The sequence below is a fragment of the Patagioenas fasciata genome, chromosome 3 (assembly GCF_037038585.1).
Source record: "Patagioenas fasciata isolate bPatFas1 chromosome 3, bPatFas1.hap1, whole genome shotgun sequence".
Classification (NCBI taxonomy): domain Eukaryota; kingdom Metazoa; phylum Chordata; class Aves; order Columbiformes; family Columbidae; genus Patagioenas; species Patagioenas fasciata.
The window spans coordinates 120714658-120858836 of record NC_092522.1 but is presented as its reverse complement, the minus strand read 5'-3'; positions in this window follow the sequence as shown (position 1 = coordinate 120858836).

Below are 144179 nucleotides of genomic sequence, written 5' to 3'. Positions count from 1 at the left end.
CATAGATATGAGCACTTGATTTACCAGCGAATTACGAAATCCTGCTGTTCTAGGTCTTTGTGCAAAGTATGAGAAAAGCAGAAATGATAAACAATGCATAAATAGGAAAGACTCTTTTTTTCAAAGATATTGTTCTCCCGTTAACAACAGACCTCAGGACCTGCAGATGAATCCCTTATGATCATATGCTAATGGTCATTGTTTTATAGATAAATTGTAACAATTTATGTCAAATTTCTACCTGTACAAGGCGAAGACCAATAATGGTAAAAATGCTGCTGTTGAGAGGAATAACCTAAATGGTTGATACCTGGAACCAGAGGCATCTGGATTTCAGGCATTTATTCAGGCATGTATTCAGAAATTATTTACATGTTCATGTATCATGCTTATGTTATAATTTCTTAACAAACAATAATATATGAAACTTGAGGATGTAAGAGAGAAAATCCCTGTCCCTATCCTTTGCAGAACCAAAGGGCAAAGGTACAAAATTGCAATATCTGAAGAGTTTTGCATAACTAGATTATTGCTGGAGTGACTAACAAAATTAACATGTAACATTTTTTCCTAAATTCACATTCCCACTGTCCTGAGAGCAAATCTTCCTTTTCAATTAATCATTTTAGACAGCCAGCAGGAGATGGTGATGTGTACTGTGGCTGATACTTCAATCTGTCTACACCCAGATGTGTTCTGGGACCTGCCAGTTGTGATTTTCTCGCAATTAGTTTAGAGGTCTCTTTGTATTATGAGATCTTCTCTGATGAGTGAAAAGTCCAACCAAGAGAGTATCATGGTGTCATCTGACACAGGATGGTTCTGAGGACAATCAGTTATGTGAGAAGTTCTGAGACTTCAAGAATCAGAGCATACTTGAGGTTGGAAGGGAACTCTGGAGATCATTCAGTCCAACCCACCTGCTAACACAGGATCACCCAGAGCAGATCACACAGGAAGGTGTCCAGGTGGGTTTGAATGTCTCCAGAGAAGGAGACTCCACAACCTCTCTGGGCAGCCTGTTCTAGGGCTCTGGCACCTCAAAGGAAAGAAGTTCCTCCTCAGAAGAAAACAGGAACCCCATGATAAACTGCAACACACAAGCAAACTGAAACAGTGGACTTGCATAGAATCTTATGTCCATTCAGAAGGAGAAAAACATATTGGTTTCCTGAATAAACATTATTTTCAAACTGTTCATCATGTAGTACTCATCATATGCATTTGGTTTGCATGTATGTGTGTGTTTTTCGATCCTAACCCTGTTGATGGCACAGTATTGTAAAGGTAGATGAAAGGAAGAGCAAGCAAACAGAGTTTTTTCCATTGCTTTGATGTCACTAATGTTCTGTCAACTGGCTTATTAAACCATACACTCTTAGTACTCTAAGCAAAAGCTTGAGTGCTTTACAAGGTGTCTAAAAATATACTGTGATCCTTAAAAGTATGATCATACTTATCGGACAAGACACTAAATAAAAGATGATGCTCAAGACCTCTTTTATATTTTATTCACCTCTACATATAAGTTTAATCAGAGCGGCAGAATTTTCCATTCAGTCATAGTCAGTTAGGGAAGTCTTGCGGAGTCTGGAGATGAGGTTTTTACACTATGTATTTTAAAAACAGTTTAAACAACACCACCAGCTAATTTCCAGTGTGGAGCAAACTGGAATGAAAATGACACCGAGAGAGGAAATAGCTTGCAGCATTATTTTGTTGCAATGGAATACAACAATCCCTCAAAGGAATAAGGAGATTGGTGATAAGCGCTGAACTTGGAAGTCTTATGCATTGTGCAAAGAAGATAAAAATCTGCATTGAATTACAAGTCCAAATGAACCTGTTGTTGTTCTGACACAGACTCCATCCTTGCTTTACAAAGATAGTTCTTCACTGTTCTATTTAAACTTGCTCAATCCTGGCAGAATTCCTGAACTTGTTCCATCAGCTGAATGGAGAGAGATTGGGTGAAAAATGTGACCAAATGGCCAGATTTGTAACTGGTGTAACCTGCCATGCCTTAAATAATGGAACACACAAAGATCTCTCTCCAGATTCTCTTTTGAAAGAAACAAACTACTTTGTCTTTTCTGAGAACCAAACAGTGAGAATGTGGTATTATTCTCCAAATTTTTACTTTAAGTCTCTCTTAAAATAATAAGTCCAAATTTTAAAAAGGTTTTGTATTGTGGTGAAACTTTGACTCTGTTGGCATTAGAAGTGACTCTCATTTTGACTTCAGAGGGATCAGAGTGTTACACTCGGTTTCTTTTCCAACTAAACAGAAAGTTTTTCCTTAGTATTTGTTCTATTACCTTTTCTCAGATATATTTTTTTCTTTTTGCTGCTGAGGAGCATTCCCAATAAAACTAGGTCACAGGAGTAATAAGAGGTAACTTCAGAAGGTGAGTAGCTCTTGCTCTTTCCCTGCTTTCTGTTTGGTACTTTAAGCCTCTGTAGAGCTTTTAATCCCAGATCTCTGGATGTGATTCAACAGGCTTAGCAACAAAACATAAAAGACTACCAAGAACACCCTAGAAAGGACTGCATTCTGTCTGCCTTTCTCCTAGCTGATTGCTTATTCATCCTACTTTCATATCTATCATTTTTAATTACTTTTCCTCAGTTTTGGAAGCCACATACTGTTACTTTGCATTTGAAAAAATCATCTGGCTTGATAAACCCATGCAGTCACACTGAATGGGGAATCTGCAATTCTTCTAAAGGCAGTCTTTGGGTCAGCACATGAAAACTCTGAGGTCAAAATGTTGTCAGTAATGAGATCTCAGGCATTTCAAAATTTCATACAGCTCTTTGTACAAAGCAGGAGAATCCCTCTGTTTCCTCTGGTGCTGTTTCATGCTAATTTGGAAGCTGCAAACCGGCATGAAACATTTCAAATGAAACATCAGTTCATCTTGGATCCTAATTTATGGCTTTGCAGAGTGCTGGGTTTGAAGCTGTTGAATTCTTAAGAATGAGAAAAAGAATGAGGATGCAGTTAGCACAGGAGTGAAAAGAAGAATGACTTAATTGCAAATGTTCGAAACATCTTTGACATGAAGTAAGGGGTCTGTTATTTCCTGCTTTATATTTTTGGTAAACCCTCCCATTATAAAAGGTGCAATAAATAATAATTTGTTTGCCCATTGACTTTCTACTCTCACTTCCTTTTTTAAAAGGTGCCCTACATTGTTAGACACAAATTAAAAGCCACGAAACTTGGTCATCTGCTTCTGATAGTCTTAGGAACAACTCAGATGTTCACAACAAGGTCATTCCAATTTTGCAATACAAGTTGTTGCAGGAGAATGGGAACTGAATGTGCTTATCATTGTAAACAGAGAAAGCTTCATACCTTATCACCCAGAAGTTCTTCACTCAATCTTCAAGCAAAATTTTATGCCAGCAGTTCAACAGACCTGTAGATCAAGACTTAATGAAGTCTTCAGTCTTGATCATCTGGAACCTTTGATATTTTTATGACAAAACAGTTTATTTGAGATTCTAAAACATGTATTTTCAACTTTCCTTCCCCACTTATACTCCAAGGCTCTGGTCAGAACAAGCTGCAGAAAGAAAACAGATTATGAGAAATTTTCTTAAGTTTCTTAAGCTAAATAAAATGGGGACATCAACTAAGTAATGCAAATTTAAGAAGCAGCATTTTACTACAGAAATTGAGGTCTACAATTTGCAAGGGACCCAGTGTTAGTTAAAAGTTAAATAAAGCTAGTAAAAGTGTGGGAACTGAGTAGCATCTTTTCTTTTAGGCACTAAAGAAGTTTTCTGTAAGCCAAACAATTAGAGATCGGCCTGTGTTCTACAGTATGAGAATCGTATTTATTTCAAAACTTTTTATTTTTTTTTTTTTAGAATTCATATTATAACACTAGATAGTAACCTTTTTTTTTTTTTTTTAATATGATCACAAAACCTGTTTATGCAGCTTCGGTAGTCCAAGGCCCAAGAGATTATGAGAAGCTTGGATCCTTTCTGATCTGAACCCAAGCTCTGAACCTTTTGAGTTTTGCCTGTCATTGATGTTTGTAACCAGCTAGAAATGCAGAGAAACTGGACTTCCAGTCCTTCAGAAACAACCTCAAGATACAAGAAATATTATTTTTTTTCCTGCTTTGCACTTCTTCAAACAAACCCAGCAGGGTATATCAGATGTAGATCGAGGATTAAGCTATAATTGCAATCAATATCTTTGCCGTGCCCACTTCACCAAATAATATATATTTCAGTCAGTGCACTTTGGGGATTTATCTCTGCAAGGCCTGTTTCTGCCCAAATCAGTGTGTCTTTCCCTTTGATATTCCCACAGTGTTCAAATATACCCTCAAACATACACAGCCCTGGGTAATGTGTCTCCAATGCGATGAAATCAATGGGAACACAGCCTTTTTTGCCTGACAGTATTGTCAGGGTGTATTATCTGGTTTAGGCTGTGGCTTCAGTTCATAGCAGTCGTCAGTTAAATTTCCCTTTCTGAAGCTGAGCAAAGTGTGGTAATGTCACAGCCACAGGCGACTGCCGCTCACAGGACGGTTTACCGGTGGAGCTTAGCCTCCTGGCTTGTCACACTGTATATATCTCAGGGTCTTCTTTTCCTTCCTACTCAGAGATTTCCAAGAATGTTGCCTGGAGCAGTCATGGGATGCAAAAAAAGAGAGATTTTTGTTCTGCACTTAGCAACATTACCACACTTCACACTCAGTTTCTGATAAGGGGAAATTTAACTGACTGCTCTGAACTAGATATACCAGATAATACACTCTGACAGTGCTGTGGATAAAGGCTGGCAAACCTACTAATTTATATTTCATTATCTCTGCACTAGGCTTAATCTGTTATCTCTTACTAAATGTTAGAAAGCTTGCAAAGAGAGCCACGCTGAACTGCAGAAAGTGGAACCACAAACATCTCTTGAACAGAGGGTGGCTTCTGTGCCAGAGGGTAGATGGGGCATATTGGCTACCCAACATTCCCAAAAAATTAATGTGCAACATTGATGTTTTAAACCAAGACTGTTGCTTTAAACCAAGGTTTTTGTTCCCATCCAACCACCTCTGTCAATGCAGAGTCCTTTTTTTTCCTTCCCTGGGTCTCTGAAGGGGTGTTCATCCCATCTGTAGGTGTTCGAGATAGAGGTTCATCAGGATAGCTGTGATTGTCAACACAGCCCACAACTCCAGCTATTTCAGAAGTGGGTGATATACACAGTTCAAAACATGCCTTTATTTTCCAGTCTCCAAGGAATGGCAATATGAAGCATTGTATAATAGGTGATGATCAAGTTTTAATCTCCTCAAGGCTGGAATACAAAATTCAACATCTTGCCTAGTCTAACCTGTTCTTTGACTCAATAGTCCTTTTCTTTTTTCCACCAAGACCTTAGTCTTGTTAGTAAAGTGAGCAAGAGTAACCCCAGAGCCATCTCCAAATTAATACCCACAGAAGAATATTCAGCCTTTATTATTGCTGACTATCTACAGGTAATAACTTTTTCCATCTGTGAGTGAAAGTAGGACAATAAACTATATCAAAGAAAATATTATTACAAGGCAAAGCCTACTTTTTTTTACTAGAAAGAGAAATGCACCTTTAAAAAGAGGTTTGACAACTGCTGTATATGTCTTATTCTCCATGATCTGTGGTGAAACTATGATCCTGATACCGAGCTAAAAATCAGGAAAGCTAAATTCTCTCTATAAATTCCATAAAGCAAGTCTTTCAGCCTGGCACAGAGATCATAAAACCAAGATGCTTCTTTATCCCTTGGGAGTGGTGTTTGATTGCTTACAGTCTAAAATTCCCACTTACCTCTTACCCACTGATAAATGCATTATTGAGATCAAGTCCTACTCTTGATCTAAGCCTGTACTTTTAGGCAGATAAAGGATTTGGACAAGTTTCCAGGGCACTGGTGTGTGACTTCACCAATGAGATACCGGCTGAAAGGAAACTTTATCCTCCTGACTGGCAGTAACTCACAATTTTAGGTCATTTTTTCTCTCAGTCCTATTAATGTTACCCTGGTTACCATTTAGGAAAAGTCACTGGGCATTCAGAGGGAGCCAGACTGTAGTCTCAAAGTCCGTCTCAACAAGCCAGGAGAAAAACTGGGATACTGAGGGTCATTTCAGGACCCTAAATATCATGCTTAGCTTAAATCTTATAGGGTATTTGGGAGGTGTGTAAAGACAATTTCTTCCGCTTAAAGTTTTTAAATACGCGGAGAACATCAAATTACTACCAATTCATAATAAAGGGTTGATTTTTATTAAATTCCTGTTTCTAAGTTTTAAAAGACATTTCTGTCAAAAAAGTCTCAAAATGGTCCATTTTAATATGCATAAAATGAAGACCTTTTTTTTTTTTCGGTTTGAAATAGCTCTTTGCTATGAAATGTAGAAAAATAAATAAAAAGGTAAAATCGGAAGGGAAGCTCAAAAATATTAAAATGAAGTAGTTGATCAGATGTCTCAGTTTATTTGGTTAAAAAATAGGTCTTCTCTTGATCTGACTCAATGACTCAAACAGCTCAATGACTCAAAAGCTTTGTGAAACTGGACATGTGCTTTTATTTATAATAATAGAAGCTATGAAATAATACAGGTAGATAGTTAAATAGAGGGATATTCATATAGACCAATCTAATCTGTCTTTCTGCTATATATTAAGATCAGGGTGTATTTCAACCTCTTACCTGTCTGTATGAGAATCTTTTCATCTATGTTTAATTCTTCAGTCCACCTTTATTCTATTCATACTTTCTTTTTTATAATACTTATAAGAATAGAAAGTATGGCCTTATTTGTATAGCATATTTGCTTTACAATAGGCTCAATATTTGTTTTATTTCTTTATTTGCAGGGTTAGTCTTTGTGCCACTGCATGATACTTTCACATCAAAAAGGACTTCTATAATATTTTCTGTATTTTCCATCAGAGACTCTTTGTACCTATTTCATCAAATGCAATATCACTGTGATCTCCGTTATAGACTGCCAAATACTTTTACCTGTATTTAAAGTAGTTTTGCATTTTTAACCTAGAGGAAACCCAAAATGAACTTTCAGTTCTTAATTATTCTTTTTCTTTGTGTGCTTTGATTTCTAACATTCAGCTTTTAAAATCCATCCAAATACTTAAAGTGATTCAGCTTTACATAACTGTAAACTATAGAAGAGGCTTTGTTTTGATTTTTCATGGCTTATTGACTGGCAAACTTGAAAGACTGTTTTTAGGTAAGGATTTTAATTTCTTTCACTTTTAATATACACAAACACAGCTTTTATCTTGCTAAGCTGTTGGTTTTGGCTGGTTCAGCATTCAATCAACACATTGTGAGCTACTGACGGAAAAGAATAGATGAGATTTGGCCTTGTCTTTTAGATAAAAACCTCTCTGAGGCACATCAGTGTGTGTCTAAAAACAAAACATGAGAACCACAACGGAATAATGATTTTTTTTTTTTAAATTTTGTCTTTGGCAGTGGTTTATATCCTGCTTAGAGGGAGAACGTGTGGTATATATCCTATACATTGGCTAGCTGTGATTCTTTTGCAAAGGGTAAGAGATTTTTTCCCCTTCCTGACTAATATTTTTAACTTAATCACCTTTGTTGATCACTCCATCTGAAATCTGGGACATCTCTAGAAAGAAGACAACTTAGCCTGAATATGAAATCAGTAATTTCTGTTGAAGAAGCAGAACCTACTAATGTTAAGCAAGAAAGAGAGAAAGGAAGGTAGATTTTGCATGTCTGTGTTTAGAGTACAAGCTGAATTCTTTTTATGTTCAGAGATGATCATCAAAGCACTTATTTAGGTATGCTCAATGTAAATCTGAAGACTCCAGGACTGCTTTTTGATTTTTAATCATTTGGTTAATCTCTTGCTAACCCATGTAATATTAGTTTGCCTGATATTTCTAAAACATGTCTAACATATGGAAAGTATGGTCGCGGGTGTAAATATGTGAGTCTAAAGAACAGGTGATCGGGATTCATTTGCTGGCTTGGATATAGATGTCCTGTACGTCATAAGTCAAATGATTTGTTATTTCTATACCTGTTTTTAAAATGGGGCTGCCAGTCCCTTCCTCACAGGGGCATATCAAGAGAGATAAATTCTATAATGATGGCGAACATCACTGGACAGGGAGTAAAGGTGGCTTTGAGCTCAACGCTGTCAATTAGGATAGCCCCGGGGCTTGTCTAAATAACGTATTGCTTCTCATAGTCACTGTGAGATTAATGAGCTCTGACAGTGCCCCATTTCTGGCCTTGGTCTGACTCTCTCCCTCCCTTCCACATTCCTGGCCCAGCTCCTCTCCTGTCAGCTGAGGATGGACATAGTGGTGGAGCCGAGCTTCTTGTCATCTGTCATGGGGTTTGCTCCATGTCTGGCATGATCCCTTGCTGAGGGTTTTAGGAGGGTGATCTTTAAACTCAGCCAGCTGCAAACTGTATCTCTTATGCAACTGTAAGAACATAGACTCAGAAAAGACCCTCATATCCACCTCTTAAAACTCCACAGAACCTCCTCTCCTTAGAAAAAAAAAACACATCAGAAATCACAAAATATGCTCTGATACTTCATAGCAAACTTAAGAGGTGCAGTAAAATACCCAGAGAAATAACAGGCTCCTGGAAAACAATAGTCCAAGGCTTTGTCCTGGACCTCTCTGGCAATGAGGAGATATTTTAGGCAACAGTCCTCAAAATGAGGACAACTTCCCAGAGAACAGAGGAAGGTTAAAAAAAAAATAATAATTCCTCTTTCACCCTTAATGTAGAGGTGACTTTTATTCTGAGTGTATAGAAAAAGAAAAAAAGCAAGCACAGCAATAGTAGATCTTTCAATCTTATAATACATAAAGAATCTAAGTATTAATAAGAGAATGGTGATATCCGAGGTCAGAAATATACAAAGAATATTATTATTTTGGCTTAATACTTTAATACTTAAAACTTAGTACCTAAATACTGAAACACTTTTAAAAAGTGGAAGAATTTTACCTATTCCAAAATTATCAGAAATGGTTGTGGCTGAAAAGATTGACAGATTCAAAATGGCAGCAGGACTTTGCAATGTCTTTTATGTAACAAAGCAACAGTTAGAACCCTTTGTATCTGTTGGCAGTATCTGTGTGGATATGAACCTGCACTCATCACAGTATTCCATAATGTTCTGGGGTAACCGCTCCTAATACTGTCTTATTAGAGTGACTGCACTTTGTTTAAAATATTTAAATATTCAGGATTGTGTCCTGGTGTTTGGACGATCACTTGGGAGGTGGGACAGCTGTGTTTCAGTCTATGCTCTGTTGCGTGTTTCATTATTTATACAAAGAGAAATAGCACCAATAGGAAAGACTGAAAGCATTCCACCCCAGGGTATGTTCCACACTGATGATGAAGGCACTCTCTTACCAAGTGAAAGGTGAGGGTTCAAACCCCTGTGTGTGAAAGAGAGGAACTGAAATTATTTTTTCACATCTCAAGTGAATGTTCTATCTTCCCACTTGTTCAGTAGAAAAGGATGGCCTACTGCTATGGCAACGTTGTGAATCAAACTTGTTTATCATCTTTTTTTTTTTACTAGTACCTAAAATAACATTTTATATCAGATGGAATAATTCATGTAATTATATACATTTTTATTTAAAATAAAATGAGATCTTCTATGAAACTGAACCTCTTCCCCTTTTTCCTGTCTCTGTTACTAAACCTCAAATCAATTATAATTACAGTCAAACTTTAAGCAGTAATTGCGCTCCTCTTTCCAAATGAAATACAAATAGGCAAAAAAACCTCAACAACAACCAACCAATCAAACAAAACCACAATGTGTAAAAGAAAAGTGAGAATCAGTACAAGAATATTAAAGCTGACCTGATGTAATGGAAAACCAGGAAAATTATCTTTGCAGTCTGTTTATGGTTAAATTTTGGCAGTGTGAGATTATATTTGTGAGAAGGGGAGAAAAATCCTGCAACACCTGAGAAATGTAATGATGGGTTTCCAGTGGAGACTTTCAGATGTGTAGATGGATGGGACAGGCCCTGTCTTTCACATACCCTATCAAAAGATGTCTAGCCTAAGGACAGGTCCTTGTCAAGGATGACATCTGAGTCCTGAGCTCAGTGTCAACAGGACAGTAATACTCCACATGCTGCAGAAGATAAGAAAGTCCAGCAGGCAAAGGTGAAAAGTCCTCTTTTAGACATTGTATTTAAAAGACTCCGCATAAAAGTCCAAGACAAGGTCCACCCAATATTGAGTTCCTAAGACCTACATTGTCCAACTCTGCCTTGAGACAAATTTCTCCCATTCTACTGTCATACTGACTAGGATTCATTCACCTAACTTTAAAGTCAATGACAAAACAGGCGCTGGGTGATGGTGGTGGGTGATCATCTGACCTATTTTAGGCGTTAACATGAGATTGATTGTACTATGGAAATGCTTTTTGTTTTTTTTTTTTTCCCCTATTGACTGCAAAGACAACCTAGGAATATGAACTCACATCTAAGCATTTACAACTGACCAAAAAATTCCATTCAAAAATGCTTTTCTGTGTACGTTGCTGTCCTGTAACACTAAAACCCACACTACTAAAGCTACTCAGAGTTTACTGTTGCTTTCAATAGGCACAAAAAATCGTGGTAATCTTTAAGTCATATATAAGATCTCCACTGCAGAGCAACAAAATTTGGAGTTCAACTCTTGGATTTCTTTTAATCTGTGTCTATACTCCTCTCTAACTTCTGATAGATGGTCAGCCAGTTTCAGCTTGCAGTACCCAAGGCTCCTCGGGGCATTATTCAGGGCCCATTACCTTTTCAGCTCTAATGATACCCTGCCAACAGCAATCCTCTATGCATGCCATTTATTCCATTACACTAAACAGGGGTAATTTGGTAAATTGAGTGTTTAAGTAGCCTTAAGGTAAATATTTTTTTTTTCTTTTGCAAAATGATGATGTTCCCTTTGGCCTCGGTAGATTCCTCTATTTTTGGAAGGCCTTATTTTCATATGCCTTTAATTGTTCATAAAAGTCAAAGGTTAAATAATGCCAGATAGGGAAAGGTTAAATCAAGCCCTCAAACAAATGTTAAATAAAATAAAAATCAAACAATAATTAAGAGTTTTTTTCAGATGTAACTGGGTAACTTCATAATCCCTGTTCTTTTTACCCAGCAACTAATCTGTTAGTGCTAAAGCATCAGGGTAATTATGAGATGTGATCTTCATTACTAATTAAGGCCAACAGTTTATGACTTATAGAATAAAATCTAGAAGAGATTTTTTTTTTCATTAGTGTCTCTAAGTAAAAATAAGTTAACTCGATTGTTCCAGTCAATTACTTTCTTAATTTAGGGTACTGCAAATTAGTTAAAGAAGCAAATGAACTTTTGTGGCACTCACCACACTAATGAACTGCAAATATTTTGAGTGTGTTGGAGACAATGCTGAGCTTCATGTGTTCTCTACAGTTTATAATGCAAGAGAATTAAGAGGAAAACTTTAAAGTCATAAGTAACATCATGGTGTGTCCAAAACAGGTTACCAAAGCTGTCCCATCTTCAGCTGACTTGAGCAATGAAAGTAATGCTGGAATCTGAATAAAATTTTAAACTTTTTTGGGGGTGATAAAAACTAATTTCCTTTTAAAAAGTAAATTAATTACATCTGCTGAATTTGTCATGGTATTCAACTGTTCCTATTCTTAAAAAACTGTATCCAGCTTGGGGGCTGAATTTGTTCCAAAATCCAAACACTCTCAATTTTCAAGTGAGTTTCTGTAATCTGCAGAATTAGAAGGAAGCTTGGAGTGGGATGGTTAACCCTTTGGAATTTTTCCTGTACAAACAAAAACTAGTTGCCAAGCTTAGGTCAGACACCTAACTTTTCTGAAGACTAAAATTCAGTAAGATGAATGTCACACCAATGCCAATGAATGTCACAATGCCAATGCAAACAAGAGCTAAGAGCTGAGGCTGCATCATGACATTACTCTCTTTCGTTTCATCTGGGCAAAGATAAAAAAGGCCTTAAAATACCCAAAGGAAAAATATATTTTTCCTCACATCCTTTCCCTGGAGTATTAGTTTTATCGAATGATTAAATGCCACAGAAAGCCTATCTCATCTTCATACAGCCTCTGCATTCCCACCAATAAGTTATTTGTTTAGGAAAGCCTTAGAGCCACAGAGAGTAATTAGTTGTTGGATCAAGGGCCTTAGGAAAGCTGTGACCCACAAACAAACTACATCAAGAAACATTTTAAATTTCTCCAAGTCTCCGAGGAGGCAGAGGTTTTAATTTTCATATACTCTACTATGACATGTTTGTTAATTCCCAAAAATACTTAAAAGAAAAAAAATTGTATCATGAGAACAGATAACCAGGAACTCAGGGGTGAGTAGAGCTTCAGGCAAACAAGAATTTACTCCAACACTGGTCTGTTAGCTGCTAGGGCTTGTTGCCCTTAGTAAGGATCACTGAGCCTTGGGGTGAAGGAAAACACAAAGGTCAGATTCATCCCACTTAAATGTAACCATACAGAAATTAAGATTCAACCAGTTATCTGGTTGAGGTCTTAGTCAATTGAGAGGTGACAGGACCTCCAGAAGATCACTCCCTCCGTCTTAGAGCAGAATCTAGTACCCTTTGGAGATCCTTATCCCACGCCAATTTCGAGTCTACAATCATTATCTAGACTAGATGACATTTTTATATTAGCTAAGCTCAAGCAAAACTTGCCCCAAGATTTATCTAAATAGTCCAGAGTGGTCACAGCTTGCTATTCAACCATTTAAGAATATGGTGATGTCCTTAAACACAGGACAAACCGGCCCAAAAGGACTTGGGTACGAGCATACAAGGCATGTGTACGCTGGCAGAGCTCTATAGATGCTCTCTGCTGTCCCAGGTTGTGGATAACACATTCCTGACTTGTGTTGCAATAGCTAGTGCCTTATTTTCTTGTATGCTAAATTCACTTCTTTTTAAATGCAGACACTCAGATTTAAAGAGCTTGCTATGATTAATATTTTAATTCATGGTAGAGAGGAAAGCAAGATACTGGAAAAGCATCTGTTAAGCATGTCTTCTCTGAGCCATTTTGAACTTTTTGTCCTCTCAGCAGTTGGGATGTGTGACGTGAGTACATTTATGTACAAAGAGGGTGAGGCAGGGGAAAGATGTAATCAGTCATACAACATGTAGTGTACTCTCTGCATTAAAAGTGTGTTTTCCTCTTTGCACAAAAAAAGAACAAATCATTCACATGGAAATGGAATAGATCCCTGTGGTGATTAAAAACTGCAGTAGAAAGATACATATTTAATGAATAGATAACACAGATAAAGGAAGAATGCATTTACAGTAGAAAGCAACTAGAACCGCTTGAATGTATAGCCTTTGTTGCAGTGAGGAATCAACTGAAAACATGGGCTTATTAAGTTGTTTAAGCACAAGAACAAGGCATTTCAGAAGGAGAATGGAAAAGCTGGGGGCATGTGAGTACAAGAAGCGCGTGGCATTATGGATGTAACTACCGTTTGACTGGAAAATTACATTGGGTGAATTCACACTCAACTATCGCTCTGAGAGAGAAACTCAGGATATAAAAGGAGGTGGATTATGGCTTCTGATGCTTGAAATATAATTTGTCTCTCCTATATTATTAAACAATTGGGTTGTTTGTTCCACACTAACCAAAATAAAACAAGTACTTTGTTTCCTGCTTATTTTTGAATATATTAGAGGTCAGAAAAAATGATCACAGTTTTCAAGGCACAGTCATATGGACGCACTCGTAAATACAGTCCTATAATCTGAAATTTGTTACAAAGGGTATGTGATCATCTTTTCTACAGCAAGTTTTAACTAGTGTTGAGTACAAATGACAAAGCATCCTGGCCCAAAACATAACTCCTCAAAGAACTACTGAGAAAATTTACCTCTGGAAAAGGTAATTCTGTAATTTGTGCTCTGGAACAGCATGACACAGTCTTCTGGACCACTCAGTCCTGCAGCAGCATGTGATGCAGCAGTTCTGGCAGATCGTAAAGTGTACTGGGCCAGTCTGACCACCTCAAAGGAATGTTTTGTCTCCACCATGAAACAACAGTATGTCTTATAGATGACCTTGACAGATGCTGCACTGATGAATGTGCAACCTTTATTTCTAGTTTCCCAGTATTCTAAAAGAAACATATGAATATGTGGTCCCACACCCTCTCACGTCATCCTTTAACATAGAGGGAAGGTGGGAACAAGCCAACATCTATTATTTAGCCATCTAAATGGACCTGTAGCTAGCTAGTCTCACCTCTCCTGACTGTAAGTAGAGAAGCCAGTTTTATTTGCACAACATGTCTGATCTGTTTTAGACTTCAGGATTGCTAAACACTCTTTAGAAATGTTTGTCTTCCTCCTTTATCTCTAAAGGGATAACAGGCACCAGATGACTCTTGGTGAAATGAGTACCACTCCACATCTCTCATCAGCCTACATCCTGTTGGATGCCTCCAGTGTCAGGTAGACAGAAACACACCCTGGGAGGTATGGCTGAGAAATAAAAACTAGTAGAGATTTAGGAAATGTGGAGTGAAAAATTAGGTGATTACGAAAGGAGAAGCACAAGGTAGCACAAGTGCAGATAGGTCTTTTTCTTGTTTTCTACAGAAAAAAATAATAGTCTTCCATAAAAAAAAAAATATAGCTTCCTTTTCTTCTTAAACCATTGCTCTGAAAAAAACTTCACCTCAACAAGCTGAATTAACAAGTCCAGGAGTTTAGGATATTTTATTAAAAATAATATACCTTTGAAACCAAGAAAAATAGGTAACAGTTTTTCTTAAAATTTTAAAATAAGAACTAGTAGTATCGTTTTTCAGTCTGCCCTAGAGCCAGAGGGACTTTTCTTCTGGGATGTTTCTCCCATGTTCTTACACCCCCATTCCTTACTTTTGCAGACATTTTTACAGTGAGTATGAGAACTAAAATTATAATCTGAGGAAGAGTTCCTAAATAATAAATGTGTTCACATTTGGGGATTGTTTCAGGTATGCTATAAACCTTTGTGAAACAGCGTGGGTAAACAGAAAGTTGGTATTAGTTGGTTATAATTAATCCCGATAGCTTTAAGGCAGAATCTTCCTGCTCCAGGGGTTCAGAGAAGGAGATAGCTAGAAAAGCAGGGAGGGATTCTCTGGGTAGGAAACTGAACGGATGTAACAAATAGGTTTATTCAAACCTTAGGAACATCTGATGATTTGCAGAGCTCTTGCTTCTTTCTGATTGAGACCCCAGAGCTGCACTCTGCTGAGGAAATTAGCATTTGTCAGTCTTTACTTTCACCCTGAAAGTGTACAAAATACAAGTCCTAAACACCCTAAAGGAAAAACTGCTCAATAAAAATAAATTAAAAATATGCATTCTTCCGTATTCGTTTTCCTACATTTATTGAAATTATTTGCCAAAGTAGAATAATCAGAAACCATGCTTCCTAGACCAAAAGAGACTATTGAATCCACTAACCTGATCTAATTTTTGCAGGCCATGGAAACGAATCAGCTGATTCCTGCCTAAAGTCCTATGATGTACTGTTTATGTATAAGTGATCTGAGGACCTGGTCGGTCAGTCTGTCCATCTATTTATTGGTCTACATCTATCTGGTTTCCAATGAGACACATAGACCAATTAAGGAAATGTTTGAAAGACAAATTTAAAATGCACTGAATTATCCAGGTTTATCTGAGTTAACTTAAATTTGCAGTCATGTTTTCAAAGATTTATTAGTGGTTTGGGAAGTTACTTTGAACCATTTTGGCAATACCCAACCTGCTGCAGATAGATAGGTATTCTGGAGTTTCTGAAAAGTTGCCTATGTTATGCTTTACAAGGAGCATGTTTACTACTCTACTTTCTTGACACTGGCATGACTGCCAAGCATGGTCATGATGTAATAGAGGATTAGCTTGATCACAATGAAGTAATTTAGAATAATTATTTAAAAATGCTTAATCAGTAAACAAAATCTCCTTCTTTACATCAGACAGTTGAAAGGCATCCAACGGATTGAGAATAAATAGCAAGTGACACATAAAACAAACTAACTCAATATATGGAAAGAAAGCCAAGGACCGTTGTAGTTGAAGTCCATTTCAGAAATGCTTCGACCTATTGTCTGCAAGGCAGATAAAAGAAGTAGATGCAGATGAGATTAATCTCACCTAAACCAGCTGAAACCTGCATGTGTTAGAGAATTCTCTAGGTCCTGTTTACAGTCCATGGAAAAATAAACTTCCAGAGGTAATTCATCTTCTCAAAGTAAATGTGTAAGATGGTGTTTCTGCTATGGAGGTGCCTCTGTAAGGGGTTAGCTTTCCTTCCAGGTGGCATGGAAGTAGGTAAAATGCACCATTGATACTGGACTAGGACAAGAAGAATGGGGAAAAAAAATCTCTTAATGGCATGATCTTCAGTATAATTAGATTTTCCCAAAATAATTCCAATAGCCTAGGAAAAAAAAAAAGAAAAACAAACCCTAGAGAAAATTAATGTATGCGACGTAGCCTAAGAACTAGTCTTCTCTAGGAAAGAGGGAGAGGAGGCATTCAGAATAACATCAAAAATGAACAGACAATGTGTGAATTTGAAATGTAACAGTAAACATTTTTTAAGATAGTGGATCAATTAAAAAAATAGAAGGGAGATATAGAGAATGTTGCAGAATCATGATCAGCTGCAGTCATATATGTGTGAAAGAATGGATTTCTTTCTCTGTGAACAGGAGGGAGAAACACTAGGTCAAAGCAATAAAACAAGTTTATGTAATGAAAAGAATTAAACTGTAAAAGTTTTGAAAAAGCAGAATAATATTAACCCAGTCTTAAAACCAAAATATAACAAATAAAAATCATTGGAAAACAATCAAAAGACCTTGCAAAAAACCCAGATACATATGAAATGGCATCCTAATATTATTTCTTCTGGATCTGTTTTATCTATATGAAGGACCTTTATATGCTATGTTGTGTTACCTTCTAAAAATATGCGGCTTCTCTCTTTGTTTCACTTCAGTGGTGAACTTGGAATGGATGTTGAAATTTCAGTACTTTAAAGTTAGTATAGCAGCTTCACAATGTTACAATATCATAGAATCATAGAATCATTTCAGTTGGAAGAGACCCTCAGGATCATCGAGTCCAACCATAGTGTGTCTCCACTGTAGTTCAGAAGACTGAGTAGAGATATTTTAAGTCTGAATATGACATTTAAAGCGCCAGGTGCAAGTATCAGTACAGGTCTGGACACACTGGCACAGACCTGTGTCCTGTAAGCCATAGCTGGTGCCTACTGCATGTTATCTACAGAATCACAGTGAGAAAGACTTTTCCTTTTCTCCCCATAAATTGCCTCTCACATTCCTCTGGAGACATATTCTGGATCTCCCCATGCCTTGCCTCACAGTTTGAAAAATTCGCTATTTAGGTGGAAAATCCTACAAGAAAGCTACCATTTTTCCAATAGATTTCCTCAAGGCACCACCACAATAGACTACACTGCAGGACAGATGAAGGAAGGCATTTTTAATTAGGTCATGGTAAAGGCTTTAATAATTTTTTTTTAAGAATTAGTATGGGTGATTTAACAATAACTTGTTTGTATAGCTTGTACATTAAAGCATGAGATGGAAAGCTGGGAAATATTTACGACAATTTAAAAGTTGTTCCTTCCAAAACAGCTACAAGCTAAACGAAATATGTCAGCTCCAAATGTGCACAGGTCTACATGTGTCAATGCCCATCTGCTGTACGTGAAAAAACTGCTTCACTACACACCAAGTCTTGTTAAACATGAGACTTGTTCAGAAGAACTATGACATTAAAGCAAGAATATCACGAAACCTACTGTCAAATAAGCCTGACTTCCTTTCCTAGGTCATTTTGCCAGCGGCTTATTGGTGGCTCTCAACCTAGGACCTATCTTTCCAATTTATTAAAGAATATATTGAATCTGTCAGTGCATATGCAGTTATTTTAGGGTAACTAATTGCAGACAGTTCGTCCAGCTGGACAGCCAAAGCAATAATATTAAAGATTAATGCCCCAGTTCAGCAAATAAGCTGGGCATGTGCATAATCCCTGTGGCTTCACTGAGACACACAGGCAGGCTGGTTGAACTGAATATATTGCTGAAACAGAGCCTTAAAATTGATGAATTTGCATCGCAGATGCCATGTAAAGAATTCTAGGAAATTGGAAAAGATTATTTGCTTTGACAACTCAAATCTTAAAGCTCTAAATATTGGTAGAGAATGTCGTAATGTTAAAATGTAAACAGAAAAATCCATAGTTCCTATTGCTGGTTATCTTTTTCTCTAAAACTATTGATATCGGTGATAAATTCATATGACTGATGATAAACTATGTTCATTTGGACCTGATCAGTATGGGATTCCTTCCATTTTTCCACTGGGATTCTTCTCACATGATTTCAGCTGTATGAAAGTGGGCTAACTGATCTCAGCTAGAGATCAAAGACCTCTCCATAGCCAGAGGACATCAGCAGATACCTCAAGGGGTCAGCCCATTCCATCTCTTTTAGGATGTACTGAATTGCCCTCTGGATGTATCTGGTTCTTCACATCATCCAGAAGGGGCAAGACTAATTGCCCACTTTTGGACTTCAAATGTTAGGTGAATGGAATATTATTTTACACATTCACTCCCTTCTATTGGAATTTTTTTTCTAACACATTAATATTCCTGGTGTATATGTGCAGCAGAAAAAAGATAGAAATAAGTCTGCTAAATAAGTCTCTCTATCAACACCATTCCATCCCACTCACACCAAGATGGTTGGAAATATAAATGACAGCAATGTTTGGCCTGCCACTGACACCTATCCACACATAAACACACACAGTTAGCTGAGAGGCTTCACAGTTTCTCTGAATATTTAATTAGTGCAAACTTGGTTCCTTTGAATTCCATCAAACAAAATTAAAAAGCCCAGCTTCGTTTACCTCGTGTTGACTATAATGCACATTAGAACCTTCCCCATCACCACAGGTTTAGCTCTCTGGCTAGCGCTGAGATGTTGGCAATCAGAAAAGACTTGGGGCAAGTCACACTTCTTTATCACCACAGGCATAAGTTTAAGTGACAGACATGCATGGGCTAATTACTTTTAATAGTTTCCCATTGCTCTGGCTGATGACACAGTGGTAAAAAGCCATGCCCCGCCTCAAAGCCAGAATTTCACTTACATGACGTTACGTCTTTATTACGGCTTTGTTACTTCAGGGGAGCTGCGTTCTCTAAAATGCCTTTCCCTGTGGCTTAAAGTAAAGATTTTTTAAATAAATAAATACAGTTTATGTTGGGCATCTACCACTTGAAGGGCTAATGATTATTGACTACCCTCCAGCAGACATCAGGGAGTCTAGCCTCAGGCCCTTCCCGCTCGCCCCAAACATGCCGAATGTTAACACATGTTTCTAGACCCTGGCTGGGATTGGACACAAACAAGGCAGTCAGAATGGACCATTTAGTGTACAAGTCAAGATGACAGATCTCTGCTTAATACAAGGAAGACAAAAATTCGTGTCTTATTGAAAAAGGCAGAAGAGCCCCGGGTGCTTTCGCTTTGTGATTCTGCAGCAAAAAGTGGGTTGTGTCAATATAAGTCTATGTCACCAGCTCGCAGCTGCCACACTGAATTGACCCTGCTAGCTACAGACAGAAAGGCCTTCCATTTCCAAATTCTCTCTAATGCTCATCTGCGAGAGTGAGCACGAGGTGGAAAAAAGCCAACAAGTTACTCCTAAGTATGGGAGAGGAAAACAAAACAAAACAAAACAAAAATGCCTTAATGCCATGAGACTCTCTCTGCTGCCTCTTTCTAATGAAACGCTAGAAAAACTTTCTCATCTGAAAGCATTTCAGAGGATGCTTTGACAATGTGAGCTTTGTGTTTTGTAAATCATGTTCTTGTAATTCCTTGTAAGTCTCCAGATCCTCCTCAGATAGAGCAGCAGAGCATTAAATATTCTTGCAACGCTCACCAGAGCTTAATTACTAAAAGTTGAAACATCTTTTAAACTCTGCGATCTTTTTTTCCCTGGGTATTCCCCAATGTAAATTTATAAAAGAAAGCTGACGAGTATGCACAATAACTATTAGTTAAGATCATGTTTCCAGAGGGGGGAAAAGAAGATAAACAATTTTGAAACTAAAAATAGAATATTTCTTGATACCATTATAGTTTCACATGATAGCATTCACTGATGAGTGTTTCTCATGTGTAGTTTTACTAAGCTCAGATGTTCTCACTAGTGAAAAGTTTTAAATGAAAACAAAAAAAAATATTAAAATTAAAAAGATAAAAATTCCCAAGTTCCCTCAAATGGAAAAAAAATAAAGAGATATGTCTTCAATTATTTGAAATACAGAATCCTATTGATTTCTGGACAAGTATGACAGAGGGGTTTGTGTGTGTATGTGTGTGTGTGTTTCAGTGGGGGATTAGTGAAACTTTCATTAGCTCTTTGTCTAAATTTGTTATAAATTGCTGGATATTCAAACTCAATAATCTGTCTTGTAAATACGCTTCACCTGACTGAAATCTTCAGAGATGGCTGGGTGTTAGGTGGATATCACAGAGAGGAAAATGTTATCTCACCTAAATTTAACCATCTCAAGGTAGCAGTCTAATTTAACCAGTTGTCTCTGCTTTTTCTGTACACAGCAAAGAGAGAAGAATTGCAAGGAGGTCATTCATCACAATGGTCTTGCAATGGCTTTCCACAATCTTGTGGAAACACTTCTATTCCGTTGCCCAGAGAAGTGGTAGATGCGCCAGCCCTGGAGACATTCAAGACCAGGCTGGACTGGGCTTTGAGCAACCTGATCTGGGTGAAGATGTCCCTACTTATTGCAGGGATGTTGGACTAGATTGGCTCTAAAGGTCCCTTCCAGCCAAACTATTGAAAATTGACACATACATGGTTAGCTCAGACTAAATGCCTGTCTTCCATACAGCTGATATTGAGTAAGACAAATGCTTGCATACTGAAGAAGAATCAGTTTTCTATTGCATCTAACAATAGTTGGAAAGAATTAAGGCTTGTCTCTAAATTAAGTTCTAAGAAAAGCATAAGTTAATGCCTAGGAAAGACTGAGGAAATCCTGTTGAATTCAGGGACATTTCAGGATAGAACAAATCTCACCTGACTTTAACAGTTTGCAATGTGGAAGTCTATCTCTGAACTAGTTAACAAAGGCTTTCTTTAGGAAATATGTAAATAAGAATGTTAAAGACATCTTCAGCTGTTCATTTTTAGCATGTTAGTTTTTCTCCACTGTCTATAAAATGCAGTGTAGATTATTAGCTCAGATAGAGATGTCTTTGATGTAGTTAGCCATATTTTACCACTTCGATCCACCCCTGAATGTATTCTTCATTAACACCAGTACCAAGTCCATTCTCTTGCCCTGCATTCTGATTGTAAGGTTTGATCACATCTGTACTGTGAAACCTAGCTAGAACCCTCCCCATCCCAAGCCTAAATTAGAGTTTCTACATAAAAATTATCTTTGGAATTGTTTCTGCTTTACAGCTAATTGTTTGGAAGAATGCGAAATAGAAGTTTTCAGTTATTTGGTAATTTGGACATATCAAATGAACAAAAAGTCACCTTACTTCTCTTCAACTCCAAGCAGATCCTTTGGGAAAAAAAAGAAAAAAAAAAAATTTATTCAATTTCAGTTATACATAGATTCAGCCACCATTAGTTTCAAAAAAGCATGCCAATTATAATTAATGTAATTTCTCAACAACAAAATAGAAAACTTTGAAACTATTGTGATATGATGTTTTTCATAAAACATTAACTTTCCCTCTATTATAGAAGAATCTGAATAATTAGATGATTGCATGAAAAATGTTTAGTAGCTGCAGACTTATATAAGAGCATAACTGAGTCAAAAGCGATAAAATTATGTTATTTCTGGATGTGGACTGGAACCTCACTCTTACAGTGTCTATCTACTTCAATGCTACTGGAAAAGGAGACTGATTTAGAAGAAAATACAGTCTGGGCTGATGCAGTTGGGTTTAGTTTCTTGTAACAGTGAGAGAATAGGAATACAAAAAATACGTGTATTACTTTCTTTTGATTTCATAACATTACAATGTTCTTTAAGAGTGGATGATTTAACTGGAAGTTACCAAGAGCTATACTGTGTAACTATATATTGTGTGTCATTGCAGTGATTACCAGAGACCTACCCCAAATGTCTCCTAGCATCAATGGAAACTGTTGTTTAAGGTTGATTCTTTGCTCATAAGTATATGTATATGAGCCCTAAAACACATGAAAACATCATGATAGTGTTTGCGAGGCCTTACCTCATAGTTGCGGTCTTTGGTGTGCAGAAGAATTGGGTAATAAATCAGGATTTGTAAATTCAAAGTCAAAGGCATATTCTGGAGTCACAGAAAATTCACAGAGGCAAGTGTGTTTTCTGGAATCCCTGATAAGCTGAGTAGCAGGTTCTTTTCCTCTTCACTTTTTCTCTTTTGCAAAGGCAGTTATATTTGACTGAAGTTCGCAAGATTTTACTTGAGCATCAGTTGAAGGTGTTTAACGTAGCCCATTTTCTTTGAGGAATACTGACAGCAGCCCTCCACTGAGATCAGATCAAGTCAACAATAGGAAATGACTGTGTATAAAAGTTAATGTTGCTCAGTCGTGTCTCAATAGAATGGGCTGACAATGCAGAGAATTAACAGCCTGCAGCCAGCAAATGTTGCTTTACAACATTGTGCAGTCTTGAAAGTGTGGTCAGCTGAAAGGCTACCACTCACGAGATCTTGGCTTTTACCTTTCATGTTACTAATTTGCCAAGCAACTTAAGGGTAAACAGTTCTTTGTGCCTCGACCCAAAGATGTCTAAAAGTAGGAAACTCTCTAAAAGTGACATAATCATGATCCTGGAGTTTGTTATTTAAGATACATGGCAGGGAAGTGACTAAGTCATGTAATTAATTTCATTCTGTCTACAGCTCTTATTCATCTCTTGGGGATTTTCGCTGTGGTTGCTCGAACTGTTGTCAGCCTAGAGATATTCATTTCACCACTGAATGCTTTTGCTCCCATAGCAGGCAAGGCAAAATGTGGCTACTCTTCAGTCTCAGCAGATCACAGAGACTGGTATCAGCTTCATCCACTGATGAGTAGTGAGGCTATGAGATATCACAGCTGAAAGGCTGGGCTTTTGCTGCTGCAGTTCTTGGTGAAGAGCATGGTGGTGGGCCAGCAGTTTGCTGTACTCACCAGAGATGATGAATTTGAGTCCTGACACATGTGATTATCCACAGCCAGTGACACATGAGGAGGTGGGTGGTTGAGGATGGAATGTCAGAAATTACTATATTCTGATTTTAGTACACCTTTAAGAATTTGTAGGTAAATTCCCACAGCATGCAAATTCTTTATCCAAGCGTATCTCCATTAGAAGTGCCTGGCATTAAAGCAACTGAATCTATTGTAAGAACACAATGAATTAGTTTGGAGATGTTCAGGACACAGACTTAATCTGTTACATCTAAGAGGAAACAGTCTGATGCTATATTATGTTCTTATAAGTCTCTCTCAAGATTTTTTGACTGTACATCAATGAAAAAAAAATCACAATTAAGCATTCAGGATTAAGCATTTAATTAAGCAATTAAGCGTTAAGCAGGGCTAATATGCATGGGTTTTTGTTAGTCTTCCAGCTTCTTGACAAGTTTCCTCTCCCTTTGTGGTCTTTCTCAGCATGCTATAAGAGCACTGGCCTTTCTTCCACCAACCTACTCCAGCTTCACAACAGACCTTGGAGGCATGTCCACACCATGCAGTGCTGAGAGTTCGCTGTAGATGTGCTGACTACAGAATAAGAAGCCAGGCAACTCTCTCGCTAAGCTTCTTGCTTCAGAGCCAGATGCTTTTCTGCTAGACTGCAACCTACATACACAACAGTTCATTTGGAGCTCAGTCGGGTACCCAAAGAAAGATGTCAGACTGCATAGTTTCAGTTTTGTAGGAAAAATTTAGTTTCCTGAGTGCAATGATCTGGTGACATTGGAGATGCTCTTGGGTATCGAAAGATTTACAGGAGCCCTGAATTGGCAGGATTGTCCAGAGTGCCTAAAATGACACTAGACATCTCTGAGTATCCTTCGTGTACAGTGAAATTTAAGGTGGGATTGAGTTCCCGAAATACAGATGTCTAGTGTCATTTTAAGCACTGAACAGGTGCCTCAGACACCCTAGGGTGCCTCAGGTGACACCGTCCTACTGTATTTAGGAAGTAAGTCCCACTCTAACAATGCAGATCCATCTGATGAGATAATTATACGCTTATATAATAACTTTACCCATCTCTCTGGAAACATTCTAAGTAAAGTCTGTCAGTTTAGTTGCGAAGTCATACATGTCCTTGTACTAAGACTCTCTCCCAGGTCTCAACATGATGCAACATGTACTTATGGGAGAAAGAAAGACTGCAAGTGCTCGCAATGGTTAAATGCCAACGAGATCTGGTCCAACAAAGCTTCACACTGATTCAGTTATGAATTAAGCTTGTGTTAAGCACGTAGCAAGCACATTTATATTATAAGACTTGAAAGGATAATCTCTGCTCTTAAGTTGGCAAGTGACTCTGAATTAGACAAATATGATACAAGCAGATGGAAAAAAACCTAGATATTTTCCTCCACATTGTGGAATATATTGATAAACGTATGTTAGCATTTAACTATTCATTCTTTTGGAGAAAACTGGTTAACCCCTTAAGTGTTTTGCCCTGAAGGTAGACATTAAAAGTTAATTATAACCACATGGGACAAGCCTCTGGAGGACCGTGACAGCATTAAGCAGCTACCAGCCAAGCATGCAGGATGCGCAGCACTCTCAGAGAACACCATGTACAAAAATGATGCTGTCTCCTTGAATGAGTATTCAGAAGCTAAAAACATGCTACTTTTTGCATGCACAGTAAAAAGGCAGATTGCAAATGTTGTACTCAGAGTAAAAAAAGCATCCAACTGAAGAAGAATTAGAGCAAATGAAAGCACTGAGTAATGTGATTAAGCGATGTGGCACAGTGAGACCGAACTACCACAAGTACTGTTTCACTTCTACAGAACTTGAATTGCTACCTCATGATAAACCTTTCCAGGACCATATATGGCTTATGAGGCATTTTGATTTTACCGCTATAAAAGGGGAGAAGAGATGAGACTTGTCCTTGGAGAGGATCATTTAGACCATACGAAAAAAAAAAGAAAAAAGAATAAAAAAAATAAAAAGGTTAGTTCTAAGAGAGAGGCATGACTGTGTCTGTGCAAGTAAATTAAGTATGGCTGGAAGGCATTGAGGTTAAGTAAAGTAGAATGACCTACACCCACGCTATGAAGCTTCTCCTTAAATTAAAATACCTGTATCTAAGTTAACTATTGGGAATGTCCCCTGTTCTTTTTCTCAAAGTATACTGGGGACTGTGTGGAAGAAGTTCTATTGTTATGGAGTCAAAACCGTGTGCAGGGCTCTTCTAATAACATAGTGTTAGAGAATGATGAGTTCCAACAATGGGGAATATCTCTGACTGTTCCTTTTTAATACAGTAATAGTCACCATGTCCTGAAAGTAAGTTCAGGAGGCCTGGTTCTGTTTCTCTCTGGCATTGAGCAACTTGATTTTTGTTGTGAGCACCAGAATGAGCATGCCTCAGAATGGCCGTGTCCATCTTCTGCTACTATTTAAAAACAGCGTACTTTTCACCTAATTTAGACATCAAAAAGTTGAGCTGCATCTATATGCCTAATTTGAAAGTTAACTTGCTTTAAGCAGAGGGTTGAAGCAGATGACTCCCAACATTTGCTTACAACCTGAATTACTCTGCATTTCTAATTACTAGATAAAACAGGGATAGACACAACTCTATGGTCTTTAAGTCAAGAGTTATACATAGGCTATGTTCACTCTGGATTTGAATTTCTTCCTAATCTGCTGTAGTGCCCTTGTGATTGTAATACATTATGTGTATATTTAATATAAAATGTTCCTAAATTATCTGAGAATTCTGTTGCAACTCCCAAGGGGTGCATTCAGAACATGAAACCAAAGATGTGCCATTTGCTCTGCGTTTTAATATAAGTGTGTGTCAAGGTGTGTGAAACTGTAAAACCTGCTGGGATAGTGTTGGGGTGTTACATAAATTGAAAGAAAACAACCTGATCCATTTTTGTACAGACTAGAAACAGCCCACAGTGTTTGCAACTCTCCAACGGTCTGGGGAATTCCAGTGGGGACAGGCCAAAAACATAGCAGGGAACATGCTAATAACTAAGCAGTAGGTTGAATTAGGACTTGAGCTTGCTTGTTGACCCTAAGCCAAGTCCTGAAAGGTCTAGTTTAGCCTACACTAATCATCTAAACTCTAATCTAATACCTAAAGAAATCGGACAGCCCCAGAGGGTGTTTAATCCCTCTATCATAGAAAACTATGGTGAGTGGATCTCTTACTGTCTGGGAGCATCCCTCCCTGTCTTTCTCCCAGAGGAAGTACAAACAGTTACATGAAATGTCTGACTTCTAAATGGCTATATCTGGGTAAAATGGCATGCACTTTTGAGGAGCAACGTTTGGATTATTTGAGAGAGCGCATCTCTCCTATAATCCCATTAGTCCTTTCTCAGATTACAGCTCCAGGTACAACTGTACAGGTAACAACAAAAAAGCAGTGTTATAAAAATGAGGTTGTTTATTATTATTATTATTATTAATTGGGAGGAAAACCCTGCTTTCTGCTTTCCTTCACCCAAAGACTTCCACATAGGGGACAACATACCATGTAAAAGAAGGCAAGGATTCTCAAAGTGGGACAGAACAGTCTGGGGTGTCTACACTGCACTGGGCCAAGACAACAGCTTTTAGAATCTACATACTCGTCTTGGCAAACTGTGACACCTAATTAAAGGGGGTTCGGCTATTATATCCTTCCAGTTTGGTGCTAGAAGGATACCCAGGCTCCAGTAACGTAATGCAACTGTGAACAAAGAACAGATGTGATACCCAGGTACATCCAGGAGAAAAGTTTCTAGAGAGACTGAGAAATATCAGTGATTTTGTAAATGTGTGTGAGACACAATCATAAATATTTCTAAAATTTTGTTGCTCTGCTTCCAAAAAAGGTTATTTAAATGTTAATTAATCAAGGGAGGATAAATCCCGAAAACTGAAGAATAAGGAGTGTTTAACATAAAACAGATTGGAAAAGACTCGTTTACCCTCCTGGAACAAAGGGGTTGTTTCTACCAATAGTTTGGGAGACCAAGGTAAAACACTACGTAGTGGAGGGGTAAAAACATTCCAGTGTTTTCAGGGTGGACCTCAAAAAGTTCCAGAAAATTGCTGATGAAACTAAACAGCGACAACTGACTGCACTCAATGATGCAATGGAATAATGATGGGATGATACCTGGAATAAAATTGAGTGGACTCAATGACCCAGTCCTATATTCCCACATTCTTGCATGCAAAGGAGATATCCCAGAATTTCTTATATGGTTGATACTTTATTAGGTCATGTAACAAGAAGAGGAAAGCATTCAATGTGTCTTGTCACATTGTGGATAAGGTGCAAAGTGAAGGTCTGAGGATGTGTCCATCACCAGATTATACAACAGAGGACAACCCCACTCCCAGCATTCACCACTGGGTCACATGGTTCAAAGTACAGGTTCCTGTGTCCTGTCTATCATCCAGGGTATTGGGAACTGGGAATTTTAAGAAAGTGAAATAAAGTTCTGTGTCCCAGACCAAAGTTGAAGATAAATATAATGCCCTAAATGTTTTTGGTGAGACCTGGGGTAATGCCTGTATTTTATAATCACCTCAGGCAAATTGGGGCATACAGTAATTGTGTTAAATGTGCCTCCTCTGTGCCTCCTTTAGGTATGGACAGCCTCTGTCCCAGCTGCTTATTCACATGATGTGCTCTCTCCTACTGCATGACACTGAGTCAGGCATGGCTCATCACTGGACCACAGATAAGGCCACCCATCTGTGCCTCATGCACTGGCCTACAGAGCAAACAAAGATGGAAAATTTCTGAGGTAGGGAGGGGCAAGACTTGTTTAATGTAAAAGCCACTTGTGAAAATCCATGCTTGAAACCAGGCAGGTCCAAGAAGATGTCTGTAGCTTCTAATTCACTGAGAATTGAGGTTCTGAGAAAGGAAGAATTTGTTTCCAGAAAAGAGACTTTGTGGCTCCTAAGGCATGTTGTCTTTAACCACTAATGAAACCCTGGCCTCATTGGGTTTGGAGTCTGTACAAACCAGAGCACAGAGTGTGAGAACAGGCACGGTTCATACAGCAGAAGTAACCCCCTGTGAGAATGGATCAGTTTGGAGCACTGAGGAGAAAGAGCACGTAAGGAAAGTCTGCAAAGGCTTGACAATTTTTTGAACTTCTTGATGGCAGCTTTTAAATATACTTATTTAGTCTTGGTGCTCATGCTCATGGAGGGGTAAACTTTTGAAATTAATGTAGTTAACCCCTCCCTAGCCCTTCAAGGTAAAGGAAACTACTATTTCCATTTTGATGTTGTGGAAGTGAAGTAGGAAGTGGTTCCTTCTAAGATCCATGCAGGGAGCAAGTCAGGTATCCTAAAAAAAGTAAAACAGGTAAAACTGCTTCTGCACCAGTCCTGTTCAAGGGCCAGGTTGTACCAGATCAGCTCTGCTATTCGCAGACCCCGTTTTGATTCTCACCTGCTATCGATGCTGTAGTGTCAACTGAACCCAACATTAAAGACTGTGCTGTTACCCACGCTGACACACCAAGGGTCATGAGGACTTTGCTGTCACATAAACATCATCTATTATACATCTAAAAAACTGCTGAAACCCAGTGTCAGAAGTCCCAGCAACATGTGAACCTGTGAAGTGGCAAACCCATCAGCTATATGACAGATTCATGCCCAAGGCTAGCAAGAGTAGACGTGGCAGGAAGGGAAGACCCCTGCGATGCCTGGGGAATCAGCTAAATGGACCTAATAGGTCATTTCCATCACTAGTGTCTGTGGGATACATTGCGCCCTTAGGCTGAGTCCTGAGTATGGGGTGGCACATACTGACGCTTCTCTAGGAGTAGCCCAAGGAAGGAACTGTGATGGAGTAATGATCCATTCCGTGAATCCCTGTAGCTGCAGAGTGGGAGGCAGTAAGTCATAGTGACCTGGAAGCAGGAGATTTTACTGCTCTGGAAGCTCTCCCCTAGCATTACTTCATTTTTGTACTCTCTCTTTCTTCCTACCCACTTCTCTACTCTCTCTTTCTTCCTGTCACACCTTCTGAGACCCATCACACCACTGAATGGTGTTCATACTCAGCACTGGACCTAAATATCATCTGCCTAAAGTATTTGAAACCAGCTGACAAGTCCAGCACATGACATTGTGTAGTAGAGCACAGTGGTTCTTCTGCCACTTGGGAGGTGGAGAGTGCCCAGGAGAGACAGGGAAGGTGCCTTCTCCTCACAGTATGGGGGGTTATACATGAGGCTAGACATGAGGATGGAAGACTGGAACAGGTGATGGATGCCCCATCCCTGGAGACATCCCAGGCCAGGCTGGACAGGGCTCTGAGCAACCTGATCTGGGTGAAGATGTCCCTGATCATGGCAGGGAGATTGGACTAGATGACCTTTGAAGGTCCCTTCCAAACCAAACTATTCAACGATTCTATGACTGTGAAAGGGAGGTCTACCCTTACCCACAGAGGAGTGCATACAAGATTCAAAGTGATTACACTCTCAGTCTCAGAAACTAAACACATCTGCCAACTTATGGTCTTCATACATCCAGCAGTCACTTGGAAAAGCCTTTATTTCCTGTTAAAAAGGGAATCACAACCTCGTGCCGTGATTCGGGGGCCAATTCCATCCTCCCCCCACAAACAGTCATACCTTTCAAGAGGTAAAGTGTCATCTGGGGTGGCGTGGCTGAATTCAGCCTGCATGAGTAGTGAAGCACATGCAGTCCATAGAGACACATCACTGGAATAAAATCAATTGTATAGGGTCAGTGATTTTAAGAGCTGGAGGAAATAAGCAATAATACTACTGAATCACAGCCTATTGCCTCTTTCTATCCATCACTGTTTATCATTCCTTGAGACAAAAGAGATTAAGAAAGTTACTATCCATTTATATTTTCTCTTAGGAACTAAGTTACCTAGAGACTCTGGGACCTGTGCCCCAGGTTGGACAGGGCATTGAGCAATCTAGTCTAGTGGCCGGTGACCCTGCCCATGTCAGGGGAGGTTGGAACTAGATGATTCTTAAGGTTTCTTCCAACACAAACTGTTCTATAATTCCATTATTCTACCCATGTATATTTAATACATGTATGTGTTTTAAAGTCATAATATTGTCTATTTGAGCAGAATATTTAAAACAGTTATCACCAAGCATTTTACAAATGCACAGAAGTAGCTGAAGCACAAGAGATGCAAGTTGGTATTGTTCAAGCAGACTGACAAAATTGATAAAAAGAAGGAAGGTAGACATATGTACAGGTAAATATAAAAAAGAATTAAAACTCACGTAAATACTTTTGGCCTAATGGGATTGATTGACTTGGGAAAGTACATCAGGTGATGCTTCTTGGGGCTTAGATTTCCATTCAGTGGTGATTCTTTCCCTCCCCTGTCTTTGCTGCCAAAGGCAGCCTGAGGTAGTGAACAAGTTGTTAAGACAGTACAAAGTGTTTCAAAATCAAACACTCCTTCCAACAACTCCCTTCCATGACAATAATAATTGGTGGTTTTACAAGTGGAGACACTAAAGCAAAATGTGCTAACAAGTTATTGGAAAAATCACCCAGAAGGTAGAATTCTGGAAATATTCTAACATGCTGTTTAGAAAACACATGTTCTTAACCCAACTGATTAAAATTTGCAGCGTCTTATAGTGTGACGCAGAGAGCTGATAGGTGCTCTTGTTCTTTTTGGAAATGGCAAAGTGTGCGCTCTATGAAACTGCAGTACATAGTTGCAGAAGAGGCACAAGTTCATCTTGATGTTAATGCCTAATCTTTGGCCTTTATTTCCAAAAAAGGAGAAAAATTCCCCCACCAGTGTGCTGGGGTGGAGAATTTCTTACCCTGAGTTTAAGTCTGGCAATGTAAGTCAAAATTACCACAATTAAATGTTTAATCTTGCTAGTGCCATCTTACATGCAGGCTTTATGCATTTTAGCCCTGCATAGATTAAAAAAGTATAGCAACCAATCATTTTTCATTCTGCCTTGAATAGAACTTCTCTATTATACTAATATTGTATTTTCACTCTTTCTTGCTATTTAAAAACTTTAAAATGAACCTATAATAGAAATCAATTGCCTAATTAATATCTATTATTCAATTTGTATCAGTGCACCACATAAAAACATTAGGGTGGAATGAGGAAAAAGAAGTAAAAGACAGAAGAAAACATACCAAATTACCTGATGAATGAGAGTTTGTTAGAAAAAATAATCCAGACAAAGTATTATTGTAAGACAGCTTTTTTTTTTTTTTCTATATATATGCGCCATGCTAAAAGTGAGATTCATATTACTTCAACTGAACTGCCTAAATTAAGTTAGCTGTGATCATTCTCCTTCGTATTACTGGAAACAAAGAGACATGTCCAGGAGGTTTCTTTGTCTCACAGACCTACCTTAGGAAGGAATAAATCATTTCAGAACCTTCCTTTTTTTTTCAGTAAGCATAGAGGGATCTTTGACAATCGATTTACATCACGTATCTGAAGTCCACATCTGAGCAGTGCTATGGATGTGGTCAGATTGTCCTTTGCTAATGAAGTTCACCCTTAAATTATAACCTTAGGATCGCAGAGGATGACTCAAATGTAAAAGGTGATGTTAAAATACTAACCAGGTAGATGTTATTAGTGTCACGGCGCCTTTCATTGTGGTCTTGACATTTTTAGATGTGGGTAAAATCACAGAATCACAGAATTGACTGGGTTGGAAAAGACCTCAGAGATCATCAAGCCCAACCCTTGGTCCAACTCCAGTCCATTGACCAGATCATGGCACTAAGTGCCATGTTTAATCTCAGTTTAAAAACCTCCATGGCTGGTGAGTCCAGCACCTCCCTGGGCAGCCATTCCAAAGCCTGACCCCTCTCTCTGTAAATAATTTCTTTCTAATATCCAGCCTAAATTTCCCCTGGCAGAGTTTAAGCCCATCCCCCCTTGTCCTATTGCTAACTACCTGGGAGAAGAGACCAGTGAGCTTCTTCACAATAATATTTTACTTAGTGAAAAATACATCTTTGCAGCCTCAATCTGTATTTCAGCTTAGACTGAATTTAATGTATGTTGTCAATGTGTGAAAGATATTTCAGAAAGTCAAAATATATTTTAAAATACATTTAAAAAGCTAAATACTGAGTTATTTTCTCATTTAAAGATAATTTATTACAGCATAACACAGAAAGGTTATATACAGTTGAAAATTCTGTCAGAAAACCTGAAATTTTGACTACTGAGGTTTTTCCTGTAGCAATCTTTTTATTTGTTCTTTTAATATGAACACTAAACTCAGAAATCAATTATTCATGAAGTTTATTTATTGTTTTTCTGCATCATAAATCAACTTTTCTCAAGAATGAAACTTTTCTTGAAAAACTGGCAGCGTTAAAAACATTTTCTGTAATCCAGTGAAACCTTTTCAAATTCTTCAATATTATTTTTCATGGATTGTGTTTACACTAAACTACAGTACTGGCAGTAGGATTTTATAAGGTGTTGGTTTGGGGTTTTTTTTGTTTTGTTTTTGGGATTTTGTTTAATGATACAAAATAGGAAACATGACAGAAATTTTCAAGTAAATCAGAACATAAATCTATTTGCTCTTACAAACAATAAAAACCCTCAGCACTTCTAAAATGATATATGGAGTAAATTCATGGATTTCTAATGTGTCTGAGTCCTTAGACAGATTATTTATTTTTTATATTAAGTTTTTCTTTATTTTTTTTCTCAAATTCTAGTTAGCACAAGGAGGTCATTTTGCTCAATGCTGCATATCTAGAAGTTAATCTGTACAAGCCCTCTAAGCAACCTCCATAGTCAGTGAAGAGAGACAAATATTTCCAGAGAGTAAATCATCCCACCACTCATGAACATATAATTTACAATGGAAGAAATCACCATTTCCATGAGGCAACCTTCTGGTGTATAGAGTAGACAGTTTAGTGTTTAATCAAACTTTTAGCTTTTATGGGCTTAATGGAGGTGAAATGGATACCACCTCAGCTAAGAAATAGCATTGTTAGTGCCCATAAATCAGGTGTGAGACGCAGCACTTGGCTCATCTATTGTAGTCTGGAAGAGTTGAGTCTTGCTACAGTTTGGTCTAATCCTAGAGGTAAAAGGAATTGCTACCATAATAACACTAAACAATTAATCAAAAGAAATCCATGGGCTAATACAGAGCTTTTTGACCTATTTTTGCCTTTTATTTCTTCCCATATCCTGAAACTCAGAATGGCCAACAACATTCTGGCTTGTATCAGGAATAGTGTGGCCAGCAGGACTAGAGAAGTGATTATGCCACTGTACTCAGCAATGGTGAGGCTGCACCTTGAATCCTGTGTTCAGTTTTGGGCCCCTCATCATAAGAAGGATATTGAAATACTAGAGAGAGTGCAGAGGAGGTAATGAAGCCGGTGAGGGGTCTGGAGCACAGGTGTGATGGGGATCGTCTGAGAGAACTGCGGGGTTCAGCCTGGAGAACAGGAGGCTGAGGGGAGACCCTCTCGTTGTCTACAACTACCTGAAAGGAGGTTGTAGCATGGAGGGTGTTGGTCTCTTCTCCCAGGTAGCAAGTGATAAGACAAGAGGAAACGGCCTCAAGTTGTGCCAGGGGAGGTTTAGATTGGATATTAAGAAAGAATTCTTTGTGGAAAGGGTTGTCAGGTGTTGGAACAAGCTGCCCAGGGCAGTGGTGGAATCACCATCCATGGAGGGGTTTAAAAGGCATTTAGATGAGGTTCTTAGGAACACGGTTTAGTGCTAGAGTTAGGTTATGGTTGGACTCGATGATCCTGAGGGTTTCTTCCATTTGAAATGATTCTGTGACTCTATGATAAGTAAGTCTAGCCATAACCTGGCTTAGCTGGGGTTTGTAACATGAAATCACTGGATTCACTGGATTTCAGATATCCATCTTTTTTTTTTTTATTTATTTTCTTTTTTATTTCCCTTCATTTGTCCTTAGGACAGGCAGTGAAAATATGTTAAACTTTGAGATAATCAAAACAGTAAGTAAGTAAGTAAGTCTTCTCTGGAAGCACTTATTCCTCTTTCTTTCATGTAAACCATATGCTGGGATTCATTCAGCAGCCTCTATTATTAGCTCATCTAAATCAGCATACTACCAATATTAACTTATTGCGGCTGAATCCAGGACTTCTGTCATTTTCTGATGGCTGCTTTTAAAACCTGCTGAATTGCAGCTCCAAGACTTACATTCATTTGTCAAGATTGTGAATGAGTATATTCAACAAAAATTATGGCTTGGTTCATGGAGATAAAATCAGGTTTTCAAAACCAGCTTCACTTGTGTATGTATTTTTGGAAAAGAACACACACATGGATAAATAAAGAACCCCAGCAGCCCCCCAAATTGAGATAAATGCTAAATATCAGAAAAACCTTCACTGGAATTTTTAATGTGTGATTCATTTTGGAAAAACAGAATGATGTTTTATCATTTTCAAGTAGAATTGAGGCAATAATTAATTGAAAACATCTACCTACAAAAGAAAACTAAGTCTTTAAAATAAAATAAAGTAAAAGGATAAAACCAAAACCAGATAACCAAAACAGACTTAGTTAAATCTTCATTTTAAATCCAAAAAGAAATCTCTTTTTCAGTTCAGCACAGCCTAATACTTTTCCTCAGGCTTGTTATTTCAGCAGCAAACTGAAAAACATTGCTTTATCCAGCTCTTGTTGCTACTAGAAAGATTGAGTTATGGCCAAAGAAGCATCAAAAGGGAATGTTTTCAGTGCTGAGCATTGGAGCTGGAGCTTGGCAGAGACAACAGACAACTCTTGCTGTTTTAATCGGTAAGAAATGTGCTCCAACCATGTGCCAAGAATACACAAGCAGCTGAATATTCCATTGTTTTTTTGTTTTCTTATTTTCCAGGTAGTTCAGGTATCTCTAACTAACCTTAAAAATGAGGAGGAAAAAGACATCACATTATTTGTATTGCCACTAGCTAGAAAATGATGGATTCCCACAGCATGGCTGGAGGGGTTTTATGGGATTTGCTTTTATTTTTTTAATCTTTCTCTCCTTCATTAATATTTAAGTCTAAACTTAGGGAAGTAAAAATGAGTACATAAAAAACAACAACCCAAGTTACTCTCTTCAGGTCTAGTTTGAAATTCAAAGCACTAGTAGCTTGTGAAAACATCAAATAGTAAATATCTATTCTGTGGGACATGTTTTCACTGCACCTTACCAGGAGCCATGTAACATTTCTCAATGCAATGCCGCTCTGTCTCATTCACTAATTACTACAAATTGGCACAGCTTCATACTGCTAATAGAATACTGCCAAATTATGCAAATAGATAACCTGGATCACTGTTCAGTAATCTATTTTGCAGAACCTCAGCACTAAACACTGTTTCCCTCTTGGAGAGAAAAACAGGTCTCTGTTGATGTAAACTGAGGTTGGCTTTACTTGCTTTGTGCCTGATTTCTGGAGAGTTTGCTGTAAAATTATTCTACCAGCTTGATGTATACTACCATCAGGAAAGATAAAAAAAAAAAAAGAAAAAAGGGGAAAAAAAAAAAAAGAGAAAAACTTTTTCATGTAATTAAAAAACCACCCAAAACCTCCAACCCTGAAATGTTTAATTAAACAGTTCTAGAGAGAAGTGACTAGAGGCTGAATTTGGCATAGAAAATACTTCGGAAAAAACCTTTCTAAAGGACGAAATGAAAATGTGTTTTGATTTGATTAAGTTATAAGTTTTCTGGGGAAAAAGTAAATACAGCCTTCAAAGCAGTCAACTTGCTAAGTTCCTGCAAGACTATTAAGACCAGGGGAAAAAAAACCAAAACCAAAACCAAAACCAAAATCAAAACAAACAAAAACAAATACCCACAAAAACCTAAAAGGAACATAATTTGACCTAAAAAATAGAAGGGATAGTTTTGAATTTTACAAGCACCAGTTTCCTGGGAAAGAGTCTTCTCACTGTTCTTCTTCTTTGTCCTAATCAACTTATCTTCTCAGTGCTTAGATTTTCTTCAGTTTATAGGGCTACTGCAAGGGTCAGGTGTTGTTCCAAAAGTGTGAAAAATAAGTGGAGTCTTCAATCTATATTTTTCTCTATTCCCCTGTCTTTAGCTTTTGACTTGGATTGGCATTTGGAGCCAATGCAATCAATTTTTAGAGTACCATCATTAATTTATAATGCTAATATCTTGCTTCAAGACTCAGCTCTTGAAATCAAATGATTGTTTAAGAATCGTGGTGTCCTACAGACAAATAAACAAACAAAAATTGGTTCTTCCAAGAAACAAAGAATTAGAAACTGCCATTTTAAAATAATCTGTATTTAAGGCAATAAATGCAATGGGGACTGATTCAACTTGCTAATGATTTGGAGTTGGAAGAACTGAATAACCAAAAAAAAAAGCAGGATGAAGCAAGTGGGACTTTTTATGCAAATAACTAGAGGAAAACAAGCAAGTTCACAGTCTCACCCTCTCTGCTTATTTTAAAACTGATAACTTGATCAAATCTAAAACCAGATTTCATTCTAACACCAAAGGTCTTTACCATTTCAGCCCCCAGAAACCTCCACTGCGGAGCTGTTCAATTAAACATTGTAACTTTGACTGTTAATACTGAGCTAAGAATTTATTTTTTTCACAGTCCCTTGGTTTAAAACTGTATGAAATGCTTTGGAACAAACTTTCACAGCTTTAGTAATTAACGAAGTAATTTAAGGTAGAAATTTCTGATCCTTGTCAATAGGAAAGCTTTATGAGTAAAAATATCTTTCTTTCTAGAAGAAAGCCCTGTATAATATAAACAAATATTAGTCAAATGTCTATAAAGCCACTATGCTGATAAACCAAACCAGGGTATTTCGCTTGTACCTATTTCACAGTATAGAAAAAGCACCTTCTGCATCCCTGCATGCAAATATGGACCTACAACTTCTGCAGTGTCCTGATGGGTTTTCCTGTGTGTTCCAGCACTGATCTAAAAGCCATGAATGTCTGCAGCAGATTTGTTGTCTTCACTGGGCTCTGCAGTAGGTCTTTTAACACACTGAAGGTGAGACAGGGGAACAGAGTCAAGCAAAGGGGGTAGTTCTGGTCCATGCTCAGGCTTCGTGGAGGATATAGAGACAAAGATTTTTTCCAAATTTAAAGTGTTTTTTCTAAAGCTAGCTTCCAAATGAAAATACTCATAATAGCAGATCTGAGAGAAGTTGCCCACAATTTGGTCCAGCTTTGAAAAATATCAGATTGATCCACTGTATAAGCAGTGCATGCAGAGCTTCTAGTTTTGAAAGCAGATATGGCTCGAGGAGCAGGTGCCATTTGTGCCATCAGCATTTTGGGATTCCATTTCTGTTCCAGGCATTTGTCAAGAAAAACTGCAGAGAAATCAAGCCACAACCTCATACTAGGGTTGATTCTCTCTCCTAGTGTATTCAGCCATCTCCATCATCTCCAGCTGCTCTTCCTGCCATGACAGGTGATGAGAAAAAGCCTTGGAATAGCAGAGAGCCGTGGAGAGCAGACAATGTAGGATGCCAAAGAAGAGACAAGGCTAATTTCTCATCTGCCCTGAGGGTCCAGTGTCCCAGAGGAGTTATCTGTGTTAGCTTTGCTCTTTTTTTGTGTGTGTGTGATGCCACTTGAAGAATTAATACAGCAGCCTGGTAGAGACTATTATTATTATGCCAGTGATACCCAGATCTGTATCATCATCTCTCACAGTGGGAAATCAACCCCAAGCAATGACACTGTCTGGCTGGATCAGCAAACTGGGACTTGGCTCATCACAGGCAACTGCAAACACAGGAAGGACCTGCAGATTGCTTGTGCCATTGCACCACCCTGGAAACCTTTCAGAAGCTGAAGTGGTTTGAACTATCTCTTTCCAGGCTTAGAATGCAGTAGCAGCAATCTTCTCCTGCCCTTTTTTGGTGCTAAAAATCTGAAGAAAGTGTGAAATCTAAACCTGATCATAGTCTGCAAAATTGATACTCAGCCTGAATATTATACTCACTGAAATCAAAGAGGGAGGAAACAGAAGAACACTCCTAGGATCAGCCCACGTGAGGCAACTTCCTCCAGAACAAGGACAAACCCAGGAATGGGGCCCTGATTGTTAAAGGCTGAGCTCATGTGATTCAGTAGTACAAGCAGAAGGGCATCAAAACTTTTAGGTAATACCAAGTAGACCCCTCTTATTTGCTTGGTATCTAGGCCTTAAAAGCGGGACCTCTCGGTCACACAAGAAATCTGTGGCAAAACGAAGTCTTGGACATACTATGTCTTCTAGCTACTTGAGATAACTTTGTTTCCTCTCCTGAAAAAAAATGTTAGAACACAGTAACAATGTATTTCAAGAGTTACCCTTCTGTAACTGCTCTTAATTCTGCTTTAGCGGAAGTATAAAAATATGTTTTCTGGGTTTTATTAAAACATAGAAATAAAATGGTCCTTTGTGCAGAAGTTACTCATGATCCAGAACTGAACCCAGTGCAGATTTATGTGACGGGAAGGAAAGCTGCTTTGATTGTACAAGTATGAATTTTTAACCCACTGCATCACAATTACCTTTAAATTAAAGCCAATTGGGCAGCTGAAGTAGAACGGACAACTGGAAAGTGGCCAAGTCTCCATCTCCGGAGGTGTTTAAAAGACATGTAGATGTGGCACTGAGAGACACGGTTCAGCGGTGGACTTGGCAGTGTTAGGCTGATAGTTGGACTAGGTGATCTGAAAGGTCTTTTCCAACCTAAATGATTCTATGACATCGCACAGTCTATGTTGTGTTGCCCACCTTCACCCTCCAGAGCTCAGTGCAGCCCTGGCTGCTGATCCAGCCCTGGTCATTCCCTGGTGCAGCTCCCAGTTTGAACAGAAATGACATCATGTTTTGTTGACAAATGTTAATGCCCATTGTTTGAAAGTTTCTCAAGAGTTTGTCCACCTTCTAAAGTCTTATAGTAGGCTGTTTGTGAGGTGATAGCATTATATATGAATAATTAGGTGAGTGCTTCTGAGGCTTTAGTTCTCTTTTTCTCTCCTCTTTTCGTTCTATATCACTCCCTGGAGTTGCACCAGTAAAACTGGTGGCAAATCAGTCTTTCAGAGCATGTCTGGCACACAGACAATGAAGTTCTCATTGATTTCAGATGGAGCAAGCCATAGAACAAGGTACGTATGCCCTGGGACACAGGGAGAATGTGTGAGAAAAGGAGACCGAGCTGTCAGAAAACTGAGCGCGGGACTCACAGGATGAGAAACGTGTTGTCAGGACTCTGCAGTGTGCAAGAGCACTGAAACCCTGGGTACCCTCGTGGTTATGAACAGAGATGCTTTTCTCCCAAAACGTGCTCTACTTTGTTCTGCCTGGTTACCAGACAGCTGGTTGAGCTGTCTTAAAACTTGAGAGCTTTGCAATTTCTCTCCGTTCCTTTTCCCCTTCCCCCAGTCCCACCCTTCCTGCTCTTGCTCCCTTTATCTCTCTACCCTGAAAATGTTAGCAGTGATAACTAAACTTTTTAATTTTTTTTTTTGCTATACCTGAATAACCTCTTGTGTGCAGGATATTTTCTGCTTTAGGGCACAATCTGTTGCAGCACAGTTATAACTGTTGCTAAGGCACCTATTGTCATTATATATGCCTCGGCAACAAGGCATTCTGTCGTGTTTCTCATCTGTGAACCCAGTGATTTATTGATAATGCTAATCTTGTTTGAAAGTTATAGAGCTTGTAAGTCAAATATGTTTAAAGGGAGAGATGGAGATTCCTACTCCCCAACTTTTTATTGTTTGTATGTCAGAATAATCAAGTTTTTCAGTCACCGTTAGAGGAGCTCAAGGTGTTTCGCAAGCATGAATGAAGCCTCACAATTGTACTAGAAGGAGGCTTTTTACATACTCACTAAATGCAACAGAGAAACTGAGTAGCAGAAATGACAATACATAACTTAACCTATCTCACGTCAGGTAACTGTAGAACTGAGCCTCCAGGAGCTATTGGGCAAGTTTTACATTATTTTTTCTACAATATGTAGTAATTGATTTGTATGCCCATGTCCTCTGTTGAAAACACAGTTTTCTATTAAAACCAATTTGGATGGATATTTTTTTATTACCTTTCCTATATGATACTCTTCTATGGTAAAAGATGGTCCCTGCCCTGAAGTGCTTTCCATCCGATCAGCTCAGCCACACAAAATAAGTTTTACAATCTCTGTTTTACAAATGGGGAAATGAGATACAGAAACATTAAGGAAACAACTTATGCAAGATCCCAGCAGACAGGGGCTTTCCAGATATCATAAAGGAAACTGCAAATTATGACCACTTATGGAAATACAGCTACTAGACAGATAAATAGACATAAAAGTTTCCTATTTCTTCCTCTCCCACTCCTTATTACAGAAGGATCTGGATTTTACTACCATTGTGGTATTCAGCTCTCCTTCAACACGGCAAGACACTGTTTAGGTCATTTTTCAGATGGTGAACTCTGACACAGAAAGTCTAAAGTTTCTACCCAAAAAATGATTTGAACACCCAAATGCCTCTGTAATCTCTTGAACTATGGATTGGAGCATCTCCCTTATGAGGAAAGGCTGAGGGAGCTGGGTCTCTTTAATTCGGAGAAGAGGAGACTGAGGGGTGACCTCATTAATGTTTATAAATATATTAGAGGATGAGTGTCACGAGGATGGAGCCATGCTCTTCTCAGTGACAACCAATGATAGAACAAGGGGTAATGAGCTCAAATTGGAACACAAGAGGATGCACTTAAATATGAGAAGAAGCTTCTTCACAGTGAGGGTAACAGAACACTGGACCAGGCTGCCCAGGAAGGTTGTGAAGTCTCCTTCTTTGGAGACATTCAAAGCCCATCTGGATGCCTTCCTGTGTAACCTCATCTGGGAGTTCCTGCTCCAGTGTGGGGACTGGACTGGATGATCTTTCGAGGTCCCTTCTAATCCCTGACGTTCTGTGATTCTGTGAATTCAATATTCTGATGTTATTGTCATTTTCATAAGCCCTGTTCAATTTTGTCCTTGCTCTAGAGATGCCTGAAGTCCCTTAGATACGTGTGTTAGCACAACATTCCCTAGGGTCTGATGCCACCAAGCGATTAGAAACCCTAATTATATCTAAACCCAGTGCCTTCCCAGTGTGTTCCCTTGCCGAGCTTACCTGAAAGGCTCCTTAGAGGCAATTAAGCTTTTATTTTTTTTTTCCTCCCAAAAGATGAATTGGAATTTTCATTTTATCAGCAGTTTAGTGTATAATCACTTAGGATACAGATACAAGTCTCACTCCAAAAATAGATTTTACTGTCTACATTAGGAAACTTTTTTCACAAAAAATCCTGAAGGAAGACAATAAAGCCTTTTTCTTAGTAGCTTCCACTCCTTGTGACTTCATGATGGTTGCAAGGGTCCAGATCACACCTAACTTCAGACTTCCAGCTGAACTGCCCAGTTTAGGATTAACCATCTTTGTTAAACATATCGGTTACCTTGGTGTCAGTGAGGAAAAGAAGATCTTGCCCATCTGAGATCCAAATCACCTCTTCTGAAGGTGCTGGTGTCTCAGCACAAAAGCTAAGGGAATTTTGCTGGCTAAGCTCCTGAATCAGGTAATTCTGAGATTTCTTGTTGTAGGTGAGTTAGTTATATCAACAGCGCAAATCACACTTTCTACTTGCTTTATCTCTTGCCTCTGGCTATAAACTTCCCTTGCATTGTGCGCACTACTCTCCTGATGCCCTCCTTTCCCTCCAGGAATCACCTCTAGAAGCTAAAGCTTAAAAAATTAAGCCTAACAAAAATAAAAGAACCCATCGCAAAACTCCAAAACGTATTCACACTCAATGAGGGCTCAGATAAATGCCAGAAATGACACAAAGGAATGGCACAACTAAGTGCCTGGTAGCAATGGGGGGTGGGGGTGGGGTCAGGATGAGGACAGATCTCCTTTAGCAGGGTTCGTCATTAGATAGGTTCAGGTATAACATGAAATTCTTTGGTTAGTTGAGTGCATAGACACAGTGAGGATCTGAGATACAGATACAAACATGTAGACCAAAGCATGTCTGGTCATAAGTGAAATTAGTCACCAGAAAACACACTAAAACCCAGATGCAGTTGGCTGTGATGTCCCTACCCCAAAAAACTCTGACAGTGTATGTACTTCTGTGTTGTCTCTCCTATGAGGACATGATCACAGAATCACAGAATAACAGAATGTTAGGGATTGGAGGGGACCTCGAAAGATCATCCAGTCCAATCCCCCTGATGAGGTTACACAGGAAGGCGGTGATGAGTTTGGTTTGTTCAGCCTGGAGAAGAGAGGGCTCCAGGGACACCTATTGCAGCCTTTCCATACTTAAAAGGCCTCCAAAAAAGATGGGGACAGGCTTTTTAGAAGGACCTGTTAGAACAAGGGGTGATGATTTTAAACTAAAAGAGAAGGGATCCAGAATAGGCATGAGGAAGAAATTTTTTACAGTGAAGGTGATGAGGCTCTGGCCCAAGTTGCCCAGAGAGGTGGTGGATGCCCCATCCCAGGAGACATCCCAGGCCAGGCTGGATGGGGCTCTGAGCAACCTGATCTGGGTGAAGATGTCCCTGCTCATGGCAGGGGTTGAACTGGATGAGCTTTGAAGGTCCCTTCCAACCTGAACTATTCTATGATTCTATGATTATTCATGGGCCGTTCTCTTTGCATTTCTAGACCTTTAAAATGGCAGGTACTAAGAAAAATATCCAAAAAGAGATAAGAAGTCACTGACATATCAAGGAACAAATGACATTTTATCTTAAACAGTTGACTCCAAGAACAATATTCCTGCTTATTTCACTTACTGTACATCTATGTAGGTCTGTAAAACACTGTGAGGCTTCACTAATGCTACCTCATATAAAAAAGAAAAGCAGACAAAGCACTGTATTGAATGATTATTTTATTCTTCAAAACTATTGGTATGTATATCTGTCAAAACAACTCCAACAGTCTAAAAAACACTGAAACTCCTCTCCAGCCTTCTAGCTTTTGTCTTCATCAAGTGATGGGAGGCAGCTGGCCAGCATGAATCAAACATTCACAACTACAAAATTCTCTCCCATCTGTTGTAAACCAGTGCAAGCATGAACAACTGAGAGGTGAAACGATTTCTCAACCTCCTCAGCAATCTCATAAATTATCTGTAGCTAAATAACCTAGAAAGCAGAGCAGAATCTCCCAGCCTTAGGTAACAATTACACTATGTGAACTTTGAGAAACCTCTTGCTAGCACTCAAAATTAGGATCTTAATACACAAATGAATAGTGAAGGCACAGTGACAGCAGTGTTTAGAAAAGGCTTTTGCAACCCACCCAGGTGTTGTGCTGATTTGTTTCTGAATAAGGAAGTGTTGTAATTGGTTTCATTGTAGAAAAAGAAGTGTAGACTGGTATTGCCTGTCTGCAATACTGAGCAGCGTGCATCAGTTTGCTTGTCCATGAAAGGAAAGGGAATATTCAAGTCACCTGCTTAGTGTCAGGTGCTTCATTTAGACTCCAGTGAGAGAGTACAGCTGTCTGACTTCCCAGCTCTTCTTGAAGTTAGAGTGAGAGTTTTAGTTCTTGGTGCCACTGAAAATATAGAGCGTCCCTGACAGTATGCTTTCAAAAAGCTTTTTCCCCTAATTCAAAATTTATCATTTTTTTATTAGGCCAAATTCTTTTCATCAAATGTTTGATCTATGTTTTTTAAGTTGTCTGGCTTTTATCTCTCTCCTAAATATTGTTTCTTCTGATGGCCCTCAAATATTATATATAGCTATTTTATTCATATTTCCGCCTAACTTAACCATTCATCAGTATTTTGTGCTTATGAGACTTCCACTAACACTTTAGCACAGATAAGAGACAGAAAATCTCTATAAAATGGGAAGAGAGAGCTTACAAGCGGGAGGTGATGATGATTTCTCAAGAATCCCATAGTTCCATTACAGAATGAGGCTGTGCTGAGCATCCTGTGATCCAACAAGACTGTGTTTTCAATAGTCTTTGTGGGATTAATTTTTTCGATGGGAGAGGAACATATGATTTGGTGACCTTTGTGTCAGTATGAGCCCAGGAAAGATCAGGTGCCAAAGGTGCAGTCAAATCATACCTGAGCAGGCTGGCATCCACTGATGCAGCTCACAGATCCAGTTGATATATTTAGCTCATGGCTCCCATGATACAGTAGAAAGACAACTATGACTCTGTTCATCCTATGTAGGGAAAAAGATACAACAGAGAGAAGCTCAGGAAGTCATCAATAAGATTTTGAAATAGAACCACAGCCTTTTGCATAGACATGGTGAGTTGCTGCTATTTCTTTTCCTCTTCTCTAAGGGCTCATCTTCCTGTGGAGGCAGCTGAGACAATGTGCAGCCCATGTGTACACAATTGCAGACTGATAAATTCAGGAGGCTATGACTCCCCAGAACCATAAGCACATTCACTAAGAAATAGTTTTATTCAAGAAAACACAACCTCCTCTTTAAAAAATGTCCCTGTCTCCTGAACTATTCTATAATTACATGATCTCCAAATAACTGTTTTTCCTCCAGTGCCTAATAATCCCTTCTACTCTAATTTTTCTTGGCATTTCTACTTTTTTTCCAAGGAGTGCAGGCCTCAAGCAGGTATCTCAGGTGTGTTCTCCTGAGTACTTAATAGCAGCATGTTAATTTCCTCTGGTTCTTTGATTTAATGACTCCGAAAATCACATTGGTTTATGTTATTTATTTATTTTCTGCTACAGCACATGGCAAGCATGTAACAACTTTGCTGCCTACTTTAATCCCAAATTTCCTTCAGCAGTCACTTTTTTTTTTCCCCAAGTCTCTACCTCTGCCTGCCAGCAAATAGTGCTATTTCTGGCTATTATACCCAGGTGAAGCAAAGGGTAATTTGGCCCCTGTTTCTTAAAGACACATCTCTTCTGGTAACCATACTAAATTGTTTTGGATTTTTCTCCATGAATTATTCATGAGATTCAATTTAGCATGATTATTAATTCTAACCTCTGTAGTGTATGCATAAGTAATCTCATTGCTTAGCATTAGTGCCTGACCATTCTTCTCTACAAGTAATGACCTGTCATAGATATCTGGGTCTAACAGTCATCAGGAAGCTGGAAAGTATTTAATTACTATTAATTTAATAAAACGACGACTGAACTAGTAGTGAAAAGCTGTCAGCGCTTTGCCCCCAATTAATAGGAAAAGAAATTAGTAACACATCTGGAGTCAATCAAAATACTTTTTGATACAGAGGCAATTTTGAGTCTCCATTTCCCTGTGTCTAAGTCTTGCACTGTCACATGTTATCTTGGGAAAAAGCACAACTCTGCCATCCCCACTTTTGCACAGTTTGCTGGGAGAACTGTGTCATGCATTTCTTATTACTTTCAAATTTTCTGTGTGGAATGTCTGATAGAAAGATAGTTTGTCCTATTGCCCAAATCTGTCTGAAGGACACAGATATATTGAGAAACATTATTTTGGCCTTTCAATACTCAAGAGTTTTTAAAACCGTGTCCAGCAATTAATTACTTCATCTGCCCTAACCTTTAAATTAGTTCAAGCTGATATCTCAGTTTTATCAGATGGATATCACTCATCTTATTGAGCAGTCTCACAAGCATCTGGGTAAGAACAACTGAATGAATGATTACTGTATGATGCAGGTGTGCATTGGGAGAACAGGAGATCTACCATCTGGCTTTGCTGCAGAAGCCAACATATTATCCAACTGCTGCTTTTGGGATCATTGTAACCTGCAAATCTTCCCACTAATTCAAGGCTTGGCACCCAGGAATGGAAGAAGTTGCAGGAAATGGCACAATTCAGAAATGAGACAATGCTGGTAATCAGGGAACACTATTAATCACAGTGACTTTAACTGCTTTTCAGGTTTTGGAAGTTTTCCTTTTATTGTCATAAATTCACATAATACCCATAAATGTTCACAGTCTTTCACAGTTATGACAAAAAAATTCATGCATTATCTGAGGGAATTCTTTTGATAGCAGTAATATTAATGCTGGATGAAGCCACCAGCAACATCAGTCTTTATGGCTGTAGATAAATAGCTCTGATGAAGTGATGCCCTTATCTGGAAGAACTGGCACACTGAGAAATTTTATCCTTTTGGTCACAGAGAAGGGGAAACTGGTAACCAGCTGCTAAAGATCCCAGAACTCTTGGTTTCTCAGCTCAGCACCAATCTCAAATGCCTTGCCAATGTTTGAGTGCAATCCAGAGTGAACTTCCAGGGCCTTCAGCAGCAAGGCTAGGAATCAATTCATCACTATAAAGGTGTGGAAGAGTAGGACAAATCGCAAGTGAAGAAGATGAATTTTCAACAACACACTGATATTATAGACCTAAATATCTATGCATATATATATATATATGTTTATATATATATATGCACACATATCTTTCGTGTAGCGTAAATACTGACTGTAAGTTAGTGTTCGTTGTCTGATATATTTTTCTGATTTTTAACCACATAGACATAAATTATACACTTTTGTGCGTTATGTAAATATATATGTGTATATGATATAAATTGCATAAATACAGATGAACTACTGCAGTTGTCATATCATCGTTAGACAGTTTAGACTTTGAAGTCATTCTTTATTACTTGGCTACTGTGATTTTCTGACTTTGATTGCTATAATAACATCAAAACACAGTGCAGCTTTTAAATATATTCACTTCAGCCTTTGTTCTTAAAAGAGACCAGTTATTTATTCCTGTCTTCTGAAGAATCTCATAATCCAAGGAAGGAGTTAAGTGTCAGGAATGCTATGAAATGACTAAGGATTCATGTCTGTGCAGGTTTCTACATAATAAACATGTGTGCGGTTTTTTAAAATGTATATAGCATTTTTATACATGTTTGTATCTGTGTCGGAAAAAAACCAAACATTAATAAAGTCTATGTTTCCATATGTGTAATAATAAGTATATACAAAAACATGGTTGCTGAGTGAACACTTAAAAATCTGGAAGTCTTGCCAATGTTAAAAAAAGACATGAAAATACCGACTGTTACATTCCTTTTGGATTTTAAGGTAAATCTAGACATTTTTACTCATGTAAATGTTTGCATTGTGTTAAACTTGCCCATTCAGTCATGAAAGCTCTATTAATGGGGGAACTTAAGACATTAATTTTTATCTAAATGGGCTGTGTATGGTTGAAACGTCCAAATACTTTTTCTCTGTATTACCGTAAAGTGGTATTGTTGCATCCCAGCTTTCCAATTTTTTTCTTAATGTAATGATACACATATCTCGGGGTTTTATGTGTTTTGCAAAGAGGTGAGTTTTGTAGGATCACACTGTCCATTCACCCACTTGTCCAAAAGTCCCCCCCACTTGCACCCCCTCTTTCTGCCCAACTGTTTGTGAATTCACCAGACAATTTTGACTAAAATGGCAGAAACATATGCCTCATGAAGATGTAAGGTCACTACAAATGCCATGGAAACTTGCAACTGGCTGAAGTAGAGACACCCAAATTAATGTCCTAATTACAGACAATATTTCAATGTGAGTTCAACATCTTTCTGTTGTTCTTAGCCTCTTAGCTGCCCAACTAACATACTTTTAGCTGAAAAAGGGAAATATCACTGCATGTACTGCCTTTTACCTCGTCAAGTAATTGCCAACCAGGGGGGAGTGGTGAAGGTTTTGGGGCTGGGGAGCCAAAGAAGAACAACGGTCAGACTGAAGAAATGGTGGGGAACAGGAGTTCTCTTTAACAGAATTTTTTACAGTGTGTACATTTTTACAGTGTACAGTGTGCTGGGATATAGATTAAAAATATGTACCAATATAGCTTTTCTTGTTCCTATGTTAATGCGGCAATTTGTTAGAGCCGTTTGCTGGAAGCATGCTATTTTCTTGAAAGCTTTTTCATTGAAAAAACTTTTTGCTTACATTGATAGGGACATAACCTGATAACATCTAAAGACTCCAAACCTCTTCTCCAAAAGATACAAAGCACCAAGAATATTTCTCTTTATATGAGTTGAGGAGACACTAGAAATGTTTCTCCAGTGGTCCTGGCTCACAATTCTGCACATACTTAGGAGACACACAAAACCAATATCTTTTCTGTTTGATGGCTGAGGTCCTGTCCTTTTCTGAATTTCCTTAGTTAATGACTGCTCTCTTCCCAATTACAAAGTCACAAAGTTCATTTCAAGCCCTGTAGATTGATAATGATGTAACTGAGATTGGAATAGAGATGAGGACAATGCTACAAGGAATGGGAAAAGCTCCCAGGAGAAAGCATTTCAAATAGTATCTTTGGGCTAGTGAAAGATCCCTTGTTCTCACAAACTTATTTACAAAATGACTCAAGAAAAATGATGACAAATATAGAATAAATTTTGAAATCTTCCATTATTTAACTTGCAATTGAAAATGAATTAAAATGTCATGTTTAAAATTACCACAATCTGTCAATATCAGTGTCTCGGAGTGTAGTTTTGTACACAGCTCAACAGAAGGCGTAGTTTTTTCCTCAAAGCTCATAGGCAATTAACCTTTTTTTTCTTTGGAGTTGGCATAGCAGTCACGTAATATAGGCTAACCATATCTTACAACATCCAGAGAAAAATGTTTGTGTGGCTAAAACACTTGCTTTTTATTGAGAATATCAAAATGCTAGTATGGCTTTAAACTTCTATAATAATCGGGGAAAAAAAAAAAAAAAAGGAAGAAGTTCTGATTCTCTTGAAATAAATAGTGAAACTTATTGATTTTAACAGTAGGATTCCGTGTCTATATAATCCATATTTCTGTTTTCCCCATTTAAAAAAAAAGAAGATAATACTACTTCTTTATCCTATAGCATTTTTCAGGGGAGAAAATAGAAAATACGCAGGAGATGCTAATTTGACATGGTCATCAAGATATAGAAATACAGGCAATTATTATTCCACATCTAAGCTACTTCCTTTTGTTGTTCCAGAGGCCTCAATGATTGTGTCAAACAGTGATTTAATCTCAGAATCCCAAATTTGTGAGAGGCAGATTTTAAATACAAAACCAGCTTAACAGATGTCACGATAATGTGACACGGATATAATGTACAATCATTTTAAGGGACTTAATTTTGACATTTGTGTTTTGTTGTGGTAGTGGTTTTTTTTTTTTCCTTCCTGGGAATATGGATGTTTTTTCATTATTATGCAAACATTAGAAATAGTTTTACTAATTATTTGACTAAGCATCCCAAGAAAATATAAGGATGGAACTCATATTCCCAGTGATGATAATTGTGCTCATTTTGGGATCCAAGATGAAGACTAATTTGACAACTTTTTCTAAATTCCATCCTTGTCTATAATAACCACCGCAGCTTAGGTCAGTGGTCTTGAAGCAATATGCAGAAGTCCTAACCGATTTCAACATTTTTTATCTTCTTGGAATTATGCATAAAATCTGTATCTCTCCTGTGAGACCATCTCGAATAAATTGCATTAATTCTTGTATTTGCTGAAACTGTCTTTCTCTTGCTAAACCACGTGCATCCAATTATGTGAAATGGGAAATGTTTTAAAATATCACATTCTGGCACGAAGTGTTTGAAAATCTTTTGGGGATGTTAGTTTGTCTTTAATAACAAGTCCCAAATTGTGCCTAGTGGGCCTCTTCTCTGAAAACAAAGATTCCAAACTGCTATTAAAAAAAACAAAACAAAACAAAACAAACCCCCAAATTATCTCATGTCTACTATCTGTCAAGTGAAGAATACTTCTGTAACTGGGAAGAAAGGATGAAGTCTAAGAAAGCAAATTAATTCAAAAGGAAAAGCTATTTTTATTTGTTTCAAGAAATACAAGGGAAAAAGCTATTTTATTTTCAACCCCTCCTTTCCCAACCTTTACATTTAATGATTTGTCAGTATTTGAATTGGCTGGGTTTTTTTTAAAAATAAAACAGAACTATGATAATTTCTCAGGAAAAAAAAAAAAAAAGAAAGAAAAAAGAATAGAAATAAAAGACTTTTAAGATTTTCTGCTAGGCATATAAAATCCTCTTTGTTCTGTATTGTGCTACATTTTGCCTCTGTCAGACACACCACGGAGAATGTCAGTGGGCATTGGTGGATTGTGTTGTGAGTACATTTTATTTTCAAAAATCATTTTCTTCCTAAAGAACCAAACAGCACTTGAAGCATCTTGTTTTATTATGTGTCAGACAGGCATTTGCTTCTGGGTGTATGAAAAGTGCAAATTAGCAACCAAACATCAGAAGAGAGAAGGAGGGAGGTCCCCATTGGGTAGAGACGTTTTTTTTTCTTGGGATCTGAAAATGCAGACATGTCCATGGGGGAAACAGGAGAGGAAAAAAAAATATTGCAAATAACACCAATAAAATTCGTCCAATCCTGCTCCTAAAAGAACATGTCTCCCTTGGAAACCACAGAAGTGTTACCTTTCTCTCCAAAGACAGGTATGAACCTAAGAATATTGGACTAGAAGACATATCTTGGATTTCCAGATTTCTTTCCAGTTCCTTGCAGAAGCATGTTATGACACCTATAATAAATGTACCAAGCTCCATATGAAAAATAATTAGGCTTTAGGGGTGTTTTTCTGCTCCTGGTACTCGTATTGTGAGGTTGTTGCAAAACCTTCTTCCTCTGATGTTTTATTAGCCTACTTCAAATTTCCATGATATACTCATGGGCACATTACATCTGATTGTTCTTGGCCTAAAATTGCTTGTTGATGTGAATAATCATTCTCTTTCTCTGGTGTACACAGAATCATAGAATCACAGAAGGGTTACGGTTGGAAGGGACCTCTGGAAATCATCTTGTCCAACCCACCTGCTAAAGCAGGTTCACCAGAGCAGATCACATGGGGTTGTGTCCAGGCGGGTTTGAATGTCTTCAGAGAATGGGACTCCACAACCTCTCTGGGCAGCTCGTTCCTGGACTCTGGCACTCTCAAGGTAAGAAGTTTTTCCTCATATTCAGATGGACTCTCCTGTGCCTGTTTCCCCTCATCCTATCACTGGGCACCACTGAAAGGAGTCTGATCCCATCTTCTTGACATCCACCTCTGAAATTTTTATAAACTTTGATAAGATCCTCTCTCAGTTTCTCTTCTCTAGGCTGAACAGACCCAGCACTCTCAGTCTCTCCTCATAAAAAAGGTGTTCTAGGCCCCTAGTCGTCTTCACACTCCACCACTGGACTCCCTCCAGTAATTCCTTGTCCTTCTTTAGCTGGAGAGCCCAGAACTGGACAGAAAACTCCAGATACAGCCTCATCAGGGCAGAGTAGAGGGGGAAGCCTGGACTTTCTGGTCACACTTTTCTTAATACATCCCAGGATACCATTGGCCTTCTTGGCCACAAGGGCACATTGTTGACTCATGGTCAACCTGTTCTCCAACAGAACTCCGAAGTCCTTCTCTGCAGAGCTTCTTTCCAGCAGGTCAACCTCTAACTTGTACTGGCACCTAGGGTTATTCTTCCCCAGGCGTAGGACCCTACGCTTGCCCTTATCGAACTTCATCAGGTTTTCCTCTGCCCAGTCCTCCAGCCTGTCTGGTGTGTCAGGCCTTCCTCCCAGTTTGGTATCAGCAAACTTGCTGAAGGTGCACTCAGTCTCTTCATCCATGTCATTGATGAACAGGTTGAACAGGACTGGACCTAATATTGATTGCTGGGGAACTCCACTAACTACAGGCCTCCAACCACATCCTGCTGTATGTATACACAAGTGGGAAAAGCACACAGAGTAGCTCATGTAGGGAACAGTGGGACCTTAAATGTGTTCTCTAGCTGCCCCTTCTGCTTTATCCAAAAGCCAAAGACAAACCTATTAGGATTCTTAATTCCAGTGCAATTTTTTGAGCCCATTGACCGCTGGAGCCTCTTGACTTCATACACTGCACCTCTAGAGAAAAATGAGAAGGCAAACCTAATCAGGTCAGAACAAATATGATGGTGTTACCTGTGAAATCCTTGCAATTTTGCCTATGTTTTGAACATTTCAAAACCTTAAGATAAAAAATACAAGTAGATAAATAAAAATATGAGTATATCCACGTTCTAACCAGGCATCTGCAGTGTGACTGTCCTCCTTTGGGCTAACTCAAAATGACTTTACAGCCATTGGAAAAGGACATGGTATCCTACACCTGTGTAAGATCTCAAGCATGAAATGAATCACAACCAAGGAGCCTTTTTTTGTCCTCTTTTACTTTTGTTTGTTTTGTCCTTCCCCAATCTTTTCCTGCTCTTTCAGTTTCCATATCCCATCCTTATGCTGTCATCATCCTTTCCATATCTTTTCATTCCCTCCTTTTTCATTCCTGTCCTTCCATGCTCCACCCGTACTGTCTTTTCATTTTCTAGGTATCCATCAAGTCATTATCTCTCTATTCCCACAATCCACAAAAAAACCAGAGAGTTACCACTGTTTACTCCCAACCTGGTCACCTTCATTGTTGCATGCTCACCTATATTTGTTTACTTTTGTTTTACAGGTTTTGATTTGAAACTCTTCAGTGTCATTAGAGTGTTATCTTCAACTGGCTTCAGGTCAAACCAGCAGCAAGGCCAGTACTAAAACCTCTATGTGAAGGAAGCTCTTCAGCTTGCTTACCTGACTAACATTCTTTGGGAAAGTGTGAAAGATGTAAACTGTGAAAGATACAGAATCATGGAATCATAGAATCATTTTGGTTGGAAGAGACCCTTAAGATCATTGAGTCCAACCATAACTTAACTCTAGCACCAAACCATGTCCCTAAGAACCTCATCCCTGCATCTTTTAAACACCAGGGAAAGTGACTCCACATGTTCCCTGGGCAGATGGTTCCACTGCTTCACAAACCTGTATTCCTCACAAAACAGTGGCATAGCTTGCATAACCATGTTGTTTGTTTTGAGCAGATAGTCCGCACGTGTCTTTCAGTTCCTCAATTCAAACTGGGAATTAACAATATTTAAAGAGTATCTAAAGCACCTTACCTTAGATACATATTTTGAGGAAAACTACAAAATGTTTTGAGGCGTCTGTTGGGTATGATGGCAGGTAGTGAAGGCAGAAATAGGAACAGAAACCTCATCAAATCTCAATTGCTGTAAATTAATTCTAGCTTGTCATGCAAAGTCACTGAACTTCATCTTATAATCCATTTAGTATTACACCTGCTCCTTTCCTCCACTACTTCTAGAAAATTATAGTTTGTGTTCTATTGGGGGCCTCATACCTCATTATCATACCTTATTACTCATGAAAAGGTAAAGCCACAAAATTCATTCTAAGTCTTTCTGTTTTCCAGGGATGAATATACAGAGCTAGGGTACTGAAGTAAATAATGTTTCTGTGCTAAAGTTGATGAGTAAGAAAGGGCTGTGATTCTTGGTTTAAGAAAGGTTTTAAGTGATTCCTGACAAGAATTATTGGCATGCTGGAAGAATTTTCACAGCAAGAAATACTGGATGTATAAGACATTGGATTTTTAAGAATACAAAGTTAAGAAATTTTCCAACATAAAAATGATGACTCTGTTAAAGGGAAAAATACATTGTCTCTGGAACTTGGGATCAGAGAATATTTTTAATATATTTTAATATATTAAAATATATATTAATAGATTGAATGCTTACATAAATAAATATGCCATGACATAAATAAAGAACACATAACAGTAAAAATTTTACTTAGAAATGAAAGCCTGGGAAGGACATAAAGCAAAAGACATACAATGGGGCATAAGACCACCACAGTTAATGAGATTAAGAGCAAATTATTTGGGGGAACACTGTACTGATCTTCTTGTAACAGCCACCTTTGTAGCATAGAAGTCATATAGCTTCATTTGGCTGTGCTCAGACAGGCAGATGAAAATTTGGGCTCATTGGTGGCACTATTAAGGAAAATCCTGATGGAAGAAATTGTGCATTGTGTTGGTCAAAACTGAAATATAAGATGCACACTGGTGATGCTACTATCATCAAACAGCTTCTCGTAAATGTCAAAGAGATCAGAAACAAATAAGGCATTTATGTGGTTTCCAAACCTAATTCTCTTGAGGATGGAGAAGGAGTAGCTGTTAGTCCTTCCCCTACCTCCACACACACTTCAGAGAAAAAAGTGTGATCTAATATGAAGCAGAACAGTTTCATCCTCTCCATCTGGAAAATAGACATGAATGAACTTTTCCCCCTGTTAAATAGCATCAAAGACATTGACTACGAGGAGAAGGTAGGGCTTTGAGGTACTGCCCTTCCACAGAGCGACAGGAACTGCTGACCTCATTAAGCTTTGCCCTCATAAGCAAGGAGCTTCCGAGAGGTTAAGTAGACAGAGCAGCAAGCACAGGTCAGTGTAACAGGAGGGGAAAAAAAGGCAACTGTGTATTAGGCAGCAAAATCTTTTATAATGAGAGCATAGCTACAGCTTAACATCTGAAGGGAATATATCTCCATGGAGAACTTCTATTCTCTGCATTCCCTTTTTCATTATCATTTTATCCATTAGTGTAATTTCTCTGTTATAGAAAATGAATGTCAGAAACCAGAATGCTTTGCTTTATTTGTACCCAAGCCAATGCCAATCAACACCAGAAGTATTCCCAGTGCCCTGTCAATGCACTTCAACCTACCTTGTTGAGAGTCCTTCTTAATTGACTCCAGTGAAGCAAATCCAATTTCCACATTCTCAGTCCTTGTACACATATGCTAAGACAGCTAAATTTAAACTATTCTGCTCAGTTTTGTGGTGTCTACTCTGACACACACGACAGAATGAGATCACCTGAATTTGTTTTATATCTTATTTTTAAGACCGTTTAATTGGAATTATTTTCTGCCATTGTTTCTGGGTGATATTAAAGTGATATCCTAGAGGAAAAAAACAAACACATTATTCTACCCCATCATCAACTCTCTCTGAAACCACCTTCTTTACTTTTACTGCCGGATCTGATTTATATCTGAGACATAAGTGTCAATAACTTGTTTTTGATGGGCGAAATACTGCCAGAAAAAATGGATATAGTTGAGCATTAGGCTATAAAGTGGGGTATGAAGTATAATTCAGATGGGCTTCATGACACTTGTCCCTCATATGACACACATTCTTTTCATTTCCAATTTCATTGCAACAAGGCAAAAAAACTGTTTCCAATCTGTCCCAGCTCATAAAAATAGACCTGTGTTTAATTCTTCAGGACCTAAAATTATCCTTTAGATATTGTCAACCAATCATCCAAGGAAAACGTTCATGGACAAAGTAATAGAGAAATCTTCTAGGTACAGAGATGGCTAAAATATTGCTGCAGCTTCGGTTTTAATGACAGCACTCAAAGTATTAGTGAAAAGCTAAATGTGCTAATAACAGTTGGATCTTCTGGCCTATACTTTTTTTTTTTTTAGTAAATGGTGTAGTTTCATCCATGTATTGCTGCAATTTATACATATAAATGATTTCACAGAAAAGAAATAGCTTCTTTATATCCAGTGGAGGAACTGCATGCTTTGAAAGAAAACATCCAAGTACTACTTGACTATACATGTTTATAAAATTAAAAGATTAACCTTTGCTATTCATGGATGTATTGGTTTCTGTGCTTATCTGGTGAGCAGCAGCAGCAGTGCCTTGATGTACCCTCGCTTGGCTTTAATTGTTATTTCCACACTAGGAACAGAAAATCAGAACAAAGACAACAGCAGTCCAAGGGCCAGCTGTGGTTCAGATAATCTTCTAGGCAAGTTCTGGACATTTTCCTAGGCAGGCTGCTAGTTATACCAAAGTAGAGTTTCTGACCTGAAGAAACAAAGTATTTTGTGGCCAAAGCTGGCAGTTGCCATCATGCTGGGGAGCACTTGAGACAGAATCTCCAGTGTTTCTGCCAGGTTTGCTTTCTGAATGTCAGGGCCATATCATGGTGATCAAGCAGGTATAGAAACCATAGAACCAGACAAAGGATCTTCTGCATAGATGCTCAGCTACTGACAAAAATATTTGCATTAATTTCAAAGAAAACTACTTAGCACGTAAACATTCAAAAGTGAGATAAAAAAACCCAAGTCAGGTAGAAGGTTTTTCTCCATGCAGATAAAGGTGAGGAAAGGAATTATTTGACTCAGGCATACATCACTAACTCTTTCTCAGAATTAAAATCCGTTAATGGTCTTTATGGTTATAATTTTGGCATTGCAATCCTCTCAGATGCTTTATTCTAGTCCCAGTGCAGCTACTGATGGTAGCTGGTAGCAGGAACCAAGCTAGATCACCTTGGAGCATTTCTGAAAAGTCTCACAATTGTATTTAGTGTAACACAGGGTACATCTATACTCAGCAGTACCTATTTTCAATGTTTACATCTGATGTTACAGAAGGACAGTTGTCATTCATTTTGATAATGCATACATACTGCATTAGCTCTTTCAGGAAATCAATTCACTATCAATTAGCAAACCAATTCAAATCAGATTATAAAGCCAGACGACAGAACTGCAGATGAAGAAATCTGTTTTTTCTGCAATTTCTTTTCAGTACTTAAAATTTCAAACCCTACTATGCCAATTTCAACTTGAGTAACATGTGGATTCTCAGTTCATTCTGTAATAGACTGTATAATTCTTTCCCTATCTCATCTGTTATGATGCTGAATTTGGCACTGGTCCTTATTCTAGCCATGAAGTAGATGTTTAGTAGGGGTAGAAACACCTAGCTGCAGTAGACTGACTTCTGTTATTCACTTAAACTATTCTGGAAACAGTCAGCAGCTCTACTGTGGCTAGAAGAAGTTGTGCAAAGCTGTGTAGATCCTCTAAAGACAGAGAAGTCATTCCATAGAAGCTGAGACTACAGTCCCTTGAGCCAGTTGTAGGCCTGATGTAGCTCCGCAGGAATGAATGGAGACACACCAGAGACTAATTTAAACACATTTCCACAGCTAAATGGAAAAAAAAAAGTCTGTATTGCCTGCTATAGCAGAGCTGAAAGACACTATTCTTTTGAGTATCATCTTGCAGAGTAAAGAAAAGGCTGGTGATTTGACCCAGAAAGATTTAGACGCAAGATTTTTTCTGATTTTCAAACCCTCAACATCACAGGATGCAAACCAGCACAAGAAACTCGTCTTTTATCTTCTCAATTTTCAGAACCAAATTAAAAGCATAGGACAAAATGTAAAGAAGTCTAGGTATTTTGAAAGATAAATCATTCTATGATTCTATGATCAAGCAAGATTATTGGTCCCCTAAAATTTCTTTTCCACGCCACCTTATTGAATGTACAGGTAGTTCAGAAAATTGTCTGTCTATAACTTCAATGAAATAAAGACTTCATGCCTTTATCATTAGGAGATAAGAAAGTTCCACTGCTCTTGGTCTGCTGAAGACAGTGGTGTCATGGAATCACAGGATAGTTTGGGTTGGAACGGACCTTTCAAGGCTCAGACAGTCCAACCCCTGCCATAAGCAGGGACATCTTCACCCAGCTCAGGTTGCTCAGAGCCCCGTCCAGCCTGACCTGGGATGTCTCCAGGAATGGGGGCATCCACCCTCCCTCTGGGCAACTTGGGCCAGTGTTTCACCATCCTCATTATAAAAAATTTCTTCCTTACATCTACTGTGAACCTAACCTCTTCCAGTTTAAAACTGTTACCCCTTGTCCTGTCGCAACAGACCGTGCTAAAAATTCTGTCCCTATTTTTCTTATAGGCCCCTTTCCATATGTAAGGCCACAATAAGGTCTCTGCAGAGCCTTATCCAGGCTGAACAACCCCAACTCTCTCAGCCTCTCCTCACAGGAGAGGTGTTCCAGCCCTCTGACCATACTTGTGGTCCTCCTTTGGGCTCAGTCCGACAGGTCTATGTGTTTTCTGTGCTGAGGGCTCCACAGCTGGACACAGAACTGCAGGTGGGACCTCACCAGAGCAGAGTAAAAGGGCAAATCACCTCCGCCGATCTGGTGACCAAGCCTTTTGATGCAGTCCAGGGTATGATTTGCCTTCTGGGCTAACAGCGCACATTGTCAGCTCATGTCCAATCTTTTGTCTATTGGCACACCTAAGTCCTTCTCCGCAGGGCTGCTCTCAATCTCTTAATCCCCAGCCTGTATTGATACCGGGGGTTGCGCCAACCCAGGTACTTTGCCTTTTTGCTCCTCAAGCTCGTCCATGCTTTATTGCTAGTTTGAAAGTTCTTGATTTCAAACTCCAGACATTGTTTCATGCTATACCTTCTTTTGCCAGACAAAATAATCCTTTATCATCTGATGATTTCTGTTCCTGTAATCGTGCTGTTCTTTCTGATAAGTGATGCAAACAATTAACAAAGACTACGTAAAATTTTATTGGTTCTTAACTATATTCTCTTCAATTGTTAACCTTTTTTTCAAATCTGAACACCACAACTGGTAATGATATTCCTCTGTGGATGACAACAACATGGTGCGGGGGCGTGTACAAATTTCTTCTTTGTTCACAACTGATCTGTTTCTCCTTCTAAAGACTCCATTCATCTGTTTAGTCCCAACACTGTAATATGTTTTTTTCCTCCGTTATGGCACTTTTCAGGAAGTCTGATTTGCAGGACATGTTCTGTTACCTTTAGACATCATCTATATTTTCACCACTAGATATATAGCTTTGCTGCAGCAGAAATAGTGTTTTATTTAACTATTTTAGCAACAATTTTAGATCATTCTATATTACATGCTCCCTGTTATTTGGGTCATTTTCAGGTAAATAGTAAAATCTATAGAGTGATCTTTTATTTCCTTCACAAACATAACTCCATTATATAAGTTGAGGATGGTGTCATTCAGAACACAGCTTACCACATTATCAGCCAAAGATAATAATTTCAACTTTAATCAACATTATTGTGGTTTAGCTAGTAGAGTTGTAATTTATATGATATGAGGATTCAAACTTTCACTCCTATTCGTATTTAACTAAGCCTTTTGATGACTATCTGAGATTTTTAAATATCTGAAATGTTTATCTTCTTTCGTAATAAAAGAAACATATAAATAATAAAGTTCTGTAGGACTTTACACTTGTTCCTTATGTTGTCTCAAAACCAGGGTTCTGTCACTCGGTGTGCAAAAAAAGCCAATTTGTAGCACACAGAGACAAGATATTGTTTATTATAGAGTTGTGCAAGTCTGGATGCTGGAATAAAACCAATAGGTCAGCAAGAAAGGTAACAGCCATTATATACATCCCATCACTACATTCACACCCTAAAGAGGCATATGATTATACATTTGCTTATTGGTTATTTCTTCATTTTAGTGTATAATGAGCAACATTCAGCTGAAGAACACTTTATCTAACAGTCTTGAGATCTGTGTTAAAGCTCACTAATTGTGAGGTGGAGAAAAGCATGCACTGCAAGAATTGTATTCTTTGTAGTTCATGGTTAGGTGTTTTGCAAATCACTCTTATCTTTTTCAGACTGACCCAAAACTGAAAGGATTTACATACCTTTAGGTTCACAATTACAGCCAGGATTCGTTATTTTAAGTGGTAATGACAACACTTACATTGTGAACTTTCTTGGGCTTTAACAGGATCCTGCCTCTGTAAGACTCCCATACACACAGTGACTTTAGGCACTTAATTTAGAAAAGTATACACTTTATGACACTGTTGTCATTGGCCAGTGAGAAAAGGCAGGATCCTTCAGAGCACAGTTAAAGCATCTAGTTTATATTTACTGGAATAATGTTTCAGCAAAGTCAGATATTTTTTTCCATTGATCGTGTTAGCTAAATCTATAGTGGTAAATCAGTTCTCAGTGGATTGTTCTAAACCCTATACTGTTCATCATGTGAGTTGACCAAAAGCAAAATTGTGTCATGGATGAGGTTAACAATCACTTCTTGGTCATCCCCTGGTCCTCTTTGCTAGTGTGGATATAGCTATAGAGACTGCAAAGGGACAACTTGCAGACTTAGTAACTTATATTATACGGTTAATATTAGGTATGGGGAATAGTTCCCCAGAAAACTTGTCTTGTTTGCAATGAAGATAACACAGTGATGACCTCTGTCTGCAAATATGTTGGTGAGAAAAAAACTAGCTAAGCTAATGGACATGGCTTATTGTGATGACTATAAACTAAAGTACTATCTGGGACATTAAAGAAAATGTCTGAGGACCAGAGCAGCAAGAATTAGTAGAAGAGAATTCTCTTGTACCCTAAATTTCAGTCATTGACTTTTATCTTTTTATGTAGTTTTCTTCAAGTGTTTCAGGTTGTAACAGTACTTTCTTCCTCCAATTCATCTCCAGGGCATCACATCTCAATTTTCATTCAAGCTGTCCCTCCAGCAGGCTCGTTACCTAGTGGTTTTACTCCTTTGGAGAAATTGAAACAAATTGCTCCTTGGACATATTTAAGCACACCAAAACCAAGAAAGTTTTTTTTCTTTTTTCTCCCAGGCTAAAATGTGCTTCTTGACTGCAGGTGCTTCTGGATTGAGCTTTCTCCCTGTTCTCTGGAAGCTCTGAGCATAGTCTCCTGAAAAACACCTCTCATCAGTTATCCCAGGTGATATTGTAATAGGTCTTGTGTCTCTTCCTTACAAAGTAAAATATCACAAACATTTCAGACATCATATCTTCTTTCTATCGCCAAGCTCCTATAGCTCAGAGTACTGATTAGATCTTTTATAACCCTTCTAGCATATGTTCTTCAAAACCATTGACCTACAGATATCCCTTCCTGTCCTAACTTTCAACAGGCTATATAGACTACTTTTGAAAAATTGCCCATTTGATTCCTGTTCAGAATAGTCTACACTGCAACCTTTTAATCAATCTTCCTTAGGACAGGGCTGAGAAGATTGTTTTAGCTGAATCTGGCTTCTTATTTCAGATGACTTTTTATTCCTTTATTTGGAAATTGTATTTTATTTTGTGGGTTCTTCTGGAAAATGTTCTTCAGGAGTTTTGTTTGTTTGGTTGGTTGGTTGGTTGGTTGGTTGGTTTTTTAAGTATTTCTGTCTAAACAGGAAATAATTATATTGTTTGAGTGGTTCAGATGTTTCTGCAATAAGTATGACCCAAAATGTTACAGTTGATAAAATAACTCCGGAATTTTCTCTGTTCTTTGTAAATGCTAGAAGGAAAGAGATGGCTGGTATGTGTGCTTTTAGGATGGCTGTATTGATTGTTTTTTTATGTGTTAATGTGGAAGCATACATGAATGAATAATTCCTTTAAGCACACTTCTTAGGAGAGCGTGTACAGAATAGTTCCGAAACTACAGGACTCATTTCAGATTACATAATATGAATTTTGTAAGCTGAAAGAAATAGAAGTGTAACAAAATGTATGTGTCATATTAGTAATGATATATATATGTATATACATGAAAATGTTTTTGTGGTTCAAAATCTATAGGGCATCTTGCCTGAGATGATCACTAAGTAAAAAGATAATTGATCTTACTGTTTTTAGTAATTGAATGAAAAACATAAATTGTTATTCTGAAGGTGATATTATCCATATTTATGCAAGTCAGATGTTATACTAAATAGCTTTAATCATGCATATGTCAGGCTGAAATTTTTAATTGAATTTTTAAGCAATCTTTCACAGTGACTTGGGGAAAATAATAATGATTAGTCATTACATTGATTACTACAAAAATTCTATCTCCCGTCATTTCTGTCAGAGTCTTAAAAATATCAGAGGTAACTGGTGTCTACCTGCCCCCTGTGAGCGGCATATAGAAAATTTATAATTACATACAGAACAGTAACAGTTCTATGAGAGACATATGGCTCTGGTATCTTTTTCTGTTTGCTGGGAGCAGCAGCACTTTATGGTTCAGTGATCTGTTAGATAATCACAAAATAAAACAAAAGATATCATTTGTTACAGAGAACAAGCCTCAATAATGCCGTTGAACTACAAAATTACTCCTCTGTAATCACTGGTTGTAACAAGATGTGAATGATCCCCATGTCATACACTGACACTGACATCATGCTGTCATTTACACTACTAAATGAATAATCATTTGCTTTCATATGAAGACACATTACTGGTGTCTCAGAAACAGCACTGTCATAAATTTCACTTGTATTTTATTCATATTTTTATTTCTTGCCTTAGGAAAAGAAGTTATCCAGCAAAAAGCCCCAAGATTCCAGCAAAAAAAAAAAACGAGCATTGCCAGAGTCTCACTGTGATCCTCACTGGTGTGCAGGGCAATAAAAACCAGCACTGGTCAGAGTTTAGCCTGTCAAGAAACTTAAGCTAAGAGGTTCCAGTGGCATCACTGTAACTGAGAATGGATGTGGTCCTAAACATCTCCCTAAATGTGTTAAACTGCATTTGCTTTCACTAAAATCAGGTATTTCTTTGAATATAAAGTGTGGACATTATCCTTCATCTTAGAAATCTACAATTTGGTCTGCCTCTTCTTGTCTGAATTTGGCCATTGTAAAAATATATCCTATTCACGTGTAAAACAACTTTTCTGCTTTAAAGCAATATTCAGGTAGATTATTGCAGTGGTAAACTTGCCATCGAGATAATTGAAGCATTGCCTGCCATTTTTCCATATCATTAACAAAGGAATTTAAAGTGCTTTGCATTCATTCAAGATGAAATTCCGAATGTGAAGACAGTCTAAGACTCTGGCTAAAGAGCGTGAGTCTGTTCTCTGACCCTGAGATGAGCAGTGATCATCTATCCGTATTCAAACTCTGAATTAATTTTACATCCCAAAGGAAGGTCACGACATCCAAGATGGGACTAATCCCTGGATTGTATTATTTCCTAAACCATTTCAGGAAACAAGACAGTGCTTGCCAAGTGTGTCATGGACCATGCTGGCAGCTGAACACTGGTTTCCAGTGTCTCTGCCAACGGCCCTGGGATTATTTAATGTACTAGGATAGATGTAGCATATGTGTCCTGATTACGCTTCTGAAGACGTGTAGATTTAAGATACACACTGATTTGCTGTCTTATGCCTATGAGTGAATTTCGCTCTTATTAATTAAAAACACTGAACAGGATTGTCAAACACAGTTGCCCAAACGTTGGTTTCATTTCATGCATTGAAAAAGTCACTCTTATTTTTCAAATGTAGAGTTTTCTTAAGGATCAAGAGTATATTTGCTCAGATATCACAGATCTTGAGTTTGGAATCTATGACTCTGAAGATAAAAAATCTAACAGCTGTGTGCAGTAAAGGTGAGAGGTTTCTTTAAGATGAAATGGTATTAAACACTTCAAGAAGTTTATCTAGACCATTTCTGCTGAAAATTTACAATGTTTGCATAACTGAGCTTTTGTTCTGGAAGGTTAATTTACACATTTATCACAAGTTACATCAACTACATTCATTTTTCTTTGGGATTTGAGGTTTTTTTAACTGTCTTTTCAAAGTATTGCACCAGAAACTGCTGAATTTTTAATCAAGAACCCTCCAGATTTTTAGGTAGACTTTTGTCTATCTTAATAATATACTTACATAGTAAGTAGTAAGTATATTATTTTTCATATAATGCTTGAGACTGTGAAAACTACAGAAAATATAACGAAGGATTTTGTTTGCTTTTAATTTGTAGCTACTTACTTCAATGCAATAACATATTTGATTTAACAGCAATATTTCAAAATAATATTGTTAATTACATAAAATTTTGTTGAAATTGCAGATCTGTTGATATTTGTGAATGTGAAGTGTTCATTGCCATCGTTATTCTTTTCTAAGGTTACCTTCTTCAAATGTCTTCATCTGAATATTTCTGAAATATTGTTTAATATATTTTGGTTTGTTAAGCATACACACACACTCATGAGAATATTCCTAGCTTATTGTGTATGTATGACTAGGTGTTCAGTGAACTGCGACAACACCTCTGATTGCTGGAAAAAACAACTCTTCCACTTCTGTGCCAGAGCAGCTGGAATACTGAACCAAAAGAATAGGAAGATATGTCAAAGAGTTTAAAATGTTGTAAGGACATAAGAATATAAAACTAACAGAGAATTTGCTGGTAAGTTGGGAAAACTATTGCACATTGACTTCACAACTATTACACATTGACTTCAAAACTGTTCCATGCAATACATTTTCCATCCAAATCAAGTTACCAGTTACTACCCAGAAGATTCATAGTTATTTCATTTTCTATATTTCTTAGTTTCTTTATTAAGCAAGATTTTTTTTTTGTTTTGTTTTGTTTTTACATTCTTGACTAGTCCTTCACATTGTTTCTTATCTTTTCTATAACCTTCTATAGGGCAAATCCAGACAAGAAACAGCAGACTTTGCCTTCAGTGTGGTGTTTGTTTGGATCTCATGTGATTACCTGCAACCCACCTTGTCTTCCCTCTATAACAAATTTAATTACACTCATTACCTATATAATCAAGGTTACCTATACCTATATAACCAGGTTACATTATAAGACCCTTAGCAGACATTTCAACAAAGCTGTAGTGACATTTTAATATCTGGGTTGCCCCAACCTCAGCACCAAGTTCTCTAAATTCCTTCATGTTTATCCACCTTTATCAGCTCTTCAGTGGCAAAAATAATGGATTTTCTAGATCCCTCTGTTACTGTTGGATACAATGGGAAAAACCCCTTACAAGCACCTATTATAATACAGACTAAATATTGAGAAATTTCATGTATATCTCTGTATTCATATATATGTATATAATTTTTTCACACATACGTATTGAAATAGAAGTTATGAGTAGTTGAGTACAAACATTTGGACATAGAATCATAAAACAGTTTGGATTGGAAGAGACATCTTTTAGTGTAATCCCCCTGCGATGAGCAGGGACATCTTCAACCAGACCAGGTTGCTCAGAACTTTGTCCAGTCTGACCTTAAATGTCTCTAGGGATGGGACATCTACTACCTCTCTGGGCAACTCAGGCCAGTGTTTCACTGCCCTCATTATAAAGAATTTCTTCCTTATGTCTAGTCTGAATCTAACCTCTTTTTATTGAAAACCATCACCCCTTGTCCTATCACAACAGGCCCTACTAAGAAGTCTGTCCTCATCTTTCTTATAAACCACCTTTCAGTATTGAAAGGCCACAATAAGGTCTCCCTGGAGCCTTCTCTTCTCCAGCTGAACAGTCCAACTCTCTCAGCAGAGCTGTTCCAGCCTCGGATCATTTTTGTGGCTCCTCTTGGCCCCTCTCCAACAGGTCCATGTCTGTCCTGTGCTGAGGACCCAGAGCTGGACCAGCACTGCAGGGGGGTCTCACCAGAGCAGAGCAGAGGGGCAGAATCACCTCCCTCCACCTGCTGGCCATGCTCCTTGTGATGCAGCCCAGGATACAATTGGCCTCTGGGCTGCCGGCTCACATTGCCGGCTCATGTCCAATCTTTCATCCCCCTGTATCCCCAAGTCCTTCTCAGGAGGGCTGCTCTACATCCCTTCATCCCCCAGCCTGTATTGATACCAGGGGTCGTCCAGGTCCCTCTGGGTAATATTCCATCCCGCAGGCATGTCAACCATGCCACTCATCTTGGTGTTGTCTGCGAACTTGCTGAAGGTGCACTGAATTCCACCATCTATGTCACTCATGAAGAGATTAAACAATATGGATCCAAGGGACACCAACATAAACAAGTGTATCTCCACATAATCTAAAATGACAACTAGGTTTGTCATTTCAGCACTCCAAAGTTTTCATAAAATGGATCCTAAGCCTACAGAAGCACTGAAATTTCTTAAGTTGTTTAGAATTTCTTTCTTGCTTCTAAATTTAAAACTAGGCTTTTGGGGCACAGGCTGTACTTTCTCTGGGGGTGTAATTGTCATGTACATATTAATATATGCAAATAAAATTGGAGTTTCAACAGCCACTATTCCTCCAAAGGTTACATTCTCTAATTAGAGTCAAGCAATTAGTTCTAAAAAGTTTCTTTTTTTTCCTTTCTTTTTCTTTTTTTTTTCCTATAAACCTTGCATTTCCTTAACAGTAAAGTTGAATCTTGGCCTTTGTTTTTGTTTCAAGATATGAAATAATTACAACTATACTTTCATTTCATCTTGCCCACTAATTGCCCTCTTTTAACACACATTGTTTCAAATAGTGCCTCTTTGAGATTTTATAGCTGTCTAATATGTACATGAGTATAGGTGCAATGTTAAAACAAATTGAACTGTTCTTTGTCATTCTGACACCTTAAATCCCATGTTGCTGACTGATGTGACTGGGGAACCAGCAATAACTAAGTCTCCAGGCTTGATCTTTTTTTTTCTTAACAAAAAAATAATCTCAGTTTGATGTAGGAATAGTGTGACCCACTGAGTGCTCTCAAAGATGGATGAATAGTTGAACATTTTTCTTTCTCTAGTATGGGATCTTAAATTTTAAAATAAACTGTATTTGACCTTAGCATGACTTTCTGATCCCTTCTTGTAAATGGACGAATCAACAATGATCAAATGCAAAAGGTCAGACAGTGAGAACAGCAAAGCGATCCATGTAACTTTGAATGATTCATGGTATATGATCATTTTTATAATAAAAAAGAGTAAACAAATCATTGTAACATGCCTGTCAGTTTGTCATCTGAAATGAGTACCCATATCCACAACATGTAACTGGAGCCTAAAAGAGTCTGTTCTCCCAGCATCTCCCTACAGGGAGATACAGGCAACTCCAGAGGGTAAGTCATCACCCCCAAGATGCACATTTCCGTCCAGTGTGCTCGTCTCTCTTTCTCCACTGACTATTTGTAGAGCTGAGAGTCAGCAGGCTTGTGTAGATCCCTCAGTTAAGTGCCTAAAAATGCCAATTCCCAGCAAGGAATGAAAGTGTCTTCCCTGTGTGGCACTTCGGCAGTCAAAAGTAATAGTAAGTTCTTCGTTTGCGGGAACCAGTGGGCAATAGATGGAGGCTTTAATCTACAGGATGTGCATGGATGTCCCATGCATGAACAGGGTGAACTGAGCCAGTAGAGTTCGCCCTTCAACCTGTCCCACACTTCCGGGTAGTATAAAGAGAGGTAAAAATACCCACCCAAACAATGCAAGGCAAAAAAAGAAGCCCCAAAGAGAGTTGCAACAGGGTTGAGGAAATGAAGATGTGACATATGTAGGCAAATATGCCAAGGACTTGTCAGGATGCACTTCCCAGAAAGAGAACTCAGATGTCTACAGCAATCTGAAGCAGCAGCAGCAGAAGAAAGTGACCTAGGGGAGCCAGACAGAGCTGAGGAGGTTGGGAGCCCTTGAGGACTAGCCAGGATGAGTGCCTAGGGAGAAAGAGAGTCCAGTGTTGCCAAAATGTCTCATTACTTCTGTTCAGAGATACCACGACACTCGGAAAGGGCTGGAGGACAATTTTGCAATCAGCCTTTTTTTTCTTTTTTTTTTTCCTTCTGTTTTTTTCTTCTGGGGAGGAGGAGAAGAAGAGTAGATGAAGGGAAGGAAAGGAAATCCAACCTTTTTTTTTTAGTTTACACACCAGTCTTTGCTTAGGGCTGTGCCTTAAGGCACAATATAGCCCATACTGATTATTATAACAATTTTAGGCTTATCCCCACTTCCAGTAAATTGGTACACTCATACATGTACAGACATATCAGACGTGATAGTGACTGCATATTTTTAAAGAAACTGATACTGCAAGCACCAGCAGGCATTCATCACCCCGTAAGATGACAAAAATGGCAGTATCAACCTCAGCCAGAACCATGGATCCACTTATCTTCCCACCTGAACAGGAACATCGTAGGCTCTGCATTAGATGGTGGTTGATGTTCACAATCTAAATCCTCACATCCTTGAAACCTAAGTCAATCATTCAGTAGGTAGGCAGAGAAAATAAAAAGATAAAGGCATCTTTGGAGGATCCTTTAATGCTGCATACACATTTTTTTTTGTTGTTTGTTTTTTTGTTTTTAACTAAGAGAAAATACTTAACAGATTTATTGTGACAATTGCATTTTTTGTGGATTATCTTTTTTTAAATATATCTTCTCATGCGTAGTAGTATTCATTTATTCAGTGCTGTAGTGAAAGCATCAAGAAAACAGTCCTTCAACATATTTTTTCCTGGTAATTGCAGATGCAGTATGAGAGGAAAATACTTTGTTCTTAAGCACTGCATCAATGTTTACCAACAATTCGGGCATTCAGTAGTAAAAGAAGGATCTACTTGCAGAGGACAGATTTAATCATAACTTTGCACTGTCAGCTGTTGATATAAACAAAGCTCCAGGGTACAAAAAAGATGATAAATCTCTCTCTCTCAAAACATGCCTCTTCAGCAAGGCTTTACATTCTTTCTCCCAGGCAGGTGACTTCATGAGAGCGGCTACTACTGGAGTCTTTGCTCTCTAGAAGACATTCATGTAATTGGATGACTGTCAGTAGCCAAAAAGCATGGAGAAGCAGCCTTAGCTGCAGCTACAGTATTGTTTTGGGGGCTGCAGTTTATTTGGCACTTCCCTATTCTGTGAGAATAAATGCTTTTCTGCACACCAAAGAGTAAGTATTGACTATCTGAAAGTTATGCATCCAGACGCACTTCTAAGATGTAAGTGCTGAAGTAGCTTCATGAGGCAATGGTACCGCTTCTCAACTACTTGGCAATTTCTTGCCTTTTGTAAGAGACAGCAGCTCCCAAACTCTGATATTGTCTACCAGAATGCTTAGTATCTAATTTGGGAAAGAAAACTGTAAACATCCCACCTTTTTTATAAAGATTCTCGATCCTTAATCCCCAGCTCACTGCACATGAAACCACACTCAGGTGACATAGCCCTCAAAACTACGTTGCGTCAACCATGAACCTGCTGATGTCGGCTGGGGGCAGGGAATGGATTACATGGCCTCTTGAGATCTTTCCCAGTCTTGTTTTCCATACCTTTGTGAAAGGAGCAGCAGGAGATGGGTTCATTCAGTTCAACCACATGGGATCTTCCCTCATCAGGTTTCTGTGGAGTCAAGGTGCAGCGTAAAGCTGTCATCCCTTTGGGTAATACACGGGGGGCTGGGACAAGGCAAACACCATCTGCTCTTTCTCCTTGGCACCGCGTCTTCACAGGCTCTGGGAGGTGTATTCGTACCTCCATGTGGAGTTAAATCAAGATCTCACTCATCAAAGATACTGTAATAGTCGGCCAGAAATCTAATATAAATGTCAAGCAGTTGTTCTCTGAAATATCATAGGCGTTGTTTGCCATATTGCTGCCTTTACCTTTCTCATGCGAATTTAGTTAAAACTGGTAAAAAAGTCTTCCAAAAGAATACAGGAGAATGCTGACTGGGCAAAATGAAACTTTCTTCAATAACATGACAATTTTGTCAAAATTTTCAAGGTAAAGTATTCAAATGTTTGGTTTCATGAGGAAAAACAAAAAAAAAGTAGGGTCCTTCACTTCCACTTTGTCATGTATTATAGATTATATCATGCAAACATATGTAGAAAAAATGCAATATAAATGCCACAACAACATTGCCCACATGAAAAGCTCAGAAGTTCTCTAAACAAAATATTTTAAAATGGATTTCATTTTAAATCTCAACAGATTTCAGAATCTCGAAATTTCTCACACACATCAAAAAAAAAAAAAAATCCAGAAATTGATGAAACTTTATGTATCCAACTGAAATTCTGCAGAGGCAAAGTGCAGCCCTGAAGGTCATCTGCATTTTTGTCAGTGTTAAGCCAGAGAAATCCTTCTTATAACTTGCTAAATTTCTTCACATCTAGATTCTGGATGCATAAAACATGGTTTAAGACCAAACCCATATATTTGTCTATTCAGGTGAATAGCTGCTAAGTCTTGGAAGAGGCTACACTATTATAGTATTTCTCATCTTATTTAAATATTTCTGAATCTCCTGGAGTTCCACTTTTGTGCATGCTCAGAATTGTTCCTGTGTGATTGCTTTGATACCACCCTCACAGCAATATACTCTGAGGTGGTTGAACTGGCAGATGTTTTCAGATTACCAGTTTACCAGTTCAGACGCACACTTCATTAAGTGGAGATACAGACACTTTCTATTGAGAAGAGTGACAATGTCCATCTTTCATATTATAATCCAATGGTTAGAGCACAAACATGTGGGAAAGAGGGCCATCTTCCTTCTCAAGGACTCAAATTCATTTGCTCTTCATTCAGAAGAGAAGCCATAGCATCTGGTGGGTTCAAGCTGCTGCTGCCTGAGCTAATTTTTATTTCACACGGTGACTTTTGAAATGATGTTTAGTGTCAAGACAAAAACACCAAGACCATTTACTAAGCTCTCATTGTAAACTAGTAATCTGCACGACTGACCTCAAGCCAAGAAGGGAAGAAAATCCAAGTTTTCTAGTTTGGAGGGAAGACTACATCCAGCAGGTTACAATATAAAAGATGGGTGGAAGGATCTCTACATATGTTGAAAGCAAAAAGACTGTCTCCCCAAAAACTAAAAAAAAAATAAATAAACTCTCTGGAGAAGACTGTGGACTGTAAAAGAACATGCTTGACCCCAGTTCTGTCCAGTTACCAAGCTCTGGAGACCAGGAGGATCTCAGAATCCCCCTGCAAAGCCAACCACCTCCTCAGAAAGACACATTCCTTATGTTTTGTCTTTCATACCTGAGGTGCACAATTTTCCCTAATCAGTATATAGGGAACTTCAGCATATAGGACACAGTTATGGTGTGTGTTACACACTTAATACCAACAAGGGAGTTGTCCATGATATATTGACCTAACCATTCTCCAGGTGTCTTCAGCTGCTGACTCCTCTGCTCATACTATCTGTAATGATACAGGAAATCCATTGAATTGGTTGCATGACGCAAATGAAATTGAACCTTGATGCTAGTTCAGAGTACTATGCTTTTCATGGGGGGTATCTATAGAGCAGTAGAGTTATTTCTTCAGCCATGTTGCTCATATTCTACGTTACTGGAAACTTCAGTAGAGTTTTTCTCCTAATTTACATTGTATTATAAGAGTTTAAAGCCCCTTTGAAGAAGTGAGGCTAGAGAAAGGTTTTGGAAGATGAGAGAATGGACAAGACGTTATATCATCCCTTTCATTCTTTAGATTTGAAGGACATGTGAGATTCAGTAGAGCCAAACGACAGTCACAGTGTTTGGATGCATTCACTTACGAATTACGAATCATATGGAGAATTTTTCCCCTCCAGTGATTAAGGGACAGACTTCAGGCGTCTAATATTAAACTGAGGTAAATTATCTTAGTTTAGTTTCTCTAACACCGCTGAAGCTTTGACAGTTTACACAAGCTGCTCACAGATGTCAGCCGCTTGCAAACACTGCCATTGTAAGCCAAATTTTAACGGGTGACCTATTGATTAAAGGCTTATGTGTTTCTACTGTCCTGTTCCTAATCCCTCTATCAAAACTGTTTTGAAGAGAGTACTTTTTGAAGCATGCAGTGTTAGTTCCCAGTAAAAAGAAGGGCAGTCTTTAAAAAGGAGGTTTTAGTGATCTGGTAAAGATTTCCATTTCATCAATTTTGCTTGATTAAACTTCTTTGGGTCTTACCAAAACATAAGTTACAGTAGATCATGACAGCAACGTTGAGGACTAGCTTGGAAATTGTGTCAGATCTTTGACCAGAAAGCTCCTGAATTGGTTTCACTCCTATTAAACTAACGGATACAGCTTTGTGTCTGCAAGAGATGTTTTGTTCCTCTTGACGTTGCATGTTGCAGGACCCCTGCTGAGGCATTCTGTCCAGTTTTATTGTTTACAGTTTATGTGTTGCTACTGGGCTGTCAGTTGGAAGCATGGGGTTGGTTAGATTGCATTGTCATGCAAATGACACCCAGATTTACATATTACCCCAGACTAATATTCATTGTGATGTCTCAATAAGGTTGTCTTTGATGGATAATAATTTTTCCAGGACTACAGTCTTCTTTGAAAGTGCAAATTAAACAGAAGCCCCGTTAATAGGATTTCAATAGTCTTTAAATGCTGTCAACTGTTCAACTGCATTGTGGTGTTTTAGGGTCGAATTCTGCCATCCAGACTTAAGTTGGTGATTAGTGACTGCTCTGCAAATAACCTACTTATAGATAAAAAAAGTCTCAGAGCAAGCCCAAGTGCTAGAACCTGATCTTGCTACAAAAAAACACTGGAGAAGTACAGACAATTTTGATGAACTTTTCACTTAGTATAGATATGTAATTCAAGAAAACACAACGAAGACCTCACAAAAGTTCCATCAATACAATATCTTCAGTGCGATATACTGCAAAGAATGGAATATTTCAACTTTGCGAAGGAAGACTACTAAAGAGATTATATTCAATGGTCTATACACCAATGAAATGACAGTATCCATCCTTTTAGTGAGCTTTGGAGATGTAGATGTACCCTACCTTAACTATCACTGTATGACTATAAGATGGTCTCTTCAATATCAGCCCTTTTCAGTAACTTCTCTTAGTAGCAGGAAGCACAAGGAAGGTGTTAGGAGAAATGTAATCTCTGTTTAACATCTCCTGTTTCACCAGGGACTCTGCCCTTCATCCACACTCCATACCTGGGGGATGTTCTCACTTTTATATCGTTCTTTCATCCTGAGTTTCTGTATTCGCTATTCAGTTCCTGACAACTGGGGTTCCACACCTATGTAAGAGGATTAGCTAGTCTTCCATGCAGGAAATTATTTAAATTTTGTTTGTGCTGCTGGGAAAAGTATGTTCCTGACCACTGTATCTGAAATGAGACTGGCATACTTTTCTTTGGGATTTCCAGAAAAATAACTGCTTTTACTGTATTATACTGAGTCAGTACAGTGCAAGGAAAAGGAAAGAAAATGTCTTGACCATGTATTGATTTCCATGTAGTGTATGCACACGAAATCCACCGCATCATTAAAGCAAGAGACCCATTCCACCTTACCTCAATGCAAGAGAGAGGGACAGAAACTTCTAATAAATGTTCTCAGTTCTGAAATTCCAACAAAGAAAATTATCATGTATGAAGAGAGGATATCTCTAAGGGCGGACACTTACAGGGTACAGGGTAACATTTGTCTGACCCAATTAAATGTCTACAACTTATAAATTTATCTATGATCTAATGACTCTAAATTCGGATTTTAAACAGAAGAGAAAAAAAAAATTCAGAACAAACAATCCCTAAAAGATTTCTGTTACTTTATCCTGCTTGTTTACTTTCTGTTTGTCTATCTGTCTATTAAGAGATCCTAAGGTGATGTGCTCAGATGTAGTTGTCTACATTCTATTTTTATTTAAGAGAGGTGGATCTATCTTATGATACCTTTGTAGACCTTCAGCCTGGCAATGTTCTTGCTACATGTAATAGCAAATTCTAAATTTCTTCCTTGGAGCCAGAACCTTCATAGAACTGTTCTGCAAATGCGGATCTTTCCCAGATAATCATGTAAGAGTTTGCAGGTTTTGTTTCAAAGTCATCCAGAATCTCTCTCCAATAGCTGAATCCTTAAAGAGCCCTGTGTTGAAACAACATTGTCCAGCTGAGTTATTAGCCATTTATCAAGATCCAATGACTATTAACTTTCTAATACCTAACTCCTAATTTGTATGGATATGGTATAGTATGTGGGATACGATATGTATATGATACAGTATGTGACATAGTGTAGATTCTTTCCCATTTAGAAGTTAAACGTAACCTAGCACCTAACCCAAACATCTATTATGATGTCACTCCTAGGCCAGTCAAAGGAGTGAGATAATTCATCTTACCTTCATCAAGCTGAAACAAATTCTTTACTGGTAGTGCTCATCCCTCTTCTCTGACAAGAAACTTAACTTTTAGATAGCAAATGTCTGTGGCTAACTAACTCTTATCAATATATGTTATAATATCAATATGTAGAGTTATCATCCTACTTAAATGCTTATCCTCAGCAAGAGGTAATCCCTATTTCTTTGCCCTTTCCACCCAAGAAACCTTAGAAATTAGCTGTTATCTGTGAGATTCGTATTATCATTCCTGAGAGCTAAATGGGAGGTATCACATGCCTCTAGCCCAACAGAGAAATACAGATTTCTCGAAGAGGATTAAGGATGTGCTATAAGCTCTTTCTCCCCATGCAGCAGCAATGACTCCCTGCCGGATGAAAACCTGCCCTTATGGAAGAGAGAGGTGAAATTGTTCTGGATTTGAAGAGCATTAGAATTTCAACTAGTAATTGTTCTGTGGTGAACTGAGAAAGCAGGAGCAGAGAATTATGGGTATTGATAACTGGTGCAAAAAAACAAGCAAAACATACAGTCTTTGATATAGCTTTATCAATTACAATGCTAACTTATTATTTTCCTCGGCTTCATTAATCTGAACTAATTTGAGTGGGTTCCAAGCTTGCTCTCTCTCATTCCCAATTAACCCAGTGGCAATTATCACTGGCTTTAGTCTTTAATATCTAAAAACTCTCTTTTACCTCTTGAAAGAAGCTTTTGAAATCTGAAAATGCCAAACCAGCTAATGTTTTATTTAAGCATAGAAAATGAACTTTGGGTTATTCCCCTTGCCATAGGTTAACTAATTATTTATGAAAAAGGGAACGAGAGAAAGGAGAGAAAAAAAGAAGAAAAGGAAGATTAATATCAAAACCCAGTTGAGCTGCATACCTTAATTCATATGTTAAAAAGTTTGTTTCCTTTGTCTGGGCATTCAGTGTATTCTCAATAATTGTCCCTGCTAATTTTGGTTAATATAGCTACATTTATATTAATAAATTTGCATCTATTCTAATAAAAGTAACATTCTCTGGCCCTAAGAGTGGCCGATACAGTCTGGCCATGTCCCTGAAATAAATTGGCTGGCTGTAAAGTGCTTACTGGAAACAATTATTCATCCATTACAATCCCTAGCACTCTTGGGAATTTTCCAGGTCAGTGTTACCTGGTCCAGGCCAAAAGTGTCTCAGGGTCTGAGATAACAGATCATGTACCAACAACCAAGTTTCAGTGCTTGTTCTTAAATGCTAACAGCACTTTGTTATTTACAAAGTCATAATTGATGTATCTGATGCTGACATAGCAGTAAATCTAGAATTTAGCTTGATTTCTCTTAGGACACCAGTGAAATTTCTACTGACTTGATAAGTTGGAGTCAACCCTTACATTTCTTGCATTACAAAATAAACAATTTCATTACAACATAAACAATTTGACTGAAACAAATAGTATGTATGTGGTCTAAGCCTGGACCTAAACAGGCCCAGGATGTCCAGGTAGGAGTGGTAAGGTGTGGGAGGTGGAAGGTCAGTGTTTTACATGTATTACAGCAAAAATGTCACTTTACATGTTAAGTGCATGGACAGATGGAATTTCTTGAAGTTCCTGCAGGGGAACACATGCTTATTTGGGCTTGAATATAAATTAAAAAAAAAAAAAAAAAAAAATTCATATATTTAGATCTAACTTGACTCAAACAGGTAACCTACCTCTCTTTCCCTCTTTCGATTTGTTGACCCTTTTCATGCCAGTGCAATGGTGTAAAGGCAATTGGACTGTTGATTATTGTTTTGGAGATAGCCTGGACATGAAAAAAAGGTAAAACAAAGGAAAGAATGTCGTTATGACAAGGGAGAGAGAAAGCATCACAGACCAGCAGTAGCCAGAAACCAATTTAGTTTACATTCTTCCATGACAAGGGAAATTAAAAGTAGTCAATTTGATATAATGATATTGTAATTATAAGCAAAAAATATATATTAAAAAAAAAAGTCGAAAAATTAAGAAAGAGGTACCTTTGAGGAATCCCCTTTGTCTTCTGGGTCACACCTTGATCAGAAAAATTGTGAGCCAAAAGCTATTAATCTCATTGAAACTCAACATCATTTTTGCCATTCTATTTTGTTTAATAAAGCAATAAAATTGTGCAGTCTGGATGACTGGAATGATCTCTCACCACCTTTTACCACTAACTCAACAACTCTACTTGCTGGGATAGCAATCTCACCTATACCTGTCAAAGACATTGGTGTCTTCAGTTGTTTATAGCCATCAGCTGGAGATTAATACTCCCACAGCCCTGCTACTAGCAGGCAGTAAGTCAATATATCCTAATCTGTGTCACAGCAAAGTCAGTCAAATGAGCTAAAAAGCTTTATTGTCATGATTTATACAGAGAACAACTTAAATTGCACTGAAGCAGGTGAGGAGTATTCACACAGTCCTTTCTACTGTCTGCAAGTAACAGAATTAATCTCCTACTTGGATGATCGACAGAGCAGCCTGTAGGTAACAAGGTTTAAAACTGCATTTATTATGCACAAAGTGAACACAAGTCAGAGGACTGGGACACCTCTCCTATGAGGACAGGCTGAGAGAGTTGTGGTCGTTCAACCTGGAGAAGGCTCCAGGGAGAACTGATTGCGGCCTTTCCAGACTTAAAAAGGGCCTACAAGAAAGAAGGGGACAGACTTTTAGTAGGGCCTATTACAACAGGACAAGGTGCAATAGTTTTAAAGTAAAAGAGAAGAGGTTCAGGTTAGACCAGAGGAAAAAATTTTTTAAAATGACAGTGGTGAAACACTGGCCTAGGTTGCCCAGAGAGGTGGTGGATGCCCAACCCCTGGAGACATCCCAGGCTGGGATGGCCAGGGTGGATGGGGCTCCGAGCTATCTGGTTTGGGTGAAGATGTCCCTGCTCATTGCAGGGGGGTTGGGCTAGATGACTTTTGAAAGTCCCTTCCGATCGAAACTATTCTATCCTTCTGTGCTAAGTCCAGAGTCTGAATGTGAGAGCCTATGGGGTTTATGAGGGTTTAGTTTTCCTCCTCTAGGATCGCAACCATTTCCATAGATAAGTAAGAAGAGAGATTTGAAAATGTGAATAACTTAGTGCCAGAAAAAAATCAATTAAAAATATGGAAGTGTATCACAGGAGTGTATCAATATTTAATCACCAGTTTAAAGGAAAAAACTAAGTACACATCTTTCTGACTTAAGCTTTTCAACATTTCGACTACAGTGAATGATACACAAAGTGTTACAGAGATCAGCAGAACACAATTTAGAAAACCAGAAGTGTTTCAATTGTATCAGGTGTTGCAATAGAAAGGAAGATCCATTGAAACCACCTGTTTTACTCAAGTCACGCAGTGGGAATGCATTTAGATTATAACAAATGATTAAAATTTCTTTCAGTAACAAGCTGCCATTCATCTCTGCTGAAGGAAATGTGTATCTAACTGTCATGGACTAGTTTCTTCCTATAAGAAAAACAGAGAACCCAGGAAAGAGATCCATGGTCTGTTTTGGGAGGCATAGGAACAGTACATTATCCTTTGTACTGTTTTCCTAACAGAGGTAGTTGCAAGACCTCGAGGAATTGTTTCAACGAGCTGAATTCTAGTAATTTCTATCAATTGCAGTGATGCCTGGCTATGGGACATTAGCAGATCCTTAAATACTAGGGAGTAGTAAACATGCAAGGTAAAACAGATTTTAAGCTCCATATAAGCATAATCTGTGTTTTTTCATTTTCATCATCCTCTAGGTGGGCTTAGGTAGAAATATCTTGTGCACCAACATATACTAGGCTGAGAGCATCCCCTTTGAAATTTAACTATATGTGGACTCTTAAAAGGAACAGCAATCCATAGCCGTTGGGAAAAAGCCAATACACTGTTTTTTGGAATAAGTTTAGATAGCAATTTCAAAACTTACAGAATCACAGAATGTTTGGCATTGGAAGGGACCTCTGGAGATCATGCAGTCCAACCCACCTGCTAAAGCAGGGTCACCAGGGCAGATCATACAGGATCACATCCAGGCAGGTTTCAAATGGCTCCAGAGAAGGAGACTCCACAACCTCTCTGGGCAGCCTGTTCCAGGGCTCTGGCACCTCAAAGGAAAGAAGATCCTCCTCATATTCAGATGGAACCTCCTATGTTTCCAACTGTTCCCATTGCATCTCATTGAATTTTTGCTTAAGAAAAAAGTTCTTTCTTAGAAAAGAATAACTTTCTCGGGGAAAGTTGTTCACAACAATTTTTCAAAACAAAAGACTTTTTCTTCCTTTTTCTTTTTTTTTTTTTAAGTATGAAATGTATCTTGGGAAACAACTCTGTTAACTGTCAATATCATGAGGACAGAGGAACAAGCAGGAAGCCAAGCAAAGCCTCTTCAGAGACACTTTCAAAATGATGTGCTCCCTCCCTAGAGCAGCAATCTGAATCAGAGTCCCCCTCTTGTGCTGCTCCCACTAACTAGGTCTAAACTGTATTTCAAGCTCAGAGAGCTAGCAGAACCATGTGGACACCTGTAGACAGGCTACAGGCATCCTGCAGGCAGCAATCCACAACATTAGAGCTGGGTCAGGCAGCATGCTCTGTCTGACGTGGCTTCCTGCCTTCCACCCTCAGGCAAACCTCTGAAATGACTTTTCTCTCTGGGTTTGAGGCACCTGAACCAGGTAAAGTGCAGGGAGAGGAAAGCAGGAGATCATCTGGCTGGGGAGAAGGCACAGAGCAAAGTTGCAAATAGGGAGGTGTGCTTTAAAGGAGATACCTGGAGGACAAGGTCCCACCAGGTTGCACCTCCTCTCAGCTCGCAACACGTGGTGGTGGCCTCTGTCTTTGATCCCTGACCCTCTATGCCAGAAGCTGCTTCTCAGATAACCGATCAATCTGACTAGCTGCCATCTACCACACCAGACATGGAGCAGAAGAGACACATTAGTGTTGTGATGCAAATAAGGAGTAGAGAAAACATTCATCAGGAAAATGTGTGAGATGCTGGAAGTTTAAGTAAGACAAGAACACATACAAATATCAAAAGAATAACAACATTTTCAGCTGAATCACTTTTCCTTCCATAAAAAATGATCCTGACAAATGGAAACACAGTATGAGACAATATTACATTCTTTTTTCCAACATTTTTCAGTAGAACACAGTCTTTCGGAAAAATTCTTTCTCATTTTGATTATTTGGAAATTATGCATTAAAATTACCTCTCCAATTAAATTAATTCTGAGCATATACACATAAATATATATACTTTCCAATGTTGCCTCCCTTTGCATTCCAAAAGATAAATAGATACATTTTGATGTCTACATTTTAGCATTGCATATACATACATACATGTATACATTTTGTTTTAATATTGATACTATCAAATGGAAAATTCCAATTACTGAGAAAATCTTCTCCTGTATAATTCATATTTCATGCACTATTTTTTTGTGATTTTTATTTCAGAATGTCTTAGTAACATAATCCTAGCTGTTGAGTGGCATGAGTGAAGAGAGAATTAATGCACATATTTCTCATTTTTGAATGTTTTTTTTTTTTATTTTCCCACTATGGGGGAAATAGTCACTGTTATCTACAACCATCTATATCCATGTTATAGTGTAGCTTTGTGATAAAAAAACACTGGCAGCCATGAAGCTGTAGTGAATTCCCTTTTCCCCCTCCCAAAGACCACTGATTTTCACCTATCTACTACCTTCTCTTCAGACACTAATGTTTGTGGTATCACACTTCAAAGAGCAAGAGCTATCCCTGCTTTTTCTTGGGACATATTTTTTTTCTGGCTCAAGATTTAAATCATTTTGGTGAGTATTAAGACCTGTGGAAGGAAGAGGGCATGCTGGACCATGAAGTGAGAAGAGGAGAGGAGAGGAGAGGAGAGGAGAGGAGAGGAGAGGAGAGGAGAGGAGAGGAGAGGAGAGGAGAGGAGAGGAGAGGAGAGGAGAGGAGAGGAGAGGAGAGGAGAGGAGAGGAGAGGAGAGGAGAGGAGAGGAGAGGAGAGGAGAGGAGGGGAGGGGAGGGGAGGGGAGGGGAGGGGAGGGGAGGGGAGGGGAGGGGAGGGGAGAATGTATGGATCAGGACCATCCCTCCCAGGAAGCAGCAAGTTACAATATCCTAATCTTTGATTTTTCATCTAAATGTTTGCATGAAAATGCAGCAGGTGGAGGATGGGGACAACTCCCTGGCTTGGTGGGTGTTGAGGAGAGAGATTTTCTAAGAATCATAAAATCTAAGCCTCGTACTGAACTTTATCTTCAAAATGGTGCCTTGGTTTTAATAGGGCTATGTTAGTCCTGAGAATGAAGCAGTGTCAGAACCAATCTGTCCCTGAAGTCAAATGTCTTAATCTGGTAGTATTTCAGTAGCGTATTTTTGTTTGTTTGTTTGTTTTTGTCTAAATTCTCCCACACTTACTCCATTTTTACTTGCTGTTTGTGATTTTTTTTTCCAGCATGATTATTAAGTGTTAGTAGAATTATGTTGATGAATAATTTTCAGACATTTGGTTGCTCATGAGCTGTTTGCTGCTCCTATTTGATGTTTGTTATTCAAGTTGTATGATTAGCTCTGCAAGTCATGCATAATTCTTTCTGATTCTTCCTTCGAAGATTTTTTTTTAAGTAGATGATGAATAATGATGTCTCTAACAAATGTTTGGAAGCATGTTCTGTTGTACTAACATTTGTGAGAACATGTGAGGATTCACGAAATATTACATAAATGATCACTCTACGTCCATCTGAGCACTCACAAACTATGACTTTTTGTTCGGTGTTTCTGCAGCTTCTAGTACATTCAGGGTTCTTTGCTCGATACCCCATGATGATATATTCCAGCCTCTGCCATGGCCAAAATGTTAAAAAAGAATAAGAAAAATGTACAACGACCAACATTTTAAATTAATTATAAAACTTTTCCTTTTCCACAAACTGGAATTTTTAATATTTCTACCACTATATTGTGGTAAGTTTGCTTGCTCAGTTTTATGAACAGTTTCTTCTCTTAATTGGAACAGCTGGATGCTGGACCAGTCACAAAGCTTTCCTAATTAACTGTATTTTTCTGCACTATTTACTATCCTTTGATTTTTCTCCCACTAAGACTTCTTTAAAGGGAAAAAAGAAAATATTAGAAATATGTTTCAACCAAGTTTCTTTTTATTCTTTATGTTGTGTTTTTTATCCTTTGTTTCATGCTCTCATTACTTTCAAGGGAAAAAAACTTTTGATACTACAAAAATTAACCCCTGAAATAAGAAATAATTTACAAATATGGTAATAGCTTCATATTTAACTTAGGGGCCTTTGAATTCTCCCACCAGATATATCAATGTTATTTCAGTGGCATATCCAGTGGAGGGTTGCAAGGACTTTGCCACAGTTGAATGTGCAATCCCCAGGAAACAAGGATGTGTGCCTTTATTACTACTTCATGAAAGGGAAAAAGGAAGGTAAAAGGAGATCTTGTCAGTCAGTGAGGTGAGTGATTCCTACCTTAAAACATGCCTTTTCTGGGAACATTGCATGATCATCACACTATAAGGTATGAGGGTGCAAGATATATGAAAGCTCCAGGAGGATAGTCAGAAGATGCTGGAGCAATAAAAATTTCCACATCCAAATTTAAGGCTCAATTTAACAATCCCTGTCAGATCTAGCAAGACCTAAACTGAAACCGAAGGACTTTTAAACTAATATTCCAGGAACATATACCTTTCCGCTTCCTCTGGTAAAAGAACAGCAAGCTGCAGCCCATGACTATGGCTGACAGCTAAGGTGGCAAATTCATCAGTCACAGCAACTCAATTTGACAGGGATCATCAGCCCGAGTCCACTTTTCCACTTCTCCAGAGAGGAGCTCTAGCCATCCTGTACTGGCTGCAGTTTGAACCTCTATCACATCACCTTCACCACCTGAACTCCTGGAGACTTCTCGGCAATTTCTTTCTTTCCCTTGCTTCCCACTTCTGCCAAACCACCATTTTTTCTATTTTACATTTGCAAGGACTTAAAAAAGTAGATTTTCCTACAGGAAAGCAAGAAAAGTTGTTTGTTTGTTGTTTTGTTTTGTTTTGTTTTGTTTTGTTTTGTTTTGTTTTGTTTTATTTCCTCTTGATGGAAACATTGTCACAAAGATTAGCAGAGGCTAAGAGATTTAAAAAAAAACAAAGGTTAAAGTTTCCAGCTGCTGGTTTAATTTTGAAGTGATAAACTCCCCTGTCTCTCACTAATTTGATCCTGTTGCTTTGCACAGCATAGTAAATAAAACCCATCTAAAGCTGTACTCCCACCTTGGTTTGTGACAGAATAAACTTGTGGATCTCCCGTAAATTTATATGTTTTGTAAAAGTAGCTCCAAAAGTACAGGAATTTAAGTCAAATGTATTATTGTCATATTCTGGTTGTTAACGTCTGCAGAGATGAGAAAGCGTGTTTGCTCCGCCATGATGCCCTGTTACACTTCAAGCTTTAAGAAGACCTTTCTTTGGTTTGAATTGTTCGAATTCAGTATAATACTAGGATGTCTCCCTTAAAATGGAAATTATTAAAAATCAAGGCCTGCTGTTGCTTGAGTTTAAGGTATTTTTTGTTTATTTGTTTCATTTGGGGACCAGGAACATCACACTGTTAATTTCAATGACCTCCCAAACACAAACTGGTTTGTTTTCTGAGTTCCCAACAAAACTGCAAATAAAAAGAATAATTTATCTCTAGGATTAACTCCGTCTTCATTCCCAATGTTTTACATTACCATTTCTAGTACATATTCTGGTCCTACTTAAAGAATGGCTTTGTTGCTATCACTTGTAGACGCCAAAACTATGAGCCACCAAAGGAACACCACCATCGAAAATCCCTGTCCAAACAGCAGTTTAACTCGGGGGACATTAGGGAGATCTCCTTACTAAACTTTGAATCAAGACCATAAACACTAGTTGCAATGCTCTAATAAAGTGCATTTTCATTGCTCTCTGCAGCTTCTTCCACACCTACTTTTAATGATCTGGTTTTACATACTTTATGTTCTGCAATGTTCATCCCAGACGGCCAGCACTGATTTTTGCTGGACGCCCACACTCAACATATAAAAGTCTGTTGCATGTATGACAGGAAAGTTACCTTCCTAGTGGAACATGAACTGGAAGTGTCATGTTCTCTTCTTCAGTTAGAGTAAGGATAATATGTTAAATGATGACAAGTTGCACACGCAGTACATCTCAATGTACTTTTTGCATCGCACAGAGGCTAAGGTGAACACTTTGACACATAACACACACAAACGTCAAACAGCCTTAAAAGTCTAGAGCAAAGGCAGTGCTGGAGAGGGAAAAGAAAACTCTCTGAAAATCAAGATCTGACTGGGAATGAAACTTAAAACAGATGAAGAACACTTAGAGTGAAGTGTGGCTTTGACAGCAAGTCTGCTGTGCAGGGAAGGAAAACAGAAAACTGTTTTCTCTGTGTTGAGCAGGGCAGGAGTTAAAATGATGAATAATCCTAATGAATAACCCCTGGAGGGGGGCTGTATGGTAGTAAACCAGATTTGTGTAATCTGTTCTCATTTAAGTTCTGCTGCTGGTTTAAAGAAGTTGAATGAATTACTGAGATTCCTAATGAGACAAGCCTGTTTTTTCTCGAGATAATGGATATAGTAGCTCACAGTAAATAATAGTGACTTTAAATATTGCCAGTGTTAAATGCTATAAAGCTTAAAGTGTTTTCATCGGTTGGGAAAGAAAGGAGGTGGATAGGGCAGACCTCTTCTTCAGTGCATAAACAAACATAATAATTGACTGAATTCGGAACATTCTTTTTTTTTTTTAATGAAGAAAAAAAAGAGTACTAGCTAAAAATATTCTCCCCTGAAAGTTCTGTAGATCCTACAGAATAAATGTTGTAAACAAACTTTGTTCCGTGACTTTGAAGTCTTCCTAACCAGTTTCCCCCAACTTATAAAAATTAGACTATTTATAAAAGTGCATAAATTGTAATTTAAGTAAAAAGCCTTGAAATTTTTATCAAAAGCATTCAAATTAGTCTCTCCCCAGGTCAGCTAATGAGTTGTCATGAGCTGGCCTCTTACTGTAGTGCACCTCCTGCAGACTAAGACAGTGAACCATGTTTTCATCAAAGGAAATGCTCATTAGTAGAGCTTTCAGAAACTGATTTGATTATAGTTTCACTTGTTAAAGTGAAATATTTTCAGCTCATTAGGATGATTACGATTCAAGGTCATCTTTTGAAGCTAGTCCTGTCAATATAAGATAAATGGGCCCTCATCTTTTTCCCTTCTTTACGTCTGTGCTTTTTAAACTCTTCTGTGCAAAAGTTCCATAGCCATAATTAATTTTTAGTTCTTCTTTTACAAAGCTGCTTAAAAAAAAAAAATAAAAAAAGAGAACAAAGATTTTGGCTACCAAAAAGGCATTGAAGAACTATTAAGAGGAGGAGGAGGCTATCTTGTTTTAGAGAAATCAGAGAAAATCCTTGAAAAGTTCAGCTTTTGAAATCCAGATATTTTCTCCTTGACCTCTTCTAAAGTTTCTAAAAGGTACTTTGTACATATTTTTGCATGTATCTTTTAATCTCAAAAGTGTAAAACGAAACTGAAAAACCACCCAAGAAGTACTGGTGGCTTATTAGATATCTTTTCTTTTATGGCACATGATAAATTTAACACCTTTTAAAGTTGTTTTTTTTTTTTTTTTTTGGTCTCTCCCTTTATATTCACCACTTAATCTCTAAGTGGTTAAAGAGATATTTAAACATAAAGGGAAATACTATGAACTTCCATTCACATACTGAGAAATACTACATTTACACAGGGCTTGCAACTTAAACCTAATTGGTCAGATATTACTTCATATATCAACTTGAAAGACAAGGTCAGGAGGCCAGTTTTTGTGCTGAATATATCAGACTTGAAAGCTGCATATTAAAATGGAAAATCAGGCCAAAAAAAAAGCTAGATTTGGTCTCTCCAGTACTAGGCAAGTGAGTTTAAAAGTGACATAGATTTCAGTTCCCCATGGTGACTCTGAAAGCAGCTCACCAGTCTGGATTACCGGGACAGAGTGGGCTATGTATATGCAAGTGCTGGGGATAGAGGCTGGGGAGGAGAAAGAAGTGAATTAATAGACTTCCAGATTAACTGTCAAATGATAAATGATTAATCATTTTGTCAACAAATTATCCACAATGAAGCCTTGCCTTTACACCAAAGCAGGACCAATTATACCAGTGTAATTGCATCAGGGCAACCTCCCTAGCCAGAGCACAGTAATAGAACTATTTATCCAATATGGTTTACTCCCCAAAGGGGAATACTCTTATACAGCATCTTTAGACTGGTATGTAGCTGCATTCATTCAGAGACTTAAACTGTTATCTTCCTGATTAAAGAAATAAACTCCCCTGTAAATGAATTATGTGTGTGAATACAGGTTATTCTTGCTACTCACACTCTTAGATATCTTTTAGTAAGGATAAATATAAAAGCTAACAGGTCTAGTTGGATACACACCTTTCTCACTGCGAGTCCAACTCCAAGGAGCTGCTTCTACATTGTGGTGTAATAACAAGTATTTACACAATTAGTGAAATAACAAAGCTTAGCATCCTAAAGATTTGTGTCTTCAGGTTGAGTTCTCAAGTTGAGTCTCTTTTTATATCACAGACCTACCTAATCTAAGAGATCAATAGATCTTTTTTGTTTATTTGTTTGCTTCTTTGTGGTTTTTAGGGGTTTGTGTATTTTTTTTTTCTTTTTTATTCTTCTTTTTTTTTAATAAATGGGGACATCGACATGCAAATAGAGCTACAATGTACTACCAACTCCCTAGTAATATGGTTCATTCTACCTGGAGGCTTATCTGCACTGTAGCTCTAGCTATTTTCAAAATGGGTTAAGTTGATCTGGGTTCTATTGTTGCCATTTGCTTGTACTGTGACTTCTGATAAATCACTTCATGCTTCTGTGTTTTAGGTTTTTTTAATCATTGCTATTATTTAAAGCAAAATAAAACAGAAAAAAAAAATCAGCACTTGGAGTGCATTTTGCTTTCATATTGTCCATGTAAGCCGATGTATCCAAGCAAGTCTACTTTTCTGGGTTACATTTATAGTCAGTGGGGAAAGGTAACCGCTTTCAAAAATAATTATCAGTTCTTGAAGAGTTATAGTATGTGTCTGCCTGGGACTTTCTAATTCAGAAACTTACTTAGCAATTTTGATCTTAAATTAGCTAGCTTGTGTGCAATCAAAGGACTTTTTTATGAAAAGCTGATGGTTTAACCTGAGTTCTCTACGAAAGTGAAGAATTTATCATTTCCTTTGGTAATTTGTTCCAGTGTTGAAAAAGTGACTTCATTTCAGATCTATGCCTATATTTGCTTGACAAAATTCCAGATGCTGCTCTATGTTTTGTTTTTCTCTTTTGAGTTAAATTAACCTGAAATTATTGACAACACAGGACCTGAGGATACTTCTTTTCCAGAATTTTTCTACCCAGATAGTCATTTAAGACATTAAACTGCTTTCAGAGATTTTAAATGGTTTAGCTTGTTTATGCACTTCGCTGAAGCTTATTCCAAGATTAAGACACCAGAGAAGAAGCATCAAACTCTACCAATTGCTCTTGCCTCCTCCCTGTGTTCCTAAAGAGAAGGGAGGAACCTGGACTGTCTTGAGGGAAATGGGATCAAACTCTTCTTTGCAACATTTGAACTCTACCTTAGTAGCAGCAGCAGACAGCATAACAAAGGACAACGGCTTGGCAGATTCAGATTGGACATTATCTTTATCAGGACAATGTGACACCAAAATAGGTATTCAGCAAGCTGTGAAATCTTGCTTCTTGGAACTTTTCAAGGTTTAACTAGAGAAAACCATAGTTGACCTAGTCAAGTGTTGGTAACAGTTCCATTTCAGGCGGGAGGTTGGTCTAGATGATCTCCACAGATAACCCTTTCAATCAGCATTTCTGTACCTGCCAATGTCCCCACTGCAGATGAGAGGATGTTATTGGAGAAGTCTGCATGGAAACAGAAATAAACTAGTTTCAAGCTGATTATCTGAGTGTCAAAGTGAACATGGCAGCAGCTGCATGGATTCTGTTATGGTTTAGCTGCCCATAGAAGAACTGAGAAATCTGGACAAGCATAGCTATTTTACATTAAAGGCCATTAAGCCGCAATTCCTTTGCTATTGAACTATCAATTTTCAAGGTGTCAACAGAAGCAGCTCCAGCTAAGATAGACGTCCTCTCCAGGAGTAACAAATAGTAACACAAAGGTAACAGATATACTCTTACCTGTTGTTATTTTCCTCATCCTCAGTACAAGGGTCTGTCTGTAGGTATTAGTTAACTTGGAAAACAGTCATTATGTCCTGCTGGGCAGATTCATTTTTCCTTCCAAATAAAAAAAAATTAAAATTGGATTGGGAAGAGGACAGAGATTCAAGACAGAAAAACATACTGCCAAATTCTTTCATAGAGGGAAGAAGGTATGCGCAGAAAGTTGAATAAAATTAAGACACTGCAGTGTGAAAGGATTTTGTCCAAAGTTTTCACAATATTTCAAAACAATGAAGGAATGCAGACTTTCAGAAGACAGACGAATGTCTTAATGAAGTGGTAAAATTAAGTGTATAGAGACAAATGATGCATTTACAGTTATTCGACAGGAGTGTGTCAGAGCCATGAACAGAATCCAGTATCATCTGGTTTGCCTAATTGCCACACAACTGGCTTTAATTTTTAATCAAAGGGGCAATAGAGAAGAATTTCTCATTTTTATTATGACAACAAAAATCTGTCATGTGGAATTAGAAAACCATCAGGAAGGAAGTTGTTCTGATTTCTTTAACCAGACAGGTCGAAAGTTGCCAGCCTCCACAAAGTTGTTCCCCTATTTTAGGAGTCTGTGTGAAACTCTGTTTGTGTGGAACCCTGCAGGCTAACTCCAGGGGAATTTGGTTCAGACCTGTCAAAGACCAAACAATGAGGATGCTGAGGTGTATTTTTATTTTTTCCTGAGCTAATATGGTGACGTTGTTTTCCAAACAGAGCATTCAGAGGAAACCAGAGCTGGAATAAGTATTATTATACTGTTCCAAGCATTATTTATGTCATCTCAGCAGTCTAATAAGAAATACTTTTACTTACAGTAAAATTAGGAAAACTATAGTTGTAAATATAGACAGAATTAATGGATCGCTTAGTTTCATCGTCAGCAGAAATCTGAAAAAAATAAAGGAGAGACAACAAACTGTAGCACTGCAGATACAAAGTAGTGATTAAAAGTCAGGATCTAATGCAAAATAAAACAAACAAAAACAAAAACAAAGTAAAAAACCAACAAAACAACAAAACAAAAAAAACCCCAAACAAATAAACAAACAAAACCCCCACAACAGGCAAACAACAAAACTAAACACTTCATCAGTGGCCACTAGAGCTTATTATTCTTATAGTCTTACTACTGGCTGAATTGTATAGCCTTACTTTCATTTATTTACTGCCTAAAAGGTTCCTTAAAAAAGATTGGTAGGCAAGCCATTTAAAATGCAATTCATATCACAGGATATGTCTAAATGTGTTAACTTTCTCCAAGGGGGTACCTGAGTTTTTATGTATATGCAGAAGGAAACCATGCTGTAAAGAGAGGTTCTGGAAATTGTTCCCTTTGTCCCTTTTTCTAATTCTTTTAGACATATTGGAGAGAAAGACTGCCTTAAAAGATATTTGTAAAATACCTAAACACTGTATTTAAATTATCAGATACCAACAGGTCACATTTGTGTGGGGGTCTTCATGACCATCCAGAATAGGCCCTTCCTTATTTATCCAGAAGTGCTGTGGAGTTCACCCTACCTAACTGTAACCATCTAAGAGTTCACCTCTGATCTAAAACTGCCATCAAGTCTTGACCTCCTTGGAGGGATCATTCGTTTGGATTAAAGGCAGAGCATTTTCCTATCTTTGCAGTCACAAGTTTGAATCCAGAACCTCCTGGGCTCACCAAAATTTGCCTGGAAACAGTTTTAACCATGAGAAATTTGGCATACATTGCATAATCCTTTGGGAAATGGGCACCCATCCTAACTTGAGAGAATGCTTCAAATACCATGAACAGCTTTGACAATTCTAAGAGTTTTCCCAGAATACTGTATTTTCCTCAGACTAGTGTTTCAGCCTAGGCATCATCAGTGGAGGGATCTGAACTTCGGAGTTTACTTCCCCCACTTGGCCCAAAGTACCTTTTAAGTTGACAACTTGCAGGGTACCACATGAAGCTCATTTATGTTCTCAGGTTTTTGCCTGAGGGGTTGGTGATAGGGAACATGTCTAGCTTATCCTAAGAGAGTTTATTTAAGGCAGACATTAGTCAGCATGTTTGCATTTTGTATTTAAATTATGTAAATGTGTTCAGAGACTGATGGGGACCTATCTGACAAACCAAAAAATGAGTAAATAAAAATAAGCGAAGCATGGTGCCGTGAAAATGAAAAACCCAAGTGAAAATTACTTTTTTTTTTTGAGGGGCTTCAGACACACACAAAAAGAAAAAAACTACAAACTCAACAAGTTGGAGCAGGACAAGGGTCACAAATGGATCCTGGGCAGGATGAAGAGAGAGGTTTCTCATCTGTTTCCTGGTTTACTCATCCTGGAGCCTAAGGCACCCAGGAGTACAACAACCACAGGGAACATCCTCCCTCAAGGAAGCAGCAAAAGGAGTAAATGCTTTAACTGGTACCAAGGGCTTTTATATGCATTAATTCATAGTAGAGATTTCTAGGCATTGTTTTTTCTCCAGATCAGGAAACCACAGGGACATGTGTCATGGACCACAATGTGGGAAATGCAATGACAACAAGGCAGTGTGGCTGAGTTCAGCTTTCGGGAAATTTTGGGATGCCTCTCCCAGTGTTGGCTTGTGGTCTTATTTCATGTTTAATGTGTAAATCCTGATAGACATGAAGGAAAACATGACGGTTGAAATGACCTCGGTTTCCAAGAGGAGTCATTTGCCTCAAGCCCCTAACATCAGATAATACATCTTCAATTTGAGATGATCCAAGAATACTTGAAAGTGATATTGGGGCTAAAATGAAGGGGTTTGATTATTTCCTCCTCTCTCAAGTGTTGAACAACTTTTTGACAGAACTAAAGCTTTATCTGAAGATTCTAATTTGATCAAAATTCTAAACCAGAAAATAATTGGGTTTTGGTAACTAAAATTTTTAGATTTTTTAAGACCAGAAATTCAAATCAAAATCCACTGTAGAGGGTTTTTTAAAGACACTTCTCGTGTAACGGAAGAATCATACACAGTTACTATCTAAAAAACTGACAGCTGAGGTTTTAAAGTTGCATTTGTTGCCAGCAGCCAGGACTCTAGAAGAAGTCTTACCGATGTGTGAGTTTGATCCTTTGAAAAGGGGAGCTTTGCTTCTGAAAACTATCTAAAAGTGAAGATAAGTATTAGAAATTGTCCAGAGTGCAAGCAAACTATATTTACTTAATATTTGATAACTACTGTGTAACCAACTCTAAAACATTTTTTTCCCAGGTTTCAGCAATTTGTCTGGAAACATTTCACCTTAATTTGGCAAAATTAATCTTAATTAAATTAAAATCATGCTTTGGGGTGGGTGGGACAGAGAAGTCAACAGAAGTTCTTGGAACATGAATTCTTGAATATCAAAAACTAGGTTAGATATATCGTAATTATCTTGAGTCTGATTAAATTTATGACATTTTTTTCTCTTGATAGAATCTCAAATATCACAATGCTTACTTTCCGTATTCTCAACATAGCTTTTTCAACATCTTTGCCTTGAATCCCAGCCAATTAAAAAAGTGAAAGAGTAGAAAATAAAGAAGGAAAAAAAACCAACTTAACAAATATTTATTTCAAATCTAACGCCTTTTCAGAGGGAGAAACATGAAAAAATGCTCCATTTCTTATGTAGCCATCATTCTGTTTTAATACCTTCTAGTCTGAAAATGTTCAGACTTTTTTATTGCATCAGAATAATTGTATTGACTCTTTTTTTTGTTATGCTGTTTTTCTGTTTTACCACGTGTAAACCATTTGCTGCTGCTGTCTTTCCGGGAGAAGCCAAGAGCAGGAAGAATGTGTGGGAACAGGAATGTCAGACTATTATATAGACAAGGATCTTTGCCTGTGGGGAGAAAAAAAAAGGCAGAAAACACTTGAAGAAAAATATGACATTTCTAAAAATCTTGAGTGGCAAGGAGAAAAAGAAAAAATGGTTGTTCCCTGTCTCTCCAAACACAAGGGGGCATCAAATGTAATTGTCTGGTAGCATGATCAAAACAAAGAAGAAAGATATTTATTGATATTTACACAATGCATAGGCTGCGCAGCTCTTTGCCACAGGATATCACAGATGGTAAAAGTGTATATGAGTTCCAAACCAACTACGTAGGTTGAATTTGGAAAAGAAAATAGAAAAAAACCTTCAAGGACAAGAATACAAAGGCCCCAGCAGTTTGTTGCAACTGATTCAGAGCAGGGAGTTGAACTTTGATTGTTTGTGGATGGTTATCATTTTTCCCTGATATTAAAGGGAAAAAAGGGAATGAACCTTTTCTACCCATGATTTTAGAAAACTAACAGTGGCTCTTGAATTTCTTTTTGCTTTTATCTTTGATCTTCAGCAAGAGCTTTGATCTACAATTTTTACCTTTTGATGTCACTGGTGTAAGGAGAAAAAAAAAATAAGTCAAGATATTCAATATGTACAAATGGGTGTATCTCCTAAAAGAAGATACAGATTGGTTTGTACAACTAAGAATCTAGGTCAACACACAGAAATTTAGTTGAAAAGGGTGGAATTCAACTCCCTTAATTTTATCTCTTTATGAGAAATTAGATGTCTGCAACAAGCCTTTTTAGTTGAACTAGTTACTGATTCATATTAGATGTCTACTTTAGAAGAAGATGAATCACAGTCTGGTTCTAAAGAGAAGTTCAGGATGTATATTTGAGAGAACTAATTATCTTTAAGAGGACACAAAGCAGGATTTGTAACCTTGAACTTTAAAATACATACTTAATAGTTGCTCAGTCTTCGTGTTTCCCCTTTTTCTCTAAGTGTTCATTCCTCTTCAATAAAGACTGCAAAGAATATCCTTTGTCTATTAAAATGAGTAGAGATAATTTGTTATCACAATGCTAACAGCATTCATTATTTAAAAAAAAAAAAAAAAAATCCACCCATAACGACAACAGAAAATAGTGAAAAATAAGTGTTCTATAGAACAACGTGAAATTTCAATTCCGAGACTGAGAAGGAAAAAAAACAAACTGGACTGCAAATTTTGTTTCAGACCTGTAACTCAGCAGAGTTGAGTCAACAGGCTGGATCTGTTTATTGCCTCTTGCAGTAAACTGAAGCTGCAGAGGAGCCTTTTGTGACATGTTTTCATCGTAGCCATGTGGAATGTAGTTTTCACTGAAAGCTGTCACAACCTGAGACTAAGTAACAGGAAGAACACAGATTTTTTTTTTCCCCCAAAACTTCTCTTAAAAATAAAACCTATATTAAAGAAAATTCTATCCCATATACTTAGTTGGCAACAATCCAACCTGTGTTCTTAGATACCACATAGACCTCCAAGAATCCTCATATCATTGTGAAAAGTAACTAGAAGAAATGGGACTTTTGTCAACAGGAAGCACCTCACTCTTCAAAACCTCATATTCCAACATGAAAAATGGAGGTGTCTTCAAACAGAAAGATAGATCATCGTACCTACAGTATCATTACAATATTAAGTCCTGCCTCTGAGTTTTGGCTAAATCCTCTGCTAGGCTTTGGAGGAAGTCAGATGTCACACATGGTGACATGTTTTGATTGTACCGTCCATTTCTGTTGAGTTGGTAAACAGAGACTAATTTAATGCTGGGTGGCTTCACTACTGTAATAAAAACTACAAAGTGTTTGGGACTGCACTGGATGTCATGTAGGACAAGCAGGCCGTGTTTATACCAGCAGACTGAGTGGTCATGTGGCTTCTTCCTGAAGCCAATTGAAACACTCCGTCTACATCCAAACTACTCAACTCTAACTCTCCAAAACATGCAGAAACATCCTAAATGATTGTTGGAAATGTTCATTCTCCAAACTAATTCCTGAACAGTGCCTACAAATTGGTTGGGAAAGAGGCAATTAGACTGAGCCGAAAATATGCCAGAGATTTTCTAGTAATGTAAAATTACAGACAATGAAATTTTGGTGTTGATGCTATCTAGCACAACTTAATTTACACAACCACAAGGATGTTTAAATGCTGAAGTTGGTCAACGATTTTGCTGCAAATTTGACTACATTGAGCCTTCAAGGGGACACAGCATATGGGAGTGTGTGGTGACACAAAGTATCACTAAATTATAATGCACTGGACTTGAAAAATTCTGTATTGAAGTATCAGGGGTCTTCCTGTATAATTTATATGCAGCTGATAGAAACACCTGCATTAAATTTTCTACCAAACTTGACAGGAAAAAAAAAAAAATAAAGCCAGCAAGAAAGAAACCACGTCTACCAAAAACCTAACACTGTTAGGGTTTTTGTAAAATAGTCCTGAGTGAAAAAAAGGTTCTTTGCTCTATGGGGCAACTGTTTACAATGCCAACTTGGAGACATATTACAAATTCAGACATTCAGGGGGCTTTTCTAATCCTCAGTTGCAGTTTGTCAGTGCTTCAGGAATATTCCCTTGCTCCAATTGTTCATCCTCAGCAGGAGCTGGATTAGTAACATCAGAGTCTGCAGATGCATATTGTTTCCCATTAGTCTCAGCTTGAGCTTGGTGTTATGTCCTTTTCATCAGGAACCTCCAACTCTAAGTCAGTGAACCAGGACTAATGATCCCAGCCTTCCTGGGAGACATCAGAGTCTGCGTACGTATGTCCAGAGCTTTCACTTCTGCTGCTGTTAGGCATTTAATGTGCTGCTTAAGCCCCAGAACACTTACTCCCTTGCATAAGCTACAGACTCTTCACAATGTTTCCAAGAAAATACGCACTTGAATATCATTTTCACTCCATCCCTTTGAATTTCTTTTATAGTTGCATCTGGCAGCCAACAAGGAGTGCAGGGGAAAAAAAAAAAAAAAAAAGAAAGAAAAAAAGAATCAGTTTGCAAATGCTTAAATGTTGGTAGCCAAGCTTTGCAATATTATTGGCAGACTACCTGCAAATAAGATTTATTTACAAATCGTTACCTAGCAGAAACGGGAGAAAAAATGCCAACATTCACATAGATGAATACTATCTGAGGAGGATTATTCAGCCAAGTGTACTCAACAGTATCAGATGGAGAAGTGCTTTATAAAGGTTACTTCTGTCCTTTTCCTCTCTCTGTTTTCTTGCTAACCCTTCTGGCCTTTCATAGATATCAAATTCGTGTTTCCATCTCAACACAACGAATAAAGAGCTCCCTTTAGAAACAGGCTTTTTTGATAGAGCCGGGGATATTTCTGTAATGGACCCAGCAACCTGAACCTTCTGCTCTGGACTTTAATATGAACATAGAAGACTTACCCTGACTGCCCTCCTTTCATGACCAGCTGCCTAAAAAGTATTTTTCATGTTTTGTGATACTAGGTGTATTTTTTAATGAAGGTTTAAAGAAATTCCTCCAAAGTTTATCTGAAACCTGCACACCATGATATTTCAGTGAAGTTTCTTTCTTGATTTGCCAGCCTGTTTACAAGGCTTGTAATACAGTGTTAGATCAGGAGAATTTCATTTTAATTGGCATTGCTTTTATCTATTTAAGCAATGTGCTGGACTGTCTATCATCAAACCTGGGCAGCCAGGACCTTTTCTTCCCACCAACTTGATATTATCTAGAGTTAAATACTCTACTTACAGCCTAGATAGTGATTATTGTGCTATGTCAGGGGCTTTAGAAATCATTGTCTGTAAGTGCCCCGGGTACGCTTCTTATTCTAAGTGTTCTGGCTCAATACAGACCATCAATACGACAAAAAATTCCTTTGGATAGTTAAGATCATGACTTCTGGCATTTATTGCTATTGTTATCTGCATTGTGATAAGGCCCAGAGGTCTAAATTAGGTTTTCTTTTGAATTGAGTGTTATGAAATTCCTCAAAAAGGAGACAGAATTCCTGCTCTGGAAAGACTGAGATGAAAGAGGAGTTAAATATGGACAGCTGGATGGGGAAAAAAGTTGCTTGGATGGCAGACTCAGAGACTTGTGGTTCAGAGATCATACTAAACCTGGAGGTCAGTGAGATGTGGGTAACTCAGGATGTCTCCTGGGACTTTTCCTGTTTAATCTCTTTATTGATGACCTAAAGGAGGACAGAGAGTGCAGTTTCAGCAAGTTGTCAGATGACACCAAACTGATGGGACCGGTTGATAAAGTCCAAGGCTGAGTTACCACCAAAGGTTTTCAGATACGGTGGAGGAACAAGCTGACAGGAAACCCATGAAATTCAACAATGACAAATGTCTTGCACATAGGAAGGAAGAACCATTTGCAGTGATACAGGCTGGGGACTGACAGCCTAGGGAGCAGCTCTGTGGTCAGTGTCCTTTGTCACCAGCCAGCAGTGAGCTCCTGCAGCAACAATTGCCAAGAGTTTCCTGGGCTGTATGAATAGGAGCAGAGTCAGCAGACCAAGGGAAGGGATCATCCCCTTTTACACAGCACTTAACTTACATCTAGACTACTAGATCCAGTTTTGGGTTCTAATATATAAAAGACTGATCAACTAAACTAAGCCTAGTGGAGGGTCATCAAGGTGCTCAGGAGCTGGAATACTTGCTTGGTGCAGGAAGGTGGTGGGATTTTTCAACCCACAGAAGTGATTGATTGAGGAGACCCAAAATCAACCTCTAGCACCTAGAAGAGGGTTATGAAGAAGATGTAGCCAGGCCCTTCACATTGGTACATGGTGAGAGGATGAAAGACAATGGGTGTAACCTGAAACAGGAGCGATTCCAACCAGAAAAATTAAAGACAATTTCCCCATGATAGTCAGGTATTGGAGCAACTCACCCTCAGAAATTCTGCAGTCTCCTTACTTGGAGGTTTTTCAAAACACAGCTGCACACAGTAACCTGGTCTGGCCCCCAGGCTGACCCCGTTTTGAGCAGCTGGTTGGACTAGAAACTTCCCGATATTCCTTCCAAGTCAAATTATCCTATGATGTGATCTTGTGATTCTAGCCTAGAAGGAAGAAGAGAGCTTGACTTGGGATTTGTAGGCCATTGTTCTGATCTAAAAATCAAGGAGCTCACTAGAAAAGAAAATTTTAGTATGTTTTGGATTAAACTCTATGTTAGAATGTGTAGATTCTGTTTTGATCTGGTATCTCAAGGTGATGGCTCTTCAGATGAAAGGACTCTGTGTTTGTTGCAAGGATGCAAAGCCATGGAGATGATAGGATGAAAAGGTGTTGCCTGTAAAGGGAATATATTGCTGTATTGGTAGGTATCCTAAGAGGTTACATTAAAAATTAATTCTCCCTCTGTTTCTGAAAGTTATTTAACAGCAAATACATATTCAAATAAATTCCCCTCCCCAAAAGAAAAAAGTCAGATTTAAATAACTTTTAATTTTCTTTCTAATTACATGGATAGAGATATACTTTCTATTTTGTGCACAGTCTGCTAAGCTTTGACACTCGTACTTTCATCCAGTATTTCACAAGATACCATATTCACCAAGCTGTCAGGCAACTGAGGGTCAGGTCTGTTCTTTGCTGAAATCTTGCTAGAAAAATATAGAATTTAAGGAAGGAATTGAAATAAAGTGTATTTCTCCTGAACAATTTTTTGAATTTTTTATCATCATCTATATACTTCCATTAGATTATCCTTCATTCCCTAGAAGCTCTGTATCAAACAGCGTAGTTGTTTGTATTAGAAAAATTATTTTCTGGAACAAAAAAAGCTCATTTCTCATAACTGCATGTACCGTTTTAGCCTGCTATTCATAGACATATTCATTACTGAGTTATCACACATACAACCAGACTAAGCTACACTTTGTACAAAAGTGTAATAATTTGGCATCTGAATATAATTCTCAGCAAAGAACTATCATTAGCTTTTTAAATTATTATTATTTTTTTTTCTGCTTCTTAATCATGTAATTTCTTCCAATTTTAAAGTTGATTACTTGGGTCAAACTTTTCTTATTTCTTCATCTCTGAGAGCTTCCCCAAGCCTAAACACAACATCATAGTCTTCCTGAATCTGTCCTTTATGGCATGGTTCTTGGACAGGATCCCAACAGCAAGCCTGAGAAAGTTTTGCTACTGGGACACATCTCTGCTGATAAACAGGTGTGTAGATGAGGTTCTTAGGGACATGGTCTAGTGCTAGAATTAGGTTATGGTTGGACTCGATGATCTTAAGGGTCTTTTCCAACAAAAATGATCCTGTGATTCTAAAAATATACCAGGGATTATTCTCTCTGATAAGTTAACCAGTGTGTTCTGGTCTTGTCATGTGAACAAACATCCTTACTCTCAGATACACTTCCCTGCTACTTCAATGCTGACATCTGTGCCTAAGCTAATTTTGGGAATGTAATGTCTTCTGCAGGGCCTGGGAATAGCTTCAGGGTATGGTATGTATCCATGCTGACCAAACAACAGGATGGATGGTCAAGCTTCAGTTTGTGCATACAGACACAGCTCTTGTCCTCAGTCCTTACAGGTCTTCATTGAAGCTTTGGTTGCTGGCTATGGGAATTCATTCCTTTCAAGGTTTAAGGACCTGTGCTTTCAATTCTGGATGACTGAATCCACTATTGATAGTTCAGTTTGGCAAAGTCTGGCGTATATAAAAATTCTGGGGATGACAGTGTGGTTTTATACCAGGACATTTTAGACCACAACACATGGTGATTCTCCAGTACTTCCTGTTAAATTGCATAGTTTTTCTCTCAAGAAAAACAGCTTGAAATGCTGATGTTGCCAGAATCCAGTTATCAAAGTCTCAAAAACATTTCTGTCAAGTAGGCCATGGCTTTTTTGCTGAGTTTTTCCTACAGTGGCAGGACTGTAAAGTTCAATGCCTCTGCATGCAATCTGTGAGTTCCTCCCCACTGCCTCCATTCACCTCGTGTGTGCATAGTCCTTTTCCTCTTTAGGAAGCACTTTCAATGCAGATGCTACAGGCTTTTCTGGGCTATTTGGCATTATGCGAGTAATCACCACTCTTGACCTCATACATTGAAGCATCAGTAGTTTAACAGATTGGCAGGATGGGACAAAGTGCACTAAAACCCTGGAGTGTATAAGTGTCTGTTTAGCCAACTTGAAAGCATCTTGACATTCTTTCGACCAATGCCACTATTTATTTTTCTGTAATAGCTCTGTCACAGGACTAACTACAGTAGACAGATTTTGCTATGAATTTCCCTTGGTAGTTTATCATAGCCAGAGAGAAAGTTAATTTCCATACCTTTTTCTTTGTACATAACTTGTGTAATATACAGTATCCAGCTGCTTTTCTGAAAGAAGAGTAAAATACCTCTGCAATCTGAAATTTGACTGCATCTTTAGATTTTCCTAACCTCAGCCCTTGTTTTGCTAGAGCCTCAATGACACCTGCAACAACTTAAAACCTTTCTGATCTCTCCCTTCAGGAGATAAATGACTTGCAACCCCCACCTTACAAAACTCGAGCATTGATGAAAGGAGTGGATAATGGGAACACAGTGGGGAGTTATTTGTTATAGCAATTATTCCCAATAGTTAAAGAGCACTTAGAGTTTCAATGAGTGAGCTTCTGTTTTCATACTTGGATGTGTTAATTCAGCATATTGCCCTACAATGTAGTGATATTTTTGTTTACTGCTGATCCTCAATAGATTGCTAAGTGTTTTAGAAAGGAGATCCATAGCATTCCGTTCATTTTATAGTGAATTAATTTGGTCTTTGCCATCTGGCCAGGCCAGGAAGAGAATCCAGAAATCATAGTTCTTCATTCATTTCTTTTTCCTCTCCTACAAAATCACTTAAATGTTTGTAATAATGCTCAGAGGTCCCAAAATAGGGACAAATACAGTCACTGCTTAATTACAACAACCCTAGCCCAAGCATATTACTCTGGTTCTATGCTTCAAATCAAATTCTTCCATGTGATCTAAGCGTAGATTTTCTATTATGAGCATAGAAATAATTATTTTTGCCAAAGGATAATATATCACACGAAAACTGTAAGAGTGATAGATGTAGCACATGAAGAAGTAACACAGGTGTCCACCAGCCTTCAATCTTATTTTCAGTGATCATTTTTTTGGTTATAATTGGCAGAGAGATTTAAAGCACAAATAACAACTAGATTTCCATATCCCACTAAAGCTATGAAAGTGAGCAAACTAAGTCTCTCTTGGGCTTTCAAAATCTACCCATTACTTTTAGAATTTTTATTGATCCCTTCTGATCTTCTGATCTCTGTCACAACATTCTGAAGTCTTTCATTTTGAAAATACAAACCATAAAGACCCCAAGTTCAATGGTTACTTGCTCTCACATAAGACAAAAAAAAATAAAAAATCAGCCTCTCACAATGAAAATAAAAGGATTAAAAATATCTCATTCTTCCTAAGAACATTTACTCCAGTTTTACTTGTAGCTAATTACTGACAAATGAGTAGCTCAGAACTAGATCCTTCGAGGTCACTTCAGCTGTTTGCCTCTCCAAAGGACTGGGATAGCTCTGGTATTTCCCAAGTACTCTCAATGAAATTATCAAAACATTCATGAGCCTTGGTTTCCAAAGAAAGACAAACAACTTAGTCTCTCCTGTAATGTGTTTTTTCTTTTTTCTTTTTTTTTCTTTTTTTCCAAAGGAGTTGCACAGTCTGTCTGACATCTCCTGGAGAATCACCATGTCTTCCCTCTCAAGTACTCCTAAAATGCATTAGCGTTCTCTTCCTTTTCAACCTTTTTTAACTAACACTTTTAGTATGTATGGCCCCAAAAACTGCTGCAGTGTTCAGCATCTCCAAGGTGCTGCAATCTTATCCCTGACTTTCCTTCTTTAATTATCCCCTCCAGCAGGCTCTATTTTGGTCCAGCTTGTGAAGTAATCCTCTGAAAAAGGACTGTGGGTACCTTAGAAATGGCCATCCACCTGTGTATAGCATGATGCAGTCTCATGGATAAAACTTGTGGCACCATGGAGCAAGTATTTGATGTTAGTATACTTATAAAGGTACCATAGTGGAGAAGAAAAAGTCAGGATTTAATGCATAAATCAGTTTGTCAGCACATGCTGCTTCATAGATCTACCTGTGGGAATTTGTTTCTCACCAAATATGAGGCAGTTAGGCACAGTATCTATATCTATAGCTATACAATACCTTGCATCTCTCATATGGCATAAAAGTAAGTATGAACTTCTCCCAAGTGCCTAAATATTTTGACAGATAGTGACTAGATTCAGTGTAACCTCAGGGAGTTTTGTCACCTATCTTGTCTATGGCGGGATTTCAATATGCTTACTAAAAAACATGTTTTCCTGGGAAAGAAAAAACGATTATATGTTGAAACTTTAGGGAGGCTGAAATGTCCATCTTAGTAAAACCCTTATGAGCATCTCCTGCAACCTGTCTCAGCTGGCTTATAACCTAGAGGTTCTGCTAGCAAAAGCCTTCTACTCTCATGAACCCAAAACCTTGTGGTCTGGGTCTTTTTGTTTCCCATCCACCATAATGAAGAGGAGACATACCTATAAAGTTGACAACTACAGGATGTGCATATTTGGTCTGTTCTAGGGGCACAGAACAAAGAAACATTTTAGCTCCCCAGTAGGAGACAGAGAATAAAAGAGGGTCTTTCTTGAATTCTTTCATCAATGTTTATAATGTCACACCAACATACCGTTGTTCAGATATATATATCTATACCTATGACATCTCTCTCTGCCTTTCTGAGACTGATAGACTCCACACCTGGACTTTTATTCACAGTGTATTTAGACTTTGTCTGCATGTCTCCATTCTTCTCTCAAATGCAGTGTGTATTTGAGATGAAAGAAAACACAAACCCACCCAGTTTTACTTCCTATTTTAGATTTTCTTTGGATTTTTTTAATGTCAGAAAACTGCAGTGTAACTTGACACTCCCCCCACTCAAAAATAAAAAAAAGGAAGATATTTCATTTAGACATGGAATGGCACAATCCCAGAGGAAGGTTGAGAATAACAGACTTACCTGTATACTGATTCTGCTGTGAAGTTCAACCATTCCCCAGGATTTGCAGTTCAAAACAGTGTGAGGTATTTTTAAATGTTTGATCTTTTCAATCAAATGAGTTGGAGAAGTCTTTTTTGTTCTGATTATATGTATGTTCTGTGTAGTTTGTACACAAACATTATCTGATTACAAAAACTTGGGATGCTACAGTCAACTTCTTGGGACAGGATAGACTTTCTGAGCAACATTCATTTCACCCAATATTAGGTATCTAAAAAGTAAAGCCTTGTATTTGAGTAGAGGTGATTCACTCATCAGTTAAAAAACAAAAAAAAGAGGAGATATTTCTAGAGGATAGCTCATCAAACATGTCTCAAATATCTTCTGCAGTATGATAAACATGCCCTAGGAGTGTCTCTTTCTCACTGCTAATTGTAGAAATCTTAGACATCGTTGGGTGGATGTCTCCTTATCACAATTTCTGCTTCTGTGTCTGTAGAAGTCCTGGTTCATGACTGAACAGTCTGGGCTTTTTAGCAATGACATTATAGCGGCTCTTAACAGGTGGGATCCACCTTCCTAACTTTAGTTATTTGCAAATAGATCACTTAGGATCCTCCTCTTTAATAATAAGAAAGAAAGAAACTTTCACAATATAACTCAATCCATATAACCACATAACCCAACCTTTTTGTCTTAAGATTGACTCAGTCAAGCTTGGGAGATTTTCCCCCTGTTTTTCTCCACTGATTATAGAGGGAAAACAAATGTCTGTACTAGACACAAAGCCTAGCAATAAGCTACTGACAGATGGGAATCAGGATATTTTGCCTCAGAGAATCTCATCCTAAAAACCCAATCTAAAAACAAGAGACATGAACCCCACATTGGAGATGTCTGTTCTCCTCCTTCACCGTGGAGACAATCTTCAGTAGACTTTCAGGCTGTGATTTAATATATAAGCAAGACAAGGGCGCAGGCTTCATATCTGATCATCGGCACGGTGAGGTTATCAGCACAGACAGGGCACAGGTCAGGATTAGAACAGAGATGGGACCATTCCCAAAAGGCAGGATGGAGGCAGCTGACCTCTTTCAGAGGCTGAAAGTTTGGATGTGAACCGAACCTTCCCAGAAAGACCTAAGAGAAGAGTCTCTAGCCCACTTCATTTGCTAGTATAACCATAACCTTAAAGACCACGAAGTCAGAGGAAAACCACCCAAAGACACCCACTATATTATTCATTGTGCAAACCTAAAGGAAGAGCTGGCCCTAGCATGAAGAAACAAACATCACAAGCCTGAATCGCAGTCAAGGCATAAATGTACTGCCCCTAAATTTATTGTGGTTCCTCAGTGCTTTAGTGAGCAGGAGAAGAGAGGGAGGCAGATGGGGGGCCAGTTTGGTATCAGAGCACTGCTGGGTGTCCCCTTTGTCACTGCCCACCCTTGAGCACAGTAGCATTGATAGAAGGACCACTTTCCCACGAGGCACATCCATTCATGTCCCTGGATGGGAGTCTATACTCAGACACTAAACACACTCAATAAAGGTACTGGCTTTTGAGAAATTACACTACCGGGAAGTTTAAAGAAGCTAAGTTAGGGTTTGAAGAAGAAGGGAAGTTATGTTCAGTGTATAAATGTTATGTTTTGAAAGCATTTGGCTGGCAAATTTTTAACTTTCATTTTCTCTCTTTTCCTTTCTTGCCCTTTTTCCTTTTTTGCAACTCAAAAAGGAAGCCTGAGGAAGGGAAAATAAAGGGGTCTGGGATATGAAACCTAAAAGAGCAACTTAAAATAAAAAAAACATGCTTGCTTTTCTGAGAAGAGCAACATAAATGTTTCCTAGGAGCAGGGAATTGGCTTATGAAATCGTGGTGTTACAAAAAAAAAAGTAAATAAAAAAGGTTTGGCTTTGTTTTTGCCAGCCTCATTATTCACTTGTTAAACATAAGCAGCCTGACTGGTGAGATGTAAGGCAGAGATCAGAGATGGAGACAAAATTTGCACCCTAAGGTTTATAATCAGAGTAAAAATAGTTTTCAGCATGATCCGTAAATACTGACTGGTTATTATAATAACAGCCGAGGAAAATGAAGAAGTGTAGATCAGAGACATATTTATTTAGAGGCATGGAGTGAGCCAGTGTCAGACCCCATTTCTGCAAAGAGCTCAGGCACATACTTAAATTCCTGTGATCCACTGAGAGATAAATATATTTTCATTATTCATACATGCATTTACTCTTCTTGTCTGGGCCAGCTCTTGAACTCAAACCCAACCAGGTCCCAGGTTTATGCCCTAAATGTGCTTATATATTCCTGCCTTTTCTCTATTGTTTTTCCAGCTTTTGTCTTAACAAAGGCAAAAGAAAAGGAAAAGCAGGAGGGGATAGTGGTGTTTAGTGTGAGCACAGATCTTGACACCTGGACTTCATAAAGTTCCATTAGCATCCTTCGAGTCTCTTTCTGGAAAAAGTTTGAGTGTGTTTTTCACAGCAAAGATTGTTTATTAATATTTGGATAGTGTTTAGAAGAGTCTATCCCAATCACTATTCCCCAGCCCCAACATGGAAACAAGTAACTTAAAAAAACCCCCATATATTCCTTTCTAACTTAACGCTAGAAAGAAAAGAAGACATAACCAGTGAAGAAGCAACCTTAAGGTTTCCTAGAGAAAAAATTCTAAATGTTGGTCCACATACAGCCATTGTATAATCACTCCTGACTGATCGAATACTGCAACAATATATAGGTTTTTTAAAATTGCTTGCAGCTCCGTACCTGGCAATTGTAGGTCAATTAGTCTATTCCTTTTTGAATGCAAGTTAAATTTATTAGAATTGTTCTTGATAATAATTCCTACACTTTTAAGGTAGATGAAATATAAACTCAGAACAGCTCCCATCACATTCTTACAATCATTTTTGATGTTTATTTTGCAACCTTAGTTAAAAGTCCACAAAGGGGTCTTTTCTTCATGATATGAGAACTCATCTCATTACCATCGTTCCTTTCTTCTCATGACACTAAATACTCAGTTGTGCTTTGCCATATTTTAGGGTGATCCCCCTTCTCTTAAAACCCCAAACCAAGACCCTCTCCTTCTGAAATACCCACCCCAACCCAAATAATAATAATCATATAATATCATCCTCCTCATCATCATCATCTAGTTCCAAGCTAACAACCAACAGACAAAACCTCTCCTTGTATGGTTAGCTCGGCCAACATATGCAACTAATTCTCAGGGAGGTTTTATGGAAAACCAGTGACAAGATAGGTACTGTGGGCTAGCCCCAGGCAGTCAGCAGTGGCAGAACGCTTCACACAGCCTCATGTGTAAAGTTTCTGAACTGACACAAAGCTTAATGGAAGTGAACCCTGACGACTGTGGCCAATCGACTGTAAGTGACATCCTGGGTGCCTTGCCACTGTTCATCCATCCTCCTTCCCTTGCTCTCCCCCTTCCCCTCCTGCCTCTCTCCCTTGAAGGTATAATGTCTCCTGTGGGAAGCCTTGATGCTAAAACGCCATCATACTCTTTGTCAGGTGATTTGACTACTACCAACTCCTGTGTAATCAGTGCAGTGTTCTCAAGATGGGAAAGCGCTGTGGACTCACTTTTGGAAGGAAGCAAACAAGCAGAGGGATGTTCTGGCAAAGTGCAGGCTAAGACTGCCTGAAAGCACTGTCTTCTTACTCTGAAATTACTAAAGCCACAGAAGGCTGTTTGGAGGAGAAAATGCTTATCTCAAGTCCTGAGTGTCTAATAAGTCTCCACAAAACAAGTGGTTTTTCATTTTATGCTTAAATCTAGATTTTCAAATTTGGGAACTAACTTGAGCACTGCATCAATAGACGGCTTTGTGCTTAATATTTTTGATCATGCTTATGACTACATTTTAAGGCAGAGAAATCAGCCTATTAAAGTATGGAACTCTGTACAGTGCTAATGCCCTATATACGTCATATAGAATCATAAAATCATTTTGGTTGGAAGACACCCTCAAAATCACTGAGTCCAACCATAACCTAAATCTAGCACTAAACCATGTCCCTAAGAACTTCATCTACGTGTCTTTTAAACCCTTCCAGGGATGGTGACGACCAGTTCCAATGCTTTACAACCCTTTGGGTGAAGAAATTTTTCCTGACAGCCAATCTGAACCATCCCTGGTGCAACTTGAGGCCATTTCCTCTCATCCTAATCACTTCTCTCCTCAGAGAGTTTTTAACCACTTCGCAAACACTGGGAATAGCAGTGTGTATGCAATAGAAATATCATTTTGTTACATCCTACACAAATACAGCGTGAAAACAAAGCCCTGTCCTAAAAATGCACCATCTACTTGGATAGGACAGGCAAAATTGACAAGAAAAAGAAATACAGAAGAGCTAACAAAAGCTGTTATCATGTAGGTAGTGAAATTATGAACAAGAAGAAGTCAGTTTATGAGTCATGAATGAAGTCCAGAATCCTTGCTGTTAAACTAAGGTTTGCCCTCATCTCAATATTCTGACACAAAAGACTGCTATTATTTCTTTTTCACAGTCAGGAAAAGTGAGGTCAAACAGGTAAAATTACTGTTTTCTCAGAGGGAAGAAAACAAAAACTGGATTCCAAGTCCTGTCCTCTAATTAGTATCATCTATCTCCTCCAGATTCAGGTTCACACCACGATTTTATGAAATATTCCAGTATTTCACAGCAATGTCCTGACTTTACAATACCTGGGAGTGCTTTCATAGGACTAATTGTTCATAGAGATGTACATTTGGTATGAAGAACCTTTTTTTTGGTTGTTGTTTTAATTCAAGGAATGAACATTCACTAGGCTAGGCAAAGGAAACATGACAAACTGGATCCAAAGGACTCTAAAATTTTGAGGCAAATATATTAAATGCTATGATTTCTAGTAATTTTTAAATCCTGAGGTTTAACATGAAAGTAACCAAGTGAGCTACTTTAAGCCACAACTGTGGAACCTGCCACTATAAATGTAAACCATGGTCACTTAAGGAATGAGCAGCAGAGATTGAAATTCAGCTTGAGTCTGCTGGACCACATTGAACTGCCCAAAAAACAAGACCACCTTTTCTAACTGATGTTTAGTCTGTCATCTGAGACTTCAAATGTTTTGAGGTGACAACAACTGACCCCAACAAAACAAGTTTTATATGAAAATATTTTCTATCTTAAACAGTTATGTTAAATGAACCATTAAAAATTAAGCATTGAAATGAACTGACCTGAACACCAAACTAAAACATGCCTGAGGCATCAAACAGGTTTCTTTTTTTTCCCTTTTATTTATGATGGGTGATGTGACAAAAGAATTCACTAAATTCTGAATACTAAATAAATTAGTCATAGCTCAAATGTCACTTCAATAATTTTTCCAAAGAACAACCACCACAGTAGCTTTTCCTTATTTTTCCCCTTTTGGCTCACCTGGTCTGTAAGATGTCTCAAAAATGGAGAAAATTGGAAGACAATGAAACATAAAATGTCCGAACGCCAAATCCACCAGACTACTTAGCCATCTAAGATACAACTGAGTTAAAAGCTGGAATGTTAATGTCTGGAATTATACCCTTATACCTCCATGTAAATCATTCTGAATCTTAGATGTAGCTCACTTCAGGAGCTGCCCCTGTGTTCTTCTGGCCACTCTCTTTTCAAGGGTGAGAGAGCTGAATAATGTGTTAACATTCAGATTGTGACAGTTGGATTTAGGACCAGATAAGCATGCAGATGTTATTATTTACTGCTAGAGATATAGTCTTATTTTATTAGCTGTTGAGAAATTGTCTGAATTGCAAGATACATTGTCTTCAAGTAGTAGGGTATATACCATAGTATGGTATGCAGGTCCGTGCCTTTTTGCTTGATTTTTTTCTATGATAAAAATATTAGCAGCTATAAGTTACTTTCTTTTGTGCCAGATTTTCCATTTTTTTTCATTTTGATATCAAACAAAAACAAAATAAAAATATATTTGGAAGAATTGTTCAGGTTTCTATATATACTCTAAATCTCTGCTGATGTTCAATTCAGTAGAGAGACCAGGGTGAGTCTATGAGTTAGGAGTTGCTGTGGAGAGAGAAACACAGGATAAAGACTAGAGAAATCATGAACAGAAAAGAGGAAAATTACAGGAGAAAGAAGGCCCTCAAATCCTGGCTAAACAGGGATGCTAACTTCCAAGTCTGAAGCTTTTACTAAACGAAGCCCTTTCCGATATTCTTCTTGTGTATTTTAGAAAATTATGCATTTTCCTTGGCTATCATCTCCCTGTTTCATTGCTTTCTTTCCCAGCATATATACTAAAAAAAAAAAAAAAAAAAAAGACAATTTTCTCACACAGCTTTAAAACAAAATGCAAGGTGAGTTACAGAGGAAAAATAAGTGGGCAGTTTTATGCATAAATGAGTAATTCTGGATTATTTTGGCATCCCTCTTTGTCAGGTTTTATCCCTTCGTAACACCGGAGCTGTGTCTAGCCTTATCAACCCTTTATTCTGGTGCTGAGGAGCTGGAGCGGAGTCTGCATCTCATTCCATTTGTAGCTATTTGATGTGGAGCATTGACCACATCAGCATACACAGAGACTTCTGGAGCAACATACCTGGATGTTTCATCTCCAGCAGGTACTGATATAAAGGTGAAAAACTTCTATCATGGCAAGACACAATGCTATACCTCCAGTTGTACACACTGAGGCTTCAAAATTAAAGCTAATGTTGCTTTTGTCTAACTACTGCAGTGGAGGGAACTTTAAAATGCTGTATCCTCACATTTTGTTTAATTACTTTTAAACTTGCATCAAAAGAAAGTGAGTCATCACAAGGACTCATCTGCGTTAGACAGATGAGTCACTCACAGCCCTGGGATGGGCTTCTTTCTGCTTTGCTCATCAGTTGGGAATTGTTTGAAGGGTTTATAATATAAAAGAGTCATGGTCCTGTTTGCTCTCTATGTGCACAGTGGGAAGAGGATGAAAGAAGAGAGTTGTTCCATAAGGATCGCTTTGGTGGGGAAAAAAGTGTAGCGGAGAGGAGAATTCTATCTATCTTTTAAAAAGTTTATGAGAATTTTCAGGTTTTGATAAAATATTGCAGTGCACTTAGTACTTTTGTTTCTTCTCCTTGCAGGTTATGCCTGCTCTTCACCATTTTTCCTCCACAATTTAGGCAGAACAGAACTATTTTTCAGTACCTTCCTTAATTATAAGATCCATTTTTATAATTCAATACTATGGAGTCTCCAACCTTGGAGACTCTTCAAAAGCCAACTGGACATGGTTTCATGCAACCAGCTCTAGGTGTTCCTGCTTGAGCAGGAGGATTGGATGAGTTGATCTCCAGAGGTTCCTGCCAACCTCAACCATTCTCTGATTCTGGGACTCTGTGATTTCCAGCTTCAGATTGAAGTATTCATGCAAAATCTTCCTTTTTCTACCTGTCTCTTGTGCTGTGTTGCAGAAGGAGCTTTCTGAAGAAGGAAAGGTATGCCCTGGCATATGCCAGGTTAGAAAGGATCCCACTTTGCTAGGAGTTACACTGTTATGAGCTGAATATATCTTGCTTAGGGAACTTTGCTACAAGCTCCTTGCCCATGTTGTGTGAAGGCAAAGGCAAAAGCAACCTTGGTGAGGGATGTTTGGTGGGCTACAATTTGTGACAGCTGCCCCTGCTCCAGGGAGATAAAATGGTCTCAAAGAGAACAAGCAATGTTTGCGGTCTCCTTCCCAAAGCTGTAAATGTTCATGCTCACTCCAACCACCTCCCACCAAACAAGCCGAGTATTATGACAGAGAAAGATCAAATCTTGGCAACTTTCCGTGGAGGAAAATAATCTTTAAGGAGCCTCAAAACTGCCCTTGGGCAAATCCTCTTTTCATAGTCAAAATAATAATAATTAATGAAATTCCACAGTATTCAGAAGAAAGCCAAAGCTTTTAGAAAATCTCCAGGCTGCCATTTCCAATTATAAATTGCCACATCCAGTAACATCACAACATAAAGTGGAATACTGATCTGTTCAGGCAAGTAAGGATGCATCTAAAGTTGAGATAATATCAGCCCCTCTCCCTTAAGATACAAAATTAATTACATCATTTTATTGGATTAGCATATTAAAATAGAACTTAAAGTCCCTGCCACTTCTTCCAAACTAATGACAGGGAGCTCAATATTTGATTATTGGATACATCTTGCTGTTTGGGGGTGAAATATTAACTCTTTCCAGGAAGAAAGCACCTGATTTCTTAATCTAACTGTCTGACAAATGCTCGCTAAAAGAAATATTTTACTGAAAACCAAAGTGAAAGAAAATACAAAAAGTAAACAGGTAAAACATTGAAATGCAAAGTGTGAAGTGAGATTCCTATTCTAACAATGTGCTCTTTAGAGGTCTTAGAAGCAAACTCCTCCACTCTCTAATTGCTAATCTACAACAATATCACTTCATGGGGTCAGATTGTGCCATCATTAAGGCTTGCTATTACAAAAACTTATTTTTTTTCAGTAGGATGAAGGTCAATGAGCACAGGCTGAAACACAAGAGGTTCCATCTGAATATGAGGAGAAACTTCTTTCCTTTGAGGTGCCAGAGCCCTGGATCAGGCTGCCCAGAGAGGCTGTGGAGTCTCCTTCTCTGGAGACATTCAAACCTGCCTGGACACATTCCTGTGTGATCTGCTTTGGTGAACCTGCTTTAGCAAGTGGGTTGGACTGGATGATCTCCAGAGGTCCCTTCCAACCCCAACCATTCTGTGATTCTGTCAGTTTTATTAACGTGGATCTGTGGAGCCCAGCATATATTAGAGTTTTGCAGCACTGTGAATTTGATCTATGTAACGTTTCTGGAGAATTGCATGAGCTGTCCTGATCGGTTCTTCTGATTTGACAAATTAAAAATAAAAAAAAAAGTTAATGACTATATTCAGTGAGGTAAAAAGTGTATACGAATGAAGACATAAAGTGTATATGAATTATCATAAGACAATTTTCTATTGCGAGCAAAATGGAAGTGTGTCTAAGGAGACAGAAGATTCAGCCTGTAGAACAGAACCTTCACTCCTCTGTCCTTCTTTTGTTGTAATCTCAAAATTATACCTGGTACCTGTAAAATGCCTTATTGTTAGTCTTTTATTCTTTTGCCATAATGCTTACACCACAACATTTTGTCCAGGGAATGTGTCCACACTGACTAAGTTAGGAATCAGTGCTTGAATTTTAATACTGAAATTTAGAAATCAAAGGGATTGGTTTTTACAGCTGAAGGTAATGGGGGGGAGGAAGTAATACTGATCCTTTCTGGATTTTCAATGACAGTTATAGTAGAGTTCAGCCTGCTAATAATTTCATCAACAGATCCTAAACATTTTTCTGTACTTCTTAAATTGTGTGTGTGGGGGGGAAACAAACAAACAAACAAACAAACAAAAAACCCAAAACACATTAAGATTATTCTTCTTTTTTTTTTTTTTTTTTTTATTTTATTTAGGAGCAAGTTTTTCTTCAAAACTTTTTGTGGACATGAACGCCTGCTATACTTTAATTCTGTCTTTGCAGCACTTTGTTTGGACCAGTTGCTGTGTAATTCAGATCAGTTTTATTTTTGCTGTGCCCTCAGTCCAAGACCACGTCCACAGCTTCTAGAACTGATGAAGTGCTAGACTTGGCAGCACTCCCTGGTGTCACCACCATTTTGGTGTATCCCTTTTTTCTGTCCTCTGCATCAGGCTTGCAACTTAAAAGGTAAGCATTTCTCATTGGGGTGGCAAAATCCATCCCATATACAACTGATGGAGTTTTGGTTTTCTACTTAAATGAATTGTCCCAGAAAGACCACTGTTTATAGTCATCTGGGGTTTGTCTTTAATCAATGTAGAAAGAGAAGTATTTCTTGAGGGTAAATACTCTTGCCAGTGTCAGGCTGGACTAATTTGCCCCCTGCAAGATAGGCAGTCTTTTAGGATCAAGTCCAAAGGGAATCTACTCAAAAGTAACAGAGAAGAAACATGTTGCTTTTAGATGCTTAAACTGTGTCAAGACATATCCTACCACACGAACATGAAAAGATCCTTACTAATAAACCTCTTTGTATGAACAAATACAGGTTGTGAACGTGTTTTTTTCTCCAAAAATCAAAACTGGGTGGGTTTTTTTTTCATTCTTTTACAAAGGAACTGAATCATGTGCAGTTGAAAATCAAGGAGAGTAAAATGTTTGTTAGCAAATCTGCCCTTTTTTCTCCTTTCTACTCAGTGGAAAAACAAAGAAGCAACTCTCCATCTTACTCTTCTACTCCAGATACTGTTTTTGTCTCATACATAGGAAACCAGGCATAATCCATTTCACAAATACTTTTAAAAACAATGAAGGGTCTCCATCAATTGCAAAATGGAATTTAAACATGTCCTTGTGTCCCGAAGTTGAAATACATCAGCCTCAACCTCATAGAAATTTGCCTGTAGAGGGATGACTTATAAATCATTCAGTAACAGATGATGTTACAACTAAAGCAGTGGGAGTTTTGAAATACCTACATCAGATTAGGCTTGTGTTTATTTCAAAAAAAGCTCTGATCTACTTCGAATTTTTGGCAGGCACAACATGAGCCCAACGTGAACTGCTGTAAATCAAAGCCTTTTTTGAAAGGCAAACTTGGAATGCTTCCAATCTCAATTAAAAACATTTGATGCTTTTTGGACTTCTGTTTTTAATATATTTTTTTTCTTCTTACTTACAGTGTCCAGACCTGTCCATAACAAAGATCCCACCAGGAACTGATGAAAATGCAATGGTTTTCATGTTTCTTTTTTTCACAGCTCTTTCTGAGTATGTTTTTTCTCTGTGATATATTTTTTTAATACACAAATTAGGAGAAAAAGTAATCCACAGCCAACCACTTAAATTAGTCAAAATTAACATTTCATATGCGTTGAATAGTTTATCTCAGATATAAATAGCAACAGAAAAGACAGAAATCAGGCAGCATTTGCAATCATGAAAGTTATTCAACGCAAGTTTCGTGCTTTTCCTCTCTCATCCCTCCAAGATGATAATAAGCAAATTACTTAAGACTAACTCTGCTGCATTCATGTAGTCTAATACAAATTCTGTAGTAAAACAGTTGCTATTTAAAGTTAAATAAATCCTGGTACCCACATATTTTTTTGTTCCATAATAAATATGAATGTCAGTGGAAGATGCATAGTTGTTGTCAATTTTGCATACAACCTCATTCACAAAGAATAGTAGAAGTTTCCTACTGTCATTAGTCAAATTTACTATAGAACCAACATTTTGTTTCTACAAATCTCAGAGGGCAATCTCTATTAATACAATCTGCCAATGGGTTTATAACATTTTACACCAGGACAGGACTTCATGCCAGATGTCTCTCCCCATCAGTCTGTCAATGGTCAAAGAATAGGCCCTATAGATAAAAAAAGAAGCAAATGGGGATACTGCAAATATGAAATCTCACAGTGTTCATCACCTTGGCGTAAATAACTTCATGAAGACACACCTGTGAGATCTCCTGCAAGCGAAAAATTCAGCCACAGTCTGCAGGACAGGATTGTGCCAAGACTGGTATTAAACCTTCCTGTATAATCATTCCTAATAATGCTTGTTCATACAACAGAGAAGGTCTCAACCCTCATTTACATGGACTGAGTGTTCCAGCATTTCTCAAAGTCCACAGAAACCTTGGGAGTTAGGACTATGGGAAGCTACTCTGATCCTGTGAAAAGAGAAATTGACTGCGGAGATCATGCTTGTTTGTGCAGGAAAAAGTATTGGACAGAGACCACTAACCTGTTACTTCAATCAGAGGTATGCATGCATCTTCCTCCAAGTGCTTCTGTGTTAACACAGTGCAGTGACTACTTCAGACATACCAAACCTATCCACATAAATGACCCCACAGAGTGGTTGATTCCTCCCCTTTTAAATAAATTACTTAAAGAGAGAAGTTTACAGAACATACTATGTCCCTTTGTGAGCAAGAACAAAAGTACTCAGATGTTACCATAGTGAAAACACAAGTAAAAAAGAACTCACAGGCAGAAAAACTCATTTTAATTTTGTGATTCATGTCCCTCAGAAGAAAGTACATCACGCTTTACCATACCAGTATTTCATTTACTGAGTGCTTTCAATGCCCAGGTTATGACGATATATCTGGCTTGGGTCATAGTGTCTTACTGGGGAAAGTGCAACCTATGAAAAGAAGAAGTATCTTTGTGAGCTTCGAGGGAATAATCTCTGCGGTCTTTGCAAGTTACTGACCTGCACAGCACTCTGTGAGTATGTCTGCAGAGGAGCTGCATGTCTCTGTATGAGGATCATCTTTATTAATATGTTTTTTTCTCTGTGTTTATTTTCTAAATGTGACATATTACTTTACAGGAATCATGTTGTGAAATGCAATGAGCTTGTACTCAGAAGGCTCCAGTCCCACTGCACATGGTGTTAAGGTACATACCAAGGGCCAGTATCTTGGTCTCCAGACTACACGAAGTCACGTAGACAGTTGACAGTGTCAGAATAAGAAGAGGATGCTTGCATCAGTGTTGAAAAGTTTAGTTTGAAAAAAGTTCCTCAGTTGCCCTTTAATGCTCAGAAAATAAAGAACGAGAAAATAATCTGTATCACTGAACCAATAGATTCATTGTTAGAATAGGTGTAATGGAAATACTTTTACCATATATCACCAAACTATTCTGATGAGTTTTCCTCCTATATATCATTTAATTAGACCATGTACATATATTAGTTCTGAATTTATATTATGAAGTTGATCAATTTGCTATGAATAATAGTAGTTTTGTGCATGGGGAAGAAAGATGTTCCTCAACATTCCCATACTGTTAGTAGGAATCCTGCTTCATCTACTTTACTCTCATTAGACTAAAGGCTTAAATAATGAATATAAGAGGAGGATAGAGGAACGTGGACAATAGGGGACATGCCATTTCAGAAACATTGATGAAGCATCTGAAAACCAAGGTGTCTGCAGTGTTTCTCTAAGACACTGCTATGATTCCTCAGCTGCTCATTCTTGGCAGAACCTCAGAGGTTGTGATGATGACCTTATATATATATATATATATATACAAATATAAAAAAAAAATAAAATCTAAAATAAGACTTTTTGTAAGTAGGTTATTGAAGCATTAGTTGTTTCCAAACTTACTTATGACAAGTACGTTAGCAATAAATTTAACATGGGTAATATGGGAGAGATGGTCCTTAATTATTAGAGGTCTTCAGTACCCTGCACATGATGCATCTTCTTTGTAATGCAATGGAAAAGGAACTTTTAGGCTATGATTCTTTGTGGTCCATGTGTTGTTTTAGAGAGCAATAAATCACAGTCAAGAAACGAAAGTTTCTCTAAGTTAATTCTGAGACTCACTGAGTAGCTCAGGAAGATGCACTGGTATTGCAGACATACATGCTTAATAAAATGAATCTTGTATTGAGAGACATCTGTGAAGCCACATCATACAGTAACCTTTTACTGGAGAATTATATGTGAAGGTTGTATAGCTAGACGTGCCACAGCTGTTAATTAACTCTATTATGTGTCTAGATAGGGTCCACATGGGATTTTCATATATCTCAGACAGCACTGAAAATGTATGAGTCCTAAACTGAGGAATGCCAGCATTATTTCTAGGGTTGATCCCGTCCTGTTCCCACATTTACCAGGATACAGATGATTGCAAACTAGTTAGAGTGATCACTGAGCTAATGGGTAAAGTGTGTTTCTCTGACCAGAAAGTCAATGGTGGTCTCATTTCTGTAACACAGAACCTGATCCATGCTGGTCTCCTGTCCCTGATCTAACCACATTGCCTACATACTAACTCTGACACATGGGAGATGACCTAGGCATAGGCGTCTTGTAGCCAGAATTTTACATATTCTTTTTAGCTTCATCTGCTTTTGGATGGGTTGTCTACCCATGGCCAGCTACAGAATGTCCATGCTTAAGCATGTTTTCTTGGTGCAACACAAGACAGACAAAAACTTCACAATGACCACTGAGAAAGCATTCTCCAGACTAAAAACTAGCTGCAACTATGGACTCAGGCTCTCAAAGTGCTATGATTCATACAAGTTGCTGCAATGAACATCAGTATTTCCGTAATTGTTATTTCATGGGTGCAAAGCCTCAGCCCATCTTCACTTAAATTGTGTGAACACAGTGTTGCAGTGAACTAGGAAAGCACATATACAGGGCACAAACAGGCATGTCTTGAAGTGTTAACAGGTAAAGAGGTTAGACTTCATAATTATCTCACACTTTTTCAACAACACTCGGAAAAATGAATTTTAGTTCCCTAGAAAAGCAAGCATAATAATTTATCTGGAACAAAGCCCCAAGGCTTTGGTTTCTTTAGCGCAATGGAAGTGAGGGCCACAACAGTGACTGCTGGATGGAATTGCATGCACTGGTCTGCAGAAATAGCCATTTTGCAGATCTTTACCCTGCACTGCGTGCCCCAGCAGCATCAGCAGCACCAACAGCCAGGTGGCTGCTTTTGCTGTGCTGGCAGCAGGCAGGCACCAGTTGCTGAGGCAGAATGTTCTAGTCAGTGAGACATTAGTAAGGAAAAAGTAAAAGGTACTCCAAGTTTTCTTCTGTCATCAGTGCCAGTTACTATTTTTGGGTAACTGACTGGAAAGACGTGGACCTGTTGGGTCCAGAGGAGGACCACCAAGATGAATAGAGGGCTGGAACGCCTCTCCTATGAGGACAGGCTGAGAGAGTTGGGATGTTCAGCTTGGAGAAGAGAAGGCTCCAGAGAGACCTCATTGCAGTCTTTCTATACTTAGAAAGGGCGTGTAAGAAAGATGGAGACAGACGTTTTAGAAGGGCACGTTACAACAGGACAAGGGGTGGTGGTTTTAAATTCAAAGAGGGGATATTCAAGCTAGACATGAGGAAGAAATTTTTCACAATGACAGTGGTGAAACACTGTCCCAGGTTGCCCAGAGAGGTGGTGGATGTCCCATCCCTGGAGACATCCCAGGACAGGCTGGACGGGGCTCTGAGTAACCTGAGCTGGTGAAGATGTCCCTGCTCATGGCAGGGGTTGGACTGGGTGAGCTTTGAAGGTCCCTTCCAACCCAAAGTATTCTATGATTCTATGATTCTAAGAATCCTTTGACTTACCTAGACCTGGCCTTGGTCACTTTTATAATATTTACTTTCTTATGTATATATTTGACATGTTTATTCCAGCTTACTTGATTAGTTTTCCTTATGACTAAAGTTTTTTCTGGTTTTCTGCTTTCTTTTTACTCAGAGGTGAGATATGGAATGAAATGTTTACCACCATTCAACCCAACTAAATTATATTTATGTATTTGATACATATCTACCTCAACATTTTGTTACTTTACTTGCCACATTCTGTAACATTCAGTAGATATCTCAGTGAACTGAATGTCACATAATTTCAGAATATGTTCTTGGCTCTGAGAGACCCAGAATACCTAAGCCTTGTCATATCTGTGTCAAACTTCAGAGCATGATACATTTCTGATAGGCCTTGCACAAAAGCCTGCAGTGGAAGAAACTCACTGAAACTTTTCCACTATTCCTTTCTGATTATTTTTTGAGTTGGTGGAGAAAAAAAAGAGATGTTTTCAAAATGCAGAGGGGAAGTGAGACCTTCCTAGGAATACGGAGTTTCATGACAAACTATTTTAGATGGTTTTGCAAGCCTCCAAACTAAATGTACCTGTGTTGGATGTGTTTGCAACTTGTTGCCTAAGACACTACGTATTTTAAATCTCAGTGTTTGATCTGTTACAAGAGAGGTGAGCAGATCTGTAGCAGTGTCATGAGAGTGGTTATCAGTTCAGTTCCTGACTCAGTTCTTAGTTGTGTGATTCTAGACATGATCTGTGCCATGTGCCTCTTTTATCCACAGTTTACCAAATAAGATTTAATTGCTTACCCTGATAAAGTGGGATTACGATTCATATTAAGGCAGCTAAATTTTAATTTCTACAGCATCACAAGGTGGGTATCTGTATTTGAATGAGGTGTCTTAGCTCTCTTTATAGCCAATAGAGACCTGAACAATATAGTCAATAAGGAGGATTCACTTGCCTTAGTAGCATGTTAATGTGTCTTGCCTGACCTTTGGCTACATCTCCAGAAGGATTTGGGTCTTACTTAAATCCTTGTATTTTTTTTTCTATTAGCTGTGTGGAGGTGTTTTATGTGTCTTAGTGCGTTACATGACCATTATTAGGAAAATGCATTGTCTTCCTACAATTATTCAAGATTTTTATGAGTATTAACCACTTTGTGTCTCATTTTTTCATCTGTCAACGATTTCCACAAAAAAGATCTGAATTTAAACCTTACGTGCTGATTGACAGAAGACAAGAGACAGCATCTCCAACTCAGCAAATCCTTAGCTACTTACTCATGTGGAAGAGCTCCTGGGGACAAACTAGAGGAAGACAGTCATTCTAGAATCATGACTGATACAATGGATGAAGTCCTGTGGTAATACATTAGGGTTAAATGATAACCCAACCTTGAGATTGTCATTTACAGCTATGTCCTGTATTTTTTCTCGTCCTGTATTTTTTATCATCCTGTTTCCCTGGTATCTTCTCAGTCCCATCTCTGATCTACCACCCATCTTGGTGCAATGTCACCAAGTACGGAAACATCCATGTCGTTGTTCAAAGGAATCCAATCTGAAGATTGAACAAATGGGGGGTTATGGTCACACTCCTTGTTTTCTCTTCTCTTGGAGCCTACACATTACGAAAATAAAAGTTTTTTATGGTAGTCATTATGAGATCAGTAGGGCTCACTAGGAAGTCAGCTACTTTTATAGTCTTTATTTCTGAATTTGTTGCAATCTTTATTGCATTAATCTCTGCTGTTCTACTAATGTAGACAGGGAGATAGTGACAGATTTTTGTGAAGACAGGGTGTGAAGGATCAGTCTGTATTATCCATAGCCTAGAGTAAAAGATGACCCAGTTGACTACTCCACCTTTTCTTTACATTTGAGTTAAATGTTACCTGAAGCACTGGTCTTATGTTGCTGCACATTGTCTTTTTTTTTATTATCACCTAGTGTGTTCTTCTGAGTCTCTTTGTGTTGTGCTTTCTCCCAGCATTCCTTTCAATATCTCTTTCACTATTCCAGTTGCATGTTTGAATATTGCAAAAGCTGTGAGCAAAACATTAGAACAAGAGAACACCAGATAAAAATTCCCATTTGTGGATACAAACATTCTTAAATTGCCATTATATATTTTGATGATTTTTTAGCCTGTGGGTACAATCACTATAATTTGCAGCATATAAGTTTTAATAAGTCAATTATAAATGTAATGTATGCTGCAAATATCACCACAGTAACAGCTTAATAAACAGGGCCTTTTTTAATCTTATCCTCAAAACAGAGTTAATGTACCATTCTTCTAATTTATAATCAAAATGCAAAACAAAATTCAGCTTTACAGTTATAATGTAACTGAAGTGCTTTATATCATTAACTTGAAACACCTGAAGGCAAACCTGTTCTTTTCTAACTGTAAAAGATACAAGACATTTGTATATGTGGATAATATACATATTTGTGTGTCTGTATATGCATGTATATGCATTTACTTCTGTCTATATTTTTAGACAGAGAAGAGACATATGTAAACAATTTCCTCTGGAGTATATAATGTCTCAATATAGCAAAAACTTTATAGCAGAATGACTTTGTGATGTCCACATTGCTCTAGTACAGAAAAGGCATTTTGCACAATGTATGTTGCGATCTTGTTCTTACTAAGGCACAAGAAACCTCCAAGAAAACTCATTCAGAGTCAAACCTATGTTCTTTATGTGGATGTTACAGTCATAACCTACCTTCCTAAAGTGTCCAAATTCTCTACACAGTCAACAAGGTGAGGTGGGTACCTCTGAAGGACTGCAACGGGAAAACAGAGACGTCATGGCTGTTATGTCTTGGGTTTCATAGTGCTGTCCTGAATGTGTAGGTCACTCCATCAGCGGTGCGTTGCACTTCTGCTTTGGAAAGGTCAAGTGTACACCTGACAGATAAATGGAATTACATCCTAATGGCAAACCTGAATTGTCACTGATATATTTTCTTTTGGAAAGTTAGTCATCGAAACATTAAACCTCTAGTCTGTGTTACTCATCTAAGCTACATCTCACTGATGCAAAAAGATTAATATTTCCAAAAGAGAACTCATCTCTTCTGAGAAACCTAAAAGATGAAGCTTCCTGGAAGTTTCCTGGAGAGCCTATCTCTCTCCATTAATTACATAAGAGACTTTGGTGATTAATGTAAACTACATGCTTATATTTGAGGTTGCTGAACTAAGAAGAAATAACTTTTTCATTCCTGCATCCAGTCCACAATGTTACCAGACTGATCTGCTGCTTTGCAAGTTTGGGAAATTGCATGAGTAACGCTTTGTATTAGATATATGTAAGCTTCTGTTAAATTAGCTTTCTTTCTTTTTATTTCAACTCTCAATATATTTGATAAAAGTATGTTTTCAATGATGTCTTCTGAAAAGAAAATGAGAAAAAATTGCTAGCATACATTCTTCACATTGGGTTACTCAACCAGCTCCAGTGACATCTTAATTGTTCTTTATAACACAGGCACATGCATATACACAGTATTTACTGGGAGGCAACAGAATGAAGTTGTGGCAGAAGATAAAACCAAAAGACACGTCATGCATTCTCCACAGAATATTTTTTTTCTTTGCTTTGGGCTCTGATCCTATTTCCATCACTGTTATTAGACAGTGTCCACTTTGAGTCCAATCATATCAGATTCTGTTTAAAGTAGATGACAGTTAAAGGATTGTGTGGGAAAAATTCGAATTTGAGTGCATGTAAGAAGCAAACATCCTCCATTCTGCACCCTGATTGTCTGTGTATTATGAGATGGAGACAAGCAAAAGCAATGACACTAATTCAAGTGTTCACATGGATAAGCATTCCAAAGATATTGGGAAAATCTTGGTTGCTTTCAGTTTTGACTTACAACCAATGAAAAATGGGGTTGGGTTTTCAGCTAAAGTAAAGTACCATCATTCTGTTCCTGATTCCTGATAGCAATTCAGAACATGTCAAATACTGTCATCAGTTCAGCCTTCTGTGAAGGTTCCTTCAGTGCTTTCTGTTGAGCTGTTTACTCACACATTGAAGAAATTCCTGCGATAGTCTAGGAAATTCATCATGACAATTTACTAATGTTGCCAAAACCAAAGGGAAAAAGTGGGACTCACTTGTGAAATAGTTAACCATAGGATTCTCTTGAGGGTTTCTGTGTCTTGCCACTTTGCTTTTGCACTTGAAAGTCAAAAAGTTGTAACTGCCCAGTCTTTTCCTCTCACCCCTGCCCTTAGCAGAGACAGCAAGCCCAGCTCGTCAGTCCTCAGTCTAGATGAGTGATTTTGATTTTTCTGTTTTCCTTTTGCAGCTGAGATAACTTTATCCCATTCTAGTGCTGATTTCAGCCTACTTCAACAACAACAACAACAAAAAATAAAGCAACCTAAGAAGAGATAAGTGAGCACAAGTGCACTGAGACTCACCCATCATTACTTTTTTGTCCATTCCTCCCCTTCTCTCGGCTCACCTTAAGCTTACACGGAAACCTCAAAAACTCAATAAGAAATATCAGAGATAATATTTTCCGACACTTGCAAAGCGTGCCTTGCCTTCCAGACAGGATTTCCTCAGTCTGTTCTGTTCTGGATATGAAACCATCCTTCGGTCTGCCACTACCACTCATGCACAACAAGGGAGAAAGAGGCATTACACAGTACATTTTCCACTGCTGTGCCGCATCTCATTTGCTCTTGCTACTGAAATACACAACCTCTAATTAGCTCGTCCAGCTCCGCTCCTCTTTTTATTTTTCCTCTGAGATGGGGAAAAAAAAAAAAAAAGTCATTTATTACTGGCTAACATTCATTAAAACTTGTAAGTATGTTTATTGAAACCATACAGCATTTTTTCCCCTTTCCAACCTGTCACTGTGTGGTATATTCACATATAAGGCATCAATAATTATACAATGCATTACAAATGAGCTTTTAAAGCCAGGATGCAAATTAGAAATGTAAATGTGGCTTCTAAATTGGCTATGTTAATATGAAATATGATTCTTTCTAATAGAGTGGGAGTAAGCCCCAGCGGTATTGATCTTTTCCCTTTTCTGGTTGAAACCCTCCCATTTAAGCAGCAGTGTCTTTTCACCTCCCCTTGCTGAGACTCATCTGGTCAAGTCCAACTCTTTCCTCTTATTTGCCTGTGCTGAGCCATGAGCACTAAATGAAGCGAGTAATTTGGTGCATTGTTGGGGGGGACGAGAGGAGGGGGACGGGGGAAGGGGGGCAGCTGACAGTGAATGGTGTCAGCTGCAGAGGCAGCAGAAAAAGCCGACATCTTAATAAAACAGCCTCGGGCAAAATCCCATTAAAGCCTTCAGAAGCTTGTTTCCCTGCAGTTGAGCAGGTAGGCGTCGTGCACTGCGTGGCAGCCCTGAGTGCTCTCTGGGAGCCCAGTTCAAAAAAAAAAAAAAAGAAAAAGAAAAAAAATTGAGTGCTTTTTTTTCCCCCCCGCTTTTTCTTCCCCCCCTGATCTAAATCATCCACCAGCCTCTGCTCCTCAGAGTCATTTGCAAGGCAGAGAGAGAGGGAGGGAGGGCGAGGGAGCAGGGAGAGCGTGTGTGTGCCTTGATGTGCGGGGAATAAGTGCCTGTGCAGTGGCAGGAATTGCTGGTGAGAGCTGCTCACCCATTGATGCTCCGGTGCAGACCTCGGACTGACCTTTGGAGAGGAGAGAGAACGGGGGGACAGGGACAGAATGACAATGAGAAGATCGGGGCACCGGTGTTCCTCCCTGTTTGGCCACCTCCACACTCTGAGGCCACTGACTTGGTGCTGAGAACATTGGCACCTTTTGCCTGATGGTGACAAACGAGGAGGGGATAGTGGGAACACGGGGCAGGACAGCAGAGATCAATGGCTGGGTGTTGGGCTGTGCTTTGAGAACAAGGGAAGGTGATGAAATTCTTCCCCAAATCTCTGATGCTCTGAAATTAATTCTTGCTAGATGGTTGCAAGGAAAAATCACCCCACGCATGTTTTGTTTGAATGAGCAGTGGCTGGACTTAATTCTGTTCTGATGGAGGTCCTATGTGCTGTGGCATTGAGGGCCAAGACATCACAGTGTCAGACTTGCACATGGAGCCAGGGAGATGGTCCACATCCCTCAACAATTGTGGATTCAACAGACAAAAAGACCAAGATGTAATTAAAACTACTTTAGCCCCTCAGTCCCACACACATCCCTCTCTTGATGACGCTGCTTCTGTGCACATGAGTTCTGGGTGTAAGGGCTTTTTCTGGCTGTCTTTATACAAAGATCTAGTGGATGCTGACAGTTCAGTGCACAGGGGGAAAAAATTCTGCCTGTTTCACACCATCAAGTAGCTGATCTGACTCTTATAAAGCACAGCAGCCTCCTAAACAGAGAGATGATGCACTTTGTACATTTGAAAGACCGGTTGAGTCTCTTAAGAGAATAAAAACTGCTTTGGCTCAAGATTGCTGTACCTCTGCATTGTATATTTAATGTTTGATGGGTGTCCAAGTAGAAAAAAATATGGCTTTCTTATGTTAAATCAATTTTACCCATTCTTTCAAATCCATTTGGGCTTATGAATGACCCTGTGATGAAAGAACATCCTCGATGCATCTGGAACTTGGTGCAGTAGCTTTTTTCAGCTATCAATCATTTCTGTTGAGGACAAGGAAATAGGAAGTGTGCTTGGCTCTTAGTTCACCCAAAAACTACAGTTAACTCTGTGCACGTTATGCCTTCATTTCACCACCTGTAAAGCAGTAATAGCCAAGTTTTTGCTTCACCCAGGGACTGCTGTCTCTGCCATAGACTGTAATATTAAGGCAAGTACCAAAAGGAATAATCACATTTCTGACAATGAGAAGGCTCTTTCCATTATGGTTAAATTACTCTGTTTATGTCAACATCATGAGACCAAGTCTAAGCCACCAGTAACAGGGTGCAACTTCATGGACTACAGTAGAAGCTTCTCTACATTTGAGCTTTGCCCTGGAGCTCAGCTAGAAAAATCTCAAATAATTCCTGTACTCTGAATTCCTACTTCTTCTTTTCCTCTGTTATTTTCTGTCTCTATTCAGTCTTCATTAATTCCTCATTTTCTTTATTTCCTTGCCTTTCTCTTTTTTTTTTTTAATTTTATTTTAAACTCTGCTTTCTACTCTGGAAAGTCCCAAAACATTTCCGAGCTTGCATTTCTAAAGATTGATTCCCCCATGAATGAGCATCTAATGGCAGAAGCTGAACAAATGGGATCATTCCCTCACCTCTGAAATGCAGCCACTTCTGAGGTAGAGCACTGCAGTCACTGTCTTCAGCACGTGCCATGAGTCTCCGGAGAGGGAATGAAGGATAACCTTTTCACCCGAAAATATCTTTTTAGGTAAGCTGAATAGAACTTGGAACTAAGCCAGAATACCACAGTTAAGGCTTCTTGACGAGCATAGCTTGGGATTGTGACCAGAAATGTCGGAACATTCCTTTGGTGTCTGTCTATTGGACCTGTAAATGGAAAGTGCAAAAGTTTCATCTTTCTCTTATGTGTGTATATTGCAACTATATGTATGCATGTGTCTATGCATGTACTCCAAGGCTTTGCAAGCAGAAACTCCTGGAAAGACAAACAGAAGTAACCAACCAGTGGAGAACATTTTCATAATGACAATTATTTTCAAACATTGATGTTCCAGTGGATCTTATAGTATTTGCAAAGCTTTTTAATACCTCTGAGTAAAATAAAATAAAACTGTATGGTAAAATGTTACAGAAGGAATTCTTAAAATCCTACCTTTTCACAGTATTCTGCAGTGGGATGTTATTATTTTGGTGACGTTTGTGTCTAGTTTACACATGGTATGTCCATCTGCTCTTTTATGCTGTTTTGCTGGTCATGGATTGTGCATACAATTCCGTCAGGTCAAAACTCACTTAAATCTCAATAAATATATGTGTTCTCCATAGCTGTTGATCCCTTGGTTTATATGCATCCAATTGCCTTTCCCTTAAGCTCTTTGGGTCAGTAACTTTAGCTACCTCCATGTGTTCAGAAGTTCACGTTCAGAGAGAAGTTTTCTGCCTCCCACCTGAGGTTTCACCCTAGTTCAGAAAAACAGCTGAATTCCTTCAGGTTCACAGAGGAACCCATGGAAGGGTCAGGAATGCAGCCAACCCAGGGAAGATGCCATCTTGGGGCTCAAGATTAGATTGCTTACTTGGAGTAAGAGCTGCCGTTTCTGTGCCTTATTTTATCTGGCTGAATCACATAAGAGTGATCAAGTAACCAGTTTATGCATTATCTTGAGTGACAATGAGGAATAAAAGGCAATTTTTGAGGTTCTATAAATTTCTCTGCAATTTTATGGCTAAGAGTTTTTACTCAACCAAAGCAGAACATCTCCTGACCTGGATCTCTCAAATGCACATTGGATAGAGAACAAAATATTTTTTTTTTGGGGGGGGGATCAACATCTAATTTTAAATGGGAAAACATCATTACCAAGATTGTAACAATCAAAGTGGAAATTCTGCCTGTCAGTTGGAACACTCAGGATTCTGGATTTACATCTCAGCTGCAAGAATTGGAAAAGATCCCCGCATTGTTCTCCAAGCTTTTTTTCCAATATTGCATAAAAAGTGGACAATTTAATGCATCTTGCATATGCCCATTGGATGACCTTCAAATTAAATTCAACCTTATTTAGTTCATCTGATCTCCCAAGAGTGCAGGTACATACAATTAATTGCTTTATAACTCTTCTAAATAAGGTATGCTAACAGAGGATGTGGTATAAAGAAGACGAGCAAAATTTGTTGCTTTTCCATTTTTATCAGTGTAGTAGTGTGTTTACTACGGCGAAAAGACCAGAAACAGCAAAAGTAAATCTGTCATCATCAGAGACAGCAATACTGGATGAGTCAATGATCCAAAGCATTATTTTTCCTTAGATCTGTCAAACATGTACTTGTGTGTCTGGGTGCACATGCATAAATACATATATATGCAAAAATATGTAATGGTCTGTCTGTTATGTGTTTGTACACATTTGAATCAGGTGTAAACACCAAAGCAAACAAGGGTGCATCTGCATATTCAGGTACACCCATTTCTTTAAAAACAACTGAAAAAACCTCGTCTATGTTCATACTTTCACATTGACGTGCGTACAAACACATATGTCTCCAGTTTTTCCTTGTCAGAACACTTTAAAGGAAAACATGGGTTTTGGTACTCCATTCTAGGAGAGAACTTAAATGTCTAGAAATATTTTTTTTCTTTTTTAGAAGAATAATCAATGAAGAGAAACTTTTCCAATTTTCTTCAGCTCCTTGCATTAATTTCGGTGAAGAATTATTGGAAGTGTACATTGCTAAATGCCTCTCAAGCGTGTACTCTAGCACAGGGCTTCCACCTGGGCTCCATACATGATGGAGATGTGAGAGGGAAACAGTCCAGCTCTGTACTGATACATTAGAGACATGAGAAAGAGCAGAACTTACTTATGAAATTTGTTTATAAATTAAACTTGACATCTTGCCATAAACTGCGCTTCACACAATGAGATCCCTTCATGTTGGTGATACATGTTATGATCAAACTCCACACATAAAGTCCAACACATCAACGGCTTTAAAGGGACAACCAGGAACATACTCTCTCTTTTCCAAATCACATGAGGAACAAACAAGAGGAATCTCTTCTAAACTTCAACAGATCAGTGAAAATCTCTCACTGTGCTACAGATACAAAAAATGCAAATAAAATGACAGGTTGCATAAACAATGAGGTATCAAATAAAACTTTCCTACATCATAAATACTAACTATTTAACTTACTGCATGAATTTTAAATACATTTTGTCATGGCCTATTTCCATTGAAGTCAAGAGTAAAACTTTCACACTATTCTGTATCTCCCATCATATGAAAAATCACATGGAATTCACAGGGTATATATGAGCAAATATTTCAGTTTGTACACACACTTATTTTCAGGATCAAAGCCTAAGGTCAGATCTCATTTCCAAAAAGCTTCCTGCCTTGAAAATCAAAGTTGATTTAGTGCAAAACAAATTCTCATTATTGCCTTCTCTTTCCATTCAACCATCAAATAACCCGTACCTCTTGGAAAAAAATCGTTATTAGGTAGAGAAACCTTCCAGGAGGAAGGAGATGAGGAACACAGGCCTATATGAAATCCAGTTTATCTCAAGAGAAAACAATGAATCTGTGATTTCTCACTAGTAATTTAAGAGTACATTTTAGACACATACACCTTCAACTCCTTATTAAAACATTTTTCTACTGTGCAGCCTCATCTGTTTTTCTGTCTTTAAAATGTCTCTCTAACTTGGTGTTCTAACCCAAGTGGCTCTGTTCTAGAAAATATTCAGTATTTTAGCCAATTTTATCTTGGTGTCATCTTCAGCTCCAGCTTTCCATATATTTTAAGAGGAGATTTTAACAAAAATGAGGCCTGTGAAAATCCCTTCCCATACTGAATTTCCTGGTGCAATGTGTGTTCTGGGTAGCATAGTAAGGGAGAGTTCACATCGTATCCTCACCACATTGTACCAGCCTTGGGGCTCATACCTACAGGTTGCTCCTTTGCTAGTAAATTGAACAGTGCCAAGGAAATGAACTCAGTTGCCAAAATTAACTGCTTACAGGAACAAATAATTAGAGTAATTCCTGACATCTTTTGGCATGGATCAGCAAGCACTCACCCTCTCCAAATTCTGAGTTTAGTGGCTGGTCTCAGGACTATTCCCAAGGGGCAGAAGGTTGAGACCACTCTTTTGAAAGATCAAAGATGTTAATAAACAAGGCCAGAGAGCAGGCTCTGGTAGCTTCAGTTTACTAGACTCTGCCTTAAATTTTAGGTGCTTTGAACTATCCTCAGACTGTCTGCCAGAAGGGCCTTTTCTTCAACCCCCCCAACTGCTGTTGAAACCCCCACATGCAAATCACATCCCAGCTACCACTTTCCTGAGTAATCTCTGGGGTGGTGTTTGAATACATACACACATGCATGAATCTGTTTAGCCACATGGATAGTGGATAGTGGTTTACATAAATAATGTCCCTATGCAGAATGGGAACTTAGAGTGCAACAGTGATGCAAACAAACAGGAGAAAAAGAAAAACTTCATGGCATTCACATTGGTTTGAGGTACAGGGGAACACTATAATGGGAAAAACTGTAATTGCAATCATAAATCCAAACAGTGTTCTTTTGGAATCTTTTCCTGGTTATAGGTAACCTAAGTGCAATAATTCATATCCTCCACTGAGCAATCTCTATATAGTTGCTGTATAGCAATTTTGTCTTCAGATTAGTTAGGGGTAATTCTATTTTGGTTTATAAAGTCGATGGAGCAGAACATTGTCACAGGATAGTGGTCTCCCACTGCTACCTCGTTTAAGCAATCAAGCAAAAATAAAGCATATGTTACACCTTGTAATGTATTTCTCATTCTTGTATTCTTACACTATTTTCATTGTCATAATGATCCAGTATATCTTTATCTGCTTGGACTTTTTATATAAGTTAGCTTCTCTCTAAGGTTTACAAGTTAATAATTTAGCCAACAGCCATGTACTATATATTATTTTTTCACCCAGAAGCACAGTCTTCCTGAGTTACAGTCTGCAGAAGATAGTTCAACTACAAGAGAAATGGCCTACATATGACAGCAAATTTTGACTATTATTCCATGGTGCATGCCTAATCTGTGCTGTGTTAGGTGAGCCTTAGTCTCTGGGCTCTTCTCAAACAAGCGGCTTCCGCAGACTGTTTCTGACATACACGAGAGCATTAAAACACCTGAGGCTTATGTTCATCCAGATTCTGGGAAGTAGCTTGTGACCCTCTTGTAGGAAATAAGAAATAATATGAACTCCTCTCACCATTGACTGAAAAACGTGAGGACAGGTTTATGGTTAAAATATCTGATGCATGTCAAAATAACTGTTCTAAATTCTTGGTTTAGCCATGTTGTCCCTGTAAGACTTCAGGTTAGTGATTTTGCTTCAAAAGAATTTAGGATGATGCTAAGTCATGTCAAAATCAAAAGATATTAGGTGTCAAAGAACCATCAAAGCTATGGTCCTTATTAGTTCTCTTTTAGCAAAAGAACTCTATTACAATTAAGAAACAACTGTTAGGAAAATACAAAGTCATTTTCCTCTGCCTACTTTTTCTATTTAGGTGGGAAACATTGCAGTTAAGACACTTAATCCTACTACAAATTTACACTAATCTCTCTCATAAGCAGCTCAGAAGGGTGCTGCAGTGCCAATATAACCAAGATAACAGGAATCTAAGTTCACAGTTTCAAAGCAAGATCAAATATGTAGGATCTCAGTTAAGATCCTTATACATCAACAACTCTAACAACATGTTAGATACTCTAAGGTACCCTACCCCTCCTTCAGCCTCCAGTGCAAAAGAGTGCAAAACTCATCTACATCTTGCATCATAGTTGAAACTCCATGTTGGTGTCTCAACTATCCTTGAGGTTCATAAATGGCATTAAATATGGTGCAGAGTCAGTTCTGTCAAGCCCTTGGTGCAGTCTTACTATGTTTGTTAGTAAAGCCAGTTAGACTGGACATTTTCCTGAACTTTTGATATAATTTACCTTTCTACGAAAGAGAGTTTCTGTCTGCTGCTGGTGTATTATTATTTCATAGATCACTTTTAAAGCTGTTCAGTACTATGTCTCCTGACTTTGTCCTTTAAGTCTTAAGGAGAATAAAATTACAAAACCCGTTAAAAGAGTTTTTTAGGTAAAGATCAAGAGACATATCTATTCCAGACCCCAAGGTCTGTTTGACTGGAATTTTCTCCCAAGAGAAGAAGTGGAAGCCTCGATACCTGAATTATTTAAAACTTGAATAGGTGAAGAGTTGGAGAATCTTGTAAGGATCAATTCTATATTGACAAGGGAAAGGACTAGTTGAACTGGTAAGGCTTTTTCATCTCTAAATTGGGTGATTCTAAAACATGAAACTATGGCTTTAATGAGTATTTGCCCTACTCCATGGGTGTAGAGGCAACAGCCGTAGATATGAAGTAGATATGAACTAATTATTTTAACTTGGGTGGGAATGGTGAACCTGGGCAGTCTGAAATGTCATTTGAAGTTCTGTGCTGTAAACAGAGTGGACTTTTTGTTTTGCTTCTTATTCAGTACATTGTACATCAGGATCTTGACCTGTGACCAGTACTCTTGAGGAGGGAAGGGAGAAGGTTAATTGAAAAAAACCAAATAATGACTTATTGTAAATTATATTTTATTTCAGGATTTTAGGGGTAAAGGAGGAGGAAAATTCCAGTTCCCCAAGTCCAATCTGCAAAGCTCATGCTGATATTACTCCTTTCATTTGCATGTGAGATGTGAGACATGGTCCTTAACAATCTAATACAACTTCAAAATTATTCCATCTCTGAAGAAGGGTTTGATCCAGATGATCTCCTGAGATGCCTTGCAACCTAAATGATTCTATGACTGAATTATTTGGCTTGGTCCACATGGAAGCCCCAGAGAGGATGAGTTTACGTGTGGTATTGATGATCTAGAGTCTGAGTCTAGAAGCAAAACAAAGAGTGAGACAAATTAACTCCAGCACTCGGATAAAAAGAAAAATCCTTTGTCAAGTTCACTGTTTTCTTTGTACATCTACAACAGAGATGTCATAATTTGATCCTTTTTTCAGCTCAGGGCTCAGCAGAGGTCAGTGTAATGCAGAGCTATATTACAAAGGTCTTAACTATGTTTCCAAGGCTAACTATATATGCAAGTCACAGACCCCTGAATTTTACTAAGAAAGCCAAGTTGTTTCTTCCTTTTTTGTATTTAATCTGTCAGAAACCAGGACACTAATCCTGCAAACACTAAGTGATTGTAACTAATGACTCAGCCACACTGTACCAGACAGAGATTTTATCTTCATTTCTCTTTAAAAAGCTTTTATCTTCAGTGAGGCAGAGAACCTGAATGAGCCATTACCGTTCTATTATGGTAAAAATGACAATGAAATAAGAAAAATATTATTCAAATACATCAAAATTCAGGTCTTTCATTACAAGTGAGGATAGAAGGATCAGCTTTTGTAGCTCTAGATTAGATAGTTAAAGTTTATTAGGTGACCACATCAGGTAACCCCAAATTACCTTCCTGGGCACGCATGTTTTTGTTTAATATTCAAGTGTTGATTCTGCAGCTTCTGTTGTATTTAAGTGAAATGGTCTCTACATTGCCAATGATTGAGATTTTTAGTAGAACGATATTTTGGTACTTATTGTAACTCAGTCTTTGTATTAGTCAAAGCCACAGGTTTTGACATAATGGAATTAAATCAAGTTCCTAAAGGTATCCGCATAGCATAAGGATTCAAAACTGGAAAAGGGAAGAAAAAGTGTTGATCCCTTACCTATTAATTTAGGTGGGTTTGAACTCAAGCTGCTTTTGAGGATGCTGCAATGAATAGGAATCACAATCCAGATTACTCTAGTCCTTTTGACTGATGCCCTTTTCCATAAGAACCGTGAAAGGAACAAAAATATTTTCATTGTGGTTATTCTTTCTTATTTATATACACACTCTGGGGCAAATGACTTTCCTGTCACTGGAGGGACATCAAAAGGAAAGCAGTTGCAAATTTGTTACAGAGCTGAACTTCCTGGAATACTTTGTCTTGCAGAAAATATTATTTTTCAAAATTTTTTTTTTTACTTTCACTATCTCCTTGAGGCAGGTGGAACTGAGCAATAGCTAACAGGTGGTTCCATAAATAAGGAATTATCTAGAGTATTTTATCTTGATTTTTTTAAAGTATTTAGATCTGACTTTCCAAACTAGATTACTATTAGCTGGATTTCCTGCTGACATTATGTATACATATACGTATACACATATATATATATATTCCCTACCTGAAAAAAAAAAAAAAAAAAACAACAGAAATGAGACTGATTTTCAAAAAGGTTTTAAACCCTCAAACTTTTTGTGTTGGACATTTTGAGACCAAAATTTTGAGTGGCCAGGAAGGTCAATGGCATCCTGGGGTGGATTAGAAGCGGGGTGGTTAGTAGGTCAGAGAGGTTCTCCTTCCCTGTGCTCTGCCCTGGTGAGACCACATCTGGAATATTGTGTCCAGTTGTGGGCCCCTCAGTTCAAGAAAGAGAGGGAATTGCTGGAGAGAGTCCAGCGTAGGGCAACCAAGATGATTAAGGGAGTGGAGCATCTCCCTTATGAGCAAAGGCTGAGGGAGCTGGGTCTCTCTAGTATGGAGAAGAGAAGACTGAAGACTGAGGGGTGACCATATTAATGTTTACAAATATATAAAGGGCGAGTGTCACAAGGATGGAGCCAGGCTCTTCTCGGTGACAACCAATGGTAGGACAAGGGGTAATGGGTTCAAACTGGAACACAAGAGGTTCCACTTAAATATGAGAAGAAACTTGTTCTCAGTGAGGATGACAGACACTGGAACAGGCTGCCCAGGGAGGTTGTGGAGTCTCCTTCTCTGGAGACATTCAAAACCCGCCTGGACACCTTCCTGTGTAGCCTCATCTAGATGTTCCTTCTCCAGCAGGGGGATTGGACTGGATGATCTTTTGAGGTCCCTTCCAGTCCCTAACATTCTGTGATTCTGTGAGATAATGAGTAATTTTGGAAAAACTTCTGTTCTGAAGAGGTTCAAGGAATTTAGAGGTCAGTGTTGGGCTTACTGCTCTTTTCTGCTTATAATCATATTAGACCTGATTCTGCATCCATTGTATGGCAATGTAAGTGGTGAAAATCAACTCAGTGATGATTTGAGCTTTCTATTATATCACAAGTAAATCGGGTAAGAATTTTTTTCCTAAATGTGTTATAAAGTTGATACTAAAAATAAAATGGCAGTATTAAATACTTCCAGCGAAAAGTTACTACAGCAGTCATAAACATTTAAACTCTCAGATATACACATTATTTCAGGCAAAACCATCTCCTCATTTACTAAGCTTTACTGTTTGAAAAAAAAAAAAATAGTTCTGATTAAAGATAGTCACTAATGCTCTCCAATTCTGTCTAAAGATTTGAAGAGTTCATCAGAAAATTATTATACAGGATCCTTGTAAAATTTTACCCAGAAGTATATTTCTTTCTGTTCTGGAGAATTATTGCATTGCCTTATGTGAGCTACAGGGTGGGCACTTTAGGAGTCCCATTAATACTTACTGGTAAGTGGTGGTGGGATTTCTGTATCCTCCCAGAACATGAAGTCCAACTCTTATGCCATATGACTGAATAGGACAGCACAACCCAACAAAAACTTGCCAGTAAGACAGGACTTTTTAAATTTCAACTATTGATCATATAAGAGGGAGTCTGTAGAGCCCCCTACGAAGTCTGGGGTTCTCTATTCTTTCATTTCACAGATTCACAGAATGGTTTGGGTTGGAAGGGACCTCTGGAGATCATCCAGTCCAACCCACCTGCTAAAGCAGGTTCACCAGAGCAGATCACACAGGAATGTGTCCAGGTGGGTTTGAATGTCTCCGGAGGAGGAGACTCCACAGCCTCTCTGGGCAGCCTGTTTCAGGGTCCTGGCACCTCAAAGGAAAGAAGTTTCTCCTCATATTCAGATGGAACCTCCTGTGCTTCAGTCTGTGCCCATTGCCCCTCATCCTGTCATTGAGCATCACTGAAAAAAGTCTGGTCCACCCTCTGACACCCATCGTGGAGACATTTACAAACATTGATGATATCCCCTCCCAGCTTCTCTTCTCCAAAAAGCCTTATCCACTTCAATAGTGTTTGAATATACTACCTTACCTTGGTTTATTCCAGAAATAATTTCAACCTTGCCTTAAACTGGTAGAACTACTTCCATAGAATCATAGAATGATTTTGGCTGGAAAAGATCTTTAGGATCATCAAGTCTATAAAGTGTCCAAGTGAGGGAGAAAAAGGAGCTCTTTTCTCCAGGTTATATTACTAGTCTTCTAGAGTACTAACTTCATGTAATTAAGGTAAGTCTTTTATCAGCTATTAACATCGAGTTTTCCTGCCCGACAAACAGTAGTCTTACCAAAGGCATTCGTGTTGCTGGGAAGTTCATCTCTATTTGGAGATGATCTGTTTCTGAGTGACAAACAATATTTTCTCCAACAGATCCTAAATGCATTGTGAATGATCAAAGTGTTAAATAAAATTTATTACATTAATCCAGGATGTTACGTCTTCCTTAGTCAAAGTGCATCCCAGAAGCTTTTAAAAGCATCTGTTCAGAAGAATAAAGTCAAAGTTAACACAGGGATTTCAGAATTAAAGCACAGTGATTTTAACAGCAATTATTCTTGGTCATGTTGTTGTGCTTTTGGGTATGGGAGTTTGTTACATCAAGTGTTGTCACATTGTTCCTAGTTAGTAAAAAACCCAAAATGTTTGAATACACCTTGATTGCTCTAACACTAACTGTTACCATGGCACTAACTGTATACACAAAAAAATACACTATTTTAGTACATGTATATATGAGTTCAGGACAAACTAATATTAATTATAACCTATTAAATCCATTCATTTGTAGATGTCACAGATCTCTGGTTTGGCAATATTGTGCCGTTGGCGTCACCTTTTGCAAAGGAAGCCTCTAATTTGATCAAAATAACCGTTTATTTTAGGTTCTCTCACATACTTTACTGTTGCTAAGGGGGAAGAGGAGGGGTTCTCTCCAAGGGTGATAAGATGGTAAAAACGGACAGTTGGGCACTGAGAACTTGTCGTATTTACTACTTTATCCTCCACCAGTCTGCAGGGAGAAAATAAGTTGCTATGAAAAGGGAATAGAGGGAGCAGGAAAGTGTCTGACTTTCGAAGGGAACATTTAGTACAGACACTTTTTTACTTCATAAAATTTCAGTTACAACTCTCTTCTCATCCCCATACACAGACAAAATCCAGCCAGTTTCTCAACCAACCTTTCAAAACCTTTTTCTGGCTTGAGGCTAATTGCAGCTTTGCATTCTGGGAAATACGGAAGGTGTCCAAGTCATTGAAACCAAGTCTTAATTTGGACCCGCGTTTCCTCCTTATTAAACTGTTGGTAATTTGGTACATGAGAGGACTGCTCCTGCAAACAAGAGACACGACCCCCCTCTCCATCCTCTTATACTACAAAGCCTGCATTTTTCACAGTGGATTAGCAAGTCTAGACATCCTATAAAATGTCAATGAACGTATGGATCTTCAGTGCATATTTCTCAGGAGAGCTGTGCCTGTTTGCAATGCTGCTCTCTCAGTCCGATCAATACAGCCACAACAGCCTTTTGCATTTTCTGAGAGAAAACAGAACCCCACTCATTGAATTCTTTTTTTCTTTCTTTCCAAAGCAGTTAATCAAATAGTGGAGGTAGAGGAAAGTGGGGGTGGATGGGGAGTGGGGAGTTATATCATATGCCGAGTACCCAGGGAAGTTGTGAATAAAGTATTTTATTTTAATTATTATTACTAACCATGAAGGCATGATAAGAATTATCATGAGAAAAATCATACCTCAGGGGCAAGACAAGGACTGGGGAAGAGAAGGGAAAAAAGGCGCAGCTGAGTGCGAGAACCCCCACGGGATGTGATTATCTCCTGATAACAACATCCCCAGACTTATTGCTATTATGAAATTTCATTTTTTCCATTTTTTTATATACACAGATACATATATAAATTATTTAGGTGAAGCATTTCAATTCCCTGCAAACTGCGGGTTTGCATTAAAATGCCTCAACTGTGAGATTCCCAGGTATATTAATATCCATCCTTTTAGGATGTTGAGCAGTCCATCAGAATAAACTCTTCATCCTCGGCTGTTTTATGATATTATTACAACATATTTTAGTTGGGGAATGGTGGGTAGAACAAGTTTTCAGAGAAATAGACTTGTTTGGGTTCCATTTGGTTGCTGGAGGGGAAAACTCCACATAAAACAACTCTGACTGTTCAGTAAGGTATCCTGATTTCTCATTATTATTTTCTTTTCCCCAGCACAACTCTATTTCTTCTCTCTTTGTTAGAAGTCCCAAGTCCCCTTCCCATCAACTTTAGTAACAGAGAGAGGGGATTGCAGCCACAAGACATAGGGATGTTGAGGACTGCATTCAGATGTGTATTTTGTATGTTGAATTTCCTGACAATTTTATATAAAAATGGGGATGCATTAGTGATGTTATTAAAAACAATTTCATCAATTTACCCTCATGGTTTAACATTTTTTAGGGCTGAAAGATACTTAAAAAAATCCACCTCAGCTTTTGTTAAGCTCACCCAGCTAATGTTTACATCTTTTTAATTTCCTTTTCACACTCTTAATTTTTCCAGAAAAATTGATTTCAACATAGAGCCCTGATGGCCCTAAACATGGTCCATGTTTAGAAGATTTCAAATCCTGCTAAATCACATGTGAAGAGGCAGAATCTACTAAAGTGCATATATACTTTTTCCACAGCAAAGATGCACATGGATTTTGGTTTATTTATTCAATTACTCTTTCCCATACATTAAGTTCACAAATTCCTTTATTAAAATACTCTCTTTTGTTTTTTTTTTTAACCCCCAACAATTTGCTATCAGGGCAAATACTGTAGAGTTTAATGTAGCTGAAACCCCTGGTTCATAGAATGCACATGATGAGGCACAAGGATCTCTTGAAACTTAAAGGCTCAGATGAGCTAAATCCTTTTCCATGAAGTTTGGTGTTCTTTTTTCCCTTTTCCATGTGTTCTTTAAGTTATTCCTTTTTCTACCCTATTCCTTATGGAACTATCTGGGAGCCTCACAGAATGATTTTGGGAAAGATGTTACACCAAACCAACAGAGAGGTTAGGATAATTTTAAGCCAGGATAGAAGTATATTTAATACTTTTGTATCTATGTTTGTGTTTTTGATATACATCTCCTTCCTGCTTCATATTGGAATAAGTGAGAGCCTGGCAGTTCTATATTTTCTTTCAGTTTGTTGCCAGTATAAACATATCCCTGATGAGGCTCCAACAATTATGTTTCACTATCAAATTATTAGTAATGGTAAAATTCAAGCTGGGAAAGAGAGGTTTTACACACTAGTGAAGTAAATGTCGATTCTCATTTCCATTCCTGCATTTACAGTAGTTTCATTGCTTGATTTGCATGTTGTTTTTATTCATTTTTATCTCTATCAACATCACTGGAGTAATTCCTGACACATATTTGTTCAGACAACATCACAATCAGCCTTTCAGAATTTTGTTCTCCTTCACTGTTATGTTTGTCATGTTATAACAAACAGGTATAAAAAAAAAGAAACTGAACGGAAGACAATGTTTCCTGGCCTTTTCTTATCTACTTGAAGCATTTTGTGAGAGAAGAATCCGACCCTACTCTACCAGTTAGGTGAATACTTGCTGTCAGCTGTAAAGATAACAATGCAATTGCAACCTATGGACTCACTGTTCTCAGTTATCCTGACATGAGTAAGGAAATCTGTGGTTTTATACTACTAAAAAGAAAATTTAAAAAAACTATAGATCCTCATCTTATGCAACCTTCTTTAGCTCAGTTGAAATCAATAGAATCATATTTATTTAGTCCCGGATGATGGTCTAGCTCAGGATCAGTATCACAAGCCTGAAGGTTCATACACAAAAAAAAAAAAAAAAGCTAAAACCCCACCAGAGATATATATATATATATACATATATACACATACACAGAGGAATAAAGTTGCAGAAGATTAAAGATCCCAGCAAACTCCACCATTTTGCATACTAAGAGAGATGTCAGGCTTCTGAAACCCAGGAGCTCTGACTGTCCGGGTGGACACTTGCTGAGTGGTCACCCCTTTGTCCTTGGGTCGAGGAGAATTTTGCACCAGAAGGGTGATACAGTGGATTTTCTGTAGTTTCCAGATCATCAGCTGTGATTTGTCCTGCCTACTGCTGAGTCACTGGGGGTCAATAAGGTTTAGAAACCAAAGCTGAAAACCTTATGACTTCTACACAAATGCGATCATACCTTGCTTAGGCATATGATGTTGTTTTGACATTTTAAACAAATGAGGGTTGTAACAGCTCTTACGTGTATGTCTAAGAAACCAGCTTCAGTGGGTAGTAAAGTCAATAAATCATTTTTTCTGGGCTGCAATTGTAAGGTATCGTCATCCTGTAGGAGCAAGGGCATCAGAAAGTAAGGATTTCTATTGCACATCCCGCATATTTTGCAGAATGGCATCCAGCGATGTTGCTGGCACTCCAGATGATTTATTTCCTACTAAGAAAAATCCACCAGACAAAGATTTGCTGTCCTGAGAGGTTGTTGTCCTTTAAATAGAAGTTACAAGCCCTAGCAGAGACACTAAATAGGTACATAGTCATATATGTAATGGACACGCAACTATTTTGCATTCATATACAAAATAAACAGTACAAACAGCAAAGAGACAGCTAATATAATTTTGCATCTATAAAAGGATACAATCAATTGGAAACTGGACAGTGGGACATTGTGGCCATAAACTGTATTTCTTCAAAGGGCACAGCTGTTTTTCAGTAGGATGTGGATACATTATGGAGAGCTCAAAAGAGTGCCACAAAACTGATCCATGGGTTGGAAAACAAGCTCTGCAATGTCAGGCTTAAGGAGCTCAACTTAGATTATCAAAGGAAAAGTGGGGAGGTTGATCACTGCGTAAGGTACTTAGAAATGTTTGATAGTAGGGAACTTGTCATTCCTACTAACAAGGGCATAGCAAGATCCGATGGCTGGAAGCTGAAGTTTACCTAAATACAACTTTAAAATAAGGTGGAATTTCCTAGCATTGAGAGGACACAGCTTAGTGGCACCTAACCAGTGCAGATGTACTTGGCTTTAGGATTTTTTAAAGTGTAATTGCACGTCTCTTTATGTGCATGTTTTGACTCAGCTGTTGGAATAATTATTTGTTCTGCATCTGCAGCAGTGGGAGAAGGAATCAAAATGCTTCAATTCAAGTTCCTGGAAGGAATTGACAGTGGTAAGTCCTTAGCATGCTCAGGAAGCACACTGTCTTACATCTAGGCAATGTTTACAATTACATTTCATGTTTCTGAACTTTGGCCTGATATTTGTTGTGAGACAATTTTCTTTGAGGGCATAACTTGGCTGTTGGTGGTGTGCCTTCTGAAATGTAAAAGGTTGTTCACAACTGGAAATGGGATATAAAAGAAAGATTTATTTTGATCCTTATTCTCTACTTATTTGCCACCTACACTGAGCTAGATATTTTGACTTGGAGGATAAAATTCGGTGAGCTCCTATCAGCTCTTAGGGATCTGAGTGTCCTGAAGTCTGTGGTGTTTTTAACACTTAAACTCTTCTCCCAAAACATTTTATCTTCCACTTGTCTGTGTTGAATTTCGTCTGCCATTGTGTTGCCCAATTATCTACACTAGTTTAGTTAGATCCATCTGGAATTCCTACCAATCTTCTTGGGCCTGGAGTAACCTAAATAATTTTGTGTCTGGGTCATAATAACCATAAAATAATTCTGTGTCAAGACAATTTTGTAAATTGTTATTTCAACATTTGTCCTGAGTGCAGCTGAACAAAACCCTTTGTCTATAGCTCCAGCCTTTGTGCTTCAAGGACTCCCCTGTTATACACCTGTTCTTGACAGATTGAGGCCTAAAACAGGATAGCTTAGTCACATATTAACCAGCAGGAAGAAAGTCTCTCTTTTTTATTAATGCCTGCCTACTAGTTCAGTGTTTGGAATTCAGTCCTACCTATAAATCAACATCAGAGACTACAACCCAGTGTGTTCAAGAGCTTTGTTTAAACATCAAAAGAAGAACACAGACAAGCACTATGATAAAAATATAACTAATCACTTGCAAATACATCTTTCCTGTCAGTAGGAGCTTAACCTTTTTGTTTAATGTTACTGGAGGAAAATGCACTTATTTCCATTCTATTTTCTTTAAAGCAGTAAGAAAGATCACTATGAAAAATGATCATATTTATTCCTAACATAACACAAACCCAACAAAATGAATTTTAGAAGTATTCAGTTGAAGGAAGATCTATGGAATCTTGTGAATTTCAAGGCTACACAATGATTAATAAGAACAGGAACTACTGAGATTGCTAACATATTTGGCTAACTCATCACTTAATAAAACAACAATCTACTAAGGAGAAGAAATACATCTAGGGTTTTAGTTTGTTTGTTGACTAGCAATGAACACAACATGATTGCATGTGGCACATTGATTGGATCAATTTAACTTCACACTCTTCTCCTGGCTTTCTTAGCTCATAAGGGACTCCGTTAGGATTTAGCCGTAGTGTACAGAAAATCCTAGAATCTATAGACCATTCCCTTTAATTTGAATGCTGCAGATTATGGATGAAAGATTGGTCACCTATAGGATTTAAGACTTCAAAGGAAAGGAAAATAAAGAGAGACACAGAGGGAAAAATACAAACAAAGAGCCCCTATGAGAAAGAAGTGGAAATGAAGCCTCCTACAAGATGTGGGGTTGGATTCGATAGAGGTCCTGAATCTGATTTTCCACTTACTCACACAAACTCCACTGAACTCAGTGGCATTAGTCCTCTTTTACACATCGGGAAGGGAAAGCAGAATCAAGCCCATTTTCTTCTACTGTAGCATAGTTCATTGCCAGCAAGCACAGAAAGGATTACTACATTCCTGGTTCGCTTTCATCTTTTATGCTTGATGGTGTTTCAGTCAATATAAGTTTGTCACTATTCAGCAGCATGTGTTTTGTCAACAGGATCAGGATCTCTGTGTTCCTTGTAGTCTGTTTTGCAGATAATAAAAGGTACTGCTCCTAAAAATGTGGTTTGTAATGCAAAAACAAACAAACAAAAACAAAACAAAACAAAACAAAAAAAAAACAACAAACAAACAAACAACAAAAAAGGAGGAAAAAAGGTAGTACATTTGATTTAGGATCCTCCTTGAGATGATTCCATTTGTCTTAGCTCTGTGCAGATGCAAATCCTCATGTGGACTTGTCCAGCTCTAGAGTTTTCAGCACTAGTTGAAAATCTGTGGTTGAACTGCATGTGTCCAGCACTGCCCAACTGGGTGACTCAAGGTCTTATCATCTGTCATGATTCAATAGGAAGCTCAATCACACGCAGCCACTCACTCACTCCCTCTTAGTGGTATGAAGGAGAGAATCAGAAATGAGAAAACTCATGAGCTGAAATAAAGACAGTTTGATAAGTAAAGCAAAAGCTGCATGGAAAACATAGCAAACCAAGAAATTCATTCACTACTTCTCATCAGCAGGCAGGTGTTCAGCCATCTCCAAGAAAGTAGGTGTTCATCAGGTGTGATGTCTACTTGAGAAGACAAACACTATACCTCTGAATGTCCCTCATCCTTCCTTCTTCCTCCCTACAGCTTTGATTACTGAACACAATGCCATATGCAATATGCCATATGCAATATGCAATATGCAATATTCCAGGTAACTCTTTGCTCAGTTGTTCCAACTGTGTCTCCTCCCAGTTTCTTGCACACCCCCAGTCTACTTACTGGTTGGTCAATCTGAGAAGCAGAAAAGGCCTTGACTCTGTGTAAGCACTACTCAGCAATAACTGAAACATCTCTGCATTATCAATACTGGTTTGGTTACAAATCCAAAACATAACACCATACCAGCTGCTACGAAGAAAATTACTCTGCACCAGCTAAAACCAGTACACTGCATCCCTTATGCTCAGGTGCAGATATACAGTAAAGAGCCTTGTGATTATGTACCACGGGTGTCACAGTACATGATGGAGATGCCTCCATCCTCCTTCTGGCACATGCATTTATCATTTGTTCCTTTCTGTAGCGGCCTTGGTAAATGTTTTCTCCTGTCTCTCAGGGCCCTTGTATTATTCAGCTTTGTCTTCCCACTTGAACTCCACTACAACTCAAGAGTACTGGCTCATTTTTAGAGGTTTTTATACCACCTGGAGAGAAAATGTAGCGCGATTGCTTACAGCAGTAACCCCAGCCTCTGCTTGAACTCAGGAGAATGATTAGGTGATTTTAGACACTGATACACAAGTTAAGCAACAGTCACATTCCTAAGTTGGGTGTTATGAATTAGAATCATAGAATCATAGAATGGTAGAGATTGGAAGGGACCTTGAAAGCTCATCCAGTCCAATCCCCCCGCCGGAGCAGGAACACCCAGATGAGGTTACACAGGAAGGCGTCCAGGCAGGTTTGAATGTCTGCAGAGAAGGAGACTCCACAATCCCCCTGCGTAGCCTGTTCCAGTGCTCTGTTACTCTTACTGAGAAGAAGTTTCTTCTCAAGTTTAAGTGGAACCTCTTATGGTCCAGTTTGAACCCATTACCCCTTGTCCTATCATTGTTTGCCACTGAGAAGAGCCTGACTCCATCCTCATGGCACTCACCCTTTATATATTTATAAACATTAATAAGGTCACCCCTCAGTCTCTCTTCTCCAAACTAAAGAGACCCAACTCCCTCAGTCTTTATTCATAACGGAGATGCTCCACTCCCTTAATCATCTTGGTTGCCCTGCGCTGGACTCTCTCCAGCAGTTCCCTGTACTTCTTGAACTGAAGACCCCACAACTGGACACAATATTCCAGGTGTGGTCTCACCAGGGCAGAGTAGAGAGGAAGGAGAACCTCTCTCGACCTACTAACCACCCCCCTTCTAATACACCCCAGGATGTCATTGGCCTTCCTGGCCACAGGCGTCCAGTGCTGGCTCATGGTCATCCTGCTGTCCACCAGGATCCCCAGGTCCCTTTCCCCTACACCGCTTTCTAATGGATCAATCCCCAACTTAAACTGGAACCTGCAGTTGTTCCTGTCCAGATGCAATATTCTACATTTGCCCTTGTTACATTTCATTAAATTTTTCCCCGCCCAACTCTCCAGGCTGTCCAGATCTCTGGATGGCAGCACAGCCTTCTGGTGTGTCAGCCACTCCTCCTAGCTTGGTGTCATCAGCAAACTTGCTGATAGTACACTCTAGTCCCTCATCCAAGTCATTGATGAATATATTGAACAGTACTGGCCCCAGCATCGACCCTTGAGGCACTCCATTAGATACAGGCCTCCAACTGCACTCTGCCCCATTGACCATGACTAGTTCATGTTGCCCACCCTTCAAGCCTTTCTTTTACAATTTTTGTTCTTTCGATTCTTTCCTGTATTTTTCTCTCTCTTCTTAATATCACTGGGTAGCAGAGATGTCTCTTCTATTTTTTCTGTCACTAGTCACTGCCTCTTCATATCATTCCATCTCCACTCTACTCTGCCTCTCAAAATTGAACTGAAAAAATGATGTCTTTTTCTGGGTCTATGTTTCCTAATTTGATTTTTCTAGTATTTTGTTCTAGTGACTGTTTACTCAGTCTAATCCTGTAGACTGACCACTTTAGACTCCAATTTAAATGAAAGCTGTCCTGCCAAAGACGACTGTCTTGAATTGCCGCTGTCATAATGTAAGCTATAGTTCTTTCATTTCCTGGAGTGCTAATGGTAAAAGTACAGCACTGGTGAGCATCACAGACTGTACAATACATTATAAATAAAGGTATGTGAATCACAGTATTCTAGATAAAAGGTATTAAGGTTACTGTAGGGGTACTGTAAAATTTAGTGCTCTGTAGAATATGCTAGTAGTTTCTAAAAGAGCAGTCAGATACTCACTAGGCACAAAACCAAAGCAAATTCAGGAAAGAAACTGTCAATAGCACAAGCCCTAGAAACCTTCAAAGGGTTCAGGTCTGATCTATTTGCCCTTAGTCAGTAATGCTCTTTTTTCATGAGCTGTTCCATTGAAATCACAATGCGGAAAAAAGTATTGTGCAATGCGGAACAAGTCAGTACCTGCAAGCTCTTTGAAATGAGCTCTTGACAAAACCACGCAGCTTGACACCCAGCCAGGTTAAATAATGCTGACATAAACATGTTCTTCTTGGACTGTAAACTTGCTTCCATTTTTGGTTCTGGGTAGGTACGGTGCCTGACACTCCAGGATCCTGTGGTGTACGGATTTTTAAGCCACTACAGAAAACTAGTGTTGAGATAGGGAAATATCATTGATATGAGCAACAATACAGCCTAGATTATGATATCTCTGTTCTTTACGTAGCCTCATGCCACCCTGTTAAATCTCAGCACCTTCATGTGTGTGTAAAGCAGCCAAAATACAATCTCTCAGATAGTATTTACATTGCCTAGCCTTAAAATGCAGAGTTGTTGGCTCCACATAGACATTTACCTATATTGCTTTTACGTACCAAAGCTAACATGAGATGTTCAAACTTATTCTGGATCTACCTGCCATGTAGGTGTTTCAGTGCAAGCTCAGGACTAAAGTTAATGAAAGGATAGGATTTCAGCTGTGGCTAAAGCCCCACTGGCCCTGACTGTGGGTCGAAAAGACTGGCAACCAGGTTGTCTGTGTATTTAAATGTCTCAGCAGCATTGTTTGAGCTTCACTTCCATCCCAGCTACTACTAAATGCCTTTTCACAGTAGCAGCATT